Consider the following 144,179-nt stretch of genomic DNA (forward strand, 5'->3'; position numbering starts at 1 on the left):
AAACCTGTAGAAAACATTTTGCTGAAGTACTGAAATTCCCACAGGAGAATGTTGTTTCTTAACGTTCTCTGAATTATTTGAGAACATTCCCAATGTCAAACCAGTTGTATAACATTCCTAGAACAATACCAAACATTTAAATTAAATGTAACCATGTTTGAACCTTTAGGAAAATGTTTTGTTCAAGTAATGAAATACCAAGAAATTGTATTTTTGTTGTCAAGTTCTTAAATGTGCTGAGAATGTTCCAAAGCAAAGCAACTATCCTGCACGGGAAGGTTGTATGCAAAATAACCTTAGGACAACCAAGCTCTCACCAATCTCTCAGAAACATGGTTTTCAGAACGTTATGTGCTAGTGTAATGTCCTTGCTTACATTTGGAGATGTTGGCCAAACTGCTAATATAATGCGGCCGACAAATTCGACTATGCCAACAAATTGGCAAAAGACAGGTCATTATAACTATAGCATGTAGGCCAGTAAGACTGACGTAATATTTATGTTGATAGGCATGTAGTCGCATGCGTAAAAGGTGGTCAATGTGTCTACAATGAGTCTAGGCTACACACCTGTTTCTACATCCCATGAAGAATAACTTAAAAGTGTTGCTGTGCAAAAAGACATGAAAATGGTCCAAAAGTGGATGGAGACACTTGTTATACTGTTCTTTTGTCAAGGTAAGTCAGACTTTTTCATATTACTATACTGTAGTACGTTCATTCCCTTCAGATGATCTTTTTAAAGTCATCGATTTGATGTTGCCAGAATACTTGAACTCTCACAGGCCTAGATCATACAGTGTCGTTATATAGGCTTGCCATATAGCATTTTATATTCAATTTAAATTTAAATTTGAATTGTAATTTATTTGTTGTCCAAATTAATTCAGTGTTGTAGTTTTGTCTAAAGTGTATTTTTAAAGTAAAAGTTATTGTTTAGGCTATAGCCTGGTAAACCATCATAAAATATATCACGTTCAGCAATTGCATTTTTAATGAATGACACTGTGAAGCAACACAAACATAGGCACAGACACATGTATACACACGATAACATACCCACTATACACACGTACACGTAGATTTGGTACTGTATATATGTGGTAGCGGTGGAGTAGGGGCCTGAGGGTACACAGTCTGTGAATGTATTGTAATGTTTTTAAAATTGTATAAATTGCCTTAATTTTGCTGGACCCCAGGAAGAGTAATGGGGATCCATAATATATACAAATACAAATTAATAAGACATCTTCAATAAGAAATAATGTATTTAGAAATTTGTTGAATCTCTAATTTGTACTTTCTTCCCTTCAAAAAAAATTCACAAACGATATCAGAAACTCTCCAACGGAATTATCTAACAGAGAAAAGGGATGGTGACCATGCACCTTGCTGGGCCAGGTGAGTAGGCTAGCTAGGCTACATTACATAAATCAATTGTATCAGAATAATAAAGTTCTAAACATCAATGTTTTTTTAAATCAGAGGTTCTTTATAGCCTATTAACAGTCTGAAAGTTATCCATGCTAACACACCTCACTTTTTAGCCCCTACGACAACAACAACAACCACGACGACTACACCAATGACCACAGCCATAGAGCTAACCAGGGGCCTGTTGCACAAAAGTAGAATTAAGACATCCGGGATAAATGACTCAGCTGAGCTCAATGAAGCCAAAACATGTGCGTCCAGGCTTAATTGGTTGCACAAAGACCAAGCCAGGATGAGCAGACACGGATTCATTAAGCCATGTGAAACCAATCCTGGATAGGTGCGCGCTCACGGCTCACTCAAATAGACCCCGCCACAGATCACAGATTAACTGATTTACCATGGCAACTAGAGCCGCGTACTTTTCCCCGTCGGAAGCACAAATCCTCATGGAGGCATACGAGGAGGTAAAAGATATAATTAAGAAGAAAGGCAACACCGCCACAGTGATAAAGCAAAGAGAAAAAGCGTGGCAAAGTATTGCAGACCGCCTGAATTTGTAAGTAGTGCACAATTACACACTCACCGCTCCGCTGAAACATCACAATTACAATTCAAATATTTAATTCACATCTCCAAAAATGCAGTTGTACTGTAATTATGAAACGGTTAAATTTTTAATTGAAATGCACTGCAGATATGAGTGAAATTGTGTAAAGTAACTCCATCACACTGTATAAAGCTATGATAAATTTTTTGATATTTTTACTGAAAACAAGACAAAAATACCAAGTAATTTTTTGCAGTGTGACTCCATTAAATGTGTGTGTGTGTGTGTGTGTGTGTGTGTAGATTAAACATGAACGGGCCAAAACGGACATGGCAGCAGGTCAAAATCAAATACAAGAACATTCTGCAGAATGGTATGGTCCCTGACTAATATTTAACAAAGCACAAGCATATATTGTACCCAGAAGGTGCCTGCTCACACATTGTCTGTACTGTTTTAGCAGTGAAAAAGAATACCCACAGACAAGGCACGGGTGGTGGGTCACCAAAGGCTGACCTTACCCCAGCAGAGGACATGGCCTTGGAGCTAAATAAAGGCAGGCCCGTCTTAGAGGGGATCCCTGGGGGGAAAGAGACGAGCATAGGTTCCTCCCAAGATGCCACCCGCTTCATTCAAGGTATGTCCTTCCATCTCTACATGGGATACAACCACATTCATATTGAATCAATTTGGACTGTCTGACTTTGGTTTACCTATTGCCTTGCAGTGTCTGGCAGCACTGTGTTCCTGTTAGAGCCACCAGCACAAGCACCAGACGATGCTGATCCAGTGAGTACTCCATCAAAGGCATACTGTAGGCCTGGCATGTCTTGTCTACTAGCTTCAATATGAATCCGATTAAATGTGATAGGGTGAAGGCCCCAGTGCAGCAGCAACAGCACATGATGGAGACGATGATGAGGAGGAGACCATCTCTCTGGATTCCAGAAGGCATGAGGTATCATGTTAAGACTGTGAAAGTACTATTTACTCTACAATGGTGAGGAGTCCTCATCAAAATCAAAAAATCTAATTTCTTTTACAGGACCCAGATGCTATACAGTGGGAAAACCAGCCTGGCAACATAGTGCGTATTAATAAAAGGACACCACATCCTGCCAAATTCCAGCTGCGCTAATTGTATTGTGTTCACAGAGCTCACAAGCTATCAGAAAGTTGTATGGCAACCACCTCCGGCGCCAAATAGAACTGGCAGACATAGACATTCAGTACAAGAAGAAAAAGATGGAAAATCTTGCACTGGAGTCCGAAATAAAAAAGAGGAAAATTAGGAAACTGGACCTTGAAATAAAAAAACTTGAGAGGGAGGTGAGATATGCCTTCAATGTACACTGTATGCTAACTGTAACACAAATGTATTAATCATTATTTTTCTTTCCTCCCCCAGCTCCAAGAAGATGACACAGCTCAAAATAAAAATTAGGTATATTCTCGTAAAGTCAAGTGAGCCATGACATATGAGCTCTTATTGTGAGCACACAGGACGGTGGCATCTTTCTAAGGTTTTTTTTATTTTCCCAGCAATCAGTACAACCAAGTCATCGTTATAAGGCATCGCCCTCTTTTGCCCACCCCCCCAGCACCAGGTGTGGCCACTAGCCTATATGAAGGCCCAAAATTGTGTGTTCCTTTCTGCTCTGACAATGGCATGCCCATTCGTGCGAGATGTGGTGGATGAAGAAGCACTTGTGCTGAGGAGAGCCTTCAGGCGAGAAAGGGTCTTCAGGGACCGGTTGGACCCACTGGCCTTCCCTGATGACCATCTATATGAAAGATACAGGTTTTCTGCAGATGGCATCAGGTATCTATGCAGACTACTGGGTCCCAGGATTAAGCACCGCACTGCACGGAGCCATGCACTGAGTGTGGAGCAAATGGTTTGTGTGGCCTTGCGCTTTTTTGCTAGTGGAGCCTTCCTGTACTCAGTGGGGGATGCAGAACAGCTGAACAAGGCCACAATTTGCCGCACAATAAGGAGTGTGTGTCTGGCTATCAAAGCATTAGCAGATGTCTTCATCTCCTTCCCTGGCCACAGAAGACTCTGTGACATCAAAGAGGAGTTCTATAGGATTGCAGGTAAGAGGATCTACAAATTACAGGACAACTGTTAACACATAGTAGGATACTCATTACTTTGTGTGACAGGTTTCCCCAATGTCATTGGTGCAGTGGACTGCACACACATAAGGATAAAAGCCCCCTCAGGTGCCCATGAGGCCGATTTTGTGAATAGGAAATCCTTTCACAGCATTAATGTTCAGGTGAACATAACTTTTTGATATTGTCCATTGACGAACACTCTGCATTGCCAGTGATGTGCATTGATTGGTGTAATATTCCTCATCTTATGATTTCAGATGGTCTGCAATGCTGACTGTGTGATCAGCAATGTTGTGGCAAAATGGCCTGGCTCAGTCCATGACTCCAGAATCTTTCGGGCCTCTGAAATCTATCAGTGCCTATCACAAGGTAAGCCACACAACCCCTATTTATAACCATCATGGCTGTGTCAAGAATATCACTGTGTTTATGAGGTAGTAATGATGAGATTTTGTGTTGACAGGTGAATTCTCTGGTGTGTTGCTGGGAGACAGGGGGTATGGCTGCCAGCCTTTTCTCCTGACACCTTTCACAGACCCCCAGGAAGCACAGCAGGCCTACAACCATGCCCATGCCAGGACCAGAGTTGAAATGACCTTTGGCCTCCTGAAGGCACGCTTTCACTGCCTTCACAAATTAAGGGTCAGCCCTGTTAGGGCATGTGATATTACTGTGGCTTGTGCTGTCCTCCACAATGTGGCCTGCCTGAGGAAGGAGAGGGCCCCCAGAGTGCCACCAGCCATGGACTGGGACAATCCGGCAATCTTCCCTGATGACGACAGTGGTCGGCTGCTGAGGGACCAATATGTGTTGAATTATTTTAGTTAGTATGTGTGCTTTCAATTTTGGTTAAATATGTCCTGCGGTGGCAGAGGAATTTGGGTTTTTTTGGGTTCGTTTTTTGACGAATTTGGCCTCTTATGATGTTTGTGCGGTATACTGTGTGTAATACAAGGCTGCAGGGAGGCTACTGCATCCATTCATTTGTCTGTTCAGTTGATGTGTATGGATTTGTCCTGCATTTATTTTATTGTGCAGACATGCAGGGTGTGTTATATACAGACCTTTGAATGTGTATGTATCATTTTGTATAATATGCTTGGATTCTGTGCTTTCCATCTTGTAGAGTCACTGTGACTTCAGTTTCAAAAGGAGCTGATGGTTTACCTGCTTTGTTTTGTCCTTATTCAATAAAGGAACATAATGTTACACATTGTGTTTTTATATTCATATGGAATGTGTATTTGTTTATATGACAGAGTACTAGGGCCACACTGAAGAAAAAGGATAAAGTCATAAATTTATGAGGCTGGTTCTTTCTGCAGAAAAGCTACATATTGTTTTTACAGTTTTGATACTTATGACAATGTGATACTTAATATTCTGGCACATCAGCATGTCTTTGTTTATGAAACCATACTGAAGTACAATTTCACGAAATGCCCCACATCTGTCATTTTAACAACTGTCCTCCTTTAAAACAACTGGTTACAATATTATGACTTGTGTTTTTTTCCCCTCTGTGGCCCTAATATTCTATCATTTTATATATAGCCTTATAGTCTATGGGAAACTGTAAATTATCTAATGATAGCAACATCATCTAAAAATCATTTTTTATCCAAAATCATTGAAATTAATGATCACAAACGTTTAAATAATAACAGTGGGTCTAGTTATATGTGATAACAATGTATAGTGAGCAGTGAAATAACTATTGGTTTCCATTTGTGGTGACTGCTGACTGACATTAGGGATGAGATTAAATAGATCCTGGAATTTAGCCTGGTCTGGAGCAGGCTAGCTCCACAGAATAAATCTCCATGGTAATTTATACCATAACATATCCTCCTGCCCCCTATCCATCTTTAGTGCAACCGGATTACGGATCAATTGAGCCAGGATCACCAAGATATCCTGGCTTAATCCCTTATCCTAGTTTTGTGCAACAGGCCCCTGGATGTGCATTGGGGCACATAATCATCATCATGCAGTGTAAATAGTCTCAGAACATGGTTGTGTTCAGTAGGGAGAAAACGTTTCAAATGTAAAAATGGAAAATGGAAAATGTAATTATAAAGGGGAGGACTGTAACGTTACTTATCAAAACACAGATTTCCATTTTCCATTATAAAAAGTTTAGCTGTGGATTGCCCTACTGAACAGAACGCAGGTTAGAGGACTTGGTTCAATTCCAGTATTGAAGATTATAGTATTGATGTTGGGATTGGTGTTACTACTGAACATTTGTAACTATTGCAAATTTCACCAGATAATGCTGTAGCTAACAAACAACACAAAATCTCAAGCATTTTATTAGGTTTAAACAATATCTTGCTTAGAAAGGCCATTTGGCATTATATAATTATATACCATTTTATCATATATATAATTATATATACATATATTCAACATTTTAATAAAACACTAGAAAACAAAAGATGCAAATAAAAAATAGGATTTTCTTAAGACAATAATAATAACAAATAAAAAAATAGCAAGAAAAACTAAATATCTAATACATTTCTAAATTGTCCCAGTACAACTCATGTACATTTTCTTTTAAAAAGCAAAGAAAAAAAGCAAGGCAGCAGACAGGAATTAAATATAAATAACCCTACATTATGTACAGAAGGGAGTGGGGCAGTGACCGGTTATCGATGAGACTAAACCAGCCCAAGGGGCAAATTGAACAAGAGAGGAAGGAAATATGGGTTAAGTGAAGGAAAGAAAAAAAAAAAAGAAAGGAGAGAGAGAAGAGAAACAGACCGACAGAGAGAGAGAGACAGAGACAGACAGACAGACCGAGAGACAGACATCCAAGGGACAGCTAAACAGGATCAGGAGGAGAGAGACAGGTTTAAGAGGTGGGGTCGCCAGAGAGAGACAGGTATAAGAGGTGGGGTCGCCAGAGAGAGACAGGTTTAAGAGGTGGGGTCGCCAGAGAGAGACAGGTTTAAAAGAGGTGGGGTCGCCAGAGAGAGACAGGTTTAAGAGGTGGGGTCGCCAGAGAGAGAAAGGTTTAGGGGTGAAAGAGTTTTAGGGGTGGGCAAGAGAGACTGGTTTAAGGCTGGGAGAGACAGGTTTAGAGGTGGGAGAGACAGAGAGACTGGTTGAACCCTAAGAAGCCCCACTCCTCCAGTCTGTCTCGCTCGCTTTTTCCATCTCTGAAGAAAGGTGTGCCCTGTTGCTCAGACAGGGACATTACATTACTGGGGTGTTGCATCACATTTCTATCGGCAGCCAGCAGGGGTGTGGAACAAGGGCCCGGATGCACCTGGCTGTCCTCTGTAATAACCAGTAAACAATGTCATTGTGATTTGTGGTTGGAATAACTCAGGGCAATGTATTTTACCCACTACAGTGGGTGAAGGTTAGGTAGAGGACATAATGAAGGAATAGTCAAGGGTCCAGCACTTCAGTGGAATAGAAGGAAGACATGGAGCCAAGACAAAGCTGGTTCAAAACAAAGCAATGGAGATTGATTGGAATGGAACCTGGCGTTACAGCATGAAATGGAAAGGAGGCTGGTGGATCATGAACTTGAACAGGATAATAAAAGGCCCTGATCTTGGTCTCAGTGTTACAAAGCCAAGCGTCAGCTACGGTTTCAGGGCTTTGTATTGAGGTGCTTTTTTTGATAAAGTTATCTACAATGGCTCAAAAATAGTAGTGGGAAGGGGCCAAATAGATGTACTAATCTGTAGAATGATACTGGTTTACCAAGAGTCTATACACCTACACTCAATCAACTCACCGAGGGAGAGGCGCAGGGAACATATTTTCCATATAAATCAACCTGTGCGGCACTTTCCAGAGTAAAGCCTTAAGTCACTAGTGTTGGTGGTTGGCACAGTGTTGTTGGTGACAGGTGATTACATTCAGCAAACCTTCTAGCAAACGCCCACCCTGACGATTACAAAGATCCAACACAACCAAACATCCAGGAAGGAAAATAAAATGGCACCAATTGTAACACATGGGCATTTGAGATGCTTTGGAATGAAACACGGTCTGAAATGACGTTGACAGTATTTTTTTAAGTGACTGGTCTAAGTGAGACATCCGGTTTGAAAATCTCTACCTAGCTATCTATGTCCTGTGGTTTAACCTAATAGAACAAGTCAGAACTAGAGGCCATAACCAGAGTCTTTAAAAAGCCCTCTTAAATGCTGACATGAGGGTTGCAAAATATTATTTTTTAAAGACAAAAATCAGTTTTTTTTCAGAAATCCTGTAATCAGAAGGGAATAAGCTGCGAGGGAATCCTCCCACCTAGAATTCTTCAACCATGATTAAAAAATATATATATATTTTGCAACCCTAGTTGCCAAGTAATTTACTATCTCAGGGTCATGTTACCCATCTGGCGTTTGCATCACCGGTTCTGATTTTTATTTTGGCGCCAATTGTTCAAGCATTTGAACATTCAACAATAACAACAATTTGTCAATACTGGTGCTTTTTTTTGTGGAGTTTCAGAGACTATTTCTAATTTCCTGATCCCATATGATTCAATCACGACAGAGTTGGATTGTGCTCTTTCCTTTCGACCTATAAAAATATAGAAAAGGGAGAAGCTAAACCAATCCATTCCAACTCCTGAACAGTAGGAGTTGTGCAGGTATTTTTCTACAGACTGTGGGCTTTCCTTATGTCCTAATGACAAAACAACGCTGAATCTTTATGACCGTACAAATAGGGCCATCTGTGTATAAGAGAATGCGTTTGGCATCAACTAGGCTTGGCATATCTTCATGGCTCTCTAGCATACCCATCAACCACAGGAGGTTGGTGGCACCTAAATTGGGGAGGACGGGCTCGTGGGAATGGCTGGAGCGGAATTGGGGGAATGGTATCAAATACATGGTTTCCAGGTGTTTGATGTCATTCCATTTGCGCCATTCCGGCCATTATTATGAGCCGTCCTCCCATCAGCAGCCTCCTGTGCTGTCAACTCCACATACTAATGAAGAAACTGGGATCAAAATGGCAGCTCTTATAATTGACCAATAATCCCTGATCACAATTGACAGCTAAAACCTCATGTCAGTTACCCCTCATACACTCAAACCTTGCAGATATCAAGTGAGTGGGGTGGTTGGGTTTGTGGCGGAGTGGGTGAGAATCTCTTACGCACGAGCACACGCTGTTTATTACAATCCTTTGAGGGCAATTAGTAGCTGTGATTGGCTAACAGACCAGGGGTGGGGTCAATTCCATTTGCACTCAACCAACTAAGTAGACAAACTGAAATTAACTGTATATACATTGAAAGAACCCGTACAGGAACCCCCCCCCCCCCCCCCCCCGACAACTTTAAATAATTTCCTGAGTTGACCAAGCAGAGATGGAATTGACCTCAACATTGTTGCTAGCTAACTGACATCATTTATCTTTCATTACAAAAAAAAAAAAACTAAAGACTGAGGTACGCCCGAGGGTGGCCTCATCCACAAACCCATAGCGTGTGTTTCTAGCCAAGCTGTCCTTATAGGCAGCCATTCTGAAGAGAAAAAAAAAATCACTGCAAACATTCCATCATGTCACACATTTCAACATTAAAATTAACAATTTATCCATTTGAGGGTGGGAGTATCAAAGCAACAGCATTAAAGTATAACAAATTCTCAGTATGTGACATCGGAGTTGAATTCTATTTCATTGGCGTTGAATTCTATTTCAACAAAACACTAACAGATAGACGTTCTAAATGGTGCAGATAGAAATATAATGAAGAGCTGACAATTTCTATTCTATATGACAACCATATATGTTCTACACAATACATTTATATCTGAACATTCTGTAATGTTTCATCACCCTGAACAGGCCCCAGTTGAAAAACAGAGGGGGTCTTCACATTTTGACGCCATCTTCTCAACCAACCTATACCGAAAAGAAATATACCCAATAGATTACAAACAAGTAAATGGAATGACGCGTAAATAAGAGATAGGACATGTTTTCCCCCATTCCAACTGTAAGCAATTAAATATGAAAACATACATAAGAATTGGTTCATTTCCATGATGCAACAAAGATAGGAAATGCACAGTAATTGCATGGTTACTATATGTTGAGATATATGGACATACACCCAAAATCGACAGTTTTATACAGGGTCATTCTGAAAGAATCATTATATTGTGGCAACATATCAACCTCATACACATCATTATTATGCAAAGGCTATTTTGAATGCATTGCTGGCCAAATCTTCAACACGCTCCTTACATTTCAATATATTTGACGTTTGATATCTTTTCAGTATGGGAAACTTCAACTTCCCTAAACTTTCTACACACATATAATCCACTGACGTCCAGCATGTATAAGACCACCTACATTACAGCGTTTCCTAGGTCCTTGAACACAAACACAGCAAAGCCACAATGTATTGGAGATATGTGGCTAGCTACGCCCTTAGTCCTGCCATGATTCATTGACCTCTGTGTGAACTCAACGGAAAACTAGTCGAAAGAGTTTGGACCATGTGATTAGCAAAGCCATCATGACCAATTCTGGCTTCTGGCCAGCTGTAGCGTGTGTGCGTTCGTGTGAACAGAAGAATTCTGATTGGCTGTGTAAATCAATTCCTCTGAGGTCGACCTATCAGCTTTAAGCTGCAGCCTGAATCAGATGAAGCCATCAACCACGTAAGTCTCAGTCACTGAACCATAAAAAACAAAAGACAAGAGAAATAAAAAAAAACACCAACATCATTCCCTCAATTCGCAATTTTTGACATTAGCCTCAAGTGTCCAATTTATATTCATATATATTTATATAAACCAATAAAATACATTATAACTTCACCCTAAAATTGCAGCAAAAAAGGTCTTAAAAACAAAACAACAAAATGTGACAGGCTAAGTATATGTACATGATTGGGGGATGTCTGGATGGGGAAAGATTGGGACAAGGGGGCCGTATTAACAAGATCAATATTACAAAATATTCAAGAAGGCATCTCTGATATTCCCTCCCTCCCTCCAGTACACTGCAGCGCTGCACTTGCTCTGTCACAAGACTTCCCTTCCATTTTCCTTCTAGCACACAGGCTGTCCAGTCATCTAAGCCGTGACCAGTTTCTTTGCTTCCGTCGGGTACACGTGTGTTTGCTTTGTTTTTATGACTGTATATGGATGTCCGTCCCTTGTGTGGGTCTGTCCCTACTTGAAGTTGGCATAGTCAGAAAAGGCATCAATATACTCCTGGACCACTTTGTAGCAGAACTCGTACTGCTCCTAAAACAGAGAGGAGAACATCACAATAATGATTAAAAAGGATACTACTAAATATACAACCAAGATAAATTCATTTGCACACAAATGGAATTGCAAAACTATTCTAAGTCACTGAAAAAGTTGTGTTTTAAATGCTGTCCAAAAAGACAGTAGAGAAAATTGTGCATGTGAACACACACACACACAGTGTCTTATATGGCGGTGATCACATAAAGAGGAAAGAAATATGGGGGGGGAAAGAACACGTGGACAGAGGTGAGTTTCTGACGTGGTGAGTCAAGAGCTCGTTGATGAGTTCATATAATCTTGTTTGTGTTTACATTTGTTGTTGACAACAAAGCTGGTATGGTAGAAATGGAGTCAAACCTATATTGTTGGTCGATATTAGCCGTTAACCGCTATATCGCTATCGGCCCATAATTAAACCGATATTCAATGAATAGGATGAATAAAGGGAATCTCATGCTTATCTGAACACTTGCGACATTCATGACGTGTCATTATTGGGCTCCCGAGTGCTAGAGGCATGCTAGAGGCATCACTACAGATCCTGGTTTGATTCCAGGCTGTATCACAACCGGCCGTGATTTGGAGTCCCATAGGGAGGCGCACAATTGGCCCAGTGTCGTCCGGGTTTGGCCGGGGTAGGCCGTCATTGTAAATAAGAATTGCCTAGTTAAATAAAGGTTAAATAAAAAATATTGCAGGTAGCCTAGCGCTTAAGAGCGTTGGGCCAGTAACCGAAAGGCCGCTGGTTCGAATCCCCAAGCCGACTAGGTGAAAAAACTGTCGATATCACTCTGGTTAAGAGTGTCTGCCAATTTGTTTTTATAAACGTCACAATGTATGAAATCAACATTTGAAGCATAGTTATTGGACAATTGCTCTTTTCAAATCAAATGTTATTTGTTACATGCGCCGAATACAACAGCTTACCGAATACAACCTTACCGTGAAATGCTTACTTACAATCCTTTAACCAACAATGCAGTTCAAGAAAGAGAAAATATTTACTAAATAAACTAAAGTAAAAAATGCAATAAAAAGTAACAATAAAATAAGGCTATATACAGGGGGTACCGGTACAATGTGTGGGGGTAGAGGTTAGTCGAGAAAATTTGTACATGTATGTAGGGTTAAAGTGATTATGCATTGATAATAAACAGCAAGTACAAAAACAAAGCGGGGGGGAGGGTGTCAATGTAAATAGTCCGGGTGGCCATTTGATTACTTGTTCTGCAATCTTGGGGGTAGAAGCTGTTAAGGAGCCTTTTGGACCTAGACTTGGCAGTCCGGTACCGCTTGCCGTGCGGTAGCAGAGGCATTTTTTGGGGCCTTCCTCTGACACCGCCTAGTATATAGGTCCTGGATGGCAGGTAGCTTGGCCCCAGTGATGTACTAGGCCATATGCACTGCCCTCTGTAGCGCCTTACGGTCGGATGCCGAGGAGTTGCCATACCAGATGGTGATGCAACCAGTTAGGATGCTCTCGATGGTGCAGCTGTAGAACTTGAGGATCTGGGGACCCATGCCAAATCTTTTCAGTCTCCTGAGGGGGAAAAGGTGTTGTTGTGCCCTCTTCACGACTGTCTTGGTGTGTTTGGACAATGATCATTTGTTGGTGATGTGGACACCAAGGAACTTGAAACTCTCGACCCGCTTAACTACAGCCCCGTCGATGTGAATGGGGGTGTGTTCGGCCCTCTTTTACCTGTAGTCCATGATCAGCTCCTTTGTCTTGCTCACGCTGAGGGAGAGGTTGTTGTCCTGGCACCACACTGCCAGTAATGGGTGAACAGGGAGTACAGGAGGGGACTAAGCACGTACCCGAGGGGCCCCCGTGTTGAGGATCAGCATGGCAGATGTGTTGTAGCCTACCCTTACCACCTGGGGGGCGGCCTGTCAGGAAGTCCAGGATCCAGTTGCAGAGGGAGGTGTTTAGTCCCAAGGTCCTTAGCTTAGTGATGAGCTTTTTGGGCACTATGGTGTTGAATGCTGAGCTGTGGTCAATGAACAGCATTCTCACATACAGTGGGGAGAACAAGTATTTGATACACTGCCGATTTTGCAGGTTTTCCTACTTACAAAGCATGTAGAGGTCTGTAATTTTTATCATAGGTACACTTCTACTGTGAGAGACGGAATCTAAAACAAAAATCCAGAAAATCACATTGTATGATTTTTAAGTAATTAATTTGCATTTTATTGCATGACATAAGTATTTGATCACCTACCAACCAGTAAGAATTCCGGCTCTCACAGACCTGTTAGTTTTTCTTTAAGAAGTCCTCCTGTTCTCCACTCATTACCTGTATTAACTGCACCTGTTTGAACTCGTTACCTGTATAAAAGACACCTGTCCACACGCTCAATCAAACAGACTCCAACCTCTCCACAATGGCCAAGACCAGAGAGCTGTGTAAGGACATCAGGGATAAAATTGTAGACCTGCACAAGGCTGGGATGGGCTACAGGACAATAGGCAAGCAGCTTGGTGAGAAGGCAACAACTGTTGGCGCAATTATTAGAAAATGGAAGAAGTTCAGATGACGGTCAATCACCCTCGGTCTGGGGCTCCATGCAAGATATCACCTCGTGGGGCATCAATGATCATGAGGAAGGTGAGGGATCAGCCCAGAACTACACGGCAGGACCTGGGCAATGACCTGAAGAGAGCTGGGACCACAGTCTCAAAGAAAACCATTAGTAACACACTACGCCGTCATGGATTAAAATTCTGCAGCGCACGCAAGGTCCCCCTGCTCAAGCCAGCGCATGTCCAGGCCCGTCTGAAGTTTGCCAATGACCATCTGGATGATCCAGAGGAGGAATGGGAGAAGGTCATGTGGTCTGATGAGACAAAAATATAACTTTTTGGTCTAAACTCCACTCGCTGTGTTTGGAGGAAGAAGAAGGATGAGTACAACCCCAAGAACCCATCCCAAACGTGAAGCATGGAGGTGGAAACATCATTCTTTGGGGCTGCTTTTCTGCAAAGGGGACAGGACTACTGCACCGTATTGAGGGGAGGATGGATGGGGCCATGTATCGCGAGATCTTGGCCAACAACCTCCTTCCCTCAGTAAGAGCATTGAAGATGGGTCGTGGCTGGGTCTTCCAGCATGACAACGACCCGAAACACACAGCCAGGGCAACTAAGGAGTGGCTCCGTAAGAAGCATCTCAAGTTCCTGGAGTGGTCTAGCCAGTCTCCAGACCTGAATCCAATAGAAAATCTTTGGAGGGAGCTGAAATTCCGTATTGCCCAGCGACAGCCCCGAAACCTGAAGGATCTGGAGAAGGTCTGTATGGAGGAGTGGGCCAAAATCCCTGCTGCAGTGTGTGCAAACCTGGTCAAGAACTACAGGAAACGTATGATCTCTGTAATTGCAAACAAAGGTTTCTGTACCAAATATTAGGTTCTGCTTTTCTGATGTATCAAATACTTATGTCATGCAATAAAATGCAAAGGAATTAGTTAAAAATCATACAATGTGATTTTCTGGATTTTTGTTTTAGATTCCGTCTCTCACAGTTGAAGTGTACCTATGATAAAAATTACAGACCTCTACATGCTTTGTAAGTAGGAAAACCTGCAAAATCGGCAGTGTATCAAATACTTGTTCTCCCCACTGTAGGTGTTCCTTTTGTCCAGGTGGGAAGGCGATTGAGTCATTGTGGATCTGTTGAGGCGGTATGCGAATTGGAGTGGGTCTAGGGTTTCCAGGATGATGGTGTTGATGTGAGCCATGAACAGCCTTTCAAAGCACTTCATGGTTACCAACGTGAGTGCTACGGGGCGGTAGTCATTTAGGTAGGTTACCTTCACTTTCTTTCTTGGGCACAGGGATTATGGTGGTAGGCTCGCGTCACTGGGCAGCTCGCAGCTGGGTTTCTCTTTGTAGTCCGTAATAGTTTACAAGCCCTGCCACATCCGACGAGCGTCAGAGCCAGTGTAGTAGGATTCAATCTTAGTCCTGTATTGACGCTCTGCCTATTTGATGGTTCGTCTGAGGGCATAGCGGGATTTCTTATAAGCGTCCGGATTAGTGTCCCGCTACTTGAAAGCGGCTGCTCTAGCCTTTAGCTCGGTGCGGATGTTGCCTGTAATCCACTGCTTCTGGTTGGGATATGTGCGTACGGTCACTGTGGGGACGACGTCACCAATGCACTTATTGATGAAGCCGGTGACTGAGGTGGTATTCTTCTCAATGCCATTGGATGAATCCCGGAACAAATTCTAGTCTGTGCTAGCAAAACAGTCCTGTAGAGTAGCATCCGCGTTATCTGACCACTTCCGTATTGAGCGAGTCACTGGTACTTCCTGATTTCGTTTTTGCTTGTAAGCAGGAATCAGGAGGATATAATTATGGTCAGATTTGCCAAATGGAGGGCGAGGGAGAGCTTTGTATTCATCTCTGCATGTGGAGTAAAGGTGGTCTAGGCACCCCGATCTCGTGGTATATTTCCGTCTTTTCTTCAAGCGAATGACAGGGATTTGGGCCTGGTCTCGGAGAAGACTCATTAAAGAAAAAATCTTCGTCCAGTTCGAGTGAGTGATCGCTGTTCTGAATTTATGAGAATTCAGTGTGGGAAAACATTTTCCCCGCTGTAAAACAGTATATCGGCAGATATATCAGAATCACTACGTTTTGTCCCCCCCCCAAAAAACGATATCTGACCCCCAAAAACATTGGTTGAGCTCTAGGTAGAAACTTAAGTCAGCACCGTTTTCACAATACTTTCCATATTTTCACAGTGTGACATTTAGCGTGAGCAATTAGCAGTGAGCACTGACCAAAATAACTGTAAAATTTCCAAAATACAGGAAGGCATATTTATTCAATGCGAGTTCTTAAGCTTGTAACTCGCAATTGCATCACGTGCATCCCATGCATTGTACAGTTGGCTAAACTCAGGTTGAATAATTGCATTATTATAACGCATATCATTAAAGCTGGAATCCTTAATTGGTGAAACTGCAACATCCATTTCAGATAGTGTAACAGTAGTGTAACAGTCTGCATCATGTATGTCGGTGTCGTGTAACAGAGTGTCCTCACCAGTGTCTGCACCATGTGGGGTCTCTGCAGCCGGAGGCTCTTGACGGTCTGGAAGACGTCCAGGATGGCCTCAGCTTTCACCCGCTCCAGGACCGTGCTCAGGGCACAGAAGGTCCCCGTCCGCCCCGCGCCCGCACTGACACATACACACACACACACAAAGGTTAGCTGTGGTTAGGCACACACACAAGATATGATAAATTGTTAAAACATTAGGTGTAGGTTACCTGCAGTGGACAGTGATTGGGTGGTTGCCAGATTGTTGCTGCTGCTTCTGGACCGCAGCAATGATGTTGATCATTCCCTTCCCGTCACTGGGAATGCCCACTTCTGGCCAGCCATGGAAATGAAACTGTCTCACCGTACGAGCCTTGTTCTCCTAAAGAGTGAGAAAGGAAAGAGTAAGACAGGAAGAGACACGCCCAACACCAGTGTTTCCCAAAGGGATATTTTCAGCAGCGGTGGCAAAGTTAGCCTAGCGGGGTAGTGGCAGTCTTATGCTATCTGAGTGACTCAAATATTATTACAAAATCAATGACAGCCCCATGCCATGCCATTTTTTTCTAAATTTCCGATTCTCCCTGACTGTCTAGTTTATATTTTGGTAGTTATTGGTTCTCAAAGATGATGTAAAATTATGATTTATGGGTGGAGGGGTAAACACTGCCCACACATACAAACACACACTGAAGACACATAGAAGTGACTTATCAAATCTTGTTGACATTTGCTTGGGGTGTTAGTGTTTTGAGGCGGCCTCTGTCTTCACCCTGTTGTTGGTGACCAGGAGGTCTCTAACAGTGTAGCTCTCACTCTCCTCCTCCTTCTTCAGCTCGATGGAGATGTCCCCACACACTATCACCCCATCACTGGGCCAGTACTGGGCACACTTCTCCTACAGAGAGAGGGGGGAAGAGAGCGAGAGAGAGGTAGATAGATGGAGATATTAGCGAGAGACAGACACTCACAGACAGACAGACAAAGGTAGCCTGGCGGGTTGGGCCAGTAACAGAAAGGCTGCTGGATCGAATCCCTGAGCTGACAAGGTAAAAATCTGTCCTTCTGCCCCTGAGCAAAGCAGTTAACCCACTGTTCCCTGGGTGCCGAAGACGTGGATGTCGATTAAGGCAGCCCTCTGCACCTCTCCGATTCAGAGGTATTGGGTAAAATGAGGAAGACACATTTCAGTTGAATGCATTCAGTTGTACAACTGACTAGGTATCCCCTTTCCCTTTCCCAAAGATAAACAAAGAGAGAGAGAGAGAAAGAGAGACTGATGGCACTCTGCAATCAGCTCCAGGAAGTATTTAAACTAACAGAGAATGATCCTCTAATCACGAGACAGAACCAGGAAACAGACCAATAAGGAGACGTTTCTCTTCCAATCATTGTTCTCAGTAATAACACACTTTACTGGCATGACTGAGCGTAGCGAACACACTGTCGTCAGATTAGTTCAATGCCCCCCATTCTTCACTGTGCTCTCTCCTTTCTGCCCATCTCCTCCTTCCTATGGCCTCCATTCTCCCTCTCACACCGCTCTACCTGTCCTCTCTATCTTCTTCCTCCATCCCTCTCCACATGTTGTCTCTCTGCTGTGTCCTCCCTCCATCCCTCTGTACCTGTCCTCTCTCCTCCAGCTCAGTGAGCATGACTATGGAGCAGCTCCTCCACTCCCAGATCATCCTCCAGAAGTCTTCGATGGTGTGCTGCAGCGGACCCTGGCTGGCCATATACGAGTCCTTCTGACGGTACCCCTGGACCAGACACAGGTAGAGATACGCAGAGGTTAGGTGTTCACACACACACACACACACACATGGTACCAGTCTGGACACACCTACTGATTCAAGGGTTTTCTTTATTTGTACTATTATTTTCTACATTGTAGAATACTACTGAAGACATCAAAACTATTAAATAACACATATGGAATATTGTAGTAACCAAAAAAAGTGTTAAACAAATCAAAACTTATTTTATATTTGAGATACTTCAAAGTAGCCACCCTTTGCCTTGATGACAGCTTTGCACACTCATGGCATTCTCTCAACCAGCTTCGTGAGGTAGTCATCTGGAATGCATTTCAATTAACGATTAAAAGTTAATTTGTGGAATTTCTTTCCTTCTCAATGCGTTCCAGATGACTACCTCAGTTGTGTCAGTTGTGTTGTGACATGGTAGGGGTGATATAGAGAAGATATCCCTATTTGGTAAAATACCAAGTCCATATTATGGCAAGAACAGCTCAAATAAGCAAAGAAAAACAACAGTCCATCATTAATTTAAGAACTTTGAAAGTTTCTTCAAATGCATTTGAAAAATCATCAAGTGCTATGATGAAACTGGCTCTCGTGAGGACCGCCACAGGAAAGGAAGACCCAGAGTTACCTCTGTTGCAGAGGATAAGTTCATTAGAGTTACCAGCCTGAGAAATTGCAGCCCAAATAAATGCTTCACAGAGTTCAAGTAACATACACATCTCAACATCAACTGTTCAGAGGAGTGAATCAGGCCTTCAGGGTCAAATTGCTGCAAAGAAACGACTACTAAAGGACACCAATAAGAAGAAGAGACTTGCTTGTGCCAAGAAACATGAGCAATGGACATTAAACCGGTGGAAATCTCACCTTTGGGCTGAGATTTTTGGTTCCAACCGCCGTGTTTTTGTGAGACGCATAGTAGGTGAATGGATGATCTCCGCATGTGTGGTTCCCACCGTGAAGTATGGAGGAGGAGGTGTGATGGTGCTTTGCAGGTGACACTGTCAGTGATTTATTTAGAATTCAAGGCATACTTAACCAGCATGGCTACTACAGCATTCTGCAGCGATACGCCATCCCATCTGGTTTGCGCTTAGTGGGACTATCATTTGCTTTTCAACAGGACAATGACCCGAAACACACCTCCAGGCTGTGTAAGGGCTATTTGACCAAGAAGGAGAGTGATGGTGTGCTGCATCAGATGACCTGGCCGCCACAACCACCCGACATCAACCCAATTGAGATGGTTTGGGATGAGTTGGACTGCAGAGTGAAGGAAAAGCAGCCAACAAGTGCTCAGCATATGTGGGAACTCCTTCAAGACTGTTGGGAAAGCATTCTAGGTGACACTGGTTGATAGAATGCCAAGCATTTCTCTACACCCGCAATAACATCTGCTAAACACGTTTTTGGTCACTACCTGATTCCACGTGTTATTTCATAGTTATGATATCTTCACTATTATTCTACAATGTAGAAAATAGTAAAATGAAGAAAAACCCTTGAATAAGTAGGTGTGTCCAAACTTTTGACTGGTACTGTACATAGGCACACACGCCCCAGCTTAGACATACACACAACAACCACTGTAGGATCCATTTCTGCCCGTATTAGACTCATCTCCTGTGTTGATGTTTTTGTACACTAGGGGTCTACCCTTCCCAAAGGTCTCTACTGTATCATCACTATCATATCTCCTGATAGGCATCTCCTTACATTCACATTTGAGTCATTGAGCAGATGCTCTTATCCAGAGCAACGTGAGTGCATACATCTTCGTACTGGTCCCGCATGGGAATCAAACCCACAACCCTGGCATTGCAAGCGCCACGCTGTACCAACTGAGTCACACGGGACCATCTTTTCACCATTTATGTGAAGACGAACTTGTATCTGTGCTAACGTTTTGTTAATTTGTCTCATTTTAAAAACACTCATAACACAGGTGAAGTGAGCCATAATCTGGTGTCGGTTTCACAGTTGTTTCGTCTACTCACGTCAATGAAGGAGGCGTTGACATAGTCCGTGTTCTCCTCCCCTCTCTTGACTGGGATGATCACTCTGTTGAACTCATCTACGAGACACCAACAAACAGGTTACATTACATGGAGCTATGTGACCGACTAGGTTTGAATACCAGACTGCATTAATCTGTGGAGCTAAAGCCTAGGGATTAGCTCAGGGAGGTTTGGAGCCGTGACTCACATGGGATGATCTGGAGAACTCGGTTCTTCTTCATGTTAGCTGGCAGGTTGCCTGTTCTCATCTTGTCGTTCTGGATCTTGATGGAAGTCAGCTTCTGTGTGGGGAGACAAAACCACTGGCTTGGCTCTCACACTCAGGGAAAAAACACATCTAAAAAAAAAACTAAACAATTTAGCTCTCACAGTGCTACTTCAATGGCTTCATATTCATTGGTTCACACCAAAGCAAAACATGTTGCAAGGAAAACAAAAACAAGCATTTTCAGGTAGTCCCTCCCTGTTTCAATTTCAATGTATCAATTTCTTCCGCTTGGTGCCAAATAAATATGATCCAGAGTCAAACAGATAGGCTGTCAAACATTTAAGCGTAGCTGAAGTGAGCTTGCTTAAGCTTTGTACTTTTGGGACTATTCCATTAGTTCCATTGTACCAGGCAAACTAAATCACCTTGAACTCCGCTTCCATGCCCCCACAGCCGGCGGCGGAGGGGGCGTAGAGCTTGGCCAGGTGGGACTCCAGGGAGGTCACCTCCAGCTCGGTGTCCCCATACAGATAGTGCTCCAGCATGGCCTGGAAGATGAACACGTATTGCATCTGTGGAGAGGGAGGGGGAATAGAGAGAGGGGAGGAAAGAGAGAGAGAGTGGGGGAAGAGAGAGGGTGGAGAAGAGAGAGGGGGGAGGAGAAAGAGAGAGGGGGAGGAGAGAGGGGGGATGAGAGAGAAAGAGGGGGGGAAGGGGGTTTACAGAGTGGGTGAAAGAGAAATCGCTAAGACTTTTAGTCCACTTGTCATGCTCATATCATACAGCCAGAAGAGGAGTCAGATGACAACACAACATAACCGGGAAATAACCACATACCCTGAACACTGCCAGTATTGAGATTTGAATGGAAACATGTTCATATAGTATATTGATATGAGTGTGTGACCTATTTCAGGCCAAGGTAATGTGGTCTTCGTCAGGTCAGGGTAATAATGTTATGTGATCTTGTTGTGGTCTTGTGTTAGTCAGGGTTATAATGTTATGCGATTTTTTTGCAGTCTGAGTACTTTGTGGTTTTGTGTTGGTCAGGGTACTAATGAGTAGTGCTTTGGGTCAAGGGTACTAATGAGTAGTGGTTTGGGTCAGGCTAATAATGAGTACTGGTTTGGGTCAGGGTAATAATGAGTACTGGTTTGGGTCAGGGTAATAATGAGTACTGGTTTGGGTCAGGGTAATAATGAGTACTGGTTTGGGTCAGGGTAATAATGAGTACTGGTTTGAGTCAGGGTAATAATGAGTACTGGTTTGGGTCAGGGTAATAATGAGTACTGGTTTGGGTCAGGGTAATAATGAGTACTGGTTTGGGTCAGGGTAATAATGAGTACTGGTTTGGGTCAGGGTAATAATGAGTACTGGTTTGGGTCAGGGTAATAATGAGTACTGGTTTGGGTCAGGGTAATAATGAGTACTGGTTTGGGTCAGGGTAATAATGAGTACTGGTTTGGGTCAGGGTAATAATGAGTACTGGTTTGGGTCAGGGTAATAATGAGTACTGGTTTGGGTCAGGGTAATAATGAGTACTGGTTTGGGTCAGGGTAACAATGAGTACTGGTTTGGGTCAGGGTAACAATGAGTACTGGTTTGGGTCAGGGTAACAATGAGTACTGGTTTGGGTCAGGGTAACAATGAGTACTGGTTTGGGTCAGGGTAACAATGAGTACTGGTTTGGGTCAGGGTAATGGTGTGGTTAGTGCTTGTTGCGGTCAGTTCAACTTACGTCTGTCTGGACCATTTGGCAGCGCTGGGCTCTGATACGTGTGACAAAGCCAAAGACGTCCACCTTTCTCTCGGTGTTCATCATGTCCAACATGGCATCTATCACTATGAAGGTACCGGTCCTCCCCACCCCCGCACTGACACAGACAGAGGGAGAGACAGACAGGCAGAAAAGAGCACGCACATAAAGATAGTATGTGGTATGTGACTGAACCTAGGGCGTGTTAGCCCACCAAGCTTAAGCCTAGGCATTAGCTTGGTATCTAGGTGTCACAGAACCACCTACACCAATAACACACTCACCTGCAGTGGACCACGATGGGGCCGGCGTACTGGGGGTTGCAGGTCTTGACCTTCTTGAGGAACTTGAGCATGCCGATGGGCGTGAAGGGGACGCCAAAGTCTGGCCAGCTGGTGAAGTGGAACTGGGTCACCAGCCGCTGAGGCTTCTTACCCCCCACATCCCCCACCTAGAGAGAGAGAGAGAGGCCGAGAGAAAGAGAGCGAGAGAGAGTGAGAAGTAGAGAAGGAAGGGTGTAGATGTAGAGACAGAGACACCATTCGTTTAACTGTTTTGGAGTATTATTCAAGACTAATGTTATCTTCAAATCATTTTTTGTTTTTCCATTTTCACATGAGCTTTGCATACAGTGTACCTGCTTGGTGTACATCCATATCACATGGGTTTGATAGATGGTGTGGTGAGAGGAGAAAACAAGACAAGAAAAAGGGAGGAGAAAGAGGTGAGAAGACAAGTCCAGAGAAGACAGGAGAAGGAGAGAGGAAAAGGGAAGAGCAGGGTACCTGTTGGATGCAGAACTTGCGGATGGTGTAATCCACCAGCACCATCATGTCCTCCACAGAGACCCGGATGTTGCCGTAGGTCCAGCAGCCCTGGTCAGGCCAGTACTGGGCACACTTACACTGAGACACACAGAGAGATTGCCGCTGTATGGATTTCTTTCAAATGAAAAGAAACAAACACTCATAGTCGTACATTCATATGCCTTTTCACATTGCAAATTTGACATGCTGAACATACCCAATCATCGTCATATAGCAAGGTCTGTTCAGAAGGGTGGAACATTACACAACAGTTCCAATAGATTTTGTACTGTGAAGAACATATTTTAAATGCATTTCATGTTGAGTAGGCAGTTGTGTCAATTGTTTTAATGAACTTTCTATCTGCAAAATTCTGAACCTTCCACCTTTCTGAACACACCTGTTGTCACCCCTCCCCCTCCCCCGCTCTTCCCTCCTTCTCCCCTACCTCTTTTCTTTCCTTCAGGTTGGTCACCATGACGATGGTGGCTGTGTTCTGTTCCCAGATCATTCTCCAGAAGTCGTTCACCGTCTCCTCCTTTGGCCCTGACAAAGAGGGAGACAGAAGATATATTATAATCCACTGTTTATTATCATCATTGATTTAATACGTTCCTGTATGTTTGCACAGGCAATGAAATATGATGTCATATTAACATGGCATTCACCACATTAGCCTATCCCAGTGGCTAGAGTAGCCTCTTTACCTTGAGCTGCAATGAACTTGTTCTTCTCTTGGTACCCCTGTGAACAAGAGGAAGGCAGAAGAGGAAGAGAGTGAGTGTGTGTTTGATTGCTGAATAGGTTTAATGACCGTGTCTGTAATGTTAGGCAATGTTCTGCTGTATCATCGATGTTACTCTACTTTTTGATGTATTGATGTTGTTTCTACTTCATGCGCATTTAGCGTGGGACTTTCGTTCTACAAATGAAATATTATTTTCATTTTGTAAAAAAAGAAAGAACATAGGAGAGAGAGGAAGGGAGAGCGAGAGTGATGAAAAAGACTATTCTAAGGCAACCTTTTATTTATTTATTTAACCAGGAAGTTCAATTAAGGTCAAAAGACCTCTTTTACAAGGGAGACCTGGCCAAGGAGTAGCTAAATAAAAAAAAATAAAAAAAATCTGAGCCTGTCATTGATGCCAATGGCTTGTGGCATCACTTACGTTGATGAAGGATGCGTTGATGAAGTCGGAGTCTGGAACTCCCTCTAGTGATGACAAATGCACCCTGGAGTGATCATCTGAAACACAACAGAACCTTGATTAGCTGAATGGCCAGCCTGTTTTAAAGGAGCTACATGTTACATTTATACTACCGTTCAAAAGTTTGGGGTCACTTAGAAATGTCCTTGTTTTTTTAAAGAAAAGCAAATGTTTTGTTCATTAAAATAACATCAAATTGATCAGAAATACAGTGTAGACATTGCTAATGTTGTAAAGGACTATTGTAGCTGGAAACAGCAGATTTTTAATGGAATATCTACATAGGCGTACAGAGGCCCATTATCAGCAACCATCACTCCTGTGTTCCAATGGCACGTTGTGTTAGCTAATCCAAGTTTATTATTTTCAAAGGCTAATTGATCATTAGAAAAACCTTTTGCAATTATGTTAGCACAGCTGAAAACTGTGGTTCTGATTAAAGAAGCAATAAAACTGGCCTTCTTTAGACTAGTTGAGTATCTGGAGTATCAGCATTTGTGGGTTCGATTACAGGCTCAAAATGGACAGAAACAAATAACTTTCTTCTGAAAGTATTACGTCTTTGCAAATGGTAAGAAGCCACTATGAGATGTTAGGCGTTATTAAGCAGTGTCCTTAAAAAAAAGAATTATGGCTAAAATATTACATGTAGCTCATTTAAAGTCTGTTCCAGGAAGAGCAGTATGACAGACTAGTGCCCGATTCAGACTATTGGGCCGAACCGATCCAAGCTATACTGGCGCGGTTACACATCCGCCATAGATGCTTGAACAGTGCTGGAAAGGAAACATACAAGCCAGCACAGTACGTTCCCAAAGGTTGAATCAGGCTTTAGCGCCATGTCGGGGACTCACATGGCAGGATGTTGACGTATCGGTTTTTGTCCTTGTTCTCCTCTTTAGAGGCCGCGTCGCACGACGCCTGAATGGGACACACCGGCAGCGCCTGGACACAGAGCGCATTAGACACACAGACAGGTAACAGTGATATTAGCTGAATGCCCAGTGATGCGTGTTTCTATGGGTGATATTCTTATTCCCAAAACCAGCCCTGCTGGACACGAAAATAAAGCAAATAAGGGAAGAACGGGAAAGGGAATTAGGAAGTATTGAAACACAGCTATAGGCTCTGTGTAAGGTAGTACCTCTCCAATCTGAGTCGGTAGCTAGAATCACAAACATAAAGGGTTCTAGTTGCAAGTACGATCTGCCCATTGTCCTGATGTGGCCCATAGATGACTAAAATGTGTGTGTATAAATGTAAATGTGTGTGTACGCGTGAGAATATATATATATATATATATATATATATATATATATATATATATATATATCTATATATATATATATATATATATATATATGTATGTGTATGTGCGTGCATAAGGACTTCATACGTTGAACTCCTCCCGGAAGAGCTTGTTGTCGTCAGCCATGCGACGATTCATCTCCTCCTCCAGCTTGTCGACAACAAGGGGAGGGTACTTCCTGTTGGTGCTGGGTGAACGGGCCAATAGTGGCACACTCTGGAGCTCTGCGAGAGCAGGAAGCAAGAAGGGAGGGAAGAGGGAGAGGAAAGAGAGGAGGGAAGGAATGGGAGGAGAAAGATGGGTCGAGATAGAGTTCCACAGGAGATAGACAGAGACAGAAAGATAGAGACATAAACCCTTGTTGTGACACTGCCAACAATAAATCATACAAATACAATTAATTATATACACTATACATAGTATTTCAATAATTTCTACAGTAAAATACAATAACAAAAACCTGTTGTAAGAGCCAGATAGTGACACATTCACCAACCAATGATTATAAACTAAATCAATACACTGTAGAAAAATATACTATATATATTACATGTCCTAAACATTACATTCCAATCTGCACACGCAATGTCTCCAAACTGACTGTCTGTTCTGTCACAAAAGCCCACAAGGGGGCGCTGTAAACCAATCCAACACTGCTACTGAACCACAAGTCATCATATGGAACAACAGCATAGGCCGAGAACCAGTAAATGACTACAAAACCAATGTGATCTTATCCAAACAGAAAACAATGCAGAAAGTTGGCTATGATATAGATTACAAGTCCCTGTAAGTGTACTACCACAGGCAAAATGTGTGTTCACACAACTACAGTGATTTTACCTGTATCATCTGATCTACCGTTGGTCAGCCTGAAGGAGTTAGAATGGCTGCCGGCCTGCTTGTACTTCTTAAACCTGTCAATCACACGACATGCATGAATAGATATATCCGGAATGACACACACTGCCATTGCCATGGTAACTTCTGTAACACTTAGTTAATCAATACTGTCCTCAATAGGGTGTGAGTGTATGAAAGGTGACAAGCAAGCCATTTCCTGCTCTGCCCTTTCGAAAAACTGTAATGAATTGTGTGAGTAGGTTTGTGTGTACAAGACAGTTAGCGTTTTACGTGGGTCTCATGTCTCAATACTGTATAGCTCTACACACTTTTCTTCTTTTCAGTTTAAATATGCCAGCCTGAAATGAGGCTGAAGACACTTCTGTCAGGCAGAAAACCAGGGATGTATTCATTATGGCGCACCATAGCAAAACATAGTATGTGTTTCTTTTTGGACAAAACAAGCATTTTTATTGGACAAGTTCAGGGAGCTCTCCCGGTGTCAGTCCGTTTTTTCTCTTTGGTGCCTCATGAACACGACCCAGGGGCGAGTCCCCCTAAAGCTTCGTAGCTAATGTGGCACTATTTTCACCCTGACGTAGAGTATAGACCCAGGCCCCTGGCAGAACAGCAAAAGGCTTAATTTTGAGAACTTTGCTCGCTTCAAGCGAAGAAGATGGGTTGTCAAACGTAAGATTTTACCATTCTGACTCTCTCACTGCTGTGGGGCATGGCTGTTATTTTAGCCACAAAGCTTTCAGGGAACCCACCCCATGGTTGTGTTCAGCAGGGAGACAACTTTTGAAAAGGACAGGTACTAGCTGAACTCAGCCAAGGTACTGGCTGAACTCATACAATTTTCACTTTGTTGAAAATTGTTTGGTTACCGTGTGCCCTAATGAACCGGAACCAGGTGAGCAGTGTGGGTCAGAGTTAGCGGTGTGGGTCAGGGTTAGCGGTGTGGGTCAGGGTTAGCGGTGTGGGTCAGGGTTAGCGGTGTGGGTCAGGGTTAGCGGTGTGGGTCAGGGTTAGCGGTGTGGGTCAGGGTTAGCGGTGTGGGTGGTTTATACCGGAGTGAGTATGACTGACCTGAGCATGTAGAGGATAATGATGATGAAGACAATGACGAGCAGGGACGACAGAGCCACCATCACCGCAATGATGGGCGTGTCATCTGAGACAGGAGAGAGATAATTCACAACATATTTTAAAAGTGTATCTATCCATTGTACAATGACTACTTGTCTTATGTTGGTCACATTACAAGACTCAACACACAAACACACGACAGGCTGGGAGCAGCACAGGGTCAGCCTCAGAGCAGCGCCCCTGGAGCACTTTGCCTCGCACAAGGGCACAACGGTAGTAGGTGGCGGCGGGGCACCAGAAACCCCCTGGTTGCCGGTTCACTAGCCTACATTTTCATGTCAGCACTGGGATTCCCTTTGGCAAGGCAACTTCTTTAATTCCCAGTACCTACAAAAGCAAGATGGTGGTGGAAGTGCCTGGTGTGGTAATATTTGATTTGCTCTCAAAGAAAAATAACCGTGCTGAGCGTACGCGTGGACACTGTCCTTGAGAGTGTAGATACATCACTATTTAATTGGCAGGCAGAGTCAATCTTTCACATGATAGGCTACAAAACAGGAGGCTGGTGTCAGGCACTGAAACCCAGTTTAACATATGCTCTCAGTAAGCATCAGACTTGGGTTCAAACTGTATTTGACATTTGATTGAGCCTGTCTGGAGTGACAAATTGGGTTTGGGTTGGCACTTTGGGTTGGCACTTTGGGTTGGCACTAAGCAAGCTTGATCAAGTGCACAAATTAAGTATTTGAAAAGAAAAACAATTATATTTAATTTGGTTAATGGTAAACATGTTAGACAGGCTATATGCAACTCTGGCTGCTTTGTTTGTGACTTCTACACTGATTACAGGAGCTCCTAACTAAGGACATCATGGTGACAGTTAATCTGGACAGCTTCGTTATGTCTTACGTAACATATTCATCATAGTGACATGAGATTAACCGTCGTTACAGAGACGTCATTAACCGTCGTTACAGAGACGTCATTAACCGTCGTTATAGAGACGTCATTAATCGTCGTTATAGAGACGTCATTAACCGTCGTTATAGAGACGTCATTAATCTTCGTTATAGAGACGTCATTAATCTTCGTTATAGAGACGTCATTAACCGTCGTTACAGAGACGTCATTAACTATTAAGAGTCTAAGCCAGGGGGAAGGGGGTTCTACTAAGCTATATGGAATTGTATGAATAAGGTCATACCAAGGATCATTTAGCTATTTGATTTTGAATTTCAAGACCGCTTGAAGTATACATTATTTTAAATAATAATTTAAAGGAAAATTATTTTTCGGCCTTACTGCTATTAGCCCATACAAACGCATAGAATAACAGATTCACTACCAAAAGACAAGTCATGTGAGATCTGTGGGTGTCCTAGAGCAAAAAACAACCAACATTTACATTTTTTGTCCATTAAAATAACATCAAATTGATCAGAAATACAGTGTAGACATTGTTAATGTTGTAAATGACTATTGCAGCTGGAAACGGCAGATTTTTAATGGAATATCTACATAGGCGTAGAGGCCCATTATCAGCAACCATCACTCCTGTGTTCCAATGGCACGTTGTGTTAGCTAATCCAACTTTATTATTTTAAAAGGCTAATTGATCATTAGAAAACCCTTTTGCAATTATGTTAGCACAGCTGACTAGTCTTTAGACTAGTTTGTATCTGGAGCATCAGCATTTGTGGGCTCAATTACAGCCTCAAAATGGCTGGAAAAAATAACTTTCTTCTGAAACTCATCAGTCTATTCCTGTTCTGAGAAACTAAGGCTATTCCATGTGAGAAATTGCCAAGAAACGGAAGATCTCGTACAACGCTGTGTACTACTCCCTTCACATAACAGCGCAAACTGGCTCTAACCAGAATATAAAGAGGAGTAGGAGGCCCCGGTGCACAACTGAACAAGAGGACAAGTACATTAGAGTGTCTAGTTTGAGAAACAGATGCCTCACAAGTCCTCAACTGGCAGCTTCACTGGCAGTCTCAACGTCAACAGCGAAGAGGCGACTCCAGGATGCTGGCCTTCTAGGCAGAGTTCCTCTGTCCAGTGTCTGTGTTATTTTGCCCATCTTAATCTTTTTTTTTTTGGGGGGCCAGTCAGATATGGCTTTTTCTTTGCATTTCTGCCTAGAAGGCCAGCATCCCGGAGTCGCCTCTTCACTGTTGACGTTGAGACTGGTGTTTTGCAGGTTGGATAAAATCAACAGTAAGTGATAGTGATCCCAGTGGGAATCGAACCCAAAACCCTGGCATTGCTAGCACTAAGCCACTCTTACCAACTGAGCCACACAGGGGCCACATTTGATTTCATGTTGTTCAAACTGCCATTTTGGCTATTTCAGCTAATTGTTGTTCATTTTTCATTATTCTGTGGAATTTTCAGTGTTCTCTGAGGGACAATGTACACATTGAATAGTGCTGCACCACGTTGTTAGGAAGGTAATTGAAACTGATGAGGAGTAGAGAAGAGGGACAATTTGGTCCATTTAATTTCAATGTCTCATACCATGGGCATAGAGGATGGACAGAAACCACAGACAGAGGAGAGATACTGGAGGGCTTGAATACTGCGTGTGTTCGACAGGCCAGTTAAATTATTGGCACATCGCTACCACGACTGCTTATGACTTATCTGTTATGCTATCGTAAATTGTCAGCGCGGTTGTATGACCGCTTGGCATGCCATTGTAATGAGACATCAACACCTCACACACACACAAACAGTCTTACCGGTGTCTTCTTCTCCACCACCTGAGGAGGACAAAACAAGAGTCATTACTATCAAACCTAAAAAAACATACACCAACCCCCTCCCCCCCAACAGCACTTAACTTCTCAACTTTCACTCTCACACACTCCACTAGCAACCAACATACAATTAACACACAGACACACACCTGGAACAGTAGCCCCGCTAGTGGCCGACGTGGCTTCCACCGTTGGTTTTGTGTCTGTGTTGGTGGCGGTGTCTGGTGACTGAGTCTCTGGAACAGAGGTCCCATTCTCCCCACCCCCTCCCTGACTGATTGTGGTTGGAGCAGGGGGTGGCTGCGGGGTGGAGTTCACCCCTGTATGGATTTGGGGGGCTTCGGTTGGGCCAGGGGTTGGTGGAGGGGGGACGGGCGCAGGGGTGGCACCACTGGGGCCTGCAGTCAATATGACACCATCCACGGTTGTGGTAGTTGTCATTGTCGTCGTGGCAACCTTCAGGGCTGTGGTTGTTGGAGGGGGAGGAGGAGGGGTGATGGTTGTTGTCAAGGGAACATTGGGGAGGGTGGTGGAGGGAGGGTCCTTGGATTTGGCAGTGGGGACTGGACCTCCTAGGGATGAGAGATAAGGTGTGAGAGAGGAGAGAGAAGAAAGACAGAGAGAGAGGAGCGAGAGGAGCGAGTGAGAGAGAGAGATATTCAGTTTATTTAGGCTATTTCTGTTGAGTCAATTTGCAGCTTCATGAGAAGTGCAGTAAACAATAGCGTTGAATATGTCAAATGGTGTCAGCGGTGGGATCCGGCTGTTCAGGTGATGTCATGTGGGTCCTTCTTACCTGTGGGGGTGAGAGGTGGTCCCTGGTCCGAGACGGAGACCCTGAGGGCCACACTGAGCAACAGGAGCAGGGGAGAAACACCCATACTGCCCTGGGAGAATCGGAACACATGCCTGATTACTTAATGACATCCACAAAATGACCCTTTCACAGTGCAAACAGATGATTGGATTATTAATCCAGATGTGTTGTAGTTGTAACTGGAGGCTAATCCTAATCCTGGGTGATTACTTTTACAGTATAATCTAACTAAATGTGGGTACTTAATTGTTTTGGGGGGGGTTATATATATATTTTTACAAGTAAATATAAAACTTCTTAAATGCATTTATTATCATGATTTGAGTGGAACAAGGAGTTGTTCTCTTACCTTAAGAAGCGAAGTTGGCATCAATCACTCATTCGCACAGTGTGGTCCTGGATCCAAACAGAAAGGAAGACAATGTTAGAACCGCACACTGCTCTTGATAGTACCACTAATCTTTAATAAGCTTACGTATCGGCCTCACGGCCTTCGTCAGAGCATTTTGAGTTGAAAAAGAAATGTGCACCCTTATGTAGACCTAGCCCCACCCACATCCGTTCCACTTATCGAAAGGGGTTGGAGGCGAAGGAAAAACAAATAAGTGCTACCAAATATAACAATATGCATAAATATTCGAATAAAGTGTGTAAATAAGACGTATTAAACACGCATGTAAAACCACAATGAGGACATAGACCTACCGAGCAAGTTCATCAATCATTGGGTACATCGTACGAAAAACATCAGAGTAATCTGAAATAGGGGCATAATTCATGTTCAAATTCACAACATAACATACATAAGCATTTCATCATTAAGACCTTTAGGAAATAATGTCTGGAGGGTGAAAATCCCAAAACATTCTCTTTTACTCAAGAGTATTATTAATATCACCTCCCCTGTCTGATATCTTAACTTTCTCTATGCCACAAAATCAAAAAAAAAAGGTAGAAATACCATGCTTTAGGTCATTAAAATGTACTGCGACTGGATAATCCCTGTCATTTCTCCTGATTTAACTTGTATGTTGACTGATTCTCTGTTTGAGAGAACGAGAGGTTTTACCTACATAGTACAGCCCACATGGACATGTAATAATGTAGATAACATGGGTGGTGGAACACGTAATAATGTAGATAACATGGGTGGTGGAACACGTAATAATGTAGATAACATGGGTGGTGGAACACGTAATAATGTAGATAACATGGGTGGTGGAACACGTAATAATGTAGATAACATGGGTGGTGGAACACGTAATAATGTAGATAACATGGGTGGTGGAACACGCAATAATGTAGATAACATGGGTGGTGGAACACGTAATAATGTAGATAACATGGGTGGTGGAACACGTAATAATGTAGATAACATGGGTGGTGGAACACGTAATAATGTCATTTATTTGGAACCGTTTTCCTGTATGTGGGTGGCACAAATATTCTCACTTCATCATATTGTTGTACTGTGCACATCCTCTGCCTTTTGAATTAGGGAAGGTCAAGGTCAAATATTTTTCCCAGAAGGATTGACTAATCCCAAACTTGCTAGGTGGTGATTTATCCCCAAAATATCTGACTATCTCCTCAGTTAAAGAAAAACTATACTGAATGCGCTACATATTCTGCGGTTAGGTTATCAAACCATGCCTGCATCATTTATTTTATCTGCTTACTTTGCAGCAGCTTTTAAATAAAGTGATTTACAGTTAGTTTAACACATACAAGCTCACAGAACGGGACCGCCGAGTGCTGAAGCACGTAAAAATCATCTGTCCTCGGTTGCAACACTCACTAGACTTCCGAACTGCCTCTGGAAGCAACATCAGCACAAGAACTGTTAGTCGGGAGCTTCATGAAATGTGTTTCTATGGCCGAACAGCCGCACACATGTCTAAGATCACCAGTCGCAATGCTAAGCGTCGGCTGGAGTGACGTAAAGCTCACCGCCATTAGACTCTGGAGCAGTGGAAATGGGTTCTCTGGAGTGATGAATCACACTTCACCATCTGGCAGTCCGACGGACGAATCTGGGTTTGGCGGATGTCAGGAGAACGCTACCTGCCCCAATGTATAGTGCCAACTGAGAAGTTTGGTGGAGGAGGAATAATGGTCTGGGGCTGTGTTTCATGGTTCGGGCCCCTTAGTTCCAGTGAAGGGAAATCTTAATGCTACAGCATAAAATGACATTCTAGACGATTCTGTGCTTCCAACTTTGTGGCAACAGTTTTATGAAGCTCCTTTCCTGCTTCAGCATGACAAGGCTCCCATGTACAAAGCGAGGCAACAAAATAGTTTGTTGAGATAGGTGTGGAAGAACTTGACTGGCCTGAAGAACCTGACCTCAATCCTATGGAACACCTTTGGGATGAATAGGGGCGCCGACTGCGAGCCAGGCCTAATCGCCCAACATCAGTGCACGACCTCCCTAATGCTCGTGGCTGAATGGAAGCAAGTTCTCACTGCTGTGTTCTAGCATCTAGTGGAAAGCCTTTTCCAGAAGAGTGGAGGCTGTTACAGCAGCAAAGGGGGGACCAACTCCATATTAAGGCCCATGATTTTGGAATGAGATGTTCGACGAGCAGCATATACTTTTGCCATGTCGTGTATATATCGTAAATAGGCCATCAATAAATAAATACATAAAAAAATATGTTTTTTAGGCCATATCGCCCAAACCTACTATGACCCATGCGGGCATCGAACCCACAACCCCATTTTTGCCAGCTCCGTGCTCCAACCAACTGAGCCATCGGACGCACATAGAAGCCCACCATTCTATGTGCTAAATCCCCATCACTCTCTCCCTCTTGTTCTGGATGTGTCTCGTATCCAGGTGGTGCACCGTAACATGAATAATAAATGACCACATAGTGGGACACGGTGAAGGAAACGGAATCTGGGGGGAAAAAGCATGTTATGTATGCATTTCAACTTGGGCCTAGCCCTATGTGCAAGACGGGACATAGTTAACCTACTTTTGGAAATAAATCGAGAAGTTAGGGACTGCGAAGGACCCACGAGTCGGGATTGAGACAATTTTTTCAGATTTTGAACTTGGACATGGATTTGGCAAAATTGCCTGTATTGTGTAATAGCTTTCTGCATTGACTGCAGTGGGGCTCACCTCAAACAACAATGAAAGGGATTCAGTTGAAATGTGTGTGTAGGGAAGGGCCTAGAGAGCGCCGGCATGGTGGGCTGACTGTCTGATGTAATCCCACCAGTCCACTGGGTGCGGTTTTACTGACTGAGCTGTGATAATCCCTGGCCTAATCCCATGGTCCTGACCCAGGAATAATCCAGCCCGTCTGGCTCTCTTTATTGCAATCTAGCCACACACACACGTACGCACAGGGATGACTGCAGACAGACATACAAATCCTGGTTATCAGGAATTTACTGCCAGAATCTCCAATTTGGGTGCAAAAAACAGCTACTGTGCCACTTCTATCTAGAGGGAAAGGCTGTGATTCTTACAGTTTAGACCAGTATTTCCCAGCCCTGGTCTTCAACCTGGAGACAGTCCAAACATCAGTTGGACACTTCCAAATGGGAACCTTTTGGCCTACTCATCCACTATCAAATGTATGATATTAAATGCCCACACCAGTAGAAGTGCACTTTTTTGAGCTGAAAGAGAACGGCCAGAGTTTACCCATTATGTTGCACATCGACGCAAGTCAATAAGTCATCATCAGTAAGTCAAAGTATGATATATTTGGGCTTGAAGTGCCAAATCCGAATGTGGGACTTCGGATGTTACCGTGAGTCTTAAATGTCTTTTCCTATGAGATGACGAGCACATTTATTTCAGCCTACGTTTCGTTTCAGGGTGGGTTTTATTTAAAATGTTACCAGCCACCAGCATGGCAATGTTTATTAATCAGAAACACCTGCTGCAAATGTCTTCCTATTCATGAGTCGTCTGAGCCAAACAGCTTTTCTCTGTAGCCTACACTTGGGTTTCCACTAGATAAAAACAGCCACAAAGTCAAAATTGGCTATATCATACAAATTGAACAAAAATGAGCTTGTTGGTCTTAATTAAAAGGTTAGGCTAAGGCTAGCGGTGTGGTTAAGGTTAAGGTGACAGTAAGGTTTAAAATATGATTTTGAGAAGAGAAAATGTATAAATAGTTGCCCTTACAAAAAATATTACTGCAGTCGACTGGTATTTGCAGCATACTGCAGTTATACTACACTCTGACTGCTATCTTTTTCGTATGGGTGGTTTTATGACTTTATGGCACGCCTGGGCGGCAGGTAGCCTAGCGGTTAAGAGCGTTGGGCCAGTAACCAAAAGGTTGCTAGTTCGAATCCCTGAGACGACTAGGGGAAAAATATGCTGATGTGCTCTTAAGCAAGGCACTTAACCCTAACCGTTCCTGTAAATTGATCTGGAGAAAAATGTCTGGTAAATTACTAAAATGTAAACGTAAATGTTTCACTTTTGCCGTTTTCTATCCCCAAACGAGGACAGAGAATGAGGATTCATCCCTGTGCTAAATTTAGAAGAGGTGTTTCTAAATTTAAAGGGTGGCCTTGTGCATTGCGAGTGTTTCACTTGACTTTGCTCTTAAAGCAGACTAATCACTGCAGAGCTGAATCCAGGATAGAACTAAAGGAAAACAACCAACATACCGACAAAGAGGCCTACACACTAAACACACTAAATATAGTAGATTATGCATGTCATACTAACATTTTATTGAGCAAATTTCCTTCCTTCTTAAAATGGCGTATTGCTTCATTTAAAAGTTGCCACAATAACTTAACGATCAGAAACAAAGCATGGAAAGCAGACAAAAAAAAATGTATCGGCTTTTATCTGCTTTTCTCCCTCCCTAGTAGACCATCTCCCTAGCTGATTCAGACTCCAGGAAAGTCGTAAAACAGCAAGAGCCCAGACCATTGCTTCCTTCCCCTGCAGTCTGTCTGCCTGCTAGTCCCCTAAACCCCTTGCTCATCCAAAACCAGCCTCTGACCCTTTAACCCTTCCTGTCGAATGCCCCAGCCTCCCCTCACCTGACACACAGAACAACCATCCTCATAACCAATGATTCAGCTATGACACAACCATCCCCATTAACATTAGCGACTATAAATTAATGTTAGACCGATTGAAACAGCAGCATCCTCTTTAAATTTGGCCAAATTTGGCATGGTTGCATCAGCTGTCTTCTATGAAATCAGCCTTTGCACTTGAAATCGGCTTGCAACACTGGGAGCCTAAATGACCTTTTTGGACACCATGTGATTGGGCGAAGTCTTTATGGTGGTGAGGTGAAGCCTTCCGATGCTAACCGTAGCTAGTAGGCGCAACTGTTGCAGTCCGTGAGTGTAGTGTACAAGTGTAGCCTACCAGTCTGATCTATAGGTCTGAGTGCATTAGTCTATGGGGACCCAGATAGATGTGTTTTGTCCACCTAAGCAGTCCCCAAACCCTTTCTCTGTGTGTGTGTGTGTGTGTGTGTGTGTGTGTCCACAGAGAGGTGTGGGTGCTGTGAGAGGCATGTCCCAGTGACTTAAGTGGAGAGGAAATTATTAATTCAAGAGGCACTAGTCAAGTGTTTCTACTTCATAGGCCTACCTAGGCTACACTCACTCAACAAAGTGCTCTCTTTGCTCTCTTTTATAGTCAAGTAAGAGAACAAAACACCCTTTGGAGTGATGGCTCTTATAGGCCTATTTGTAGCAGAGACCGTAGAGAAAGCTTACTGAACAATCTCTGGTTGTAGTAGCAGTAGAATGTGAGGGACACGGAATCATGCACATCCATCCATATGAGAATATTCAGCCTCAAAGCTTATAGTAAATATAGCCTAGCACCCCCAAAAAAATCTAAGTTTGACAACACAAACATCTTCTAAGCCTAGTATGCCACTGTACTATACCGCAAAGGTACAACGTTCTCCTCTTGCTCAGTTTCCTGTTGTGAAAGCTTTGTTGACAGCTATACCCGACCAAGATATTCTGCTAACCCAGAGAACAAAGTCGTGGTCCACTGTGGCTTCCTCTCAATGCTTCATTTCGGATCGCAATCTTCCGATATCTAAGGCTTAGTTCCACACAGGCAAATCCAATTGATTAAGGCCATGTCTAGAACGTTCTAGCCAGCTCAATGTTAGTCCACCTGGGTCTGCTTGGGCCAGAATGTGCATAACTTTTCCAAAAGTGCCCCATTTCTCACTTCCTATGTTATGATATCTTGCTGCATTATCCTCCATTTTCATCACAGCAACCCCCTGAGATGAGCGGTCTCATCAAACGCCCTATTTCTAGGGAGATAAACAATTCAGGCAGAGACATGTTGTTCTTCTACTACAGGACTGACTAATAAGGTGTTCAACAGGGCTACTGTTTTACTGTTTTGACTCCGAACCACAAACTAGGGACGATACCAGTATTGCGGTAATAGTAAGTATTGTGGCAAGGAAACAAAATACAAAGAGGATTTCTCTTCTTTAGGATAACAGTCCTAATGTTGGAAACAAACATAATTATGTTATCATCGAGTCACATTTATTTTCCAAGCACACAATATTTTACATACAGCAGGTTAACGGACCGAAGAGTTAAGTCTACTTCGTGTTTTCATTTTTGCCTTGGGGGAAAATAAGTGATACTGGGATCATCCAGGCCCTAACATAAGTGTAGACTACATTGGAGGAAATGTTTTATTATTAGCCTAACCTTCATGCCACTGCATTAATAGCCACACAGGGCTCTGCATGCGACCATTATACTCACGTATGCACCCAAATATTTTGCTGTGTGACCTGGGTTCTCTTTTTTTAGCACTAGTGCCCTAGAAAGCTTTAATATCTCAAATATTTCTCATTGTTCTCCTAAATTTCTTTGTGTACGCCTACATTTTTCAACTTATGCACACGTGCTCCTTGTAAAAAAGGTCTTCGTAAAGCACCGTCACAATTGCTATAATGCAGCAGTCCACAAAACACATTCAGTTCGATACTGCGAAGGCCTGTTTTTCAGTATTTTGTTTAGTTGCCATCTGATCTCAAATGGATCAAAATAGGTGAACAATTTAAAAGAAAAGCCTTAATTTCAACATCGGCATAAGACAGGAAAGGTGTTTAAGTGCAGAAGGGCGCGGGCCCAAACGTCATAATGTTCATGTGCCTCCTTATAAACAGCAACAGTGGTGCATACATACACAACCTACTCAGAACAGCGAATCCAGCGCAAACGCTGCATTCTATCTGATCGCCAAGATATTCCAAAAGCATCATGCATGTTAGTCACTGGTGTTGACTGTTGCCTCATGAACAATACACTCCTGTCCAACACAAGGCTCAATCTTACAGGGAAAATGTCTTCCAAACCTGAACTCAAATCACCAAAAGTCTTGATCGATTTAGGCTTTTGGAGATCAGGACGCTGCAGGATAACGATGCCAATGTGCATTAGGCCTAACCGTATCAGCAAAGACACAAAAAGCACACAAAATCGTGTCCAAGTGTGACAGTAGTTCAGTTCATTATAAAAGATACATTCCTCACACACGATTACCTTTGCATGTTGTTTAGCCTATTGCAATTGTGTGTGATGGATATTTTATAATCAGTTACATTTTGGGTTTATAATTCCCTGCGCCACATAGGCCTATATAAAACAGTGGTGGCGTTAACGTTCATATTTAAAAGCAAGAAGTGTGACAGTAGAACATAGGTTAACCACTGCACTTACGCTGCTTTCTTTACGCAAAACAGTGAGTTTTCTACCTGACCCCTTAGCTGTGGCTGGTGGTTTATCAAGCCTCTGATCCAACTGTGCCTAGGCTAATACTTTTTAAAATTGATTTCACCTTTATTTAACCAGGTAGGCCAGTTGAGAACAAGTTCTCATTTACAACTGCGACCTGGCCAAGAAAAAGCAAAGCAGTGCGACACAAACAACACAGAGTTACACATGGCATAAACAAATGTACAGGCAATAACACAATAGAAAAAGTCTATACACAGTGTGTGCAAATGAAGTAAGGTTAGGGAGGTAAGGAAATAAATAGGCCGTAGTGGCGAAATAATTGTAATTTAGCAAGTAAACACTGGAGTGATAGATGCGCAGAAGATGAATGTGCAAGTAGAGATACTGGGGCTCAGAAGAAAAAAAAAACATGGGGATGAGGTAGTTGGATGGGCTATTTACAGATGGGCTATGTACAGGTGCAATGATCTGTAAGCTGCTCTGATAGCTGATGCTTAAAGTTAGTGAGGGAGATATGAGTCTCCAGCTTCAGTTATTTTTGCAATTCGTTCCAGTTATTGGCAGCAGAGAACTGGAAGGAAAGGCGGCCAAAGGGGGAATTGGCTTTGGGGATGACCAGTGAAATATACCTGCTGGACCGCGTGCTACAGGTGGGTGCTGCTATGGTGACCAGTGAGCTGGGATAAGGTGGGGCTTTACCTAGCAAAGATTTATAGATGACCTCGAGCCAGTGGGTTTGGCGACGAATATGAAGCGAGGGCCAGCCAACGAGAGCATACAGGTCACAGTGGTGGGTGGTATATGGGGCTTTGGTGAAAGACAGATGGCACTGTGGATAGACTGCAAATGTACAGTCAATAACACAATAGAAAAATCTATGTACAGTGTGTGCAAATGTAGAAGAGTAGAGAGGTAAGGCAATAAATAGGCCATAAAGGCGAAATATTTACAATTCAGCATTAACACTGGAGTGATAGATGTGCAAGTAGAGATACTGGGGTGCAAAAGAGCAACAGGATAAATAACAATATGGGGATGAGGTAGTTGGGTGTGCTATTTACAGATTGGCTGTGTACAGGTACAGTGATCGGTAAGCTGCTCTAACAGCTGATGCTTAAAGTTAGAAAGAGAGATATAAGTCTCCAGCTTCAGTGATTTTTGCAATTCGTTCCAGTCATTGGCAGCAGAGAACTGGAAGGAAAGGCAGCCAAAGGAAGTGTTAGCACAGCAGGACTGGAACCAAAACTTGGTTCTATCTGCAAAAAGATGATCCGGAGATGATTGGCTTCAAAGTTCACAACCCTCATTGGTTTGAATGGTGTCAGCGATTTTGATATTGTATTCTTTTGAACTTAACAACATGAATTGGGATATTTAGAGTACTATATAGGCTAGGTAGAGAACATTGAACAGAACAAGGCTATGTCAATAACAACATTTTTACAAAAAGGCAGAATCCGATAGAACCTTATAGCTTCATAAACAACAGGTGTAGACTAACTGTGAATTGCTTCCTTTTGGGCCCTTCCCAACAATGTAAAAAATCTAATGAGGAATAAATACAATGAGTAACGATAACTTGGCTAAATACACGGGGTACCAGTACCGATTTGATGTGCAGGAGTACGAGGTAATTGAGGTAGATCTGTACATTTAGGTAGGGATACAGTGACTAGGCAACGGGATAGATAATAACAGCAGCGTATGTGATGAGTCAAAAGAGTTCGTGCAAAAAGGGTCAATGCAGATAGTTAACAAATAGCTACCTGGACTAACTATTTAGCAGTCTTATAGCTTGGGGGTCAGGGTCCTGTTGTTCCAGACCTGGTGCATTGGTGCCGTGCGGTAGCAGAGAGAACAGTCTATGACTTGGGTGGCTGGAGTCTGACAATTTTTAGGGGCTTCGTCTGACACCGCCTTGTATAGACGTCCTGGATGGCAGGGAGCTCGGCCCCAATGATGTACTGGGCCGTACGCACTACCCTCTATAAAGACACTTGTCAGCTGGTCAGCGCATGCTCAGAGTACGCATTCTGGCCATTTCTCCTGTGTTGTATATGGTCACTCTCCACGGTTCGGAAACATAATCTTCAGTGCGCCATAAAATTGGTGACTTTACCTATGTTGCCATGTGCATAATAGCAAAGTTAACCAGCATACTGATTCCGTGAGCACCAAGCCTCATGCAACAGAAAAGTTGAAAAAAAAAAAAGAGTCAGCTGTTTTTAATCTTTGGACTGCTTTAATAAAGCCTTTACATTCTTTTTCCATTAGAACAGACTGGTATTACTTAGAATTTATTTAGTGTAGTTTACACTGTTCCAAACAGGCTGAAAAATTATATTGTAATTTAACAGCACCTATGTCACACATCATATGCACGCAGGTCTCGCTCCTATACTCTCCTTTTTCTTGATCTCCTTCTTATTATTACAATTATTATTATGATCATTATAATAAGTCATGTCATTATCATTAGCAGGCTTTGTATAGTATCCTTCAATAACCACCATTGATCTGTAGGCCTAAGGGCGCGTCCTGTTTAGTCTTAATACCATAACTTACAGTAGCCTATATATTGAAATATAGGCCTAAGTTGCATCATTCCTTCATGCCATTACACAGCACACGAGACATTCATGCTCTGAAATGCAATCAAGCATTTTAGTTTTAAAATTAAATAACAAAGGGAGCTTTGAATAATTAGGCCAAAAAAGAAATAAACCACTATTCACGAATGCATGCAACTTTTTTAGTCTTACACACACACAACCAGTCAAAAGTTGGGACACACCTACTCATTCAAGGGTTTTCCTTTATTTTTACCATTTGCAAAAAAATATATATGATATTTGTACAATAATAGTGAAGACATGTAGTATGTAGTAACCAAATTTGTTAAACAAATCAAAATATATTTTATATTTCAAAATCTTCAAAGTAGCCACCCTTTGCCTTGATGACAGCTTTGCATACTCTTGGCGTTCTCTCAAGCAGCTTCATGAGGAGTCACCTGGAATGCTTTTCCAACCATCTTGAAGGAATTCCCAGATATTCTGAGCACTTGTTGGCTGCTTTTCCTTCACTCTGTGGTCCAACTAATCCCAAACCATCTCAATTGGGTTGAGGTCGGGTGATTGTGGAGGCCAGGTCATCTGATGCAGCACTCCATAACTCTCCTTCTTGGTCAAATAGCCCTTACACAGCCTGGAGGTGTGTTTTGGGTCATTGTCCTGTTGAAAAACAAATGATAGTCAGACTAAGCGCAAACCAGATGGGATGGCGTATCGCTGCAGAATGCTGTGGTAGCCATGCTGATTAAGTGTGCTTTGAATTAAAAATAAACATCACAGACCATCACCCCTCCTCCAAGCTTCACATGGGAATCATGCGGGGATCAGTTGTTGACCTACTCGGCGGTTGGAACCAATAATCTCAAATTTGGACTCATCAGACCAAAGGACAGATTTCACTGGTCTAATGTCCATTGCTCGTGTTTCTTGGCCAAAGCAAGTCTCTTCTTCTTATTGGTGTCATTTAGTAGTGGTTTCTTCGCAGCAAATTGACCATGAAGGCCTGATTCACGCAGTCTCCTCTGAACAGTTGATGTTGAGATGTGTCTGTAAATTGAAATCTGAAGCATTTTTTGGGGCTGCAATTTCTGAGGCTGGTAACTCTAATGAACTTATCCTCTGCAGCAGAGGTAACACTGGGTCTTCCTTTCCTGTGGCGGTCCTCATGAGAGCCAGTTTCATCATAGCGCTTGGTGGTTTTTGTGACTGCACTTGAAGAAACTTTCAAAGTTCTTGAAATGTTACGCATTGACTGACCTTCATGTCTTAAGGTAATGATGTAGTGTCATTTCTCTTTGCTTATTTAAGCTGTTCTTGCCATAATATGGACTTGTTCTTTTACCAAATAGGGCCATCTTCTGGATACCACCCCTACCTTGTCACAACACAACTGATTGGCTCAAACGCATTAAGGAAAGAAGTTATACAAATAAACCTTTAACAAGGCACAGCTGCTACTTGAAATGCATTCCAGGTGACTACCTCATGAAGCTGGTTGGGAGAATGTCAAGGTTGTCAGGTTGGTTGGGAGAATGTCAGGTTTTCCTACTTACAAAGCATGTAGAGGTCTGTAATTTTTATCATAGGTACACTTCAACTGTGAGATGGAATCTAAAACAAAAATCCAGAAAATCACATTGTATGATTTTTAAGTAATTAATTAGCATTTTATTGCATGACATAAGTATTTGATACATCAGAAAAGCAGAACTTAATATTTGGTACAGAAACCTTTGTTTGCAATTACAGAGATCATACATATTTATATATAAACAAAATATATATTTTTTTTTTAAATCGGCAAAATCGGTGTCCAAAAATACCGATTTCCGATTGTTATGAAAACTTGAAATCGGCCCTAATTAAAATCGGCCATTCCGATTAATCGGTCGACCTCTAGACATGACATCATTTTCTGGAATTTTCCAAGCTGTTTAAAGGCACAGTCAACTTAGTGTATGTAAACTTCTGACCCACTGGAATTGTGATACAGTGAATTAATCGGTCTGTAAACAATTGTTGGAAAAATTACTTGTGTCATGCACAAAATAGATGTCCTAACAGACTTGCCAAAAAAAAGAAATATATATATATATATATATATATAGTTAGAACAGACTGTCTGGTAAACTTATTTATTCAGTGTTGTTTACACTATTCCAAATGGTCAGAAAAAGTTATAAATATTGTAATCTAACAGCAACTGTTTGGCACACATAATACTCACGCAATGCTTGCTCCTATACCCTCTTTTTTCTTGAGCTTTAGTAGTTTCCACAACTAAGTCAAATGTTTTCCATAGATCTGACTTCCCCCTTCCCCTCCTGAGCAACCAGTAAACATTTGCCTGTTTCAAGGTTCTTTTTCACATCCTCCGCATCCATTTTGCCTTCACGTGTTACTGTGTTCGGAGTTTGTAATAACCAATTTATTGATGTGATTATGATGGGCTGTATGTCAGGCCCTATTGGTCACATGCATGCGATGCTTACATGTTACACGTAAAGAGAGCAAGGGTTGAGGGAAAAGGGAATGTTATTCCTTAAAAAATTAGGGATTTCGGTAACAGAACTTCTCAGTCAGAAAAAAGTAAGAAAGTAAACGTCTGAAATGATGTTGCAGCTTTAGCACAGGCATGAAAACTGGTGAGGGCCCAAAAAGGTGACACTTTTTAGTTGTTGCACTGAAACATGAAAAACAAAAACAATATTTGGGCTACACTGCACATTATTACATTGTACACATTCTGCCTGTGGACATCTGTTCTACAATGTACCAGCAAAAGTGAGAAAGAGGGAAAGTGTGTGGTGTTCCTTTCACCTCTATAGTGGCATCCAGCTTAAGCCAGGCCCAGCTACAGCTACACTTGATCCCTGAATCCACTTGTTTAAGAAGCAATACCTCATTTTCCCTTAATTCTCTCATTCTGAAAATTAACCACATACTGTAGAGGGAAAACATTAGTTAACAGATAGTGGTTAGTTCGTTAGCTAGTTAACATTTCACACAGATTGCCAGGGTCCAGTAAGCAACTAACGAGTTATAACTTGAGGAAGGTCAAGGAGTCGTATACCAGTTAATACTATAGTGAATTGGTTAGGTTGCTAATGTCAGCTCATCTGATGTTGTAACGTTAGCAAGCTAACGTTGGCTGTCTGACTTTATTAGCAAGCTAATTTTCACACCATAAACTCAATTATTTGATCAGATGAGTTGGTTAATGTTGCTCAACAATTCTCTAGCTAGCTATCGTAGAATTTGATCCAGCTAGCAAGATACTTAACAATGCTAACAATTCTTGTTCCACCACACTTGCTCCCTCATCTCAAACTTTCCAAATGCCAGTTGTTTTTCGGTTACAGCTCATGAAGTACAGTTCATCACCTTTTCACCCCGGTCTCCATGGTCAGGCTTCTCACCTAACTTTACCTCTTCGTTATCGTTCAGGGGACGCGCTGCTGTAACTGGTAAGATGCCTTTCCAGAGCTTGCGCTGATGCTGTAACTAGTAAATTGGTTGTCTGCGCTGCATTCTGTTATGTGAACGATTGGCTGAGCCTTGGATACAGCCAGTAGTGATCCAACCCCCCCCCAAACTTTTCTCATCAGATCTACACAAATCACGTAGGTCACCTATTTTGGTTTCAAAACTCACTGTAATTTTAACACAGTGACCATCAGGCTCTGAGTCACTTGTGTCTTACTTATTTAATCAAACAGTGTGCTTAAAGCATCAGACAACCTCAGTGCATATGTAGTTGATTTTATTCAAACACATAGGGTGTGTGTCTATACAGTGGGGAGAACAAGTATTTGATACACTGCCGATTTTGCAGGTTTTCCTACTTACAAAGCATGTAGAGGTCTGTAATTTCTATCATGGGTACACTTCAACTATGAGAGACGGAATCTAAAACAAAAATCCAGAAAATCACATTGTATGATTTTTAAGTAATTAATTTGCATTTTATTGCATGACATAAGTATTTGATACATCAGAAAAGCAGATCTTAATATTTGGTACAGAAACCTTTGTTTGCAATTACAGAGATCATACGTTTCCTGTAGTTCTTGACCAGGTTTGCACACACTGCAGCAGGGATTTTGGCCCACTCCTCCATACAGATCTTCTCCAGATCCTTCAGGTTTCGGGGCTGTCGCTGGGCAATACGGACTTTCAGCTCCCTCCAAAGATTTTCTATTGGGTTCAGGTCTGGAGACTGGCTAGGCCACTCCAGGACCTTGAGATGCTTCTTACGGCGCCACTCCTTAGTTGCCCTGGCTGTGTGTTTCGGGTCGTTGTCATGCTGGAAGACCCAGCCACGACCCATCTTCAATGCTCTTACTGAGGGAAGGAGGTTGTTGGCCAAGATCTCGCGATACATGGCCCCATCCATCCTCCCCTCAATACGGTGCAGTCATCCTGTACCCTTTGCAGAAAAGCATCCCCAAAGAATGATGTTTCCACCTCCATGCTTCACGGTTGGGATGGTGTTCTTGGGGTTGTACTCATCCTTCTTCTTCCTCCAAACACGGCGAGTGGAGTTTAGACCAAAAAGCTCTATTTTTGTCTCATCAGACCACATGACCTTCTCCCATTCCTCCTCTGGATCATCCAGATGGTCATTGGCAAACTTCAGACGGGCCTGGACATGCGCTGGCTTGAGCAGGTGGACCTTGCGTGCGCTGCAGGATTTTAATCCATGACGGTGTAGTGTGTTACTAATGGTTTTCTTTGAGACTGTGGTCCCAGCTCTCTCCAGGTCATTGACCAGGTCCTGCCGTGTAGTTCTGGGCTGATAACTCACCTTCCTCATGATCATTGATGCCCCACGAGGTGAGATCTTGCATGGAGCCCCAGACCGAGGGTGATTGACCGTCATCTTGAACTTCTTCCATTTTCTAATAATTGCGCCAACAGTTGTTGCCTTCTCACCAAGCTGCTTGCCTATTGTCCTGTAGCCCATCCCAGCCTGTTGCATGTCTACAATTTTATCCCTGATGTCCTTATACAGCTCTCTGGTCTTGGCCATTGTGGAGAGGTTGGAGTCTGTTTGATTGAGTGTGTGGACAGGTGTCTTTTATACAGGTAACGAGTTCAAACAGGTGCAGTTAATACAGGTAATGAGTGGAGAACAGGAGGGCTTCTTAAAGAAAAACTAACAGGTCTGTGAGAGCCGGAATTCTTACTGGTTGGTAGGTGATCAAATACTTATGTCATGCAATAAAATGCAAATTAATTACTTAAAAATCATACAATGTGATTTTCTGGATTTTTGTTTTAGATTCCGTCTCTCACAGTTGAAGTGTACCTATGATAAAAATTACAGACCTCTACATGCTTTGTAAGTAGGAAAACCTGCAAAATCGGCAGTGTATCAAATACTTGTTCTCCCCACTGTATATGTAAAAAATAAGGTTAAACATTTTGACCAATCGATTAGTCGAAAGAACGACTCTCGGTCGACAAAGATTTTTTGGTTGTTGTTGGGGACAGCCCTAAAACTCCTCAATGCCATCGGATGAATCCCGGAACATATTCCAATCTGTGCTAGCGAAACAGTCCTGTACCTTTGCATCCGCTTCATCGGACCACTTCCGTATTGACTTCCGTATTGAGGGTTTCACTGGTACTTCCCATTTGAGATTTTGCTTGTAAGCAGGAGGATAGTGTTATGGTCAGATTTGTCAAATGGCGGGCGAGGGATAGTTTTGTATGGGTCTCTGTGTGTGGAGTAAAGGTGATCGAGTTTTTTCGTCTTTAGCTGCACAGGTGACATGCTGGTAGAAATTAGGTTAAAGGATTTCAGTTTTCCTGCATTAAAGTCACTGGCCACTAGAAGCGTTGCCACTGGGTGAGCATGTTCTCATTGAGTGCGGTCTTCGTGCCAGCATTGGTTTGTGGTGGTAAAGAGACAGCTACGAAAAATATGAAAACTCTTGGTAAATAGAATAGCTCATGATGAACTGTAGACCACACTAACTCAGGCAAGCAGAACCTTGAGACATCCTTAATATTAGAGATCACTCACCAGTTGTTAACAAAGAGAAACCACCCCCCCCCCCCCTCAGCTTCCACGACACAGATGTTTTGTCCTGCCAGGGGTATAGAAAAACCAGCTAGATATATATTTACCAATATTACAGTTATTCAGAAAAGCTTGATAGGATAGTCTCAAACAGCGCTCATCCAGTTTATTCTCCAGTGATTGTACATTTGCCAATAGAACGGAGGGTAGAAGCGATTTATCCACTTTCCGACGTAGTCTCTTTAGGTGGATATCCCGCACACAGGCCTCTATAGCGGCCTCTGTTGCTCCTCATGGTATTTGATTCACATAGTGTGAGAGATTTAGGCTACTTAAAGCTGCAATATGTAACTTTTTGGTGCGACCCGACAAAATCCTATAGAAATGTGAGTTATAGATCTGTCATTCTCATTGAAAGCAAGTCTAAGAAGTGGTAGATCTAGAAATCCAAAATTGATGGTGTTAAGAGATAGATGGGAGGGGTTGAATGGAGCTGAAGGGTGGGACTAATAACAACAAGATAACCATTGTAAAACATACGGGGTTTGTAAAATGTATAAAGGTTCAGAAATTTTGTGAAATAGCACAGTTACAAATATAAATCAATCTGGATGGACATCAGAAATAGAGGAAGGACTAAAAACAAAAAATATAACTATTGTGAAATAGATTGTCTGTAAAATATGTATATTATGTATACACTGAAGATAAAAGCCTAAGTGTTATTGTTTATTAGTTTACTCCAATTGGGGGAGGGGTGGTAGGGTTTGCAGTGAATAATAAAGGTATATTCAATTTTTTTTTTTTTATATATATACACACACACACACACACACACATTTACATACATACATACATACATACATGCGTGTATGTATGCATATGGATATATATATTTACCCCCAAAATATATGGGGGATTGGAAATGATGCAGACAATTACATTGATGGAAGCAACAATCTTTCCGCAATATTAAGCTGATCCACCCCTAAAATTTTTTTTAAAAGAAGTGGTAGATCTGTTATATGTGTGTAATTTCTACGCTTCACATTAAGTTTTGTTTTTGTGTATTTTACTCTTTGAACTATTAGAATTTTAGCCAACAGTGCATCTTTAAAGGGGCATTTTACAATTTGTTTCATATATGTCCATCCACCCTCAAAATATCATCATAAAATTAAAACAGCTAAACCACAATGCATTTTAGTGGTACGCTAGATCCTCCCACTTGTTCCCATCGGCTTTGGGTTTAATCTACGCTCATAATAAGTAGGCCCACATTGATCGCCGATTGCCAATCCTCTTCTTCCTGTCACGTTTGCACCTTATAACATCAATCTGAGCAGAGCTCTCGACTCAGTGGATTTCACCTAATTCTCTAACGTCCCGTTTCATTCTCTGTAGTTGAAACAGACACCGAATTACAATTACATTTAACTGAGTCACCCTCTACAGCTCAAGCAAACCAGCTCATAAGGGTACATGCGCGCCAAATGCCATCAACTCTACTTCATCAAGGGTGGGTAGCTCAGACTGTCCGAACGACTTGCCAGGAGCCTCAGCGATAAGAAGCCCAACGTCCTTGATGGAATGACGCCAGCAAGGCAAGCAAATAAGTGAGGAGGATGTCTGGGTATTCTCCCATTCCACAGATTGAGCAAGAAGAAGTTTGCGCTCTCACTTGAGGGTGCACTGCTTCACGAGTCATCGCGGGGAGAGATAAGGACAGTCTGTCTGTCCCCATTCATGGCATATTAATACTCTGCCTGTGTCCTGAGGGAGTCTGCTGTGACAAGAATACTCTGAATGCCCCTCTTCATGGTGGCTCAAGTAGGCCATGCCAAGGGCTGAGAGGACTACTCTCCCTCACCCCCAACACAGACCACGGATTATACATCCTCAACACCACATGCGTCACCCACAATCCTCTGGATTTCCCTTTGTAGGGCTAATACGACTCCTAGTATGCTCTGTGACTGTGTTCACTCACCTCATTCATATGAGACAGTAAATCGGGCCAAATGGAGGGGAGGATCCAGGACTAGCGCCAAGGCATAATGTGCAGAGCAACCTTAGTGTCCGTCAGCCGAAGCTTGCGTGAGCACGATCATGTCCGGTTCGAAGGACCAAGCACAAACTCATCCCAGTGAGTGAACGAACATGTTGACTCAGTCAGGCTGTGTAGGCAGGCTGCTCCTTCTTTGTTGTGAGGTTTCACACAGAGCTCACCAGGGGCCTCTCCAGTCTGCCCACATCACACAGAGGAGAGGATGTGGCGGCACTAGGCAGCAGCCTTCCTCCAAAGCCACTGTGACCTGTGAGCGTGGTGTAGGGCCAAGAGGAGAGCTGAAAGCCGCAAAACCCACACTCACTCACTCTACCAGCCCAATGTAGAGGCAGCGGGCTGCCATGCATTGCCCTGCACACAAAACTATAACAGAAGGTTCAGTAGAGTAGAGTGAACTTGGCTGCTGTTGTGTTTGGCTTTGAAACAAGATTCCAACAACCATGTTTTCCACTCAGTTTAAACCTGTGTGATGTGGGCAGACTGTAGAGGCCCCTGGTGAGCTCTGTGAGAAACCTCACAACAAAGAAGGAGCAGCCTGCCTGCACAGCCTGACAGTCAACATGTTGTTGAACTTCTTTAAATTGATTGATCATAGTGACGTAAAACAATGTAACAGTGAGTTTTAAAAGCATGATACTTCCACCCAGCCTAAATAATTAGACCGCCATTGATTTAAAAAAAAGAATAATTCTCCCAGATTTTAAAATACAGGCATATGATTTTCAATTTCATTTGCATTGATGATTGATTAGAGGAACAATAGAGTGCAGAGACCCAGGCGGCAGGTAGACTAGTCGTTAGAGCGTTGGGCCAGTAACCGAAAGGTTGCTGGATCGAATCCCCGAGCTGACAAGGTAAAAATCTGTCGTTCTGCCCCTGAGCAAGGGGGTTAGCCCACTGTTCCCTGAAGACGTGGATGTCGATTATGGCAGACCCCGCACCTCTCTGATTCAGAGGGGTTGGGTTAAATGCGTAAGACACATTTCAGTTGAATGCGTTAGCGACCTGAGGGCCGCTAGCAAGTTGGAAATAGTTTTGAAATATTTCACCCGTCTACCCAGTGCACCAAATCAAGTATACATTATATTTTCAAAGAACTAGCCCCAACCGTAAGCTCCAGGCCTATGTGACTGGAAAAACTGCCCAACCTCTGCTGAAACCATGACACTCCCTTAGCTATGCACAATAAGAAACCCATCCCGGGCTCATTAAAGAACCAGAGCTACTCTACACCCTCTCTGTGACATCAGTATTTGATATTTTTTTTACATAGGGCAGAAGAGATGACACCAAATAACTTTTCCACTGAAATCAGTGGACGCCTAACTTGGCGGCAGTCAACCGACCTAGGTGAGATGGGCGACCCACCATAGTTAATGGTTGAAGAACACTGTAGACATAAACCTACATACCATACTAGAAACCCCCCTCTAGCCAGTTATTGTGTGACTTGTTAAGACTCAGCATGCTTCAGTTCGGCTTGCGCTTAGCTGAACTCGGCTAGCCGAATGAGCATGCTCACATTCTCCATTAAAACACCGTCGCTTGAAAAACAAGAAAAAAAGCATCATTAGTACCATTTTCAATTTTGAGACACCGTAGCCAGTATACACTTCCTCAAAACAGACAGAATGAATCTGTCATAAATTTTGATGTTTTTGCCGAGGAGATCTTAGTTACACAATTTTACATCTAACTAAGATGTTTGGGGCAGTTTCTCTACGAAAAATGTGCATGATAAATTATCATCTCTCGTTGAATGACAAGACTTTATTGAAGAATCCCTACTGTTGACCAATCACCGACAAAGGGGCGTAGACTTCAGCTCACCGAATTGTGCCCGAACAGCTGAAAAAAAACCTCACCGAAGTCCAAAACAAACAAAAACGTCTCAAAATGTCATTATAATATATGCACAAACTCTTCCGAACTGTTTTGGCTGGGAAGCATGCGAACACCTTTAGTCCATAAGCAAGTTCATGTCAGTGATTTGGGTCCCCGTTGTGACAACAGAAAAATTCTGGAGCAAGCATGCAGGTTGACAGTGCATGTTGTAGTAGTGAAGATGGGCCTAATGAATGAAAATAGCTCCACTGTAGTGTCAAACTGTCACTCAAGGTGAACTTTTTTAATGAGCTGCTATGGGCAATTCCACAATAACGGAACTCCGCTAAGAACAGGGATTTGACAAGGTTTTTTGAGGTTTTCCGTTAAAACGATAAGAAAAATTTATAAAATTCCACATTAATTCACAATGCCGCTGCAAGCAACGGTTTGGGTGTCATAGTGCATCCCTTTCAGATAGTTAAGCATTGTACCTGTACTACCATTACTGTACCTCAATTCCACCTCGCAAAGTTTACATTTCCTTCTCACTAGGCTTGGGCGGTATACCGTAGACTGAGGTATTTGGAAAAAGCCATGGGACTGTTGAAACTATTTCTTTTAATTTGTTTCATTTAAGTAAATACCTGCAGTAAACTTGTGCAATACATTAGGATATAAAGAAAATGTATATCCTAATGTATTGCACAAGTTGGTCCCCAGTCACATGGTGTTTGTTTACAAGCACACAAAGATGAGACGGGAGCCTTGTGAATCACTCACTGTCGTGCAGCACACGCCAGGTGATCAAATCAAATGTTATTTGTCACATGCGCCGAATACAACAGGTGTAGACCTTACAGTGAAATGTTTACTTACAAGTCCTTAATAACCAACAATACAGTTAAGAAAAAAGTAGATAAGTAAAAAATCTAAATAACAAATAGTTAAAGAGCAGCAGTAAAATAACAGTAGCGAGGCTGTATTAAAAAACTTTTTTTTTTACCTTTATTGAACTAGGCAAGTCAGTCAAGAACAAATTTTTATTTACAATGACGGCCTAGGAACAGTGGGTTACCTGCCTTGTTCAGGGGCAGAACGACAGATTTTTACCTTCTCAGCTCGGGGATTCGATCTAGCAACCTTTCGGTTACTGGCCCAACGCTCTAACCACTAGGCTACCTGCCGTATACAGGGGGGTACCGGTACAGAGTCAATGTGCGGGGGCACAGGTTAGTCGAGGTAATATGTACATGTAGGTAGAGTTAAAGTGACTATGCATAGATAACCAGAGAGTAGTGTAAAAGAGGGGGTGGGGGGACGACGACAATGCAAATAGCCTGGGTAGCCATTTGATTAGCTGTTCAGGAGTCATATGGCTTGGGGGTAGAAGCTGTTAAGATGCCTTTTGGACCTAGACGTGGCGCCCCGGTACCACTTGCCATGCGGTAGCAGAGAGAATAGTCTATGACTAAGGTAGCTGGAGTATTTGACCATTTTTTGGGCCTTTCTCTGACACCGCCTTGTATAGGAGGTCCTGGATGGCAGGATGCCTGGCCCCGGTGATGTATTAGGCCGTACACACTACCCTCTGTAGTGCCTTGCGGTCGGAGGCTGAACAGTTGCTATACCAGGCATTGATGCAACCAGTCAGGATGCTCTTGATGGTGCAACTGTAGAACTTAAGGATCTGAGGACCTAAGCCAAATCTAAGTACAGTATGGAATTAACAATTAAATGTTTGCCAGCTAGATATCTTATAACTATTAAGTTAAAATCTGCAGTTGTGCATTTGGCTTGCTAATTTAGTAGCTAGTTCGCTGTCTAGCTAAGGGGTTAGCTTCTTCCAAAATCAAGCATTCGCTTGGTAACAGCAGAGAATATCAGCAAACTGTGAGTAGCATTTTTTTTGTTACTTTTATACTTGTATAGTTTAGTTCAGAAACTGCACAAGATGTTCACAATGCGTTCATTAGCATTCTCTATGAGGATTCCTTAGTACTGGTTAACATTTGGTTGGCAATCTGGTATTGGCATTTTTTGGGGCTTTGAATATTAGTACATTTTAAATAAATACCTGCAGTCAACTTGTGCACTAGATAATCGATAAAGCAGATCGTGATCATCATTTCGCCCATTAGATAATTTTTAATTATGAAGCTTTTTCCATTATGAAGCTTATTGGTACTAGTTTCCCAAAACAGTGGTTTGAGAAAGTCACGTGTGTTTGTTTACAAAAGAAGCACAACGAGCAAAATGGGAGGTGAGTCATCTCTGCAGCACAATTTAAGTGAGGTGATCAATTCACTACTAAATGTTTACCAGCTATATATACACAGTTGAAGTCGGAAGTTTAAATACATCTTAGCCGAATACATTTAAACTCAGTTTTTCACAATTCCTGACATTTAATCCTAGTAAAAATTCCCCGTCTTAGGTCAGTTAGGATCACCACTTTATTTTAAGAATGTGAAATGTCAGAATAATAGTAGAGAGAATGATTTATTTCAGCGTTTATTTCTTTCATCACATTCCCAGTGGGTCAGAAGTTTACATACACTCAATTAGTATTTGGTAGCATTGCCTTTAAATTGTTTAACTTGGGTCAAATGTTTCAGGTAGCCTTCCACAAGCTTCCCACAATAAGTTGGGTTAATTTTTGGCACATTCCTCCTGACAGAGCTGGTGTAACTGAGTCAGGTTTGTAGGCCTCCTTGCTCACACACGCTTTTTCAGTTTTGCCCACACATTTTCTATAGGATTGAGGTCAGGGCTTTGTGGGGGATACTCCAATACCTTGACTTTGTTGTACTATAGCCATTTTGCCACAACTTTGGAAGTATGCTTGGGGTCATTGTCCATTTGGAAGACCCATTTTCGACCAAGCTTTAACTTCCTGACTGACGTCTTGAGGTGTTGCTTCAATATATCCACATAATTTTCCATCCTCATGATGCCATCTATTTTGTGACGTGCACCAGTCTTTCCTGCAGCAAAGCACCCTCACAACATGATGCTGCCACCCCCGTGCTTCAAGGTTGGGAGGGTGTTCTTCGGCTTGCAAGCCTCCCCCTTTTTCCTCCAAACATAATGATGGTCAATATGGCCAAACAGTTCTATTTTTGTTTCATCAGACCAGAGGACATTTCTCCAAAAAGTACGATCTTTGTTCCCATGTGCAGTTGCAAACCGTAGTCTGGCTTTATGGCAGTTTTGAAGCAGTGGCTTCTTCCTTGCTGAGTGACCTTTCAGGTTATGTCGATATAGGACTCGTTTTACTGTGGATATAGATACTTTTGTACCTGTTTCCTCCAGCATCTTCACAAGGTCCTTTAATGTTGTTCTGGGTTTGATTTGCACTTTTCACACCAAAGTACGTTCATCTCTAGGAGACAGAACGAGTCTCCTTCCTTTATGACGGCTGCGTGGTCCCATGGTGTTTATACTTGCGTACTATTGTTTGTACAGATGAACGTGGTACCTTCAAACGTTTGGAAATTGCTCCCAAGGAGGAACCAGACGTGTGGAGGTCTAAAGTCATGGCTGATTTCTTTTGATTTTCCCATGATGTCAAGCAAAGTGGCACTGAGTTTGAAGGTAGGCTTGAAATACATCCACAGGTACACCTCCAATTGACTCAAATGATGTCAATTAGCCTATCAGAAGATTCTAAAGCCATGACATCCTTTTCTGGAATTTTCCAAGCTGTTTAAAGGCACAGTCAACTTAGTGTATGTACACTTCTGACCCACTGGAATTGTCATACAGTGATTTGAAATAAGTGAAATAATCTGTCTAAACAATTGTTGTATAGTTTGTTAACAAGAAATTTGTGGAGTGGTTGAAAAACTAGTTTTAATGTCTCCAACCGAAGTATATGTAAACTTCCGACTTCAACTGTATATATGTATTTTATAACTATTAAGCTAACTATTTATCTAAGATTTGCCAACTAAACTCTTTCCACCTATGTTTTGCTAACTGTAGCTTGCAAAATCAATTGCCTTGGTAACAGCAGCAGAGACAATCCCCTCCTGGATTCAGATAATATTTGTTTTGTGCGTGCTGCAAACTGCGTTTTGAGCTAGTTGCTTAACTTTATGAGCTGGGTTGTCTGTCCTAGTAGTAAATGTTTGCATGCACTTGTTAGCATTTACCTATAGCCGCTATGAGAATTGTGCACTACCAGTAATACCGTATATACCCGGGATGGCACAGGCATGGTATGAAGGTATGGAAATCTGGATATCGCCTAACCCTACTACTCACTCTCTGCACAATTACTACTTTTAATAATTTACACTGAACATTTTACAAAAACACATTTACTGGAAGAACTATGCCGATGGAAAATATGGTAATAGAATTTCTGTAAACTCTCTCCATTTTTTATGTGACCATCTGCTCCAAAAGATGTCAGCAGAAAGAATGAGGTTTCAATCATGACAACTTGAGTTTGGAAGAAAAAAAAACCTTGGTTATTGAACTACATTAAGTTAATTGTATTCACACTCTAACAGAATTGAGAAATTGGAAATTCATCATGGGTCCCTGATCTGTACTACACAGAAATGCATAATTATGGATATCAATGTCATTCTCGTCATGGTTATGTATCCTAAATAGGTACACAAAAAGGTAGAAATATACAATATGCTCCTTCGCAAATTTGGGTACTATTTTTTCTATTTTACCCCCCTTTTCGTGATATCCAATTACGATCGTCTCATCGCTGCAACTCCCCAACAGGCTCGGAGAGGCGAAGGTCGAGTCATGAGTCCTCCGAAACATGACCCGACAAACCGCGCTTCTTAACACCCACCCGCTTAACCTGGAAGCCAGCTGCACCAACGTGTCAGAGGAAACACTGTTCAACTGATGACCGGAAGTCAGCCTGCAGGCTCCCGGCCCGCCACAAGGAGTCGCTAGAGCGCGATGAGGAAAAGTAAAGCCCCCACGGCCAAACCCTGTTGTTTGGATATAAAGCACAGCACAGTAGAGCTCAGTGGAGGACAGTAGAGTACATTACAGAACAGTAGAGTATCGTTCAATACAGTAGAGTATAGTTCAGTACATTAGTGTATTCTAATGTACTCTACTGTGTATTGTACTGAACCCAATGTACTATACCCTACTTTTGTTTACTGTACTCTACTGTGCTGTCCAAACTTGTGAAACATAGAAGTCTATGATTGGGTAAGATTTGGTTTGTTCCAGGACAAATCTTAACCAATCATGGATGTCTATGTTTGGGCCAAAGGAAGGTCAGGCCAGACGTCTGTGCTCGTTGAAATCAGGGCTGGTCCGGACAGAACAAAAAACGACATCTATGGACGTTGAAATTTAGGCCAGGGCGGACTGACAATTTCAACTGCTTATCAACGTCCATGGTTGTCAGGTGTCAGTCGGTGCTTAGTGGGTGAGGATGCTGGTTACAGTAAATGGAAAGACGTGGCTCATTGGTAGGTGTCAGTAAGAGCTGGGAAAGGTGACATTAATTGGAGAGGGGGGGGGGGGTATCTAGACTTTTTACACTCACTTAAAACCACCAGATGACAGGAAGAAAACCGTTATCAGCTGATCATAACAGTATGCAGGTGGAAGGGAGGACAGAGGCAGGTGACCCAACTGTGGTTTGTGACTACTATGATTTCTCATTGTAGCCAATTGAATTGCAGAAATTCAGTAACAGATTTTTGGGAAATTCTGTTACCGATTTGGAAACAGAATTTTGGGCTTTAATCAATTAATAATTCAAACAAAATGTATATCAGTAAAAACGAACTAATTGATAGGTCTACCTTTACTTGTTACTTCTGTGAACTTGTATTATCCTCCCTCATGAGGGAGAGAAATGTGAAAATATCTTAAATATTTTTGGTGACGGAATTTCAAGGCAACGTTTTCTTAAACTTACAGAAGGCAGAAAACATTATGCCAAACAAAATATTAGTGTTGGTATTAGTTGGCAGAGGTCTTAGATTTCAACATTATTGTGTTATGATGTATTTCTAAAACCTTTCAAGACTTTTCTGCTCGATTTTTTCTAAGACCCCTTTTCCATCTGTTAAATCAAAGCCTTTGCTTATTCCTCATTTTTAGGATGGAAAATGGTTGAATAATGTATACACTGAGTATACTATACATTAGGAACACTTTCCTAATATTGAGTTGCGCACCCCCCCTTACCCTCAGAAGAGCCTCAATTCGTCAGGGCATGGACTCTACAAGGTGTTGAAAACAGGGATGATGGCCCATATTGATGCCAATGCTTCCCCCAGTTATTTCAAGTTGGCTGGATGTCCTTTGGGTAGTGGACCATCCTTGATACATACGGGAAACTGTTGAGCATGAAACACACAGCAGTGTTGCAGTTTGAGACACAAACTGGTGCGTCTGGCACCTACTACCATACCCCATTCAAAGGCACATACATTTTTTGTCCCATTCCTCCTCTGAATGGCACCCATTCACAATCCATATCTCAATCGTCTCAAGGCTTAAAACTCCTTTAACCGGTCTCCTTCCCCTCATCTTCATTGGATTAAAAGTGACATCAATAAGGGATCCTGGATTCAGCTGGTCAGTCTGTGTCATGGAAAGAGCAGGTGTTCCTAATGTTTTACATACTAATGCCTTAATTTCTACAAAATATAGCCTCTTCACATGTTGGTGCTCATGGGTGCTTTAACATGGAAATGAACCTACTCCTGTGTCTAGACTCTGGGGCACTAGAAACGGTCCTAGGACTGTAAAGACAACACCCATCCCTAGTTGTTAGATAAAGATTTACTGAAGGATCTGATGTTGTTATTTGCTTCACTAGCTAGGCCTATGCCAGCATACCGTGTTATCCTACACATATTTAGGGGAAAGTGGGAGGCAAGACAGATTCTCTTGTTTCTCCAAGTAGGCAATTGTTTTCATCTTTCTACCACTTTCAATCACTATAGTACTGAAATATAGGCCACAACTGCACTGACAAAAACATCTCTGAACACGTTTGCTGCAGCATTCAGCAATGCAGTAACACTCAGAAATTGAATTCCATGTGTTACATTGGTGGAAACAGATTATCGGTCTGTCTGCCTCCCACCCCACCCCACCAATGCCCACCCCGCCCCAACCCAAAGTACTTTTTTATTTACTGTATTGTGTCAGGACTGAGAAATTGTGAAATTTCCCAGCATACTATATCCGATAGTTTAAAACACCCACCAAACAAAACATCATACAGGCTGTCCTTTACAGAGTAGCCTAGCCTACATATTCAGTGTTCTCATGGAAATACTAAGCAAAATTAACAAAGTTATGAGAGCCACCTCTAATACATTCAGACATGGTAGAACCAAATTACTTTCCCTAAATATTGACATGAATCTCCCAACTGTTGCAAAGACGCTAGATGAGGCCCAGTTGCTCTTACACCTAGATACCACTTAGTGAGGAGCAGTGACGAGCCCAGACATGACAACCTGATGTCAGGGCAGGCCTGTCGGCACGCTAGGGGAAGTCCAGGTATGACGAGTCAATGTCAGAGCGAAGTAAGCAGCTTCTGCTTTGTACTTGAATAATCAAAACATGACAAGCCGAACTTGGTGAAGAGGCGAGACAGGTGCAACCACTCACTAGGGATAGGCATGAGTAATCGAGTACTCGAACGGACGTCAAAAGTCGAGCTTTAACCAGATATCTTTTTTTATTTGGTCAAAATGTTGTCTTGAAGACAATGTTAATTTGCTTTGACTCCAGTGTTCCATTTGTACATGTGTATTTGTGGGGCACAACAAAAAAGAAACCAAGCCAACAATCAAACAGTTCTTCTCCATTAATTCCCTTTCCCCTACGTCTCACTCACACAAATTGCGTTCCGACTTCTCCCTCTACACATGCTTGCTGAGCTCCCGTTAAAGTCTACAGAAATGAACACCTATAAAAACATATCTACAGTGCCTTCAGAAAGTATTCACACACCTTGACGTTTCCACATTTTATTGTGTTGCAGCCTGAATTTAATATGGATTCAATTTTGATTTTGTGTCACTGGCCTACACACAACACCCCATAATGTCAAAGTGGAATGATTTTTCCTACATTTTTACCAATTCATTACAAGTTAAAAGCTGAAATGTCTTGTGTCAAAAAGTATTCAACCCCTTTGTTATGGCAAGCCTAAATAAGTTCCGGAGTAAAAAGTCTCATAATAAATTGCATGTGTGCAATAAGTGTTTAACGTGATTTTTGAATGACTACCTCATCTCTGTATCTCACAAATACAGATAATTGTTATGTCCCTCAGTCGAGCAGTGAATTTCAAACACAGATTCAACCACAAAGATTTCCCAATGCCTCGCAAAGGGCACCTATTGGTAGATCGGTACCAACCAGGCACTACAGGCCCCCTTCCTAATTCAGTTACCGGTGAGGAAGGAAACCTCTCAGGGATTTCACCATGAGGCAAATGGTGGCTTTAAAACAGTTAAGAGTTCAATGGCTCTGATAGGAGAAAACAGAGGATGAATCAACATTGTTGTTACTCCACAATACTAACCGAAATGACAGAGTGAAAAGAAAGAAGCACGTACATAATTAAAATATTGTTTCATTAAGGCACTAAAGTCAAACTGCAAAAAATGTGGCAAAGAAATTAACTTCATGTCCTGAATACAAAGTGTTATGTTCGGGCAAATCCAACAATATATTACTGAGTACCACTCTCCATATTTTCAAGCATGGTGGTGGCTGCATGTTATGGGTACGCTTGTCATCGGCAAGAGAGTTTTTTGTTGTTGTTGATAAAAATAAACTGAATAGGGCTAAGCACAGGCTAAATCCTGGAGAAAAACCTGTTACAGTCTGCTTTCCAACAAACACTGAGACAAATTCACCTTTCAGCAGGACAATACCCTAAAACACAAGGTCAAATACACACTGGAGTTGATTACCAAAACGACATTGACTGTTTCTGAGTGGTCTAGTTACAGTTACATTTTATTTAACTAGGCAAGTCAGTTAAGGAAAAAAAAAGATTTACAATGATAGCCTACCAAAAGGCCTCCTGTGGGGACGGGGGCTGGGATTAAAAATAAATTAAAATATAGGACAACACACACATCACGACAAGAGAGACAACACTACATAAAGAGAGAACAAAGACAACATAGCAGACTAAAATCGGCTTGAAATGAGCAACAACCAATTTAAGCAACAGCAACTTAAAATCGCAAAGCAATGAGCAAACAACCAATTTGACAGAGTTTGAATAATTTTTTAAAGAATAATGTCCAAATATTGTACAATCCAGGTGTGCAAAGATCTTAGAGACATAACCAGAAAAACTCACATCTGTAAATCGCTGCCAAAAGTGATTCTAACATTAATTCAAATCAAATTTTATTTGTCACATGCGCCAAATACAACAGGTTACTTACAAGCCCTTAACCAACAATGCAGTTAAAATAAGAGTCAAGTAAAAAAAATATCCCCCCCCCCCAAAAGTTACAAATAATTTCAGAACAGCAGTAAAATAACAATAGCATGGCTATATAGAGAGGGTACCGGTACAGAGTCAATGTCCGGGGGCACTGGTTAATCCAGGTAAAATGTACATGTAGGTAGAGTTATTAAAGTGACTATGCATAGATAATAAACAGAGAATAGCAGCAGCATAAAAAAAGGGGTGGGGCAATGCAAATAGCCTGGGTACCCATTTGATTAGCTGTTCAGGAGTCTTATGGCTTGGGGGTAGAAGCTGTTAAGAAGTCTTTTGGACCTAGACTTGGCACTCTAGCACCGCTTGCTGTCTATTGCTAGTCTATGACTAGGGTGGCTGGAGTCTGACAATTTGTAGGACCTTCCTCTGACACCGCCTGGTATAGAGGTCCTGGATGGCAGGAAGCTTGGCCCCAGTGATGAACTGGGCCGTATGCACTACCCTCAGTAGTGCCTTGCGGTCGGAGGCCCAGCAGTTGACATACCAGGCAGTGATGCAAGCATTTAGGATGCTCGATGGTGCAGCTGTATAACTTTTTGAGGATCTGAGGACCCATGCCAAATCTTTTCAGTCTCCTGAGGGGGAATAGGCTTTGTCGTAGCCTCTTCACCATGATAGTTTGTTGGTGATGTGGACACCAAGGAACTTGAAGCTCTCAACCTGCTCCACTACAGCCCCGTTGATAAGAATGGGGGCGTGCTCGGTCCTCTTTTTTCCTGTAGTCCACAATAATCTCCTTTGTCTTGATCACGTTGAGGGAGAGGTTGTTGTCCTGGCACCACACAGCCAGGTCTCTGACCTCCTCCCTATATACTGTCTCATCGTTGTCGGTGATCAGGCCTACCACTGCTGTGTCATCTGCAAACTTAATGATGGTGTTGGATTCGTGCCTGGCCATGCAGTCATGAGTGAACAGGGAGTACAGGAGGGGACTGAGCAAACACCCCTGAGGGGCTCCCATGTTGAGGATCAGCGTGACGGATGTGTTGTTACTTACCCTTATTGACCCAGGGGTGTGAATACTTATGTAAATGAGATTGTATTGAAAATGAAATACAGAACTTTTGCAAACATTTCTAAAAAATTGTTTTCACTTTGTCATTATGGGGTATAGTGTGTAGATGGGTGAGATTTTTTTAAAAATCAATTCTGAATTCAGGCTGTAACAACAAAATGTGGAATAAGTCAAGGGGTATGAATACTTTCTGAAGGCACTGTAACTGATCGGATACACAAGTGACATTCTTTGCCAAATGACGACAGCTTTATCACAAATTCGAAATGGACTGGTTGATTGAAGTAGGGAAATATGTATTCCAACAAAGAGCTGCAGTTTTGGAATAATTGCGTCCGTTTACTTTCCGGTTGTAACTAGTTACCACAAGCACAAAGTCAAAATTGGCAGTGTGGTTAGTGTGTGTTAGGTTTAAAATCTGATTTTAAGATGATAAATTGTAGAAATAGGCAGGGTTTATGACTTTGTGCAAACTAGTGATGACCCTACTTTGCAAACTGCCATTTAGAATTGGTTAGCATAGGTTATAACCCCCTAAACAGACAAGTTCACACTGAAAATATACAAAAACATTACTTTGATAAAAGACAAAGAGAGTATTTTCCTCTGAATCATTAAGCCTAGTCCTACTCACTAAATGGGTGTTGTGGATGTAATTCATCCCCATGCAGTGTTCAATGTGGAATTTTTAACCCATTTAGACAATTCCAAAGAACAGGCAGAATGAACTAAATCGAACATCTGTATATCGGCTCTAATACCTCAAACATTTTTTGTTGAACTCCTTTTAATTTTTTTTAATTTTTAAATCTTAGGCACACACGTGCTGCTTGTAAAAAAAGGTTAGCGCAGAGCCCTGAGCCATAGGCTTCTTCTACAAGAAAGTGCCACTGCCGAGGTTCCACAATATAATATAACCAGTTGATATTACGATTTCAATAAATTAAATCTTAAAATGGCACTTGTTTTTTTATTGCCAGAATATACATGGGGCAATTTAGCTATTTGGATTTGTTATCTGTAATGGTTATGATAAATTAGGCATTGTTTCACACCCCCTGTATATAGCCTCGTTATTGTATTACTTTAGTTTATTTGGTAAATATTTTCTTAAGTCTTCTTGAACTGCACTGCTGGTTAAGGGCTTGTAAGTAAGCATTTCACGGTAAAGTCTACACTTGTTGCATTCGGCGCATGTGACAAATAAAGTTTGATTTGGCATATCGATAAATGTGCAGATAATTCTTTCTAATACAGGCCTTGTTCTAAATAAAAAAAGTTTTGGGAGGGTGTGTTCCTCTGCCCAGGTGTTGCTAATGCATGCCAGATCTTACAATGTCTGGATAGGTATTTTAAGTATCAGCTAACCACGTCATGTTATAGCAAACTGTCAGTCGACAATGTGGCATGCAACCATTGGTTGATGGATGAAACCTCTGAGCAGGGGAATGCAACCTGAAGCAGTCCAGAGACATGACGAGTCACGCTCCAGGTGGACACAGCTGCACACAGTTCAGTTCACTTATGAAGGCACGCCAAGCACTGCCATAGGCCTACTTCCTTCTTGACCCAAATACTAGTTTCTTCCCTTGTGCAAGCTTTTGAGAATGTTATCCATGTTCCCGGCTGAGACTGACAGTGAGCATACATGTAGCTTTGATAATAAAGGTCCAGGCTAGGCTATGTGCAGCAGGCCATATTTTATGTGTCGGACATAGGCCTATACATAGAATGTGTCTCTACTTGAAAATACATGATCTAAGTGACTGATAGTTGGTATTCAGCAGTCATAAAAGTATGCCTTATTTACTTTGAAGGACTACTAAAATAGTGTTGTCAGACAGCATAGGCAGCAGATCTAAAGAGATGAGTTGATGACTTGGAATTAAATAAAGTTATCAAATAAAACAAAAGTAATATACAAAACAAAACATTAAGAAAACCTTCCTAATATTTAGTTGCCCTCAGAACAGCCTCAATTCGTCAGGGCAAGGACTCTATAAGGTGTCAAAAGCATTCCACAAGGATGCTGGTCCATGTTGACTCCAATGCTTCCCACAGTTGTGTCAAGTTGGCTGAATGTCCTTTGGGTGGTGGACCATTCTTGATACACATGGGAAACTGTTGAGCATAAAAACCCCAGCTGCATTGCAGTTCTTGACACAAACCGGTGTGACTTACTACCATAACACGTTTAAAGGCACATGCATTTTTTGTCTTTCCCATTCACACTTTGAATGCCATACATACACAATCCATGTCTCAATTGTCTCAAGGCTTAAAAATCCTTCATTAACACATCTCCTCCCCTTCATCTACACTGATTGAAGTGGATTTAACAAGTGACATCAATAAGGGATCATCGCTTTCACCTGGTCAGTCTATGTCATGGAAGAGCAGGTGTCCTTAATGTTTTGTACACTCAGTGTATTTTATTAAAGTGAATAAATTATGGTTAATAAGTGATAAGCATAATGGGCAGTCACTACCGTCACATGGCGCTACAGAGGGTGGTGCGGACAGCCCAGCCCACTGGGGCCGAGCTCCTTGCCATCCAGGACCTTGCACGGTCTCTATGCACACACACAGGGCTCTACACACTCACTCCAACACAAACAAACAATTATACTGACTCTACACACATACAATCTTAATTTACGCTGCTGCTACTCTGTTTATCGTACATCATGATGCCTAGTCGCCTTACCCCAATACATATCTACCTCTATCACTCCAGTATCCCTGCAAATTGTAAATATGGTATTGGAACTGACCCTGTATATAGCTTACTTTCTCGTGTTCTTATTTCTTGTGTTTTTGTTCTACCTTATGTTATTTTTAGTATTACATTGATTACTGCATCCTTGGGTTTAAAGCTTGCAAGAAAGGCATTCACTGTACTTGTGCACATGACATTAAAACTTGAAACTCATGGGACAGTGGCCTCCACCTTCATGAAATCAATGGTTTCAAAAGGTCAGCAGACAAAATGTGGAACATATTCCTTGATGACTCCTGCGTTGACAAATGTATTTTTCATGCCAATGAACTTTTATTGATTAGAATCATTGAGGGAGTTTTGTCACAGCACACCAATTATACAGTATGTGGTATGTAAACACTGAGGGTTTGCACTGAAACAAACTTTTTGAAACCAGCCTGCCTGGGACACAAGCCATGTTTATACATTACATTATAGTTATTACCAGGGTTAAGGGGGTCACCAGTTGTGACACCAGTGCACAATTAGTTAAGATTCATATTGCGGAACTACATTTAGGCTAGACTAAGTAACCTCAAGGTCCAGTCAAGCCAGAACAATTAGTATCAGAAGAGAAAATAGAGAGCGAAGCAGAGTCAAGCAGTATACTTGTTAGACAAAAATGTAAATGTGTGCTGTGATTTGAAGGCCTGTCTGTCTAAAGCGACCGAATTCCTGGGCTGTGTTCCCACTAAGCTCCCTATCCCCCCCACCCCAACCCCGGGTTACTCCCCCCCCCCCCCATCTCGAAACATTTAGCAACAAAGCGTTGATCAATATGTACTTTTCAGTTAGAACGCACTGGCCCTCCGATTGTAACAATGCGACATGGAAACAATGTAACGTTACGCGTTCACAACACGATCACACTCTGGAAATCTAAAATGTATGTTGTGGCACTTTTCTCCCCCTTCGCAAAATGTTTCCTCCCTGCCTCCAAGCTCATTCTGTAAATGTTCGTGTCGCTACAAACATATAATTGGGTGCGCTCCCATGATACCCATGGAACGTTATACAAAAACAACCTCTTCCCTCCGCCTTATCTCTCTCATCACCGAAACGATGTTAGCCGTGCAATACTAAACCGTGATAATGATATGGGACAATCCAAAAGTGCTTATTTGTGTGGCAAGTAGCCAGACATTATTACAACTTAATGAAACACGCTTCACCGCAACTACTGACAATTTACAGCAGAATAAAAACAAAACTCACCACGACGCCCGTTTGGTGTAATACAATCCTGAATATCTACAGTAGTGAAATTCCTTTCTTCCTTTTCACACGTTCTCAACCCCGGCCCGTCTCCACACTCCAGTATCCAAGTGTGTGTGGGGGGGGGGCTGTGTCAGTGATAGGAACGATCTGGGACAGGCAATTTGGAGGCAAAAGATCGCACGTCTGTTTATCCTAACGAGTGACTAGAACGGTCCCAAACATTCCTCAGTGTTACCGAAGGTCTCTATAACACATTTGTATCTCTCCGTCTTCCTCGAGGCATAGGGGGACGTGAATCCCAGTTTATTCCTTGCATCCAGGGGAGTCGCCGCCTCTTCTAGTCCGCCATGTTGCGTCTGCAATAGAAGGAATGGGAAGCAGAGAATTCCCAGGCCAGGCTCCTCCCCGGTGCCACTGCGACATCTGGCGGATCATCACGAGACGGAGTAAACAGCATCCCTATCCAGAAGAGCACGAGTCAACCATCTGGTCATTTCTGTCACATACACAAAGTCGAATATTGGACGGGTTTATTAATTTCCCATAGGCTGCCGGGGAACACGATCCCATTTAGTTGGCCCTCTGTCAACATTGGCCAATGGTGGTCACCAACCCTGGTCCTGGGTTAAAGGTTGCAGGCTTTTGTTCCAGCCCACTGAGCCCAGCAGTAGCACACCTGATTCAACTGATCAAGGTATTTCTTTTTTTTTTAACCTTTATTTAACGAGTCAAATCAGTTAAGAACAAATTCTTATTTACAACGATGGCCTACACCGGCCAAACACGGACGACGCTGGGCCAATTGCGCGCCGCCTTATGGGACTCCAAATCACCGCCAGTTGTGATACAGTATTGAGACTTGACGTTTAATTGATTAGTTGAATCAGGTCAGGTATAGTGCTAGAACAAAAGCCTGTACCCACTATAGCAGCGGTTTCCAACCAACTCCAGGCCTTGAGTACCCTTAACAGTACACATTGTTATTGCAGCCCCAGACAGGCACACCTGATTCAACTACTCATCAGGCCCTCAATGAATTTAGTCAGTTGTTTGACAAGCGCTACAACAAATGTGTGCTGTTGGGGGTACTCGAGGACCGGAGTTAGGAACCACTGGTCTAGGACTCGGGAGGACCAACCAACCATTGGTTGACCAAACGCTGCAAGAGGCTTTACCAAAGCCACTAGGGTACAAATATTTCTCTGCCAAAATTTACACGTTCTGAGATATAAAAAAGCAATGTCCCAATCAGCTTTTTCCCCCCTTCTCTAAAAAGATGTCATTTCTGGAACTCACTTCCAGATCACTTCAAACGTTTAAGATTTGTATTGATTTTACTGGTGGTTCAAAACTATTTTAAACCCAGCGTCACACTGTTGCAATTCAATATTTATGCAATACAAATTACATTACCGTCTGCAATAACATCATTCAAATACAACACATTTTATGTTAAGACCGATTTTCTATACAGCAGAGTTTCAGATATAGTAATATGTTTATTACAGTTCATGAATTAACAAGTCAATAATGCATGTAGAGAATACATTTAAAAAAAATACTGATATACTACATGGTCCAGTCATTGAAGAACAGTCAAGTAGAAAGAACACTGCTACAGAATATGGTATGTGACTTACAAGTGTTATAGTTCTATTGTCACATAGGAAAACATTCTTATTTTGGTACTGCTTATAAGACTGAATGTGCGGTCCCTATATTGGTTTCTCAATTATCAAATCAAGTTTATTTTATATAGCCCTTCGTACATCAGCTAATATCTCGAAGTGCTGTACAGAAACCCAGCCTAAAATTATGTAGCAGTTCCTCTATTTAATTGTGCGTATTTTACATATATTTGAGTATACTCCCATGGGTGTAAGCTGTCGTTTCGCATGGTCTGGATAATTTAATTTGCAGCGTGGGTGTCAATACAGAGATTAGTTTTGACAGAAGGTAAATAAAGTATGTGTGTTTACGAGCTGCCAGTATGAGGATAGCTCAGGCGGCTAGGTTGGCAATGACAGCTCTGGTGAACTCGTCAATGGTAGCAGAGCCTCCCAGGTCTCCTGTGCACAGCTGCCACTAATAAAAGTAGTGTTACACACACACACACACACACACGGTCCATTCACACAGGCAAATGGCCCTCACAAATACATACAAACATGACTAGTGTGTAAGAGAGCCTTATTCACCAAACTCAAACACAATACAGGTGAATATTAGGTTATTTTGAAGCAACTTAAAAAGGAAAATTACACCAAGAATATATTTTTGTATTTCATAAATCCATTGTTGAGTCTCAAAATGCTTTGCTTGTCAGCAATCAAGTTGGATATGTAACTTTTAAAATAGGGAAATCATCCCCGTATGACTTAGAACGTTACATCTGTGCAAAACTCATCCAAGCCATACATTCTTTTTAAACATTGTCTTGCCTTGGATTTAAAATACATATTCAGTCTAACTCTTGAGAAACATAGGCCAACATGCATTTTTCCATATTTTATTCTTTAGTATTTGACCATGATGATATCTTTAAAAACAACAAAAGGTCTGTCAGCCATTGTAACAGTTAGGGAACAATGGCAAGTTAAGAACAAATTATTATTTACAATGACTGCCTATCTCGGCCAACGCTGGGCCAATTGTGCGCCCCCCTATGGGACTCCCAATCACAGCCGGATGTGATACAGCCTGGTGTTATCAAGTGCTAGTTCAAAGATCCAATATTATAACACCAGTACTATAGCCATAACCATTATGTACCCAGAACAGCACTTTGAAGCATTTATAATATATATATTTATAATAAATATATACACACACAAGTATGTGGACACCCCTTAAAATTAGTGGATTCGGCTATTTCAGCCCATTGCTGACAAGTTTATAAAATCAAGCACACAGCAATGCAATCTCAATAGACAAACATTGACAGTAGAATGAGCTTACTGAAGAGCTCAGTGGCTTTCAATGTGGCACCATCATAGGATGCCACCTTCCCAGCAAGTCAGTTCGTCAAATTTCTGCCCCGGGCAACTGTAAGTGCTGTTATTGTGAAGTGGAAACGTCTAAGAGGAACAACAGCTCAGCCGCAAAGTGGTAGGCCACAAAAGCTCACAGAATGGGACCGCCGAGTGCTGAAGTGTGAAAAAAAAATCGCCTGTCCTCAGTTGTATCACTCACTACAGAGTTCCAGACTGCCTCTGGAAGCTACGTCAGCACAAAAACTGTTAGTCGGGAGCTCCATTAAATGGGTTTCCATGGCCGAGCAGCTGCACACAGGCCTACGATCACCATGCACAATGCCAAGCGTTGGTTGGAGTGGTGTAAAGCTCGCCGCCATTGGAATCTGGAGTAGCGGAAATGCGTTCTCTGGAGTGATAAATCATGCTTCAACATCTGGCAGTCCGACAGACAAATCGGGGTTAGCGAATGTTACCTGCCCCAATGCATAGCACCAACTATAAAGTTTGGTGGAGGAGGAATATGGTCTGGGGCTGTTTTTCATGGTTCGGGCTAGACCCCTTAGTTCCAGTGAAGGGAAATCTAAACGCTACAGCATACAATTTAGACAATTCTGTGCTTCCAACTTTGTGGCAACAGTTTGGGGAAATCCCTTTCCTGTTTCAGCATGCTCGTGGCTGAATGGAAGCAAGTCTCTGCAGAAATGTTCCAACATCCAGAGTAGAGGCTGTTATACCAGCAAAGGGGGACCAACTCCACAATAATGCCCCTGATTTTGGAATGAGATGTTCGACAAGCAGGTGTCCACATATACTTTTGGTCATGTAGTGTCTTACCAAAAACCAATATATTTAAAGTCCCAATGGACTGGCTGACATGCCTGTCTAAGTCACCAGTAGCAATGCCACCACTCTGATATCATCATAACCAATATATAATGGAACGGACATATAGCACATACAGTACAAAAACAGAAAAGTCACTGGTCTGACATGATCAAATGGTTTCTCTTGTGAACTCAGGCAAAGCTGGTCATAGGCTCAGGTTACAATGGCTTGTTCGTTTGTGAAATGTAAGGATGAAAAAGCTTAGCTTTGACTGAATAGACAAACACAATGGATCCCCAAGGTCACAACTCCAGCAAAGGGCTCCCAAGATAGTGACCTCTACGATACACTGAATTTTACAGCATACACAGTGGACAGAATATTAAGACATTTTAGTTTTTAGTAACTAGTGATTATGAATTGAGTACGAGTGAATAGGATTCAGTGAAGCTAGCCAATTTCACAGTTCAGCTTGTTAGCATCCCTGCTAACGCAACAATGTGAAAACATTGATTTTCAGTGTTTACAATGTTCTCCCTTCACAGGAATGACCTCCGCATCCTGCTGATTTTACGACAGTGGCTGTGTGCGTTTGTGAGAAACAGTCCAGTTTTTTTTTTTTATATAGTAACTACAGCAGGTTTTCTTGACGTGACTAAGGCTGTTATTGCAAAAGGCCAGTTATCCTTTGTCCATGGACACACTGCACGTACAGTTATGAACAAGGCACTTTATAATGCCTGCCACAACTCATTGCTGTGAAATGGAAGACCCGAAGTTCACTTATGCAGTGATAAGATTTCACTTGCTGGTAAATTGTCCTCGTGGCACAACTAGCTTGATCAATACTGCTGAACAACCTGCAGCACAACCAGTGTGGACTGCAAGGCTAGATTAGCGGTGATCAATTTAATATAAAATCATATGCATGTCCACAGCACAAACAAGGAAACAGTGTAGAGAGAAGGCAGAGTAGGAGAGTAAAGGGAAAGAGAGGTGGTAGCCGACAGAACTATAGAGATGTAGTAGAGCTGATAGAAGAGTGCATCCAACAGCAGAGGAAGTACAAAAGAACCGGTTGACATGGAGTTGGAGAAAGTGTTCAGCAAGGAAAAGACTGGGAGAAAATAGAGAAGGTCACAGCAGCATAAATGGACAATTTGGTCGAAAACAATTAATTTAAAAGATTAATGCAGAAAATGAATTGCTTTGGCCAAATCGAGAAACAGAAACCCTTAGAGGATACGCAGAGCGTGTTATGAGGAATGTGAGAAGCGGAGAAGAGGAACAAGAGCTGTCAAGAGTGATGTAAGGAGAATTAGTTTAGTGGGACAGGGAGCAAAACAGTTGTGGCAAAGTTATTAGGGGATATATGGCGATATGGGGTTCAATATATCCAGATTATATTTTGTTGGCCGTTCAGTTCAGGGTAAAGGGCTGTTCAGGGGACCAGTACTTCTTTAGTACGCGGGTCGGTGGTGGAGGTTCCCCACAACGGCTTGCACAAAGTCCCCGGTCGTGCTGTAACCGCCCAGGTCTCGGGTCCGCACCTGGGACACATGTACACACACACACAGGGTGCAAGGGAATAGGAGGAGAGGGAAACGTGGAGGGTAATTCAGACTGGTGCAGGGATAGGAAACTCCAGTTCTCAGGTGCCTGATTGGTGTCACACTTTGGCCCCAGCTAAGACACCGCACTCCAGTAATCCTGATCTTCAGTTTAGAATGCAATTAGTTTAAAATCACATGCGTTTGCTAGGGATGGGGGAAAGTCTGACACCTCTTTGGCCACTGAGGACTGGAGTTTCCCACCCCTGCACTAGTGAATTGACAAACACTATACTTCAAATTCAGATCACACGTCCTTCCACTTTCAATCAAGCTACCACCATTTCTCCAAATTATCAGACCATAATACCTCCACTATTTCAGTGAACAGAAATCATTCTCCCACATTCACTCTGCAAAAACATACATTCTGTGTTGACCATGCACCTGTCTAGAAACCATGGTATTACTTAGGGTTAGAGCTGCTGCCATTAGTCCTAATACGGGCTGGAGCGCAGACAAAATTAGTCCATCTTTGTTACCAGCCAGTTTCTACAGTTACAAGAACAATGTACAGCAGGACACAGAGTGGTGTACAGGATTCCACCCACGTCAACATGCACAATCAAAAGGCTCTCTCACACACCAGGATATGAGTTATTGCTTTTTAGGTGTATTTTCATTGATAAATGCAATTTGAGGGTCATTAAATTGTTTGGATCAGAGTGTTTGTTTTTACACTTTTCACCCATGAATAGTATTTTTAGATTTGACGCACAAAATTCATATACATATTGCAAAAACCCAACCGTGTGCTCTCCCATCCAACTGTAGAATTAATACATGCACACAAACCAACAGGATTTAGTAGTGTTGATACAATATCGTCACACACAATTACATTGCCCTCTTTGATGACCCTCCGGACAGCGTCTGACACCATGTTGAAGTGGTATTCCAAGCTGTAACACAAAACAGTCAGTTGAGGTTAGTGCACGCACACACGCGCGCACAAATCCCATTGGAAGCAGTGCCCACTCACTTGAGGTGATGGAGCATGTTGGCAGCGCTGAGCAGCATGGCCGTGGGGTTGGCGATGTTCCTGCCCACAGCCTGGGCAAAGTGGTGTCGCGCTCCCTGAGATGAAGAGAGTCCATTACATTTCTCAGGCCATTTTATCTATGCTTGGGTCTGTAATGTAACTAGTGTATGATTGCAGCGGACTGGTTAAGTTGGATCTCAGGCAGACTCCTGGACACTCACAGTCTCAAACACGGGGGACTCGGCACTATAGCTCTCTCCTGGGACCACTCCTGCCCCGCCGACCAGCCCAGCTGCCAGGTTGTCAATGACGTTGCCATAAAGGTTGGGCCCCACCAGCACGGCAAACTGGTATGGGTTCTGGACCAGCTAGAGAGAGAGAGAGAAGCAGTAAGTGAGTGAGTGAGTGAGTGAGTGAGTGAGTGAGTGAGCTAAATTAAGCTAAATTAAATAATTTAGTCCATTAGTTGTTTAAAAAACAAAAAATAACAGAAATTTCAGTTAATCGCTCAGCACTACCAATGAAATGTTCTAAATTTGGAAGAAAAAAAGATCCACCTAACTGGCACCCTAGGTGAGCTAAAATAAAAACACACCCATTGTTTGGTTGCTTGGCAATATGTGATGTACCTCGTACTCCAGAGAGCTGTACTCTCCCTCGGTCTGCTCTCGGATAATGACCAGGTCGTTGTGGCGGGTGCTATAGCCAAGCAGGCTGTTCACATGAACCACGTTGGCAAACCGGTCCAGTCTACGCCTGAGGAGAGCTTCATTAATGAGATCAGCCAACCAGCCAGCCACACGCACACACTAGAACAGCCATACAACATGTGAACCGTGGCCCGGAACCCGAACGGGGTCAATACCAAGAAAAGAATCTAAGGGTATTCAAGTCAGGCTTCAAATGAATATGGTTGAAAGTTGTAATATAATGCACAAGCTGCAATTTCACAATTTGTTAGTGCATGGGCAGTTTTCCTCTTATGTCATTAACGGAGACCTGGCCGGGTGGTGCCAGAATAACAACCTGTCCCTCAACGTAACCAAGACTAAGGAGATGATTGTGGACTACAGGAAAAGGAGGACCGAGGACCCCATTCTCATCGACGGGGCTGTAGTGGAGCAGGTTGAGAGCTTCAAGATCCTTGGTGTCCACATCACCAACAAACTAGAATGGTCCAAACTAGAGGTCGACCGATTATGATTTTTCAACGCCGATACCGATTATTGGAGGACCAAAAAAGCCGATACCGATTAATCAGACGATTTGTATTTTATTTGTAATAATGACAATTACAACAATACTGAACGAACACTTATTTTAACTTAATATAATACATCAATAAAATCAATTTAGTCTCAAATAAATAATGAAACATGTTCAATTTGGTTTAAATAATGCAAAAACAAAGTGTTGGAGAAGAAAGTAAAAAAGTGCAACATGGGCTATGTAAGAAAGCTAACATTTAAGTTCCTTGCTCAGAACATGAGAACATATGAAAGCTGGTGGTTCCTTTTAACATGAGTCTTCAATATTCCCAGGTAAGAAGTTTTAGGTTGTAGTTATTATAGGAATTATAGGACTATTTCCCTCTATACCATTTGTATTTCATTAACCTTTGACTATTAGATGTTCTTATAGGCACTTTAGTATTGCCAGTGTAACAGTATAGCTTCCGTCCCTCTCCTCGCTCCTCCCTGGGCTCAAACCAGCAACACAACGACAACAGCCACCATCGAAGCAGCGTTACCCATGCAGAGCAAGGGGAACACCTACTAGAAGGCTCAGAGCGAGTGACGTTTGAAACGCTATTAGCGCGCGCTAACTAGCTAGCCATTTCACTTCGGTTACACCAGCCTCATCTTGGGAGTTGATAGGCTTGAAGTCATAAACAGCGCAATGCTTGACGCACAACGAAGAGCTGCTGGCAAAACACACGAAAGTGCTGTTTGAATGAATGTTTACGCGCCTGCTTCTGCCTACCACCGCTCAGTCAGATACTTAGATACTTGTATGCTCAGTCAGATTATATGCAACGCAGGACACGCTAGATAATATCTAGTAATATCATCAACCATGTGTACACTGCTGCTACTTTTACACTGCTGCTACTCTCTGTTTAACATATATGCATAGTCACTTTAACTATACATTCATGTACATACTACCTCAATTGGCCCGACCAACCAGTGCTCCCGCTCAATTGGCTAACCGGGCTATCTGCATTGTGTCCCGCCACCCGCCACCCACCTCCCGCCAACCCCTCTTTTACACTACTGCTATTCTCTGTTCATCATATATTCATAGTAACTTTAACCATATCTACATGTACATACTACCTCAATCAGCCTGACTAACCGGTGTCTGCATGTAGCCTCGCTACTTTTATAGCCTCACTACTGTTTTTCACTGTTTTTATTTCTTTACTTAACACCTTTTTTGCACTATTGATTAGAGCCTGTAAGTAAGCATTTCACTGTTGTATTCGGCGCACGTGACAAATAAACTTTGATTTGAACTGACAGACCTTAGAGAGCTATATCCTGTCAGAAATTCCCAGTTGATAAACTAATCCCATGTTACCTAGGTAGGCAAGATGGCCTATCTAAATATTGTAGTTATCATGCCCAGATTATGTGCCAGCCAGCCATCTCAAAGCCAGCCAGCTCCCCTTTAAACTACATGGGGTTGTTAATCTTTCCTACACATGGACAGAGAAAATAAAACCCAGTCAGAACACACTGATCTGATAAAAGCATTCAAGTGGGAGCAAATCTCCTGCATAGGAAATGAGAGGAGACAAGTCGGTTACCTTTCATGGCCACCCTGTTGGTCTTCATGGAGGCTAACACCTGCTCCAGCTTCTCGTTGCTGTCCATGTGCTGCACCCCACTCAGGTGAAACTCCTCAAACTCCACTGGGACGTCAGCCACCTGGAGGGGGATGGAAAGGGAGGTTTAAGGCTAGAAACAAGGAGATAAGACAAAGGGATGAGAAACAGGATGGACATATTGAAGATTAATGAATAAAGGAGTGAGCGAATGGGCTACAATAACTTAAAAATTAGTCTTGTATATTCAGTTATCAATGAACACCGAAAATATTGGATTGAGCTCAGAGAACGCTTGAAGCATGGTGCAGGCAATATCAAGACAGTGGGCTCCGTTCCCACATGGGCAACATACTGTGTGTGTTTACTATGTGTGGAAAAGTGACAATCCGGTCTCAAGTGTTTAGGTGGGGGGCACCAAGAGAGGTTCATGAGCTTGGGGGTAATGTGCGGTGAAAGTAATAGGATACTTGGAGTGGAATGTGCCAAGGAGATGAGTTAGTTAGCTAAATGTCAACCGAGGGACCAGACATCCACACCAATGCACTCTTAAGGCGCTTTCACATATCTCTGTGTGATCCGGATCCTGGCACCTTAATACATGCTATAAAGCATGTGTGAAACACAAACAAACCTTGGCTGAAACAAATACTTGACCTGCGTGAGTAGCAGGTTCAAGGTCCAGGACCAGAGTACCAGGTATTGTGACACAGCAGCGCAAGTCACTTGGAACTTTTTGCCCATTGTAAACAAGCTAGCTTGCTAACGCCATGTAGAATATACATTGTCACTAATGCTGCAGGAAACCAAATTTCATATTTGAAAACACCCTTAGACACATCACCTCTCCTGGTCAGACTTAAGGGGAGCCGCCATGATGTACATACCTTGAAAACCTCCTTGACAGCAGTCATCAGCTCAGGTCCCACTCCATTCCCGGGCACCATGGTGACCTTGAAGGTGGCATCGGCGCAGGCCGGCGGCGCCTCGGGCACACCCAGACAGGCGGTCATACTGTGGGGCCGGGCAGCCAGCTGCTGCCACCACGGGACAGTGCCAGTCAGGCCCTAGAACAGGACACAATAGTAAATTAGGCCTACCATAGAAAGTATGCATTATCTGAATGTCTCATCTGATGGCATCACCATTAGCAACACCGTGTCAATACAACTTCAAGACAATGGGGGTTGCTTAGACCAGAAGCATGGTTCCCCCACCAATTACACTAGAAAACTGGACCGTGTTCAGGCATGAAGAACATTCTGAATAAGTGTCATGTACCTTGATGATAGGATAAGGGGGACATAATTCAGAACGTTTTACACTATGAAGCGACAGGCTATAATAATCAATTTGAGCTACCTTTACGCCGGTCTCTCGTATCAGAAGACAGCCCAATTGGTTTATCAGGCTGCAAAAATTAGGTTTAGGCTCGCTGACGCTGTGTGGTCAGAAGCTGATTACACACCATCACAGATAACGTTAGTGTCACAGATTTGTATTGTTCTATCAGTAGCTACTAGCTAGCCAAGTTAGCTAACGCCAGCTATCATCATCCTCCTATCCCTATCGCATTGGTGATTAAATTAATTTATATCAAGCAGTTTCTAATAAAACGGCTGTCCCCAATAGCAACAACGAAGGGTTTTACACGAAACACTTTGTCCACAATTTGATGGCTGTAAACATTATCTACCGACTAACCTTGGTCAAAGTTACAAGGCTCTCTCTAAAGGCAGCAGCCATCCTGATGACCAAACCAACGAGAATGTGAAGGAAATTAACTTTGTCTTTACAGGCTAGAAACGTTGATTATTCTTTGGTGGAATAGTTGAACTGAGCATATGAGCGAGACACAGATGCCACCTAGTGGATTGGAGTTGCAGTTCGTCCTAATATTTTCAACTTCAGCAGAGTAGACAGTTCAGCCAAATTAGTAGTGCCAAGGAGACCTCTTTAGAAGGGGCAAATATTTGTCCTTTTTCACAGAAATTTGAGACCAAGATGGATGTGGTTACAGAAACCCTGCCACTAATCCTGGAGGGTTGCAATAATGCATGATGTAGTACCAGTTTAAGATTTTGAGACGGGAGGCGTGATTTGAACCTGGCACGCTAGGGTCCAACAGAGCCTGACTTATTGCACTGCTCCAAGAAAGCTAACTCCCTTGGGGAGCAGTATTCTGTTTTTATCGGTCTGAAGGTAAAGAAAGTCACGCTGCATGCTTAGCAAGAACCACTTCTCCCGGATCCAGCTCATACCTGGCTCGAACTTCCGAAATCTGCCTGGCAAACACATGGGACCGCCCTCCTAAAGCATTACAACATATTGCGCCACCGAACAAAGCCTTCTTCAAAGGTGCAAGGGGCGACATTTCAGGCTGAGGGATGAGTTTAAAAAATCTCCATCGGCTACATTCACCCCCCAAACTCGCGGTTGATCTGAGCGCAACTGCAGATCCGGGTCACAGAACAATTGCCAAGGACATCACGCTGCTTGCTTAGCGAGTACCACTTCCCCCAAATCCGGCTCATCATACCTGGCTCGAACTCGGGACATCTGCCTTGCAAACACACGTGACCGCTCTGCACTCCAGCACTTTGGATATGAAATGATACAATGACGTGCTATAAATTCTCAGACAACACAAAGATTCCTTGATGCCCTTCCAGACTCCCTCTGCCTACCCAAGGACGTCAGAGGACAAAAATCAGTTAACCTGTCTAGGACTGGGGTTCCGCCCCACATTCCACTGAAAAGGCAGCGCGGGAAATTCAAAAATATTTAAAAAAATATTTAACTTTCACACATTAACAAGTCCAATACAGCAAATGAAAGATAATGTCCGATTTTTAAAAATGTTTTACAGCGAAAACACCACATATATTTATGTTAGCTCACCACCAAATCCAAAAAAGCACAGACATTTCTTTCACAGCAAAGGTAGCTTTCACAAAACCCACAAATAGAGATAAAATTAATCACTAACCTTTGAACATCTTCATCAGATGAGTCATATAACATCATGTTACACAATACATTTATGTTTTGTTCGATAATGTGCATATATATATAAAAAAAAATCTCAGTTTACATTGGCGCGTTACGTGCAGTAATGTTTTGATTCCAAAACATCCGGTGATTTTGCGTAAATACTCATAATAAACATTGATAAAAGAAGAGGACTGGCCACCCCTCATAGCCTAGTTCCTCTCTAGGTTTCTTCCTAGGTTTTGGCCTTTCTAGGGAGTTTTCCCTCACCACCGTGCTTCTACACCTGCATTGCTTGCTGTTTGCGGTTTTAGGCTGGGTTTCTGTACAGCAATTTGAGATATCAGCTGATGTAAGAAGGGCTATATAAATACATTTGATTTGACTATGAGTTTAAAGCTTTAATTTGAGGTTATTTTCGTCCATATCAGGTGAACAGTTTAGAAATTAAAGCACTCTTTGTACATAGCCCCCCCACACACATTTTAGGGGACCAAAAGTATTGGGACAAATCCACATATTTAAAGTAGGTCAAAAGTTTAGTATTTGGTCCCATATTCCTAACACGCAATAATTACATCAAGCTCGTGACTCTACAAACATGTTGGATGCATTTGCTATTTGTTTTGGTTGTGTTTCAGATTATTTTGTGCCCAATAGAAATTTATGGTAAATAATGTCGTGTGTCATTTTGGAGTCACTTTTTGTTGTAAATAAGAATATAATATGTTTCTAAACACTTCTACATTAATGTGGATGCCACCATGATTATGGATAGTCCTGAATTCGTGAATAATGAGTGAGAGAGTTACAGATGCACAAATATTATACCCCCCCAAAGAAAATACTAAACTCCCGTGTTATTGTAATGGTGCGAGGTTAGCATGTTTTGGGGGTATGCTATTTGTGCGTCTGTAACTTTCTCACTCATCATTATTCACCATTCATTCAGGACTATCCGTAATCATGGTAGCATCCACATTAATGAGGTAGTGTTTAGAAACAGTACTCGCGGCCCAGGACTGATTTTGGGAAACCCTGTGCGTTAATGACTCAAATGTAAAACATGGAAACCATGTGTTTGATACCGTTTCATTAATTCCGTTCCAGTCATTACAATGAGCCTGTCCTACCTAATTAAGGTGCCACCAGCCGCCTGTGCTGGGGATCCCCCATCCCCACATCCAGTGCTGATGCTTGCATAGCTGTATGAGTGTGTTAGGTTTTAAAATAGTTATTTTTTACCTATTTGTCATCACATCGATTCCATAACCTCTGGGGCAAAGTGTCCTTTATTTACCTTGTTGGGTATCTTCCTGAATTACTTGACTATTCAAGGTAACGTCATTTCCTCGATAGGCAAGTAAGCGCAAGTCTAGTGGGCGACAGCTGCTCGCGTCGAAGCTGAGTTTACTATATATGGGCAAAGCTAGGCATACGGAGAGTGCCGTTCGCTTCCGTGTTTGTGCGATTAGCAGAGTCCAGAACTGCTGGTGGATAAGGGAGGTTTGGTGTTTCATTCATCGGAGGAATTAATACAAAATCTGCGAATATGACCTATGAATTGAGTAAGTCGTTTTATTAGTTTCATTTTTGAAATTATATACATTAAAGATGGACCTTTAATCGTTCCCTCAGTACAAATGGTGCTTCACCACAGAGAAACAGCTAGCTAGCTACTGTAACTACGTGTGTAAGCACTAACCTCGCCCATTCTGCAATTTCAATCACATTTCTTGTCTTGAGACATCACACCGGTGCTAAAGTTCTTCTGTAACTAGGTAAATAGCCACGTATTCATAATTGAGTTGAGTTTCCTCTCATTGGATGGAGCTTGAAAGGGAACCTACTCGATTTTGCCATATTTCCTACAAACAATTTAAATCTCGATTTCTGCACGAAATATGCAACGCATTGTTGACATGTCACTGAATGTGTGTGCGTGATTTTAGTAAGACTACACAGTCGTATGCATGTTTTACATTTATCTGCTAACGTGTAGTTAATGAATCAGCTAAAAACAGAGGTACATGACGGCCTATTTATTGTCTTTGTGACAGAAGGCTATTACAGGTCGTCTGTTATGCATTTCAGAGGCCTGGCATCATACATAATACAAGCAAGTGTCATTTAGTTTGTATTAATTGATTGAAGTATAGTTTTGATTTGTCAGTTTTTACAGATGCTGTAGGCTGATCTTGATGTGTATGTTATTTACCAACCAAATAGGTCAATGCCTAGACTAACCTGGATGATGATAATAATAATATACACTTCCTTGTCGTTCACACAGAGCATGTATTTGCCAGCCTCCCGCAGATGGAACGAGGAGTTGCCAAAGTCCTTGGTGGAGATCCCAAAGGCAACAACTTCCTCTACACCAATGGGAAGAGTGTCATCATCAGGAACATAGATGTAATTCCTTAAATCAAATGAACATATCACCTGACACATTGTTGGCAGCTGATAACCTGAAACTCACAGGCCTATATTTGGGTGTGTTCATGTACAGTACAACGTGTGAACTGGGCTGGTCAGATTTTAGTAAAGGATATAACCTCTTCCCCAGTCTATATTGTGTGTGTGAGAACCTGTACTAACGTTCAAGTTTTGCCTTCATCTCTGACAGAACCCTGCCATAGCTGACATCTACACCGAGCACCCTCATCAAGTTACTGTTGCCAAGTACGCTCCCAGTGGCTTCTACATTGCGTCTGGAGGTAGCTAGATAGTTATGTCCTACTTGTTGTGTGTATGTACTGACATGCATGTGTAACTGATAGATGCACGCGCATAGACACTACATGTTAATGTATTTTAATTTTAGTGTTTTTGTCTTTTGTTGTTGTTGTCAGACCCCAGTAAGACTAGCTGTTGGCTAATGGGATCCTAATAAATCATGTCTTATCATAAAACATGCCAAGAAACGTGAACGCTTTTTCAAATTCACTCAGATCTCATCTGTCAATGGATTTGTCTTAATTGTGAATAGTGACAAGCCCTGTACCTAGTCTTCTCATGCATGTGGTTTCTGTGGAGAACATCTCATTTGCACAAAGCCAAATGGGCAGAGAATTTTTATGGTAGTGATGCCAAATCTACAATGTTCACATATGTTTCCTACAGATGTGTCTGGTAAGATCCGTATCTGGGACACTACCCAGAAGGAGCACCTTCTGAAGTACGAGTACCAGCCTTTCGGGGGCAAAATCAAGGACATCGCCTGGACTGAGGACAGCAAAAGGATTGCTTGTGTGGGAGAGGGACGTGAGAAGTAAGTCTGTAGGGCCTAGTTCAGACCACATGCAGGACAGGGACATGGTGCCTGTAACGTTATTTTCCAAATAAGAGCTCAGGTCCTGCTAACAGTGCAGCATTTACACTTTGGTGAACAATGATTGTATGTCGTAGAGGATTGTATAAGCTTTAGGTCAGCTGTTAATGCATTACGGGGTGTGCAGGTTTTTGTTCCACATCAGCAATAACATGTCCATCAGTTATAGAATCATGATCAGCTGAATCAGGGTTGTGTTCAGTAGGCATAAGACAGAAACTCTTTTGAAACTAAAATGAACATCCTTAATGGGTATGTTCAGGTGATGCCTCCTTTTTTTCAATTGCTTCCTCCTGTTTTGTCTTCTGAACATGTCCCCAGCATGTTGGGGCAACACCTCTCAACTGTAGTGGCTAACCCGGTTGTAAACATTCCAGTATCTGACATGAATTGAATATTCAATTACTAGATATTGCTTGAACCCCTTTAAAATGTGATTTTGGGACATGTCAGAAGATGAATTCAAAAACACCCTTCACCCAAGACTTTCATAACTCCCCTAAAACTTGGATAAGGTTGCCTCTTTCATCTATGCACTTATGAATGATTTGCTTCTATCTAGTGAATCGCTGCACGTTTTGCATTGCATCATCTCTTGTCCCACTTTGTAAATGTGTGTGTTCTTCCTTCCAGGTTTGGGGCTGTGTTCCTGTGGGACACTGGCTCCTCAGTGGGCGAGATCTCGGGCCACTCCAAAATCATCAACAGCGTGGACATAAAGCAGACTCGCCCCTACCGCCTCATCACCGGCAGTGATGACAACTGTGGGGCCTTCTTTGAGGGACCCCCTTTCAAGTTCAAGTTCTCAAGCACAGTGAGTGGCCTTTTCTCAATGATTCTCAACTCATGTGTCTCTGGCCTCCTCCTTTTTTAGAAAAAGGTAATCGAGCAGAGGCGGAGAGGGAAAGTGGACAAATGTGCTTGAATGAAATTACTACTCCAATTGTGCATCAGGCAACTGACGTTTACAGGATGTAATCCCAAAATAAATGTATAAATTGACTTCAAATTTAGCTAGTTGGGAAAGACATTTTGTAGATAAAACGATAAGTAGCATATCGTTTTTAAATGTTTGCAAGCTTTTCTCCTACAAGAAAGCAATTTGCTGATTCAAAGGGGGGTGGCAGATTTCAGAACTCTTCGGTAAAAGGACTCTGGTAGGATATACTTGTTTCATCGCCAAAAGGAGGCTATTGAGGAGGGGAGGAGAGTCTTCCGTTTGCCTACTAACTAATTGACACTCCACTTGACCACTTATCGGTTTGTGAGTTACAGAGAGAGGGCAGAGTACAGACTTTTCCCCAAATTAGAAAAGGCCAATGTGTCTGACATTTCTGAAGAAATTTGGGAATTGGTTCTGGATTTTGTTTTGTATTTCCTTTTGGTACTATAGCCCTTTTCACTCGGTTAGCCCTGTCGTGAGCACGGGCGGAAGCCATGGTGGGAAAAGTACTCAATTGTCATACTTGAGTGAAAGATACCTTAATAGAAAGTTACTCAAGTAAAAGTAAATTACTACTTGAGTAAGTCAAAGTATTTGGTTTATAATATATGTATCTTTTTTCCCCCCTCCATCTCTAATTTAAAGAGGGTTCCAGAACAGCAAAGAACACTCTGTAGTGAACATATTGAAAATATTGTAGTCAAGGTGAACTACACTCTGGTCTTGGGCCTATGCATTTACAGTTTATTTGGACCCCTTGACCTTTTCCATGTTTTGTTATCTTCTAACCTTATTCTAAAATGGATTAAATGCATTTCTTCCTCATCAATCTACACACAATTACAAAACGAAAACAGTTTTTTGTTGTTGAATTTTTGCAAAAAATAAATAAAACTGACCCTTTGCTATGACACTTGAAATTGAGCTCAGATGCATCCTGTTTCCATTGATCATCCTTGATGTTTCTACAACTTGATTGGAGTCCACCTCTTGTAAATTCAATCGATTGGACTTGATTTGGAAAGTCTCTATATAACCTCCACAGTTGACAGTGTATGTCAGAGCAAAAACCAAGCCATGAGTTCCGAGACAGGATTGTGTCAAGGCACAGATCTGGGGAAAGGTACCAAAAATGTCTGCCGCATTGAAGGTCCCCAAGAACACAATTGCCTCCATCATTCTTAAATGTGAGCAGTTTGGAACCACCAAGACCCTTCCTAGAGCTGGCCGCCCGGCTAAACTGAGCAGTTCAGGGGAGAACGGCCTTGGTCAGGGAGGTGCCCAAGAACCGGATGGTCACTCTGACGGGGCTCCAGATTTCCTCTGTGGAGATGGGAGAACCGTCCAGAAGGACAACCATCTTTGCCGCACTCCACCAATCAGGCCTTTATGGTAGTGGCCAGACGGAAGCCACTCTTCAGTAAAAGGCACATTGCAGCCCGCTTGGAGATTGCCAAAAGGCACCTAAAGTTCTCTGAGACCATGAGAAACAACATTCTATGGTCTGATGAAACCAAGATTGATCTCTTTGGCCTGAATGTCAAACATCACGTCTGGAGGAAACCTTGCATCATCCCTACGGTGAAGCATGGTGGTGGGAGCATCATGCTGTGGGGATGTTTTTCAGTGACTGGGAGACTAGTCAGGATTGAGGGAGAGATGAACAGAGCAAAGTACAGGGAGATCCTTGATGAACCTGCTCCAGAATGCTCAGGACCTCATACTGGGGCGAGGTTCACCTTCCAACAGAACAATGACCCACACAGCCAAGACAATGCAGGAGTGGCTTCAGGCCAAGTCTCTGAATGTCCTTGAGTGGCCAAACCAGAGCCCAGACTTGAACTTAATCAAACAGCTCTTGAGAGACCTGAAAATAGCTGTGCAGCAACGCTCCCCATCCAACCTGACAGAGCTTGAGAGGATCTGCAGATAAGAATGGGAGGAACTCCCCAAATACAGGTGTGCCAAGCTTGTAGCGTCATACCCAAGAAGACTCGCTGCCAAAGGTGCTTCAACAAAGTACTGAGTAAAAGGTCTGAATTTTGCTTACATTTTATAAAAATCAGTTTTTGCTTTGTCATTATGCGGTATTGTGTGTAGATTGCAAAATTTATTTTAGAATAAGTCTAATGTAACAAAATGCGGAAAAAGTCCAGGGGTTTGAATACTTTCCAAATGCACTGTACATTCCTGACTACTTTTGAGTGGTTCTCAGTTTCTCAGGATCAGTGTTTTATGTACTTTCACGTCAACTTCATTCCTACATTTTGAAAGTGTGAATAGGGGAAGTACAGACTGACCTCAACTTATTCAATAAGTATCCTTTTTGGGGGAAAAAAAGGTGGTGCATTATGCTTAACAAACACTACCTGCCTTGGAGCAGTCAGCTTTTTTGCAGTTTTGGAATGATGTGTCTGGACTAGACGTCGACCGATTATGATTTTTCAATGCCGATACTGATTATTGGAGGACAAAAAAGCCGATACCGATTAATCGGCCGATTTTATAATAAAAAAAAATATATATATATATATCATACACACACACATTTTTGTAATAATGACAATTGCAACAATACTGAATGAACAATGAACACTTATTTTAACTTAATATAATACAAATACACACACGCACACAGCTCTGAAGTGACAATGATACTGAAGAGTCTGCTTAGGAGACAAATACTCTCAACTGTTTGAATAAAAATAGAGTAAGTTACCTGTGATGAATGTTGAAAACAAACTTTAATTTCTATATGCAGGAAATCCTATTTTAATAATGGGCATGGTGAGAATAGACAACCAAAGTGCGAGTCATAATTCCCATGACACCTAGCAAAATCTGAAAAGCGCTTCCTTAATTTATTCCATAGGATATTTTTAGATTCACTTAAAATAAGGTCTGTGTTTCGTGTAGGCTTACATCACCGTGCCAATTTTATAACTGTGTAGATATCCATAGGACAAGGTAACTCTGATCAATATTGGCTAAATATAAGCGAAGATAAAAAAAATTGTAGAGTGGATTTATGAAAATATGTTGACAAACGTTACCTTATCCTAGTGAGATTTACACGGGTATCAAAACGTAGAGGCGGTTTAAGCCTGCACGAAAAACACAGACCTTATTTGAAGTAGATCAAGACATTCTCTATGGAAGACATGAACGGTAAAATAACGAAGGAACCCCTTTCAAATTCAGCCGCAAGTTATTGCAGGAATTATAACGCGTCGACTAATCTGGAAACTATCACCTCAAACAAAACGTTTATTCCGTTCCGTATTTTATCTAACGGGTGGCATCCATGAGTCTAAATATTCCTGTTACATTGCACAACCTTCAATGTTGTCATAATTACGTAAAGTTCTGGCAAATTAGTTCGCAAAGAGCCCAAACTGTTGCATATACCCTGACTCTGCGTGCAATGAATGCAAGAGAAATGATACAATTTCACCTGGTTAATATTGCCTGCTAACCTGGATTTCTTTTAGCTAAATATGCAGGTTTAAAAATATATATACTTGTGTATTGATTTTAAGAAAGGCATTGATGTTTATGGTTAAGTACACATTGGAGCAATGACAGTCATTGATTGTTTTTTTAATAAGATAAGTTTAATGCTAGCTAGCAACTTACCTTAGCTTACTGCATTCGCTAACAGGCAGGCTCCCCGTGGAGTGCAATGTAATCAATGCAAGATTGGATCCCCCGAGCTGACAAGGTTAAAAATCTGTCGTTCTGCCCCTAAACGAGGCAGAACGTTCCTAGGCCGTCATTGAAAATAAGAATGTGTTCTTAACTGACTTGCCTAGTTAAATAAATGTGTAAAAAAAAAAAAAATCGGCAAATCGGCGCCCAAAAATACCGATTTCCGATTGTTATGAAAACTTGAAATCGGCCATTCAGATTAATCGGTCGACCTCTAGTCCGGACTAGGGTTCGCTACAGGCTGCCACCAGTCCCTGTTTGTGGTCTTGGGCCAAGTCCATACACATTTAGTGCTTACAAATCTACATTTGAGTCCCATTAGGCTAATTTAGCAAAAATATTGGGGGGGGGGAACAACAATCAATACATTACAGAATTAAAACCTACAATTCAACGTGATCCAGCCTAAAAAAAAAAAGCATTTACACTCCTCTGTAACAGATATACTTATTAAGCACATGACCTCACTCGTAGAGATTAAATCACTTCTGCTGTAGTGCTGAACATTACCATTTGGTCTATTAGTTAGGATGCAAATGGGATACCCCTTTCAATCAGTAATTTTAAAACTATATGCCGTCAAACGAGGCAAGATAGTGTTATCTATTTGTCAGAATGTTGCAGTCTCCATTCAAGCACATCCTGATTCCGCTAATCTCATACTCCTTGATAGTCATTTTAAGAAGCTAGGGGGCAGTATTTTTATGTTTGCAATAATAACATTCCCAAAGTAAGCTGCCTTTCTCAGGCCCAGATGCTAGAATATGCATATAATTGGCAGATTAGGATAGAAAACACTTTAAAGTTTCCAAAACTGTCAAAATATTGTCTGTGTATAACAGAACTGATTTTGCAGGTGAAAACCGGAGGAAATCTAACCAGGAAGTGCCTCTTATTTTGAAAAATCCCTGTTCCATTGCCTGCCTTTCCTCCCATTTAAAGGGATATCAACCAGATTCCTCTTCCTATGGCTTCCACTGTGTGTGAACAGTCTTTAGACATAGTTTCAAGCTTTTATTCTGAAAAATTAGCAAGATTTATCACATCGTGTCAGTGGACTGCCAGATGTCCTTCTATTAGTTCATGCGCGCGACAGTGGTAGCTAGACATTTTCTTTCTCTCTTGTATTGAATAGTTTACCTTCCGGTTGAAATATTATCGATTTATTTATGTTAAAAACAACCTGAGGATTGATTATAAAACATGTTTGACATGTTTCTACGAACTTTACGGATACTATTTGGAATTTGCCTGCCTGTCATGACCTGTACGAGCCTGTGGATTACTCATCAAAACACGCCAACCAAATGGAGGTTTTTGGATATAAAAATAATCTTTATCGAACAAAACAAACATTTTGTGTAACTGGGAGTCTCGTGAGTGCAAACATCCGAAGATCATCAAATGTAAGCGATTCATTTTATTGCTTTTCTGACTTTCGTGACCAAGCTACTTTGCTGCTAGCTGTTTGTAATGTTTTGTCTACTGATCGATGTCCTCACACAAACGCTTGGTTTGCTGTCGCTGTAAAGCTTATTTTCAAAATCTGACACGACAGGTGGATTAACAACAAGCTAAACTGTGTTTTGGTATATTGCACTTGTGATTTCATGATATTAAATATTTTTTGTATTTTAATTTTAATTTAGCGCTCTGCAATTCAGCGGATGTTGCCGAAAATGATCCCGCTAAAGGGATCTGTGCGCCAAGAGTTAAGAGCATTGCGTTTAGATCAAGTATTTTGGCACTGACTTGCTTTTGATATTCACGCTGCTGTGTTTGTTGGTGCCCGTCTGAGCTCCATGTAGGCTTTTTCCCATGAAGTTTCATCAGAGACTACGGAATAATTGAGACTTATGAGATCTACTATATGGGTGTCACTGCTGGTTGAAAAGGGAACCTTATGTAACGAAACAACTGAAATTCCTCTGAAGAATTTCTGCAAAGGGTCTCCAGAAGTAGGTTGTCCCTTCTGTTTGTGTATATTCTCTGTTTTAAAAGAGAATGGGTTTGTAGGAAGTTGGATCAATGAGTTAGTCAGGTAACTGTCAAATTACTTGCAATATTTTCAAGAGACTTAAACTTGACAGTATAATTGATAGACAACAACCAATATACAAATGTAGCTTAAATTAACCAGAAAATCATTAGTTAATAGTCCTTCTTTTTGGAAAAGCTCAAGTCTCTAACAATCTCCTACCCCATCCTAGGACCACAGCCGGTTTGTCAACTGCGTGCGTTTCTCTCCAGACGGGAACCGCTTCTGTACGGCTGGCGCTGATGGTCAGGTGAGTCCGCTAGCTACCAGAGCTGCTCCATGGTCAGGGACCCAGCATCACTAAGGTGGTCTCAGAACCCACCACAGTTGGCCGGACATTGACAGCCTGTCTTAATTCTTCTAGCATTGTATTTTATACTGAACAAAAATATACACGCAACATGTAAAGTGTTAGTCCCATGTTTCATGAGTCGAAATAAAAGATTTCAGACATTTTCCATATGCTCAAAAAGCTTATTCTATCAAATTTGGTGGGCATTTCTTCTTTTGCCAAGAAAATCCATCTACCTGACAGGTGTGGCATATCAATAAGCTGATTAAACAGCATGATCATTACACAGGTGCACCTTGGGCTGGGGACAAATGTCCACTCAAAGGTTTTGTCACACAATGCCACAGATGTCTCAAGTTGAGGGAGTGTGCAATTGGCATGCTGACTGCAGGAATGTCCACCAGAGCTGTTGCTAGAATTTTATGTTAATTTCTCTACCATAAGCCGTCTCCAACGTCATTTTAGAGAATATGGCAGTACACCCGACCGGCCTCAACCACAGACCACGTGTAACCACGCCAGCCCAGGACCTCCACATCTGGCTTCTTCACCTGCGGGATCGTCTGAGAACAGCCACCCGGACAGCTGGTGAAACTGAGGAGTACTTTTGTCTGTAATTAAGCCCTTTTGTGGGGAAAACAAATTCTGATTGGGTGGGCCTAAGCCCACCCATGGCTGCCCCCCTGCCCAGTCATGAAATCTGTAGATTAGGGCCTAATGAATTTATTTCAATTGATTTCCTTATATAAACTGTAACTCAATTGTTGAATGTTGCGTTTTATTTTTGTTCAGTATATTTTAGTGAATGTGTGTGGTGGAGTGGGATTAGAAGTACAGTAGAAAACAGCTGTGACTCAGCACATTGTCAGATACTTTCCAGTGAACCGACAATTGCTGACTGGAAGGCAGTAGTAGACGAGTGTTTCTACGTGGCTCTTGAAATTCAATTTTACCCTACAGTACTGGTTCTTACTAGAAGTGTCACATTGCCCTGTTTTCCTAGATCTTCCTATACGACGGAAAGACTGGCGAGAAGCTTGGGGCTCTGGGCGGAGCGAAGGCCCACGATGGAGGAGTCTATGCCGTAAGTATCTCGACGGCTTTTACGGAGTTTCTCTTATCGTTCAACTTTGCCTGGTGGTTTGAGACATGTAGGCATTGGGTTTTTACTTTAGCCTGCTGAGAATGGAAAAGTATTTTTCCTCTTCAGCATAACTTGTCAGGCTTCACTGCTGAGGGTTGAACACCCAGTCAAGATTAAAGCTGCCATGCAATTGCTAGAGGGACTTGAACGTAAACAAACTAAATGGATGCTTTCCTTTTCAAATTAGAAGTGCAATGTGTTCCTGTGAAAAATAAGTCAGACTTTCTTGTACCCCCTGCATTTTAAAACATCACTCCTCTATTTCACTTTGCATGCCCCCAACAATATTTGATTTCTAGGAATTTTAATTGGTGATTGAGTATAACAACATAATTAGACTGTGTATCTAATGTATTCCATCACTGGCATATCTGAACTGGGATTCTAACCCATGACATGCAATGCAGTGTTGGAATGTCTAGCTCCTGTGTGACTACTTCAGGTCTCAGGAAGACCGTAGTGACTAACTTAGCCATCTGCTTAATAAAATGCTTGGGACTGTACATTTTGCATTACCAAAGAGAAACTATAGCGGCACCGGTTTCTTCTGAAAGCATTGTGATAACCGACAGTGATGTGATGCCTATTTGTCACCCTGGGTCCACTCCTTCCCTCTGTTCTCCTTCAGGTGAGCTGGAGCCCTGACAGCTCCCAGCTCATCTCTGCCTCGGGTGACAAGACTGTGAAGCTGTGGGATGTGGGCACCAGCATGGCCCTCACCACCTTCAACATTGGCACCGACGTCATGGACCAGCAGCTGGGCTGCCTTTGGCAGAAGGACCATCTGCTCAGCATATCCCTGTCGGGCTACATCAACTACCTGGATAAGAGCAACCCCGACCGGCCGCTCCGCACCATCAAGGTAAGCCTAAACCTTCTTTCACACTACAGGGTTTTCAGAATGCAATATGGTGTAGTGTGAACACATCTTAGAGTTGGGGATTGAGGGTCAGGGCTTGAGGGTGTTTAATATTTAATTATTTTTTACAATTTGGACACAACTGGCAGGCTTAATCTCCTGATATTGATGCTCTGCACAGAAACGGTCCCTAGCTGACTTAGCTTATGATGATGTCTACAAACATTCTTTGTCCTGATCACATAATCTGCCTTTAAAATAGTCTTCAAGTCACTTGTTATTCAAAACAAGCACTTAGTTCAGTAACTGGAAAGGAGATGGCATACAAGTGGTTTTGTCAGCATTCCTCAAAATTAAATAGTTAATTTTGACAGTTTGCTAGAGACCCATGAAATTGCACATTGATTGGAAATGCTAAATTCGTGCCAAAACTGAAAGTATCACAACTGCGACACTTGAGTGAAATAGAATGTTCTTAACTGAATATTTGATGACTGTGCTAAACAAATCTCTCACATTGTGCCTTACAGGGTCACAGCAAATCCATTCAGTCCTTGACAGTTCACAAAAACAAGGGGCGGGCTTACATCTACTCTGGCAGCCATGACGGGCACATCAATATCCTTTCACTGGGAAAATGAAGGCATGCTGTGTCAACACTGAGGCATATTAATGATGAACTGTGTTTTCTGCACAGTCCATTTCCCCTGAATGAATGGGGCTTATCTAGATGGTTGGCATTTGGAACACAAGGAGCCTAATAAATTCCCTCAAGTGCTAATAGTCAAAGCCTTGTGTATTCATAATCCAGTAGCAACATTGGCACCTAATGAAGACTCACATAAAATGTAATAGCCACGTCTGCTTATATTCCACTACATAAATGTACTGCACATAACTGCTGCGAATGTCCTTGTATCCATTTGTTAGTTTAACAAGAGGCCCACACCACCAATGTTCTGGTCCCTTGCGTTAGTTAAGCTCATGTTAAGATCTGCTCTGCTGCCCTCTCCTGGTGACAGTCAGACGATCCTTAACTGTGGCTTCCACATTACTGGGATGCGGAGACCGGGGAGAACGACTGCTTCTCAGGGAAGGGCCACAGCAACCTTGTCACCAAGATGGCGGTGGACGAGGCCGACCAGCTGGTGACCTGCAGCATGGATGACACGGTCCGCTTCACCAGCGTGACAAAGAAAGAATACAGGTGGGTCCAGAAGTGTTCTATATGTAACCGATGTGAAATGGCTAGCTAGTTAGCGGTGGTGCTCGCTATTAGCGTTTCAATCGGTGACGTCACTCGCTTTGAGACCTTGAAGTAGTATTTCCCCTTGCTCTGCAAGGGCCGCGGCTTTTGTGGAGCGATGGGTAACGATGCTTCGTGGGTGACTTGTGTGCAGAGGGTCCCTGGTTCGTGCCCGGGTCGGGGCGAGGGGACGTTCTAAAGTTAAACTGTTACATATACTTAGTGTAGAAGATGAGATTAAAAGACAGATTTCACTGAAATATTTATCAGTTCTCTCTTATCTCTAGTGAGGGTAGCTTTGTAATAATACTGCTTCCTTATGATGAGATTCACTTTTTGTCATTGGACAAGATAGCTGTTGTGATGTCGTACTTTCGGTATGTTCATTCGTAAACCAATAGTGACATGTATATTTGACACCTCCTGTTCACTGGACATGCTACCTTGTCCTGGACCTGCTGTTTCAACCCTCTCGCTCTCACCTGCTGTCTTGACCTCTGAATGCTCGCCTATGAAAAGCCAACTAACATTTACTCTGGAGGTGCTGACGTGTTGCACCCTCTATAACCACTGATTATTTGACCTTGCTGGTCATCTATGACCGTTTGAACGTCTTGAAGAACGATCTGGCCTTAATGGTCATGTACTCTTATGGCACAGACAGAAGAGTGTGGTTTCTTCCTAGGTTCCTGCGTTTCTAGGTATAAATGCTGCAGCTGCATTACTTGCTCTTTGGGATTTAAGACTGGGTTGCTGTATAGCACTTTGTCTTCTGCTGATGTAAAAAGGGCTTTATAAATACATTTGATTGAACACTATTAATGATATTGGAAAGGGCAGAGGTGAGACCAAGTCATTGTTTTACAAGTCACAAGTAAGTCTTAAGTCTTAGCACTCAAGTCCCAAGTCAAGACAGGCAAGTCTCAAGTCCTAAACTGAGTTTTGAGTCCTAAACAAGTCATAATGTGCTCTTCACCAAATGTAATGCCATTTCATATTTTTAACAAAGGTAATAGTTAGTATTACATTTACGCAAATCATGAATGCTTTTAAAAATAACTATTTATTACTTTCCAAATAAACAAACATATTTCCATGGAACTACATGGGTAGCCATGAGAATGGGTAGCCATTTTTTGATACATCGTCGTCTTTATATCCGAAAATAAAAATGTTTGGGTATCATCTTTCCAAGGGCTCCATCTGAATTCACACGCCGACGTTCCTCTGCACTGCCAGGCACAACTTTTTCTCAGCTGGCACAATTTGATTGGCTGCTGTCCGATTCAAACTGTAATCCGTTAAATGAGGAGTTGATGCGCTGCACACTTTTTTTAATAGCACCATTTTTTTTATATTTGGGCTTGGAGAGTGTCAAGTCATAAGGCAGAAATCCAAGTCACGAGTCATTAGTGTTAGTCGAGTTGCAAGTCATCATATTTGTGACTCGAGTCCACACCTCTGGGAAAGGGTATGTTCAGTTAATAGTTCATCTATTGACATGTTGATTTCTCCCCCCCCCCCCCCCCCAAAACTTAAAGGGCCATGTTATTTGAAAACGATTCCATAGCTCGGTTTCCATCCAATTAGCGATATATCAATATTCTAAAGTGTGCATAAAGAAAATGTGAATGTTTCCACCAAACGGAGTTGTTGCAGAGAAAAATCAGTGCGTGATGACGTAGTGCACACAATGTACTTTTTCACTTCAGATTTTTTTATTCGGTACATGAAAACTTAAGTGTGTTTCCGTCACATTTTCAACTCTACTGGTAGTTTTGTCACAACTATTGCATTAAATAGCAAATGTGCCCATTCTGATCTTGCCTTGTGCGCTCTAGACAACAGTTTGCAGGTAGACTGTGCTGATAGACTAGTCTACATGAGATTATGGGTAAATTCAATAATATTTTTATTTTTCCAACGGCAGTCGAGCATTGATCATAATGTCAACAAAATAAGACCCTAGATATTTTTTGGACAGCGGCATCAAGCTCATTACCGTGCACGTTCACCACCCTGTGAAGTTCATCATAACTTATTTCAGCTCTAGCCTAAAACTGCATGGTTTCCCGAGTCGTAGTGGGAGGACCACACACCATATCGTATGACTCCAAGTTTACTTCGATATGATGGTTATTATATCAATGTTTGCACATAAAGGCGTCCACCGTCTTTTCACGCGTAATTGACAACACAAAATTCTGACCATGTCGAACTAACAAATTCTGTTGCCATTTATATAATTGCACTAACTTCATGTTTCTTTTTTTTATAGGGTATGACTTTACTCGCATACTTGTGGCTGGAAACGTGGTTACTAACAGTTTGTTTTTGCAGTGCTTCCAACCTGGTAAAGATGGACGTCCAGCCTAAACATGTTTCCGTAGCAACAGGGGGACTCACATTAGCCGTGTGCATTGGACAGGTAAAAAAATATTTTCCTAATGTGTGCCAACTCATGTCATTCAGGCATCATAGCATGGTAGACATTGTTGTCAATACAAATAAGTATTTTGTGTTATTCATATATGGGTGACACCATTAAATTGTCTGTTCTGGATAGTGTTAATATTGACTGTGTGGTCGTCAGGTGGTGTTGCTGAAGAACCAGAAGAAGGTGTTCATGCTGGACAGTCTGGACTACGAGCCTGAAGCAGGAGCCATCCACCCAGGGGGCAGTACTGCGGCAGTGGGCGGGGCAGTAAGTATAAGCTATAATAGTTCCAGTTCAAATTAAGTTGCTATATGTAGTGTGGGATCAAAAATAATGGAATGTCAAGGTCTATTTGATGCTGGTTAGGCTTATTCGGTTTTATAGCAGAGGATATGCTTAATATGAGCAGCTGAGAAATAAATATAAGAACACGTATTAAACTCTAAGTATTAGCCACTGTTTGAAGAGCATGGTCTCCCAGTGCGACAGGTGATATTCCGCCCAAACTCTCTGTACCATGGTCTCTCCAACCCTGTTCCTGCAGCTCCTCAGTGCTTAATTTGGGAAACCAAGTGAAATCTTTTCGGCACATCGATAGATTTAGTTGCGAAAACATGTTACTAACTGTTGACAGCACCTTTACTCCCTCGAGAGAAGCAATTTTTACTGCGGCCATGACTCATGACTGCCGTGCGGCGGTAATATGGTCACCGCTACAGCTCTAATAGTGATCACAGTATTCAGAACATAACCAAATAGCATAATTTACGTTACTGTAAGACAAACACCACTGCATTCAATCATGCAGAATAATTCAAGTTAACGGTGAACCATCATTCTGCATAGTAACCATTTTGATCTCAATCAGTTTTATGGGATATGTATTTAGATCTTGGAGTTATACAGTTTCAAATTTAAGAGCAGATTGTCGTTAACAAACTGTAGCATAGCCAACTACCTGTGTATTTTGCCAAGTGGCGAGCTCTGTTGCGTTTTGGCCACATTAGAGCGAAATGTGGTGTTTTTGTCTTACAATGACGTTATACTATGCTATTTGGTTCTGTTATGAATACTGTGATTGTGTGATCTTGCAGACATTAATAAAGTTAGATCAAAGGAGCACCATGACAGTTTTCCTGAATAGCCTGATTATACACATGTACTTAATGTGATACGCAGAAGCTCCAGATCTTTTGGTGCAGCTGACTAAAGATCCCAAGAAGTTGGATCCACAGCCACTCTGCACTATTAACAAGTGCTATGAAACTCTGAGGGAATGACACTGTTGTTCAACTGATTGCTGATTTTTATTTAGGTGTTGTTCGGATCTAACTACTCAATATTCCTCCCCTTGTCCATAGTATTTCTTTGACACCTCTCTCCCTCCTCCCGGCAGGATGGGAAGGTCCGCTTGTATTCTGTCCAAGGCAACACTCTGAAGGATGAGGGGAAGAGCATGGAGGCCAAAGGGCCAGTCACAGACATGGCCTACTCAAAAGACGGAGCCTACCTGGCCGTCACTGACGAGAAGAAGGTCGTCACAGTTTTCACCGTGGCGGATGATTACTCGGTATGCAGTCTCTCACGCATCCATCTCAAGCAAAATTTGCTAAAATGACCTATTAACATGTCCCATATTCATTGTCCTGAATGCTCAAATTATGTACAATAAATATATCCTAAAGCCCAATGAACAGCAGATGCCATTTGGGTTTGTGAATATCAGTCGGTGGTAGTGTAATGCATACAATCAATTTGAGTGTGAGTGGAGACTTTTAATGGATTCTATATCCATTTCTGTTTATCCCCCTCCTACAGGTCAAAAATGATTTTTATGGACACCACGCTAAAGTAGTTACCTTGGCCTGGTCCCCCGACAATGAGCACTTTGCCAGCGGTGGAATGGACATGATGGTCTACGTTTGGACAGTGAATGATGCAGACAAGAGGCTGAAGATCCCAGGTGAGGGGAAAAATTGCTTTCAGAGAGCAAAGGTGGCATGCGCACACACCCACAGAGAGAAGTGTCTGGAGTTATTTAAATCCTCTCTTTGTCATCGTATTCAGATATTTGAAGTCATGGAAACTGAAGATGTTGCTGGGATAAAGTGTCACCATTCTCGACTGTGGGATGGGGTTTTAAACTGCTGATCTTTCTGTAGCAACCATTTTGAGCTGGTAGCTAAATCTACCATTTTGTGCGGGTAGTTCGATTTGTCAGGACAACAAATGTTAATATTACAAAAAGGATGGGGGAGGTGTTGGGATAATAGAAATAAAATCACATTTTCAGTGTCTGTGATAACTGGCGAAGTATCTTGTACCATTGCTGCAGAATTTCCCCAATGTTCCCAAATGTCATTATTTTCACCACCGCTAGATGGCAGTATCCTCCTTATACACCGTCATTCTAGAGCAGCCTTAAAGTATGGACCTGTTAATGGTGGGTTGTGATGTGTCAGAGTAAATTCATAATTATTTATTTCATTACTGGAATTGATTTGGCCAAGTGCATCTGCGGTCTCTGCTCAGTTTGGCAGCTGTGTGAGAGGGTGATGCCCGTGTGCTTCGTGGTTTACCACATTCTTTCCCCCTGTAGTTTTCTTGATCACTCCGTGACACACACTGCAGCGCTGTCAGCCACTGACTTGTTAGTCCCACTCGCCATCACTCACCGTTGTCATCAAATGGACTCATGCTAGCCACAAGTTCTGACTGAGCTCAATTGTTATGAAACGGATATACTGTACAGCGATGAGTTTCTCTCTTTCATACAAACTTATAACGAGGAGCGCCCACAATGTGTTTTGAGCGGTGAAGTGCTTAGTAATGGCTCTCAAAACGAACAAATTATTAAAACGACACGTCCTGACCAAACATCCACAGCATGATGGTAAACCCATGGAGTTCTTTGAGAACAGGGCAGAATGCTTCAGAAAACAGTACTTCGACAGTGGAAAATTGAAGTCCGCTAGCAAGGCATTGTTGTAATTTTATAATAGGTGATGATGAGCAGAAATAAGGGAGTACGAACTCATCGTAGATGTGAGTTTCTCTTTCAAACAATTCCCTGGCTTGTACACAGGTAGTAGCTAACATTCACCGAATCAAGCTAGCTACTGATAGTGCAACCCTAGTAACAGTACAGAGGAAAAATTATCAGGCCTACTGTACATCTTACTGTCAAAATTATTTAAAACAAGTCTAGGTTGGAACTGTTGCTGTTAAAATACAATAATTTAAATTCTTAACTGGATTAAACTGAGAGGCAAGATGCTTTTTGAGGCAAACACCCAGTTGTAGGTTGTTCATCTACAGCAGGAAGCGGTCTGTCTGACTGAGAAAGCAGTAGATGTTCTGGTCCAGTTTGGCACCACATACCTATGTGAGTCGGGGTTCACAACTCTGACATACTTAAAAAACAAGTACAGGAAGAGTATGACCTCAGTGTTGCACTTCCAAAACAGAGCCCAGAATATACATGCTTTTTGAAAACTTCAACCAGCCACACCTCTCATTAGGACTCTGTGTGGTTTACATCTGTGTGATGTGATCAATCAGTTTATTCAAGTTCAGAATAAAAATATGTATTGTATTTTAACAGCAACAGTTCCAACCTAGACTTTCTTTCAACAATAATTTCTACAGTAAGATGTACAGTAGGCCTGGTCATTTTTCATCTGTACTGTTAGTGCAACCCTATCAAACTGAGTGTCCTGTGTGTTCTGTTGTACATCTGTACTGTTAGTGCAACCCTATCAAACTGAGTGTCCTGTGTGTTCTGTTGTACATCTGTACTGTTAGTGCAACCCTATCAAACTGAGCCTGTGTTCTGTTGTACATCTGTGATGTGTTCGATCTGTTTTATTCCAGTTCAGAATGAAAAGGATTTATTTTAACAGCAACATTTCCAACTTAGACAGATGTGTAAGAGTGTCTTTTAATCCCTGTTCTAGGGATACATTCAAATGCTCACACTTTCCAGTGGAAAACCATATGCTCAAGTTTTTAGCAGCAACACATACTGTATATTCACGCCCAATTTTTAAAATGTTAGCCATATGACATCGCTTGATAACTAGTGTCACTGTAAAATGACTGTTCTCTTATCCCTTTCCACAGACGCCCACAGGTTGCATCATGTCAGTGGCCTGGCCTGGATAGATGAGCACACGCTAGTGACCACCTCCCATGATGCCAGCATCAAGCAGTGGACTCTAAAATTCTGATCTGTACAAGAACGGATCATTAGGGACAAGGACTACTGTAGACCGCTCTCTCCCTCTTACTCTTATAATATTGTATGTATCTAATTGATGGTCTCTTGTCAGCAACCCCTGAAATTGTCAATTGTCGGTCATTGCAGTCCCAACGCAGTCTTTTTATTTGATTCTTTTAAATGGTTCACTAATGCACGAACAAAGAAAAAGAACCCAAATAGCTGCATTTATATCAAGCTTTTCTGGTCAAGGAAACCAATTGTAAGCTCAACATTCCAGAGACAACAGCTTTATGTCAGTTCAACCTGACATGCCTGTGCGTGTTTGGAGGGTTGTTTCATCTGAACTCTGTTAACTCGGGAATGAAAACATTTATGGGGGAAAAAATTATCCTTATTGACAATGGAGGTATATTTCAGTTACATTCCTGAATGGGATTGAGTTGCGAATGAATGGCCCTCCGATTGTGCTTGCCTGTTAGTTCATGTTTTCAGCCGAGGTTGATGTTACCATTTGTATGGGAGTGGGTATTTAGCTTTTTTTTTTTTTTTTTTTGTCTTTCTTTGACTCCATAACGTCAATGTCTTTCAGAATGATTTCTAGTTGGAACAAATGTGATTGGGAGAGCAATAGTAGGAACTTAAAACAAGAGAGAAATGAATCATGTGTACAATCAAAATGCGGTGTATTCAATGAATCTCCTGTACTGTTGCCATTTTTCTTTTTGGCTCACGATGTTCCCGTCTTATACTTTTTACCTTTTCCCCCCCCCCTTTTTTTTTTTTTTGATGCTTCCACTTTTTCCTAAGGGTGGATATGATTTAATAATATTAATGACAATAAAACAAATGTTACTCATTTCTAGCAACTCATGTCCATTTCGTGCTACTCATGTTTAAAGCAATACTGCGAGTTTCTGTCAATTAATTGTGGATACCATTTCTATGTATCTGCGTGCAGTATGAAGGAAGTTAGAGTTAGTTTCGCTAGCCAATGCCAACTAGCTTTTGTGGAATGACTGGGAATCAACAGGTACCAGACCTGGGTTCAGATACTATTTCAAATATCTCAATTACTTTCACATACAATGCCTATAGAAAGTACAACCCCTTGAACTTTTCACATTATGCTGCCTTAAAATTTAAATCTAAAAAGGGATTTAAATAGATCAAATGGATTTAATTGTAATTTTATGTCAATGATCTACACACAATACTCATGTCAAAGTGTAACAAAAAAATCCTTAATGTTAAAAAAAAGAACCCCCATTTATCTTGATTTAGATAAGTATTCAACCCTCTGAGTCAATACATGTTAGAATCTTTGGCAGTGATTACAGCTGTGACTCTTTCTGGGTAAGTCTCTCTCTAAGAGCTTTGAACACCTGGATTGTACAATATTTGTGCATTATACTTAAAATTATTCAAACTCTGTCAAGTTGGTTATTGATCATTGCTAGACAACCATTTTCTTGCCATAGAATTTCATGGCTTTTAAAAAAATATATTTTTGTTATAAAGCTCAAACTGTAACTAGGCCACTCAGCAACATTCAATGATGTATTGGTAAGCAACTCCATTGAAGATTTGGCCTTGTGTTTTAGGTTATTGCTGCTGAAAGGTGAATTTGTCTCCCAGTGTCTGTTGGAAAACAAACTAACCATGTTTTCCTCTAGGATTTGGCCTGTGCTTAGTTCACTTTATCCTAAATAACTCCCTAGTCCTTGCTGATGACAAGTATACCCATTACATGATGCAGCCGACACTATGCTTCAAAATAAGAAGTTGTACTCGTTTCGGGCAAATCCAACACCACACAAGGCTTTGTTCATTTCTTTGCCACATTTTTAAAATAGTTTTACTTGTGTGTGTTATTGCAGCTGACTGAATATTTTGGAATATTTTAAAAAAATAAAATAATTGCCCCCAATTTTGTGGTATCCAATTGGTAGTTAGTCTGGTCCTATCACTGCAACTCCCGTATGGACTCGAGGCGAAGGTCGAGAGTCGTGAATCCCTGGGGCGGCAGGTAGGCTAGTGGTTAGAGCGTTGGGCCAGTAACCGAAAGGTTGTTAGATCGAATCCCCGAGCTGACAAGGTAAAAATCTGTCCCTGAACAAGGCAGTTAATCCACTGTTCCTAGGCCGTCATTGTAAATAAGAATTTGTTCCTAAGTGACTTGCATAGTTAAAGTTTTTAAATTTAAAAATCCTCCAAAACAGGGCCTAAGGCACTGCAACGCAGTGCTAGCTGTGCCACCAGAGACTCTGGGTTCGAGCCCAGGCTCTGTCGCAGCCGGCCGCGACCGGGAGGTCCATGGGGCGGCGCACTGTTGGCCTAGCGCTGTCCGGGTTAGGGAGGGTTTGGCCGGCAGGTATATCCTTGTCTCATCGTGCACTAGCGACTCCTGTGGCGGGCCGGGCGCATACACATCGCCAGGTGTATCCTCCAACACTGACTTCCAGGTTAGTGCTGCTTGTTTCGGAGGATTTTTCCTGCCCGTGTCTGAGTAAAGGAAACGGGGAGAACAGGCTGTGGCTGGTGTCCCTAATTATCTTCTTGGCCTTCCTGCGACACCTGGTGCTGTATATGTCCTGGAGGGCAGGCAGTGTGAATCCGATGGTGTCCTCTGCTGAGGATGGATCAACATTGTAGTTACTCCACAATACTAACCTAAATGACAGAGTGAAAGGAAGGAAGCCTGTATAGAATTGGGGGAAAAAATCCAAAACTTGCATCCTGTAGCAATAAGGCACGATAGTAAAACTGCAAGAAAGTAACTTTGTCCTGAATACAAAGCATTTGGTTTGGGGCAAATCCAACATCACTGCATCATTTTATGGTTATGCTTGTCATTGGCAAGGACTAGAGAGTTATTTAGGATAAACTGAACTAAGCACAGGCAAAATCAGAGAAAAAATATAATTAACCTTTCAGCAGCAATAACATAAAACACAAGGCTGAATTTCTTCAGCATCCTGAGATTGGAGAACTGTTGACATGCCACCTTCACCACAATGTCTGTGGTGAAGGTGACCATTTTGGTTTCTCAGAGAGATGCACACTGAGGAATCCTCCACGACGGCCCTGTTGATGAAGACAGGGACATGCCCAGCCTGGTTCCTTCTGAAGTCCGCAATCGGCTCCTTTTTTGTTTTGCTGACATTGAGGGAGAGGTTATTAAACTTGGCACCATGCTGTCAAGAGTGCCTTAATGATGGAGTTGGAACTGTGTGAGGTCATGCATACAGTTGAAGTCGGAAGTTTACATACACTGAAAAATCTAAAGAAATCAGCCAAGACCTCAGAAAAAAAATTGTAGACCTCCATAAGTCTGGTTCATCCTTGGGAGCAATTTCCAAACGCCTGAAGGTACCACATTCATCTGTACAAACAATAGTACGCAAGTATAAACACCATGGGACCACGCAGCCCTCATACCGCTCAGGAAGGAGACACATTCTGTCTCCTAGAGATAAATGTACTTTGGTGTGAAAAGTCCAAATCAATCCCAGAACAACAGCAAAGGACCTTGTGAAGATGCTGGAGGAAACGGGTACAAAAGTAAATATATCGACATAACCTGAAAGGAAGAAGCCACTGCTCCAAAACCGCCATAAAAAAGCCAGACTACAGTTTGCAACTGCAGATGGGGACAAAGATCATACTTTTTAGAGAAATGTCCTCTGGTCTGATGAAACAAAAATAGAACCGTTTGGCCATAATGACCATTGTTATGTTTGGAGGAAAAAGGGGAAGGCTTGCAAGCTGAAGAACACCATCCCAACGTGAAGCACGAGGGTGGCAGCATCATGTTGTGGGGATGCTTTTCTGCAGGAGGGACTGGTGCACTTCACAAAATAGATGGCATTATGAGGCGGGAAAATTATGTGGATATATTGAAGCAACATCTCAAGACGTCAGTCAGGAAGTTAAAGCTTGGTCGCAAATGGGTCTTCCAAATGGACAATGACCACAAGCATACTTCCAAAGTTGTGGCAAAATGGCTTAAGGACAACAAAGTCAAGGTATTGGAGTGGCCATCACAAAGCCCTGACCTCAATCCTATAGAACATTTGTGGGCAGAACTGAAAAAGCGTGTGCGAGCAAGGAGGCCTACAAACCTGACTAGGTTACACCAGCTCTGTCAGGAGGAATGGGCCAAAATTCACCCAACTTATTGTGGGAAGCTTGTGGAAGACTACCCGAAACGTTTGACCCAAGTTAAACAATTTAAAGGCAATGCTACCAAATACTAATTGAGTGTATGTAAACTTTTGACCTACTGGGAATGTGATGAAAGAAATAAAAGCTGAAAAACATCCTTCTCTCTACTATTATTCGGACATTTCACATTCTTAAAATAAAGTGGTGATCCTAACTGACCTAAGACAGGGAATTTTTACTTGTATTAAATGCCAGCAATTGTGAAAAACTGAGTTTAAATGTATTTGGCTAAGGTGTATGTAAACTTCCGACTTCAACTGTATACTGGAAACTCACTCTACATCCTTAGATGAAGTTGCGTGGAAAAGGGAATGGGGTGGTGAAACAATTTTCTGTCATGGACAAAGGAACTCAAAAGGTGTGATGATATTAATTAACAAAAATGTCGATCTGAATGTGCAAATAGTCAGGAATGATTCGCATGGAAGGTGGATCCGTTTGAATATGAAAGTGGACAAAAAATGTATTTTAGTCATTAATCTATATGGTCTAAATCAGGATGATCCATACTTCAAAAATATGTATACCAATTTATTGAACTTACAGGCAACAAATGATCATTATGGTAGGAGACTATAACACAGTGTTAAGTACCTCAATGGACCGTGAAGGTAATCACTCTACAAACTATCATCACCGTGCCATTAAGGAAATCACAAATATTAAATAAATATATAAAGGTTAAAAAAATGATGGACACATTAGAAATTAGACATTAGAAATAGTGGATATTTAGAGACTAAAAAACCCCGACCTAGTGAGGTATACGTGGAGGAGACTTAATCAAGCTAGTCGTCTTGACTACTTTCTTGTCTCTTTCTCTCTTGCATCAAAGGTTAAAAAGGTTTTAATAGGAGACAGAATGCGATCGGATATTCATCTAATTGGCATTCACATAACTCTTATAAATTTTCCACGTGGACGGGGATATTGGAAATTTAATCAAAGTTTACTGGAGGACAACTTATTTTTAACTAAGACAAAATAATTTATAACTGAATTTTTCCAGTATAAAATCGGTTCAGGAAATCCCCTTATTGTTTGGGATACCTTTAAATGTACCTTCAGAGGTCATTCAATTCAATATTCATCAATAATAAAAAAGCAGTTTCTGGCTACAGAGACAAGAATACATGAACAAATAATACAGGTAGATGGCAATAAAAACGATACTACCGAGATATAAAATAAGTTAGAGGAAAAACAAAAAGAACTTGAGGAACTTATTCAAGAACAATCTAATGTAATCTATTACAAAAATACAACTTTTACATTACCCTGCATTTTACCTATAAAATGGGCTGATGGTGAAGTAGACATACTTGGTATTCATATCACAAAATATATATAAATAAGCTTTCCACAATGAATTTCAATAGAAAACTTGTAAAAATAGACAAGATCCTGCAACCATGCAGAGGTAAATACCTGTCTATTTATGGAAAAATTGCCCTGATTAACTCCTTTAGTCATATCTCAGTTTACTCACTTACTTATGGCACTGCCTACTCCTGATGATTTGTTTTTTCAAATCATATGAGCAAAAAATATTTTGCTTTATCTGGGACGTTAAACCAGACAACATAAAATGTGCCTATCTATATAATGATTATGAATTGGGTGGGTTGAGATTATTAAATATAAAAGCACTAAACCTCTCTCTAAAGGTTTCACTTATTCAAAAGTTTTACTTGAATCCTAAATGGTTCTCAAGTAGATTATCAAGTAGAAAAGCTCATCCATTGTTTAAAAATTGCCTTTGTGCAGATTGTCATGTCTCATGCCCCAGACCATGACGGACCCTCCTCCTCCAAATCGATCCCGCTCCAGAGTACAGGCCTTGGTGTAACGCTCATTCCTTGACGATAAACGCAAATCCGACCATCACCCCTTGTGAGACAAAACCACAACTCGACAGTGAAGAGCAATTTTTGCCAGTCCTGTCTGGTCCAGCGACGGTGGGTTTGTGCCCATAGGCGACGTTGTTGCCGGTGATGTCTGGTGAGGACGTGCTTTACAACAGGCCTACAAGCCCTCAGCCCAGCCTCTCTCAGCCTATTGCGGACAGTCTGAGCACTGATGGAGGGATTGTGCGTTCCTGGTGTAACTCGGGCAGTTGTTGTTGCCATCCTGTACCTGTCCCGCAGGTGTGATGTTCGGATGTACCGATCCTGTGCAGGTGTTGTTACACGTGGTCTGCCACTGGGAGGACGATCAGCTGTCCGTCCTGTAGCGCTGTCTTAGGCGTCTCACAGTACGGACATTGCAATTCATTGCCCTGGACACAACTGCAGTCCTCATGCCTCCTTGCAGCATGCCTAAGGCACGTTCACGCAGATGAGCAGGGACCCTGGGCATCTTTCTTTTGGTGTTTTTCAGAGTCAGTAGAAAGGCCTCTTTAGTGTTCTAAGTTTTCATAACTGTGACCTTAATTGCCTACCGTCTGTATGCTGTTAGTGTCTTAACGACCGTTCCACAGGTGCATGTTCATTAATTGTTTATGGTTCACTGAACAAGCATGGGAAACAGTGTTTAAATCCTTTACAATGAAGATCTGTGAAGTTATTTGGATTCCTATGAATTATCTTTGAAAGACTGGGTCCTAAAAAAGGGATGTTTCTTTTTTTGCTGAGTTTACTAATAATCTTAGTAAAAGTATTTATCTTCAACTCACAATCTTTGGATTCTATTCAATTAGATAGATTGAAATTGTACGTTAAACATCACAGCATAGTTGAAAGATATGTGTTGCATAGAAACCTGAAGTGGGTGGCCAGCAGAGATAGATGGGATGGGCTGAGGGTTAGGATGTGGAATTAGAGACAAGTGGGAGTGGAGTTGCTGTGCGGGAGATAGAATGATGGTCAAAGATAAACGTTTTTTTTTCAAGTCTGAATAAAACATAATAAAAAGTATGTTTGAATGACACTGAGGGGCAGTGTTTTTACAACTAATGACGGTTTGCCTGAGGCTGATGCCATGCAGGTGTTTTTACACATGCATATACACACACTCTCATTCAAATAAAAGCATACAAGAACACACACACATGTGTAATAGTGCCAGACATGCACACAAACATATACAGTTGGCATTGCTGTTATGATTTTAGTTGTCCTTGATGTCCTTTGTTTAAAAAAAAAATGTTTTAAACTCCTCAGCCACTCAGAGTCATCGTGGTGCTTGAAGCATGAGAAAAAGGTGTTTAACTCGTCCGGTAGGGCGGCGTTGATGTAGCTAGCTAACGTCAGCTATACTAGCGATGATAATCAAAATATACATAACCAGCTGTCTATGGTCTAGCTACCGGTATACTCTTCACCATTGGGGACCAATGAACTCCAGCCACCTATTCTCCATGATAGGGCCCTTCGGCAGGGCATGCAAACAATAGTTGGCTTTGCATCCTGCTGGAAGCATGCATTGTTGAGCCGGAGTCTCAAACAGCAGTAATTCTTTGAACGCGCTAGGAGCTATGAAACAACAGCGAGGGGGGTAATTTGCACATGAAGCTTGACAAAAGCGGGCTTGAATTGTCGACATAATTGTAATCCAAACCCAACCTTCATTTACTCTTATCCTATTTACACTTTAGTCAAATTTGACATTTAGAATACATCTTTGATGTACATCTCGTATCAATGCCACATAGGCCGTTTTCAAAGGGATTAGTTGGTATTAAGGGGCACTCTCTCTCTCTCTCTCTCTGATGCACCTGTGTGTCAATCTAATTAACATAAGGAGAAAAAAACTGTTTAAGCTAGAGATGTTTTTTTGCATGGGCTGCGTCTCAATCCACCACATCCGCCTCTGTCTGCCTTCTGCATCTGCGGTGGAAAGTGGCAGAGCTACAGCACTGTTTGTCAGACCAGAGGTGCGTTCAACTTCTGTTTGCGAACGCTCATGGCAATTTTTTCATATCTTTTTTTGACACTTTGTTGAAAGTTTTTAACACGAATGTTCAATTTCTGTTAGTTTCTGTTAGTTCTTGGCAAAACTGAAATGTATGCTGCGAGAAGAGCAGCTGGAGTAGGTGTGGAAGATTTTTTTGATTTTGGTCCTGATAGTATTGAAGCATTGCTTCCCCTACTAGCAATCACTATTGATGGGATTGAAGATGAGTCCGGGAGAGTACTGATTTGTGGAGAAGTTGATCCCGACATACAGTGAGTGACCTTTTCCTTTCGGACTCACTTTCGGATGGGTTGGTAGACCTTCCAGGTAATTTGCAATACATTTGCATATTTCAGATGTATTTTTTATGATATGTGCATCTTTAACAATGTCTGAATGCTGTCTAATTTCCTGTATAAAATCAATCACAATACAAAAAAGGCCAGCCTCAATGATCTAGCTGGCTAGCCAACCACAGCTTTGCAGTCTCCATTCGCGTTGTTTGGTCAGTAGGATTGCCTCTTATGCAACTGAAAAAAATACAACACCATTGTGTGTGTGTGTATATATATATATAAAATTTAGGCCAATAAATGTTTGTGTCCAGACAAAGTAATGTTTTAACAATAATTTACCAATAATAACACTGAACAAATATATAAACCCAACATACAACAATTTCAAAGATTTGACTGAGTTACAGTTCATATAAGGAAATCAGTCAATTGAAATGCTTCATTAGGCCCTATCTATGGATTTCACATGACTGGGAATACAGATATGCATCTGTTAGTCACAAGATACCTTAAAAAAACATATCCTTCGCATAGAGTTGACCAGGCTGTTGATTGGGGCCTGTGGAATGTTGTCCCACTCCTCGTCAATGGCTGTGCAAAATTGCTGGATATTGTCTTGAACTGGAACAAGCTGTCCTACATGTCGATCCAGAGCATCCCAAACATGCTCAATGGGTGACATGTCTGAGTATGCAGACCATGGAAGAACTGGGACATTTTCAGCTTCCAGGAATTGTTTACAGATCCTTGCGACAAGGGGCTGTGCATTATCATGGTGAAACATAAGGTGATGGTGGTGGGTAAATGGCACGACAATGGTCCTCAGGATCTCGTCACAGTATCTCTGTACATTCAAATTGCCATCGATAAAATGCAATTGTGTTTTTTGTCCGTAGATTATGCCTGCCCATACCATAAAGCCACCATGGGGCACTCTGTTCACAATGTTGACATCAGCAAACTGCTCGCCCACACGACGCCATACACTGTCTGCCATTTGCCCGGTACAGTTGAAACCAACCAGTATTCCTCCGTTGAAGAGCACACTTCTCCAGCATGCCAGTGGCCATCGAAGGTGAGCATTTGCACACTGAAGTTGGTTACGACTCCGAACTGCAGTCAGGTCAAGACCCTGGTGAGGAAAGCGGGCCAGATTTTACCCAGAGCTACAGAGAAGCATATTTAGTTTCTTTAAAAAAATAACCACCAGTCAGGATACAGACAGCTCAAGAGGTAACCTTTTATATATGCAGAAAAAAATAAACATATATTTTACATTGAATTAAGCAGAATGATTATGGCTCTAGATTGCAGGAAAAAGGTATTTCAGGTGTTTGAAAACAGCTAAATTCTCCAACTTTAAATTTTGTATTATTTTTTATTTCACATTTATTTAACCAGGTAGGCAAGTTGAGAACAAGTTCTCATTTACAATTGCGACCTGGACAAGATAAAGCAAAGCAGTTCGACACATACAACAACACAGAGTTACACATCGAGTAAAACAAACATACAATAATACAGTAGAAAAATAAGTATATATACAATGTGAGCAAATGAGGTGAGATAAGGGAGGTAAAGGCAAAAAAAGGCTATGGTGGCAAAGTACATACAATATAGCAAGTAAAACACTGGAATGGTAGATTTGCAGTGGAAGAATGTGCAAAGTAGAAATAGAAATAATGGGGTGCAAAGGAGCAAATAAATAAATACAGTAGGGGAAGAGGTAGTTGTTTGGGCTAAATTATAGATGGGCTATGTACAGGTGCAGTAATCTGTGAGCTGCTCTGACAGCTGGTGCTTCAAGCTAGTGAGGGAGATAAGTGTTTCCAGTTTCAGAGATTTTTGTAGTTCGTTCCAGTCATTGGCAGCAGAGAACTGGAAGGAGAGGTGGCCAAAGGAGGAATTGGCTTTGGGGGTGACCAGAGAGATATACCTGCTGGAGCGCGTGCTACAGGTGGGTGCTGCTATGGTGACCAGCGAGCTGAGATAAGGGGGGATTTTACCTAGCAGGGTCTTGTAGATGACCTGGAGCCAGTGGGTTTGGCGACGAGTATGAAGCGAGGGCCAGCCAACGAGAGCATACAGTTCGCAGTGGTGTGTAGTATATGGGGCTTTGGTGACGAAACGGATGGCACTGTGATAGACTGCATCCAATTTATTGAGTAGGGTATTGGAGGCTATTTTGTAGATGACATCGCCGAAGTCGAGGATCGGTAGGATGGTCAGTTTTACGAGGGTATGTTTGGCAGCATGAGTGAAGGATGCTTTGTTGCGAAATAGGAAGCCAATTCTAGATTTAACTTTGGATTGGAGATGTTTGATGTGAGTCTGGAAGGAGAGTTTACAGTCTAACCAGACACCTAGGTATTTGTAGTTGTCCACATATTCTAAGTCAGAACCGTCCAGAGTAGTGATGCTGGACCGGCGGGCAGGTGCAGGCAGCGATCGGTTGAAGAGCATGCATTTAGTTTTACTTGTATTTAAGAGCAGTTGGAGGCCACAGAAGGAGAGTTGTATGGCATTGAAGCTCGTCTGGAGGGTTGTTAACACAGTGTCCAAAGAAGGGCCAGAAGTATACAGAATGGTGTCGTCTGCGTAGAGGTGGATCAGACACTCACCAGCAGCAAGAGCGACATTATTGATGTATACAGAGAAAAGAGTTGGCCCAAGAATTGAACCCTGTGACGGAACGGCTGCCGGGTGCCAGGGGTTCCTACTCCAGCTGGAGCTCTACCTGGCAGCTGTTCAGCCGGCTCCCTCGGGACGCGAGAGAGTGAGCGCCCTCATCTCTTGTCTGACTGGAAAAGCACTGGTCTGGGCCAACGCCATCTGGGGAAGAGAAGGCCCGACGTTGGACAACTACGAAGATTTCACCCGCCGCTTCCGGGCGGTTTTCGATCATCCACCTGAAGGGAGAGCGGCGGGGGAACGCTTGTTTCATTTAAGACAGGGGATGAGGAGCGCTCAAGAGTTCGCTCTGGACTTTAGAACTCTGGCCGCCGGCGCGGGATGGAATGAGCGGGCCCTGATCGACCACTACAGGTGTAGTTTACGCGAGGACGTTCGTAGGGAGCTAGCCTGCAGGGACACCACCCTTAACCTGGACCAGCTGGTGGACCTATCCATCCGGTTGGATAACCTGTTGGCCTCCCGCGGACGTCCGGATCGGGGTCCGTCAGTTCCATCCCCCAGCACCTCTGATCCTACCCCGATGGAGCTGGGAGGTGCTGCTATGAGGGGGACCGGAGGGGGGCCCGTTCCCTGCACCACCTGTGGCCGCAGAGGACACACTGCTAGTCGGTGCTGGGGAGGTTCCCCAGGGGGTCGAGGTGGCAGGCGGAGCACTGGTGATTCATCCCAGGTGAGTAGGCACACACCTCACCCAGAGCTCCCTGTTGCACACATGTGGTTGTATATAGCATTTCCTGAGTTTTCCCCGCCTTCCCAGCATAAGGCGCTAGTAGATTCAGGCGCAGCTGGGAACTTTATTGACCGTACCTTTGCACTTAGTTTAGGGATCCCTATTATTCCTGTTGATGTTCCCTTCCCTGTACATGCCTCAGATAGTCGTCCTTTGTGTCAGGGCTAATCTTGAATCTTGACAGCTCCACTCTGTATGATAACGCAGGAGAGTCATGAGGAGAGAATTAGTCTCTTTCTGATCGACTCTCCTGTGTTTACTGTTGTGTTGGGCCTTTCCTGGTTGGCCTCTCATGACCCCACTATTTCGTGGCAACAGAGGGCTCTCAAGGGATGGTCCCGTCAGTGCTCAGGGAGGTGTGTAGGTGTTTCCTTTTCAGGGACCTGCACGGGCAGGGTGTAGTGGTGTATATAGATGACATTCTAATATACTCCGCTACACGCGCCGAGCATGTGTCTCTGGTGCGCAAGGTGCTTGGTCGACTGTTGGAGCATGACCTGTACTCAAGGCTGAGAAATGTCTGTTCTTCCAACAGTCCATCTCCTTCCTAGTGTACCGCTTTTTCAACGCCGATACCGATTATTGGAGGACCAAAAAAGCCGATACCGATTAATCGGCCGATTTAATTTTTTAAAATTTGTAATAATGACAATTACAACAATACTGAATGAACACTTATTTTAACTTAATATAATACATCAATAAAATCAATTTAGTCTCAAATAAATAATGAAACATGTTCAATTTGGTTTAAATAATGCAAAAACAAAGTGTTGGAGAAGAAAGTAAAAGTGCAATATGTACCGTGTAAGAAAGCTAACGTTTAAGTTCCTTGCTCAGAAAATGAGAACATATGAAAGCTGGTGGTTCCTTTTAACATGAGTCTTCAATATTCCCAGGTAAGAAGTTTTAGGTTGTACTTATTATAGGAATTATAGGACTATTTTTCTCTATACGATTTGTATTTCATATACCTTTGACTATTGGATGTTCTTATAGACACTTTAGTATTGCCAGTGTAACAGTATAGCTTCCGTCCCTCTCCTCGCTCCTACCTGGACTCGAACCAGGAACACATCGACAACAGCCACCCTCGAAGCAACGTTACCCATGCAGAGCAAGGGGAACAACTACTCCAAGTCTCAGAGCGAGTGACGTTTGAAACGCTATTAGTGCGCACCCTGCTAACTAGCTAGCCATTTCACATCGGTTACACCAGCCTAATCTCGGGAGTTGATAGGCTTGAAGTCGTAAACAACGCAATAGCTGCTGGCAAACGCACGAAAGTGCTGTTTGAATGAATGCTTACGAGCCTGCTGCTGCCTTCCATCGCTCAGTCAGACTGCTCTATCAAATCATAGACTTAATTATAACATAATAACACACAGAAATACGAGCCTTTGGTCATTAAAATGGTCGAATCCGGAAACTATCATTTCGAAAACAAAACGTTTATTCTTTCAGTGAAATACGGAACCGTTCAGTATTTTATCTAACGGATGGCATCCCTAAGTCTAAATATTGCTATTACATTGCACAACCTTCAATGTTATGTCATAATTATGTACAATTCTGGCAAATGAATTACGGCCTTTGTTAGGAATAAATGGACTTCACACAGTTCGCAATGAGCCAGGCGGCCCAAACTGCTGCATATACCCTGACTGCTTGCACGGAACGCAAGAGAAGTGACACAATTTCCCTAATTATAAGAAATTCATGTTAGCAGGCAATATTAACTAAATATGCAGGTTTAAAAATATATACTTGTGTATTGATTTTAAAGAAAGGCATTGATGTTTATGGTTAGGTACATTGGTGCAACGACTGTTTTTTCGCAAATGCGCTTGTTAAATCATCACCGTTTGTCGAAGTAGGCGCATCGATTATATGCAACGTAGGACACACTAGATAACTAGTAATATCATTAACTAGTGATTATGTTAAGATTGATTGTTTTTTATAAGATAAGTTTAATGCTAGCTAGCAACTTACCTTGGCTTCTTGCTGCCCTCGCGTTACAGGTAGTCAGCCTGCCATGCAGGCTCATCGTGGAGTGCAATATAAGGCAGGTGGTTAGAGTGTTGGACTAGTAACCGGAAGATTGCAAAAACGAATCCCCGAGCTGACAAGGTAAAAATCTGTCGTTCTGCCCCTGAACAAGGCAGTTAACCCACCGTTCCTAGGCCGTCATTGAATAATAATCGGCAAATCGGTGTCCAAAAATACCGATTACCGATTGTTATGAAAACTTGAAATCGGCCCTAATTAATCGGCCATTCCGATTAATCGGTCGACCTCTAGTGAAAATGGAAAATGACCGCATTTCAGCCGTGCGTAATTGGCCGACTCCAACCACGGTAAAGGAGGTGCAGCGATTCTTAGGGTTTGCCAACTACTACAGGAGGTTTATCTGGGGTTTCGGTCAGGTAGCGGCTCCCATTACCTCCTTGCTGAAGGGGGGACCGGTGCGACCTCAGTGGTCAGCTGAGGCGGACAGGGCTTTTAGTCAACTGAAGGCTCTGTTTACTTCGGCTACCGTGCTGGCTTATTCTGATCCCTCCTTAGCGTTCATAGTTGAGGTGGACGCGTCCGAGGATGGGATAGGGGCTGTACTGTCTCAGCGCTCGGGTACGCCACTAAAACTCCGACCCTGCGCTTTCTTTTCGAAGAGGCTCAGCCCGGCGGAGCGAAACTATGATGTGGGGGACCGGGAGCTGTTGGCTGTTGTCAGGGTTCTGAAGGCGTGGAGACATTGGCTTGAGGGGGCTAAACACCCTTTCCTTATTTGGACTGACCACCGCAATCTGGAGTACATTCGGACAGCTAGAAGACTGAACCCTCGCCAGGCGAGGTGTGCCATGTTTTTCACCCGCTTTGTTTTCACCCTATCCTACAGACCAGGTTCCCAGAACGTTAAGGCAGACGCACTGTCCCGGATGTACGACACAGAGGAGCGGTCCGCGGATCCCACTCCCATAGTTCCAGCTTCTTGCCTGGTGGCACCGGTGGTATGGGAGGTGGACGCGGACATTGAGTGGGCGTCACATGCAGAGCCCACTCCCCCACAGTGTCTAGTTGGGCATCTGTACGTTCCGTTTGATGTCCGCAATCGTTTGATCTGTTGGGCCCACACGTCACCCTCCTCTGGTCATCCTGGCATCGGTCGGACAGTGAGCTGTCTTGCTGGGAAGTACTGGTGGCCCACGTTAGCTAAGGACGTGAGGGTTTATGTTTCCTCCTGCTCGGTGTGCGCACAGTGCAAGGCACCTTGACACCTGCCCAGAGGGACATTACAGCCCCTTCCCGTTCCACAACAACCGTGGTCACACCTATTGGTGGATTTCGTGACGGATCTTCCCCCATCACGGGGTAATAGCACGATCCTGGTCGTTGTGGATCGGTTTTCTAAGTCCTGCTGTCTCCTTCCTTTGCACGGTCTCCCTACGGATCTACAGACTGCGGAGGCCCTGTTCACCCACGTATTCCGTCACTACGGGGTGCCTGAGGATATAGTTTCTGATCGGGGTCCCCAATTCACGTCTAAAGTCTGGAGGGCGTTTATGGAACACCTGGGGGTCTCGGTCAGCCTCGCCTCAGGTTTTCACCCCGAGAGTAACGGGCAGGTGGAGAGAGTCAACCAGGATGTGGGTAGGTTTCTGCGGTCCTATTGCCAGGACCGGCCGGGGGAGTGGGCGGTTTTCATCCCCTGGGCGGAGATGGCCCAAAACTCCCTTCGCCACTCTTCCACTAACCTATCACCTTTTCAGTGTGTGCTAGGTTATCAGCCAGTCCTGGCACCGTGGCATCAGAGCCAGATCAAGGCTCCTGAGGTGGATGAATGGTTTCGGCACTCGGAAGCAACATGGGACACTGCTCATGTGCGTCTACAATGGGCCATCAGGCGGCAGAAGGCGAGTGCCGACCGCCACCGCAGTGAAGCCCCGGTGTATGCACCGGGGGACCGGGGTCTGGCTCTCGACCGGAAACCTACCCCTTCGCCTGCCCTGCCGGAAGCTGGGTCCGCGGTTTGTGGGATTGAACGAGGTTTGTTATATGTTACAACTCCCCCCTGATTACCGTATTAACCCCTCGTTCCATGTGTCTCTCAGGCCGGTGGTGGCTGGTCCGCTCCAGCAGTCTGAGGTGCGGGAGGTTCCTCCGCCCCCTCTGGACATCGAGGGGGCCCCGGCGTATACTGTGCGAGCCATCATGGACTCAAGACGTCGAGCGAGAGGCCTTCAGTACCTCGTGGAGTGGGAGGGGTACGGTCCGGAAGAGAGATGCTGGGTGCCGGTGGAGGACATCCTGGATCTGTCATTACTGCAGGAATTTCACCGCCTCCATCCGGATTGCCCTGTGCCTCGTCCTCCGGGTCGTCCCCGAGGCCGGTGTCGGCGCGCTGCTGGAGCCGCGCGTCAAGGGGGGGTACTGTTACGAATTCTGCCGAAGTTGGTCCCTCTCCTTGTTCGTGCGGCGTTCGGCGGTCGATGTCACCGGCTTTCTAGTCACCACTGATCCATCTTTCATTTTCGTTTTGTTTTTTCTTATTCATACACACCTGGTTTCCATTCTATTAATTAATGTTCCTTATTTAACACTCTGGCTTCCCTCTCTGTTTTGTGCGTTATTGTTTGTCATGTGGGTTCGTTCTGTTGTGCTCTGGAATATTGTATTTTTCCTTGTTGGAACATGACTTATATTTTGAGTAAATTCGGATTATTACTCATATCTGTGTTCTGCGCCTGACTCCGCTTTTTCCATTCACCAACAACCTCACAGGGATCATATTTAGGTAGCCATTTGCCTCATTTGTGTTGTGGGATCTTGTCTACATTGAGTTGCCTGAGTGCACACCTGTAGCTTCACGTTTCGTTTGGTTGTTTGTTGTTTTGTTAGGTGAGTTTCAGTTGATTCAAATTATGTGGAACTCTACTCACGCTGCACCTTGGTCTCATCATTATGACGAGCGTGACAGGCACAGAGAACGGTACAGAGGCCACATAATGGTCACAGGTATATAGCACAGCAAACAGCACACAGTGAGAAGCCATACAACGCTGCAATAATAAGTTGGAATAAGCAAAAATAAGCAAATGTTCTATACAAAGTGTTAGCCTTCCCCTTTAAGAGTATAGGTATTAAAATACAAACAATTCAATAGGGTTGTGCTTTACCTTGTTGGACCTATCCCTGTTTTTGTTTAGCTCCACTTTTGGTTTGCTTCCTGTCTTTAAGTTTGGTGTGGGTTTTTCTTTTGTTTGCCTCTTCTTGGACAAAATTAGTGGGTGTCTTTTTGGTCCCAGTTGTTGTTGCTAGTCAACTTTCAGTGGACCCCCATGAGTGTCTTTCAGAACCCCACCTAAAACCCCACCTGTTAAGTTTTGGTTGTTGTCACGGACTCTTTGTTAGTTCCCCCTTCTGTTTGACAATTTTGGGTTTTCTTGCTGGGGAAGTAAGACTCCAAGCTGCCACACCAAGATACAAACCACAATTTACTTTAATAAATACCTTAAAGGGGTAGTCCAGTCAAATGTGATTTACCAGGTTTTTGTAATGATATTTATACACTGATGTTGAAAACTCAAATTGTGAAAAGGATGCTTATGCCCTTTAAGTGTAAGAGCATTTGGAGAGAAAAAAAACATACACCTGTTCAGGTGGGGTGGAGTTTTTGGCCCATAGCATGACATCACAATCTGATCCGATTATTCTGACCAATGACCAGTCATCTTTTATTTGCATATGTATCCTCCTTTGAAGGAGGATAGGCTCTAGAGCCCTCAAACTCAACTCTGGACCTCGAAGCCAGTTCCACTGCTTGTTTTCATTGTTCCCTTCTAATCAGGGACTGATGTAGACCTGGCACACCACGTGGGTACAATTTCATTATCAGGTAGAACAGAAAACCAGCACGCTCTGAACCTTGTAGGGCAGGGTTACTCAACTCTTACCCTATGAGGTCCGTAGCCTGCTGGTTTTCTGTTCTACCTGATAATTAATTGCACCCACGTGGTGTGCCAGGTCTACATCAGTCTTCGAAGTCCAGAGTTGAGTTTGAGGGATCTAGCGCCTACCAAGCTTACCTCTTCAAATAAAAGATGACTGGACATTGAAGAAATGCAGTGGAACTGGCTTCGAGGTACAGAGTTGAGTTTGAGGGTCGTAGAGTAATAGTTGAATACCCCTGCTCTAGAGTATAGATGATCCTACCTGCATTTCAGGGCTGTGTATGTAAATATATTTACATTTGTGTCAACATGCCCACATGATCAGACTGAGCATTGTAATGGCAAACTGAGGCTCAGGGAAATAAATTATTAAAAATATATTTTAAGTTATTTAAATGAAATAAACATTGATTTATTAGAAATAGTGATGATTTAAAAATATAATTAAAAAGACTGCATGGGGGCTTTAACTATGATGCTCGACAAACAATTCTATAAAACACTGACAGCAAACTTGCGCTCAGAGCACACGATGTGCTCCTCATTTATAGGGAGGGGCACAGGTGTGCTCAATCAGATTATTAATCTGCAAACAGGAAAACAAACATAATGGAATACCGATCACATTCAACACAGAATGGCAGTCCCAACAAATACTTAAAGAGGCTATCAGTAACAGGGATTATCCACCCTGTTACACTGGTATGTGTTATGACCATTTACATAAGTGGATTTGACACGGTTACAAAATAACATTTCTTATTTGCATTCACATCGATATATTTAATGTATATCCAGAATTACTACAGTAATTGCAATTTATTTCAGATGAAAGTAATAAGGTTAAAAAGATAGTACTGTAAGTTATATTATATGACATAATGTGGGAAGGGAGGCACATACAGTCAAACCTATCGGTCAGTGTGTGTCTGTGACGGCCACATAACGCACAGCTAAATATCCCTGTCCTTTGCACTTTAACATTTCATTTGCATGGCTTTCATTTCAAATATTAAAGACATCTTTATTACATTGTTGCATATATTTACCTAACAAACTGTTTTCTATGATTTAGTATTTGAGTTTCTTGCAGCTCTTTCCTGGTGCCTGATTGGCTCCAGTCTCTTTGGAGGCGTTGGTTCAAATACCACCGCTGCCATCATATGTAAGGGATGACCAAGCAGGCAATGAGAGACAACTGAGTTGGGTGCAAATATTAGGAGTTTTATTTACCCAAAGAGAGAGAAAAAGGCATAGTAAAAAAAGTACTTACAATTCTGTAAATCAAGAAAAGTACAAATGTTCTAAAACCTCAAACATAGATAAATGTATAACTGAGGTCTACATAGCAGAACCAGCACCACTCCAAGGGTTAATTGAAGTCATAAAGTTAGCACACAGAAAATAAAGGGAGTGGCCAGTTCCACATCTGAGCAGGTAGACTACAAAGATGCACATCCTTTTTATTCAAGGATATATTCCTTTTTATCAGAAACAGGATTTTATTCATAAATATTACCATTAACATGATTAGTTTGAAATATAATATTTTTTTTTATAAAATTCTAGCATAACATTTTAAACTGGGGAAATCCCCCCATCACGCCCCTACATTTCAGGATGAGAGGACATGCCAATTAGCAGCTAGCCCTCTAACAAACACATCTGGCCACCATGCTGCACACAAGGCAACAGGAAAGCTGCTAGAAACTGAAATGGTTTGTCTGATTTAAGATAATGTTGCAAATTTAAATCTAAGAGCGTGCACTCATCGTATAATTAATATATGCAGCAATTTGATAAAGATGTCTTTATTTAAAATGAATGCCATGTGTTGTCATTTGTTTGGTCACAATGTTTGGTGTAAATGATTGTTAAAGTGCAAAGGATAGGATATTTGATAACAGAATTACTCATTTTAATCACTAATAAATCATAAACCCAATTCTTTGCAGTAAAAACACTAATTGGTAGGTCTACCTTTACTTGTTACTTCTGTGAACTGTCATTGTCCTCCCTCCTCATGAGGGGGAGAAATGAGAAAATATCTAGGATCTGTTTTTTTTTGGTAACATAATGACAAGACACTTTCTTAAACATGCAGAAGGCAAATCATTTTTGTAAATGTCACGCCCTGGCCTTAGTATTATTTTTTTTCTTTATTATTTTAGTTAGGTCAGGGTGTGACATGGGGTATGTGTGTGTTTTGGGTGATTATATGGTATAGGGGGTGTTGGTTGTAGTGTATGGGTTTGTGTTGAGTGTATGTGTCTAGGTATGTCTATGGTTGAGTGTAGGTGTTTAGGAAAGTCTATGGTTGCCTGATTTGGTTCTCAATCAGAGACAGCTGGTTATTGTTGTCTCTGATTGGGAGCCATATTTAAGGTAGCCATAGGCTTTAGGTGTTTGTGGGTAATTGTCTATGTTGAACGTTTGTAGCCTGTGTGTGTGCACTACGTTTATAGCTTCACGGTCGTTTGTTGTTTTGTATAGTTTGTATAAGTGTTTCGTTTCGTGTTCATCTTCGTGGTTCTAATAAAAGAAGATGTATTCATATCCCGCTGCGCCTTGGTCCGTCTCTCCTCCACACGATCGTGACAGAATTACCCACCAAACAAGGATCAAGCAGCGTGATCAGTGGCAACAGGAGCAAGGAACAAAGGATTCATGGACATGGGAGGAGATTTTGGATGGAAAGGGACCTTGGGCACAACCGGGAGAATATCGCCTCCCTCGTGAAGAGCTGGAGGCAGCTAAAGCCGAGAGGAGGAGATATGAGGAGGCAGCACGGAGGCAAGGCTGGAAGCCCGCAAGTACAACCCAAAAATTTATTGGGGGGGTTAGAGGTAGTGGGCCGAGGGCAGGTAGGAGACCTGCGCCCACTTCCCAGGCTAACCGTGGAGAGCGGGAGTACGGGCGGACACCGTGTTACGCAGTAGAGCGCACGGTGTCTCCTGTACGTATTCATAGCGCGGTGCGGGTTATTCCACCTCCCCGCACTGGTAGGGCTAGATTGGGCATTGAGCCAGGTGCCATGAAGCCGGCTCAACGCGTCTGGTCTCCAGTGCGTCTCCTCGGGCCGGCTTACATGGCACCAGCCTTACGCATGGTGTCCCCGGTTCGCCTACATAGCCCGGTGCGGGTTATTCCACCTCCCCGCACTGGGCGGGCGACGGGGACCATTCAATCAGGTAAGGTTGGGCAGGCTCGGTGCTCAAGGGAGTCAGTACGCCTGCACGGTCCGGTATTTCCGGCGCCACCTCCCCGCCCCAGTCCAGTTCCACCAGTGCCTACACCACGCACCAGGCTTCCAGTGTGTCTCCAGAGCCCTGTTCCTCCTCCACGCACTCGTCCAATGGTGCGTGTCTCCCGCCCATTACCACCTGTGCCTACGCCACGCACCAAGTCTCCTGTGCGTCTCCAGAGTCCTGTGCATCCTGTTGCTGCTCCCCGCACTAGCCTTGAAGTGCGTGTCCCCAGCCCGGTACCACCAGTGCCGGCACCACGCACTAGGCCTAATGTGCGTATCCAGGGTCCAGATGCCCTGTTCCTTCTCCCCGCACTAGCCTTGAGATGCGTGTCTCCAGCCCGGTACCACCAGTTCGCACCACGCACCAGGCCTACAGTGCGCCTCATCCGGCCAGAGCCATCCGTCTCCCCAGCGCCATCTGAGCCATCCGTCTCCCCAGCGCCATCTGAGCCATCCGTCTCCCCAGCGCCGTCTGAGCCATCCGTCTCCCCAGCGCCGTCTGAGCCATCCGTCTCCCCAGCGCCGTCTGAGCCATCCGTCTCCCCAGCGCCGTCTGAGCCATCCGTCTCCCCAGCGCCGTCTGAGCCATCCGTCTCCCCAGCGCCGTCTGAGCCATCCGTCTCCCCAGCGCCGTCTGAGCCATCCGTCTGCCCAGCGCCGTCTGAGCCATCCGTCTGTCCCGAGCCATTAGAGCCGCCCGTCTGTCCCGAGCCGTCAGAGCCGTTCGTCAGTCAGGAGCTGCTAGAGCCATTCGTCAGACAGGATCTGCCAGAGCCGCCAACCAGACAGGATCTGCCAGAGCCGCCAACCAGACAGGATCTGCCAGAGCCGCCAACCAGACAGGATCTGCCAGAGCCGCCAACCAGACAGGATCTGCCAGAGCCGCCAACCAGACAGGATCTGCCAGAGCCGCCAACCAGACAGGATCTGCCAGAGCCGCCAACCAGACAGGATCTGCCAGAGCCGCCAACCAGACAGGATCTGCCAGAGCCGCCAACCAGACAGGATCTGCCAGAGCCGCCAACCAGACAGGATCTGCCAGAGCCGCCAGCGAGCCATGAGCGTCCAGAGCCGCCAGCCTGCCATGAGCGTCCAGAGCCGTCAGCCTGCCATGAGCGTCCAGAGCCGTCAGCCTGCCATGAGCGTCCAGAGCAGTCAGCCTGCCATGAGCGTCCAGAGCCGTCAGCCTGCCATGAGCGTCCAGAGCCGTCAGCCTGCCATGAGCGTCCAGAGCCGTCAGCCTGCCATGAGCGTCCAGAGCCGTCAGCCAGCCATGAGCGTCCAGAGCCGCCAGCCAGCCATGGGCGTCCAGAGCCGCCCGCCAGCCATGGGCAGCCAGAGCCGCCCGCCAGCCATGGGCAGCCAGAGTCGCCCGCCAGCCATGGGCAGCCAGAGTCGCCCGCCAGCCATGGGCAGCCAGAGTCGCCCGCCAGCCATGGGCAGCCAGAGTCGCCCGCCAGCCATGGGCAGCCAGAGTCGCCCGCCAGCCATGGGCAGCCAGAGTCGCCCGCCAGCCATGGGCAGCCAGAGTCGCCCGCCAGCCATGGGCAGCCAGAGTCGCCCGCCAGCCATGGGCAGCCAGAGTCGCCCGCCAGCCATGGGCAGCCAGAGTCGCCAGTCAGCCGGGATCGGCTGAATCCGCCAGTCAGCCAAGATCTACCAGAGACACCGAAGCGGATATTGACAATGCTGGAGTGGGGGCCACGTCCCGCACCCGAGCCGCCGCCATATTAGGGCCCACCCCGGACCCTCCCTTTATATGTCAGGTTTTGCGGCCGGAGTCCGCACCTTTTGGGGGGGGTACTGTCACGCCCTGGCCTTAGTAATATTTGTTTTCTTTATTATTTTAGTTAGGTCAGGGTGTGACATGGGGTATGTGTGTGTTTTGGGTGATTATATGGTATAGGGGGTGTTGGTTGTAGTGTATGGGTTTGTGTTGAGTGTATGTGTCTAGGTATGTCTATGGTTGAGTGTAGGTGTTTAGGAAAGTCTATGGTTGCCTGATTTGGTTCTCAATCAGAGACAGCTGGTTATTGTTGTCTCTGATTGGGAGCCATATTTAAGGTAGCCATAGGCTTTAGGTGTTTGTTGGTAATTGTCTATGTTGAACGTTTGTAGCCTGTGTGTGCACTACGTTTATAGCTTCACGGTTGTTTGTTGTTTTGTATAGTTTGTATAAGTGTTTCGTTTCGTGTTCATCTTCGTGGTTCTAATAAAAGGAAGATGTATTCATATCCCGCTGCGCCTTGGTCCGTCTCTCCTCCACACGATCGTGACAGTAAAACTAATATTGATATTAGTTGGCAGGGGTCTTTACATCAACATTGTGTTGATGTATTTCTACTAACTTAAGACTTTTTCTGATAGATGTTTTCTAAGACCACTTTTCCATCCATTTGACCAGAAACATCAAAGCCTTTGCTTATGTATACCATCATTTCTCAAATATAGACTCTTAGATTTCATTTGACACCAAATTTAATGTGCTCCTGTAAACTTCACATTAGTGCTTATGGGGCTTGAAATGTCCGACTTTTAATTTTCCAACTTCCATACTGTGCGTTTGTGTTTGATTATTTACAGGACCTCACGTGCCTGTTAATCACTTCTAAGGTTTTCAAATGTATTTCAAATACTGTAATTGCAAGGAGGATAGTTTTAAGGGTCAGTGTTAGGTTCCCTCCTTGTGTATATGCCCCCGGGAAAGAGTATTTAAACCCGGTGACGTCACATTCCTTCTCTGCTAATATAGAGAATGCGTGTATAATCTGAGCCTTGAAAATGGCATGGAGATTTTAGAGGCTGTATTTGTGTTCAGTTTGATTTCCTATTTGTTAACCTTTGACTATGGCGTTGATTGTTTGGCTGGTAACACTGGCAAAAGTGGTTTAGTAGAGGGTATTCATCTGAATATCTCCATGAAGGACGGCAGTTAGCCTAGCGGTAAGTGCTGGGATGGTAACCAAAAGGTCGCTAGTTTGAATCCCTGAGCCGAAAGCACCTAACCCTAATTGCTCCAGGGTCGCTGTTGATAATGGCAGACCCTGTCCGCGACCACACTCTCAGATATGGGATATGAAAAAAAACAAATTCAAGCATGCGTATTAATACACACTCGTACATGTAAAATAGGACAGATATAAGCACCCACCAAGTTATTATGAATGTATTTCAGGTGGTTTGGTCTCTGAAAAGTCTTGTTTTCGAGACGTATCTTTGTTAATTTGGTAGTAGGATATTTGACTACTGCAGAGGTTGTTTACAACCTGTACTATACAGTCCTTGATCAAATGCATAATATTTGTTAAACACTTTCAAGTACTCGAGCTAGGCTAAATCAAGCAAAAGTATTGACATATGATATTACATTAGGTTTGTTATTGGGTGTGATATTACATGTGTACTGGAACATTTACCAGCAATATATTTTTGGTTTAAAGGTCCAGTCTAGTCACATGTTCCATCTTTATAGATATTACTGTGCAACGATTAAGATTTTAGCGTTATAGTTCATGATTTTACAACTTGATGTTAGATAGTTCTTCACCCTGAAAGTGGTCTATGGGCCTGGATAAATTGTAATCCATGGTTCCTTCTCTTTAAACATCCACTACACACTTCAGCTAACTTTAGCCACCACAAGCTAACAATCAATGGAAGTGATGGGCATGTGAGCATGCATTTTATACTTTTTTTAATGGTCAAATCACATTTTAAGTAACATCAAACCAAATATGTAGTTAATATGAATTGATTTCAGGTGATTGATTGTTAGCTTTTGGTGGCTAAGGTTAGCTGAAGTGTGTGGTGGCTCTTTAAAGAACTGAAACATTCATTAGTTTCTCCTGGCCTATAGACTACTTTCAGGGTGAGAAACAATCTAACATCAAGTTGTAAAAAACGACTCCTTTAAATGCTATCTCAGACTGCCTTCAAAAACAAGTATTTATATAAAATGAGACCTTTTCAGACAGATGGAAAACGCCGCCTCGGAAGCACCTGAACTGCAGATTCTTTGTCGCTTCTGAAGCTCCTTTGTGGGCGGGACTAATGTCCATCACATTAGCATTTCTAATAAATATTCTGTTAACCTGGACAAAGTAGATGTAGCGGTAATTTTCTCTAGTTGTGCTGTGATTGCCTCCTGAGTGTTCTGTCACTCAGGAGGACACTACGTCACTGCAAAATCTACAGGGAGAGTTAGAAAGTTCAAGCCCCCTTGGGGGCTGCCATAGATTTACATTAGAAGTGCCCATCCAAGAAGGCTTAAGGTCATCGCTCACAGATAAATCGACGTCAAATCATGTTATATCTACCGTAGCTTTGATTGGACTGATCATGTCAACATCATAATTTCAAAATCTTAGCTAGCAGTCATCATCATGAATGAAGTTGACAATCTACTGGCAAATCCTTTTCAATCCTTGTCATATGAAGAGAAATTATAGATAAAATGTATCGGTGCTCATCGGCCATTGGACATAAGTTGGAAATCGCAAATTTAACAATGAGTGGTTTAGATGGAATTAGTGGCCTAGTGCAAACTATGCAAAGCAGTCACTATTTTGCTTCCCGTGCTATTCGGTAGAGAGGGTGTGTGGTCCATTTCTGGGTTTAAGGGTGTCTTTTCTAAGCTCAAAAGGATAAACATTTACACGCAACATCATTGGCCAGAAAAGGTTGAATAATTTGGCAATGCTGTCAATCCAGTATGACTTCTGCACATTCAAAACAACTGGAAACTCAGAACTGGGAAATCTCAGACTTCAGTGAGTTCAAGAAAACTGGGAGCTTGGAAAGAAATTATCTCAGACTGGGAAAATGTATTTTGAACGGTCATCCAACTCGGAATTCCAAGTTGGGAACTCGGGCCTCTTTCTAGAGCTCCGACCTGAAGATCACTGACGTCATGATTCGATCTTGTTTTTTCCGGGTCCCAGTTGTCTTGAAAGCACTACAAATCCAGAGACTGAATTTTCCCATAAGAAGGACCGCCACACCACCTTCCTGTTCAAGTGAGCAAAGCACAACGGTGAGTCCAGAAATGTTTTGTGTGCAGCTGCATAAATTATGTAATATGCCAGAGAGATATGTATACTGTAGCTAAGAAAGTAATACTAAGTGTATGTTCTGTTTTAAGCTATTAGTAGCCAATGTGCCTCACCCTTTAACGATTGTCGTCGGGAGAAGGAGAGGAGGACCAAAGTGCAGCGTGGTACGTATCCATAATACTTTTAATAAAGATGAATACGCGAACAAAAACGACCAACGAACAGTTCTGAAAGGTGCAACAAACACTAAACAGAAAATAACCACCCACAAACACAGGTGGGAACAGGCTACCTAAGTATGGTTCTCAATCAGAGACAATGATAGACAGCTGCCTCTGATTGGGAACCATACCAGGCCAAACACATAGAAATACAACTGTTCTGACTTACTGTTCTGTTCTGACTTGGTGGTGCACATGTAGCTTATATCCTGTTTTAGAGAAATGTCATCATCGAATATTGTAAGAGCTTTCATTGTCCGCTTATATGCCCCCTTTATTTATCCTATGGTTCTGACTTGGTGTACAGGGAGAATACTGTAAGAGTGGTCCATGTTCTGAATTCTGTCGCTGTACATTTCAAAAGTGATGAACAAATAGTTATAATGACTACACCCATCATAGCTCGCTCATTAATGTCAGACAAGGCTCCGCTGATAGCCAGGTGTGCGGTGGTAAGGATTCAGTCCATGGTGTTGAAAAGAATACTCTGCTGTTGGGACAGCTTTATGTACTGTAGGCCCTAACAGTTTGTGGGCAGCCTTTGTCACCATTATAGTGCAATTTATGTATTGTTTAGTATTGTGTTGTGTAATGGCTTTGCTGGCGTGCATAAACAATTTTTTGTGAGACATGCTAAAAGCACCACTGAGTACAGGCTGCTGAGGGGTAGACGGCTCATAATAATTGCTGGAATGGAGTCAATGGAATGGTAACAAACACACCAAAAACATGCTTTCCATGTCATTGATACCACTCCATTGACTCCATTCCAGCCATTATTATGAGCCGTCCTCCCCTCAGCAGCCTCCACTGTTTAAATCAAAATCCCCGGGTCCAGAACAAATTCATGGAAACGTACAGTATTATACAGAGCCGTGATTGCATGGAACTCCCTTCCATTTCATATAGAGCAAGCGAACAGTAAACCTGCTTTCAAAAACAAATATAGCAACACCTCACGGCACAACACCTCTCCCCATGTGACCTACTTTTTGTGTGTATGTACTGACATGTATGTGTAACTGATAGATACGCACGCACACACACACTACATGTTAATGTTTTTAAATGTATGTAAATGGTAAAGTCTTTTGCCTGTAATGTCTTTTTCGTTATGTGTCTGACCCCAGTAAGAATAGCGGTCACCATTGGCGATGGCTAATGGGCATCCTAATAAAATCAAATAAATAAAAGATCCAAAGTATAGGCTTATTGAGGCAAAGTGAGGGCAGCACTCACCAGATATGGGCTGCTGATACTGGGCCAATAATTCATCCCGCATTGCCCACATGAAAAAATACTACAGTTTATTGTAGAATACTATACTACACACTGTAATATCCCTCGATCGGGTAGGGCTTAATATAGAATTTTGTAGTACACTGTAGAATACACTACACACTGTAGTATCCCTCGGTCATGTGTAGTACTTACTATATCATTTTGTGGTACACTGTAGAATACTATAGCAAATGCTACAGTATTATCCTAAAAAAACCTCTGTAGTAAATACTACAGTAATGACTGCAAAAACACTACAGTATCCGCGAAAACACTACAGTATTTTTTAACTATAGTAATACTACAGTATTTAATGTGCATATACCCCACACATTCCCTTCCCCCATATCCCAATGCGTGCCACCCGTGAGTGAGAAACCTGCATGCCCAAGTATAGACCAATATTATAGAAAATAACAGAAACTCTGACTCCAGTTTTTAGGCTATGCACAACATTGGCACGATGTGGGCCCAACCACATGAAAAAATACTATAGTATACTGTAGTATTACTATATTTATGTACTGTATGATTTACTATAGTGTTTTTGCTTTATTAGCTTTGACATAGAAGTGGGGGCTATCTCCTTGAGGACACCTACTGGACAAATACTAAAATAGATAATTTTCCATAACCTGTCGGTAGTGTTTTTGCTTTATTAGCTTTGACATAGCCCCCACTTCTATGTCAAAGCTAATAAAGCAAAAACACTATAGTAAATCATACAGTACATAAATATAGTAATACTACAGTATACTATAGTATTTTTTCATGTGGTTGGGCCCACATCGTGCCAATGTTGTGCATAGCCTAAAAACTGGAGTCAGAGTTTCTGTTATTTAAAAAACTCATACCTCATTCTGAAAATTGGATGGATACGAGTCCAGCTGGTATCTTAACAGTAAAACAAACCAAAACAGTTATATTCGTTTGTATTTGACTGCAATTTTTGTTTATGTATATGCAAATAGACATGTTGAATTACAATAATGTTGAATTGTCCAATAGTGATGGTTTTCTAATACAGTTGATGGGCTGATTCCTAATTTGATACACCATGCATGTAACTCAAACTCCTGAGCGAATTAACATGGCTACCATTAGCTCTCATTCCCTCTATGTTTAATATAGGTCGGAGTCACATCAAAGTAACTGCATAGTTATTTTCCTAGTCTTATCATATATTTAGAAAGTGTTTTAGATTTTGAAGTATTTCCTCTGTCGCTTATCTTAAATACATAGTCTTGTCAGGGTTTTGAAGATGGGACGTACAGTAGCCTACGTTATATCCAGTTAATAATTATTGTCTGAGTATCAATGTAAAGAGATTTGCATTTAGAGTTGTAATAAACAGGGGAGAAAAGATAAGCCATTCTAGCCATTCTTTTGTTTCTGTTAGTCTTTAGTGACATGGATAGAAGTACAGTCTGCTGTCATTCTGATCTAAGAATATTACTCCTGCTTATTATGAAGAAAAAATACATCTCTTTAACTTTGTAAACTAAAGGTGTGTTTAGAATAATTTTTGTTGTATTAATGCTATTTAATCTCTCCTCAGCCTAATATTATTCTGTTTGTCCTGTGGGTACCTTTGCCACTGTTCCACCCCTTGTGTATTGCGCTGTCATGGTGTATTTGTTGGGTGGGTGTTAAGACGGCTGTGGGTGTGCATCAAAATCCAACGTCCCACAAGATGGCAGTTTTTCAGGTTACATTGAAGTAATAGGAAGCAGGGTTGGAGGGGTGTCATCTTATACCTCCCATGGGAGGTGTGTCATATTATACCGCACAATATCTTGAATAAATTCCACCCATAGTCTATCAGAAAGTAAGGAACTGTGAGAAGTGAAATATAATGTCAACCACCAGATGGCAGACTTACTTTACCTCTGTTTCTTCATCCTTTCCTTGTCAACCACTGAGTAACAGAGGACAGTGTGGCTCAGTTGGCTATTTTTAGAACTGTGTAATACAGTTTAGGTAGTAGGATATAGATCATCATCAGTCCACTACTACAGATCATGTTAAATAAAAAATGGCTTCTCAACGTTTCCAGGATGAGGGAAGCTAAATATTATTTATTCAGCTCATGCTGTGAGCGATCTTTTTGTGTTAGTATCAAGTTGAGTTTCTTTTTGTTCCTCTTGCACATACTAATAATTTATTTTACAAGAACATTGATTCAATTGTGCATACTTGGAGCTTATCTTCACATGGAAACTTCCAGCTGTGATTAAATAGAAACTTTTTGCACCTAATATTGCACTCATCCACCACATTTAAGCTCCCATGTTTAGAGTCACAAGCTATTTCCCTAAAATAACTTTCCTTACCATACTGCATGTCTCCATACATACAGTAGGGTCTGAAATTATTGACAGCCTTGATAAAAATGAGCAAAAATGACTGTGTAAAATAAATAATTCAAATACTGAGCAATATTGTATGTAAAACAGTTTTGGGGTAAATTATAGGATTGTAAACTAATTAAATTGCTCAGAGAAAGAGATTTTGTTTAACAAGTAATATATATATATATATATTACCCTTCAATACCCCACCTAAGGCACTGAGCCTTAAAATGAAAAATGATTTAAAAAAAGAGTTGGAGAACATACTGGGAGGGATCTATATCATCCTTCCAGATCCTTGATATCTTTTGTCTGTGGTTATGGACTGCACTCTTCAATTCAAACCACAGGTTTTCCATGTTCAGAGACTGAGATGACCATTGCAAAATGTTTATTTGGTGGCCAATTAACCCTTTCTTTGTGGATTTTGATGTGTGCTTGGGTTATTGTCTTGCTGGAAGATCCACTTGCAGCAAAGTTTTAGCCTCCTGGCAGAGACAACCTGGTTTTTGGTTAACATATCATTGTACTGGGTAAAGTTCATGATGCTGTTGAAATCAACAAGGGCCCCCAGGACCAGGGGAAGCAAAATAGCCCTATAACCTCAAATATCCAACACCATATTTTACAGTAGGGTTCTTTTCTGCTCATGCATTCTCATTTCGACACCAAACCCACCACTGGTGTGAGTGGCCAAAGAGCTCTATTTTCATGTCATCCAACAAGTCTGGAGTTTGCTAAACGCCATTGGCACTTGGATTGGAACCGGTGCTTTGGTCAGATGAAATGAAAACAAAAGATATCAGACGAAGGATATCAAGGATCTGGAAGGATTAAGTCTGGAGGAATGGTCTAAGATCCCTCCCAAGGTGTTCTCCAACTCATAAAACATTTTAGAAAAAGGCTCAGTGGTGTTATCCTCACAAGGTGAGGTATTGAAAATGGGGTGTCAATAATTTTGACCCCTACCTTTTTAGAAAAAAGTAAACTCAGCAAAAAAAGAAATGACTCTGTCTTTTAAAGATAATTCGTAAAAATCCAAATAACTTCACAGATCTTCATTGTAAAGGGTTTAAACACTGTTGCCCATGCTTGTTCAATGAACCATAAACAATTAATGAATATGCACCTGTGGAACGGTCGTTAAGACACTAGCAACATACAGACGGTAGGCAATTAAGGTAACAGTTATGAAAACTTAGAACACTAAAGAGGCCTTTCTACTGACTCTGAAAAACACAAAAAGAAAGATGCCCAGGGTCCCTGCTCATCTGCGTGAACGTGCCTTAGGCATGCTGCAAGGAGGCATGAGGACTGCAGATGTGGCCAGGGCAATGAATTGCAATATCTGTACTGTGAGATGCCTAAGACAGCGCAACAGGGAGACTGGAAGGACAGCTGATCGTCCTCGCAGTGGCAGACCACGTGTAACAACACCTGCACAGGATCGGTACATCCGAACATCCCTGCGGGACAGGTACAGGATGGCAACAACAACTGCCCGAGTTACACTAGGAATGCACAATCCCTCCATCAGTGCTCAGACTGTCCACAATAGGCTGAGAGAGGCTGGACTGAGGGCTTGTAGGCCTGTTGTAAAGGCAGGTCCTCACCAGACATCATCGGCAACAACGTTGCCTATGGGAACAAACCCATCGTTGCTGGACCAGACAGAACTGGCAAAAAGGGCTCTTCACTGATGAGTTGCGGTTTTGTCTCAACATGGGTGATGGTTGGATGAACGTTACACCGAGGCCTGTACTCTGGAGCAGGATCGATTTTGGAGGTGGAGGGTATGTCATCGTCTGGGGCGGTGTGTCACAGCATCATCGGACTGAGCTTGTTGTCATTGCAGGCAATCTCGATGCTGTGCGTTACAGGGAAGACATCCTCCTTCCTCATGTGGTACCCTTCCTGCAGGTTCATCCTGACCCTCCAGCATAACAATGCCACCAGCCATACTGCTCGTTCTGGCCGTGATTTCCTGCAGGACAGGAATGTCAGTGTTCTGCCATGGCCAGCGAAAAGCCATGGCAGATCTCAATCCAATTGAGCATGTCTGGGACCTGTTGGATCGGAGGGTGAGGGGTAAGGCCATTCCCCCCAGAAATGTCCGGGAACTTGTAGGTGCCTTGGTGGAAGAGTGGGGTAACATCTCACAGCAAGAACTGGCAAATCTGGGGCAGTCCATGAGGAAGAGATGCACTGCAGTACTTAATGCAGCTGGTGGCCACACCAGATACTGACTGTTACTTTTGATTTTGACCCCACATTTGTTCAAGGACACATTATTCAATTTTTGTTAGTCACATGTCTGTGGAACTTGTTCAGTTTATGTCTCAGTTGTTGAATCTTATGATGTTCATACAAATATTTACACATGTTAAGTTTGTTGCTGAGTTTATTACTTGTTTTATTGTTTTTTAAATGAAACCTTTATTTAACTAGGCAAGTCAGTTAAGAACAAATTCTTATTTAAAATGATGGCCTACCTCGGCCGAACCCTGACGACGCTGGGCCAATTGTGCGCCGCCCTATGGGACTCCCAATCACGGCTGGATGTGATACAGCCTTGTTAAACAAAATATTTTTTTCTGAGCAATTACATTACTATATAGCTCAGTATTTGAATGATTTATTTTATACAGTAATTTTTGCTGATCTTTATCACGGATGTCAATCATTTTGGACCTGAATGGATGTCCTTCTGTGAGAGTAATGTGACTTTGGACTTTATTTTCATTACAATGTCTTAAAAGTAAGAAATGGAACCTAACATTGAAAATGTTGAACCAGACCACAAGATCAAAATGGCGGAGTCAATAGACTCTCACCCAGAAAAGGTTAGTGGGTAATTTCAGGATCTTTTCAACTTATTATGTGGCTTGTTATTAAGAACATTTTTACTCCTGAATTTAGGCTTGCGTTAACAAAGGGGTTGAATACTTACTGACTCAAAACATTTCAGCTTTTTATTTTTAATTCATTTGTAAATATTTCAGAAAACATAATTGAGATGACATGTAAACATATGAAACCATGACCCACATTGGTCATGGTGGCTTATCACAATACATTTTTGTCAATCATTCATGTGTGATCCTGACACCAATGTGGGTCATGGTTTCATATGTTTACATGTCATCTCAATTATGTTTTCTGAAATATTTACAAATGAATAAAAAATAAAAAGCTGAAATGGAAACCGCACAGGGATTTCACCATGAGATCAATGGTGACTTTTAAACAGTTACAGAGTTTAATGGCTGTGATAGGAGAAATAGGAGGATGGATCAATAACATTGTAGTTACTTTACAATACTAATCTAAATGACAGAGTGAAAAGAAGGAAGCCTGTACAGAATAAAAATATTCCAAAACGTGCATCCTGTTTGCAATAAGGCACTAAAGTAAAATTGCTAAACATGTGCAAAGAAATTAACTTTATGTTCTGAATACAAACCATTATGTTTGGGGAAAATACAGCACGACACATCACTGAGTACCACTCTTAATATTTTCAAGCATGGTGGTGGCTGCGTCATGTTATGGGTATGCTTGTCATTGGCAAGTACTAGGGAGTTTTTTAGAGTAAAAACGGAATAAAGCTTAGCACAGGCAAAATCCTAGAGAAAAACTTGGTTCAGTCTGCTTTCCAACAAACACTGAGACAAATTCACCTTTCAGCAGGACAATAACCTAAAACACAAGGTAAAATATACACTGGAGTTGATTACCAAGATGACATTGAATGTTCCTGAGTGGTCTAGTTACAGTTTTGAATTATCTATGGCAAGACTTGAAAATGGCTGTCTAGCAATGATCAACAACCAACTTGACAGAGTTTAAAGTATTTAAAAAAGTATAATGTGCAAATATTTTACATTCCAGGTGTGCAAAGCTCTTAGAGACTTAGCTGTAATCGCTGCCAAAGGTGATTCTAACTTGTACTGACACAGGTGTGTGAATACTTTTGTAAATGAGATATTTCAGCTTTTCATTTTCAAGTAATGTGCAAAAATATAAACATGTTTTCACTTTGTCATTATACTGTGTGTAGATGGGTGCAAAACATATTTAGTCAATTTTGAATTCAGGCTGTAACACAACAAAATGTGGAATAGGTCATGATGTATGAATACTTTCTGAAGGCACTGTAACCCCACCTGTTCTTATAAGAATATATATTACCATGTGTGTTCTGGATGGAACCAGACAGATATTCCATGATGTACAAGTTCAAAGTGCTGATTCCACCAGAGCAATCCTGTTACTTAGAGCATTTCAAGCATCCATCATGAGTCTACGTGCCCTGCTGCTTGCCGTCTTTGCCAGTTGTGAGGGTCAATTGATGCAGTACCATTCAGTGGATATAAAGTGAATATACCCTAATTCATTGGATATCAGAGGATAAAATAATGATATCACCTGGTAACAATTTAAAATGTTGCATGCATGTATTCTTGTCTGATACTTACACCCGTTCAAAAATAATGGAAAGCGTTGAAGTTTCAACCATTCTGGCCTTGCATGCAATTTTTGCTTTGTCAAGCAAGCTTTCCTCTACACTTCCTAAAGCGACTTTTATTTATTGTCAAACACTAGCATCCATGATCTTTTATGGCCATTTACAGGAAGCACTATGGACTCTATTTCTGTAACCCACTGTGAAATAAATACATGTTCAAGATGCCATTTGAAACAAAATAGAGTTCATTTTACAATCAGCTTATTCTTTTTTCCAAATGTTTTCAACCTCGTATTCATTATCTCCATCACCAAACCAGTGTCTACATGTGTGAAAACAGTGCGTTTCTCTAATATGTGGTTAAAAAGTTAAGAACAAAGGTCATAAAAAAATGTTAATCTGTGACTGTAACGATGTGGATTTATTCCCACTCTTCACGAACGCACACACTGTCTAATCTGAAATTAGGCCCTATTTCCCTTATGCATTTCCCCATTTCTTTCTAGAAGCATTATACTATATTATTCTTTAGCTCGTTTGTTAGCAGTAGCTACTGTTTAGCCCGAACCATAAAAATCAGCCCCAGACCATTATTCCTCCTCCCCCCAACTTCACAGTTAGCAGGCACTATGCATTGGGACAGGTAGAGTTCTCCTGGCATCCGCCAAACCCAGATGGTGAAGCTATACGAAGCTCCTGATTAACAGTTATTGTGCTGACATTGCTTCCAGAGGCAGTTTGGAATTGGGTAGTGAGTGTTGCAACCAAGGACAGATGATTTTTACACACTTCAGCACTCTGCGGTCCTATTCTCGTGTGGCCTATCACTTCGCGGCTGAGCCGTTGTTGCTCCTAGACGTTTCCACTTCACAATAACAGCACTTACAGTTGACCAGGGAAGCTTTAGCAGGGCCGAAATCTGATGAACTGACTTGTTGGAAAGGTGGCATCCTATTACGGTGCCATGTTGAGCTCTTCAGTAAGGCCATTCTACTGCCAATGTTTGTCTATTTTTTAAATTTTTATTTATTTATTTCACCTTTATTTAACCAGGTAGGCCAGTTGAGAACAAGTTCTCATTTATCACTGCGACCTGGCCAAGATAAAGCAAAGCAGTGCGACGAAAACAACAACACAGAGTCTATGGAGACTGCATGGCTGTGTGGGAAATTTTAGCTGAAATAGCCGAATCTACTAATTTGAAGGTACAGTACCAGTCAAAAGTTTGGACACACCTACTCATTCAAGTGTTATTCTTTATTTTTTATATTTTCTACATTGTATTATAAAAGTGAAGACATCAAAACTATGAAATAACACATATGGAATCATGAAGTGACCAAAAAAGTGTTAAACAAATCAAAATATATTTTATATATTAGATTCTTCAAAGTAGCCACCCTTTGCCTTGATGACAAATTTGAACACTCTTGGCATTCTCTCAACCAGCTTCATCTGGAATGCTTTTCCAACAGTCTTGAAGGAGTTCCCACATATGCTGAGCACTTGTTGGCTGTGAGGTCATCTGATGCAGCACTCCATCACTCTCCTTCTTGGTCAAATAGCCCTTACACAGCCGGGAGGTCTGTTGGGTCATTATCCTGTTAAAAAACAAATGATAGTCCTACTAAGCGCAAACCAGATGGGATGGCGTATTGCTGCAGAATTCTGGGGTAGCCATGCTCGTTAAGTGTGCCTTGAATTCTAAATAAATCACTGACAGTGTCACCTGCAAAGCACCCCCACACCATCACACCTCCTCCTCCATGCTTCACGGTGGGAACCATACATACGAGATCATCCGTTCACCTACTCTATGTCTTACAAAGACACGGCAGTTGTAACCAAAAATCAGACCAAAGGACAGATTTCCACTGGTCTAATGTCCATTGATCGTGTTTCTTGGCACAAGCAAGTCTCTTTTTCTTATTGGTGTCCTTTAGTAGTGGTTTCTTTGCCGCAATTTGACCCTGAAGGCCTGATTCACTTAGTATCCTCTGAACAGTTGATGTTCAGATGTGTCTGTTACTTGAACTCTGTGAAGCATTTATTTGGGCTGCAATTTCTCTAATGAACTTATCCTCTGCAGCAGAGGTAACTCTGGGTCTTCTTTTCCTGTGGCGGTCCTCATGAGAGCCAGTTTCATCATAGTGCTTGATGGTTTTTGCGACTGTACTTGAAGAAACGTTCAAAGTTCTTGACATTTTCTGGATTGACTAACCTTCATTTCTTAAAGTAATGAAGTAATGTCGTTTCTCTTTGCTTATTTGAGCTGTTCTTGCCATAATATGGACTTGGTCTTTTACCAAGTAGGGCTATCTTCTGTATACCACCCCTACCTTGTCACAACACAACTGATTGGCTCAAACACATTAAACGTCCACGAATTAACTTTTAACAAGGCACGCCTGTTAATTGAAATGCATTGCAGGTGACTACCTCATGAAGCTGGTTGAGAGAATGCTAAGAGTGGGCAAAGCTGTCATCAAGGCAAAGGGTGGCTACTTTGAAAAATCTCAAATATAAAATGTTTTGATTTGTTTAACACTTTTTTGGTTACTACATGATTCCATATGTGCTTTTTCATAGTTTTGATGTCTTCACTATTATTGTACAATGTAGAAAATAGTAAAAATAAAGAAAAACCCTTGGATGAGTAGGTGTCCAAACGTTTGACTGGTACTGTATGTCCACATACTTTGTATATATAGTGTATTTCAATTTCTCTCCCTCAGAAAGCAGTTTATTTATTTTTATTTGAAAAATGTATTCCCATGTTGCAGTGAAACAATTGCCCTAAGCTTAACTCAGTTGTAACCAAAAGAACTAAGCAACATTTTCACAAGAAATTAGTTCACTGTAATGTGGAAAAACACATTAATAGATTCTAAACCAACTATTAGAATGTAATGGGATTCCATATTCCATACACGCCTACAAAGTCTCTGTCAGATCCAATTGAAAGATTAGCCCAAGTGCACTTGTTAGCGGTCCTCCTTTGTCCCCTCTTCATGGCCAACCCCTCTCCTCCCCTTACTCCCTTCTTCGCTTCCTCTCTTTTTCCCCAGGTATAGTGTGATCCTGACAAAGGCTCTTTGTACTGCACTGTGGCTTGGTCTTGTTGAGTCACACACAGTAGAGGCCGGTTGCCTGGGGAATAGTACATTGCATTTTTATCTCGGATGTAATTCCTAATTTCATCCTCCTGATATTCAGATACATTTCTGCTCATACACTAGATGGGTATTGGTCTTGGAGTTGAAGAAGGTGTCGGAAATGCATTCAGCCAAAAACAGAGGAGCAATGATTTGCTTTCCTGCTAAGATTTCTCTGGGGTTTCACTTTCTGATCAGATAACTGCGAGGAACCTTGTAATTTGTTTGATTTGTTGACAAATATATAACCACAAATCTATTGTACCTGTGCTATAATCAAAATAGTGATTTATCCACATGCATTGTTATGTATAGTTTTTAGTTGTTTAATCTCTATGGGGATTTCTAATATGGCTGTGAGGAGTGGATTACCCAGAATGAATAAGCAACCAAAAGGTTGTGATGTAATGGTTCACTGATTAAATTGAGAAAACAACATAATGAAGAGCTATAACTGTACTATATTTAGCTGTAACTGGTTAAGTTTTTAAAAGCTGCAAAGTTTGATCATCCCTATGGGGATACACTGCATTCTGTCACAGTGCCAGTAATATAATAGTTCAATGTTCTAGTCTCCCCCCCCCACACACACATTTTGGTTTTTGCCCTAGCACTATGCAGCTGATTCAAATAACCAACTCATCATCAAGCTTTGATTATTTGAATCATCTGTGTAGTGCTATGGCAAAAAACGAAACGTGCCCCCAGGACAGAGTTTGGGAAACCCTGCTCTAGGACGAATGGGGGAGGCCCTGGACTTGTGGCCCAGATATATACATGGATTGTCATTGCCAGAATACCCCTGCGTCTCACCCTGACCTTGATTGGATTGTACATGCACATGAAATGCAATTGTACAATGACATGACCTCTGAAATGGCTTAATGTGGTTTGTGTGTGTCTTTATTTTTAGCCACATCGCATCACAGCCTGTCTGGGGAATGTAGCCTTCTTCGGTGCCCTTGGCTCATTTTATCTCTATCGTTACAACCTGTCTTTTGTCAGCGCTCCTGCACTGGTGAGTCAATTTATTGTGTCACCTCGGATGTACTCCCTTGTGAAACCTTGTTGGCACTCTTCGAAAACCTATAAACCATGAAGACAAGCTGTACTTTAATGGCTCAACTTTTAGCCCATTACTGTACAGGTGTAAAACTTTCAGTTTTACACTGAAATCTAAAGGGAATCCCACCATTTGGGATTAGACCAGATTAGATTGCCCATCCATCCTCTTCAAAAAAGTAATTGGACAAAGATCAGTAATCATCCCAGTTTTTTGGTTTATTGGGTCTGCCACTCCTCTCCAAACGTGTGTATACACATGCACACGCACACACACACACACACACACACACACACACACACACACACACACACACACACACACACACACACACACACACACACACACACACACACACACACACACACACACACACACACACACACACACACACACACACACACACACACACACACACACACACACACACACACTAAAGTAATGGATTGCTGTACTCCTTGACAATCAGTTCCATTGAAACAAAAAGGAAACCACTTATCTCTATGGTTACAACCTATCTGTCGTCAACGCTCCTGCACCAGTGAGATTTATTGTATCAACTCGGATGTACTCCTGTAGCTAAAGGTGCCATCTAACATTGATTTATCCCCTGTGAAACCTTGTTGGCACTCTTCAAAAATCTATAAACCATGAGCCCCATGTGTTTTTCTTTTTGGGCCACAAAAAGGGCAAGGATATCTTTTGACACTCACCCGATTAATCAACTCATGATATACCCTTATATCATCAACGTGCATGATATAGTCTCTGTCCATGATAACCAAATGGGCTTACCAGTGGGCCTCTAGCTTTGTACCCACATTCATATGATGTGCTACTTAATGAGGATTACCAATTTGTTACCCCAGCCAGTCCTGTTAGGCACCCCCCTTGAGCTCCTTTCACTTCCTTTCATGAATGCTAATAGAGTCTATTAGCTACATGCACTTTATTGTTGAACGTAATGTCCTGTCATGTGGGTGTTTAATGTTCACGATTCCCACAAATGTTCCTTTGGAAGGTTTCTTCCAGGTTTCTTGATTTCTTCTAATGAAATCTAATCTACAGAAGGAAAGTTGAGAAAATAATCTCCCTGTCCATTGGGAGCTCTTTTGAGGTTTAAGAAATAGTTAGAATTTAGCAGACTGAAGCAAGTGAAAAAGGCAAGTTTGGCAAAGACCGAATTAGTTCGAAACACATCAGCTTTTTAATAAACCTATGTATCAGAAAAAACTTCTGTTGTTGCATTCTTTTTGGCAGATGGGAGATTCTTTTAGGGAGGTGAGTGGTATTTCAGTCTTAAAGCATTTCTGTCTGTTAGCCTTAGAGCTTTGTTAATTGTTTCCATTTGGCACGTAAGCAAGACATCACAAGGAAGCAACAATACCCGGCAGGAAAATAGTGTTAATTTACCGTTGTATCTGGTACAGGCACAGGGCCCAGAGTTATCAGGGACTGTAATTCTCCACTTCGATCTGAACAAGTGTGAAATGTGTGTAGCCCTTCAAATTGTCATGGAGACAAGAGCCATCATCCATTTTCAGATGGAGACACAGCTGTCACTGTTTGGTTTGTTTGTCATTGTTCACTCAGTGCTGGCTTTGTGTTTGTTTTTCTGTCTTCCACTGGTAACTTGAGTCATTTTAGAATGAGGGGAACATCCTCTGCAGTGGTCAGTATTTTCCCGGAGGATATCATAGAGGCTTCAGGCATCAATTCCATAATATCCTGTGTCTTATACAGTTAATTATTGATAATAAGTATTGGGTTCTAATTAACTTACCTAGATATACAGTATATAGAAAAAAATCAACAAAAAAGAGAAGGCTTGCGGAACTGTTGTTGAATAGTTATTACAATCATGCATATATATTGCATAACCTCTCGTGGACAGACTACGTAGACATAATCGAGCATCTGACCAAATTACGTGAGATTTTTGTTTTGAGTTAACTGAGATTATCTATTGTTTAGCCTAGCTTGGGTTGAACTTATCCTAACTGTGTTTTAGTTTTTTACATCACCAAGGTATAGTTCTGCAACATCACTTTTCCTCCAAGACAGCCTGTACCAGGTTTTATCAGAGATTTAGCCATGTATTTTAAATGGAACCAAACTACAGAAAAATAGTTTCATAGTGTTGATATAAGGCTGGGAAGTGAGGCTACTTTAAACAGACTTTCATGGGAGACTTGCTCCCATTTATATTTTATTCAACATACAGCAATGGCTCTCTGTTATGTTGAAATGTGTATCATTCCCAATCTTTATTGAACTAGGCAAGTCAGTTAATAATACATTCTTATTTTACAATGATGGCTTATCCCGGCCAAACCCTCCCCTAACCCAGATGACGCAGGGCCAATTGTGCACACAAACATATACAGTTGGCATTGCTATTATGATTTGTCCTTGATGTCCTTTGTTTTTTATTTTTTATATATTTTTGGTTTAAAAAAACAACAATTGCATTGTTTGCTGTTTTCTCCTGTATTTTTATTTTCTATTTAGTTCATTCTCTTGGTTGTTGGTGCATTGGGGGGTTCTTGTGGGTGGAGAATGTAATGAATTGTATTTTTTATTTTATTTTTCTTCTTGGGGGGCGGGGGGGGGGACTGTGGGAAGGGTCTCGAATGGTTGAGGGCCAGCTATTAGGGAACTGTGGAGGGATCTTGGAGGGTTTGGGTTCACGTTTTTTGGCCTGGTGGGAGATCTGTCAACGTGCCCTTGAGCAGGGCATTGACCCTGGATGCTTCTGTGTGTCGCTCTGAATGGGAGTCTGTTGGATGACTGGTATGATGTTGTTGTTGAGCGGCTTCACTGCAAGTATGTTGTATGTTTCAGATATTCAATGATTTTCTTAAATTTATAATAATTTCAAAAAACACATTCTTATTTTACAATGATGGATTACCCCGGCTAAACCCACCCCTAACCCGGACAACGCTGGGCCAATTGTGTGCCGCTCTATGGGACTCTCGATCACGGCCGGTTGTGATACAGCCCAGGATCGAACCAGGGTCTGTAGGAAAGCCTCTAGCGCTGAGATTCAGTGCCTTAGACTGCTGTGTCACTTGGGCCTATTTCTAGGCAATTTCTAAGGATTCACATACCCTTATAATTAGTTTCACAATAAAGGGCCAGTGACTAAACCGAGAGAGAAACTTGTAGAGACCATTAAGTAATTCGCTGTGTTACCACTTTTAACAGCTTCCCTCTGCTAATTTAGATACAGTGGTGCAAACATGCCTTTTGATTTCCTTGATAACAGGAAAGATCATAGAGTAATTAGACTGGAGTATGAAATAAAGCCCAAGAGGCGCCTCCTGATCGTCCCAGAACAGTGGGGTTCCTCTGATAATTGGCCCTATTGTGGACAAGCTGAGAAAACCAAAGATCAGAGTGTCAGCCTTGATTACATGCTTGTATCATAGAGGGAAGAAAATGACACACACATCAAAGTAATAATTGGCAGAAGCAAAGTCTGAACTTTTTCTGTCGTCTTGCTTTGTTAACTGCCTTCTCTCTACCAAATACGAAGTAACCTCTTTTTGTGTCTTGTGTCTTGACAATGTAAAATCAGTCGCTAAAGCTAATTTCAGCTGTATACAGTATGGCTTATGACACCGACCTACTAGTACTATGTCAATATCATAGCAGCATTATAATGACTGTCCTGTACTATACAGTGTCTTGCAAAAGTATTCATCCCCCTTGGTAATTTCCTATTTTGTTGCATTACAACCTGTAATTTAAATGGATTTTTATTTGGATTTCATGTAATGGACATACACAAAATAGTCCAAATTGGTCAAGTGAAAAAAAAAAAAAAAAAAAGAAAGAAAAGAAAGTGGTGTATATGTATTCACCTGCTTTGCTGTGAAGCCCCTAAATAAGATCTGGTGCAACCAATTACCTTCAGAAGTCACATAATTAGTTAAATAAAGTCCACCTGTGTGCAATCTAAGTGTCACATGATCTGTCACATGAGCTCAGCATAATTACACCTGTTGAGAAAGGCCCCAGAGTCTGCAACACCACTAAGGAAGGGGCACCACCAAGCAAGCGGTACCATGAAGAACAAGGAGCTCTCCAAACAGGTCAGGGACAAAGTTGTGGGGAAGTACAGATCAGGGTGGGGTTATAAAAAAATATCTGAAACTTTGAACATCCCACAGAGCACCATTACATCCATTATTAAAAACCTCTTAAGGATCCACCCCCTTTTTAAATTATTTTTTTGCCTAAAATGACATAGCCAAATCTAACTGCCTGTAGCTCAGGCCCTGAAACAAGGATATGCATATTCTCAGTACCATTTGAAAGGAAATATTTTGAAGTTTATGGAAATGTGAAAGGAATGTAGTAGAATATAACACAATAGATCTGTTAAAAGATAATACAAAGAAAAAAATATATATTTTGTATTTATTTTGTACCATCATCTTTGAAATTCAAGAGAAAGGCCATCATGTATTATTCCAGCCCAGGTGCAATTTAGATTTTGGCCACTCGATGGCATCAGTGTATGTGCAAAGTTTTAGACTGATTCAATGAACCATTCCATTTCTGTTCAAAATGTTATATCAAGACTGCCCAAATGGGCCTAATTTGTTCATTAATAATCTTTTATGTTCAAAATTGTGCACTCTCCTTAAACAGTAGCATGGTATTATTTCACTGTAATAGCTACTGTAAATCGGACAGTGCAGTTAGATTAACAAGAATTTAGGCTTTCTGCCAATATCAGATGTGTCTATGTCCTGGGAAATTTCTTGTTACTTACAACCTCGTGCTAATCGCATTAGCCTACGTTAGCTCAACCGTCCCGTGGAAGGGACACCCATCCCGAAGATGGAAAAAATTGAAATAATATGGCACCACAATAAACCTGTCAAGAGAATGCCGCCCACCAAAACTCACAGACCAGGCAAGGAGGGCATTAATCAGAGAGGCAACAAAGCGAAGATTGGAGTATCTTTAGGCCACAGAGCTTTAGGCCACAGAGCTTTAAGCCACAGAGCTGGGCTTTACGGAAGAGTGGCCAGAAAAAAGCCATTGCTCAAAAAAAAAAAATAAGCAAACACATTTGGTGTTCGCCAAAAGGCAGGTGGGAGACTCCCCAAACATATGGAAGAAGGTACTCTGGTCAGATGAGACTACAATTGAACTTTTTGGCCGTTAAGGAAAACACTATATCTGACGCAAACACCACACCCCTCATCACCCCGAGAACAGCATCCCCACAGTGAAGCATGGTTGTGGCAGCATCATGCTGTGGGGATGTTTTTCATCGGCAGGTACTGGGAAACTGGTCAGAATTGAAGGAATGATGGATGGCTCTAAATACAGGGAAATTCTTGAAGGAAACCTGTTTCAGTCTTCCAGAGATTTGAAACTGGGACGGAGGTTCACCTTCCAGCAGGACAATGACCCTAAGCATACTGCTAAAGCAACACTTGAGTTGTTTAAGGGGAAACATTTAAATGTCTTGGAATGGCCTAGTCAAAGCCCAGAGAATCTGTGGTATGACTTAAAGATTGTTGTACACCAGCGGAACCCATCCAACTTGAAGGAGCTGGAGCAGTTATGCCTTGAATGGGCAAAAATCCCAGTGGTTAGATGTGCCAAGCTTATAGAGACATACCCCAAGAGACTTGCAGCTGTAATTGCTACAAAAGGTGGCTCTACAAAGTATTGACTATGGGGGGTGAATAGTTATGCACGCTCAAGCAGATTTTTTTTGTCTTATTTCTTGTTTGTTTCACAATAAAAAATATCTTGCATCTTAAAAGTGTTGTGTAAATCAAATGATACAAACCCCCCAAAAATCAATTTTAATTCCAGGTTGTAAGGCAACAAAATAGGAAAAATGCCAAAAGGGGTGAATAGTTTCACAAGCCACTGTAGGTCTTATCATAGAGGGTTCAAGAATAGGGTAACTAAGGTTTACAGTAATAATCTAATTAATATGGAAATAATCAAAATGATCCTCTATGTTTTACAGAATTTTAACACATCTAGTGTGAGAGGATACTGCCACCCTTGCATTCTGAGCAGTTGTTCATGACTCCAGGTTCTGAGCTCAAAATGACTGCTTTGGCATTCGTCCTTCTTCATTTATTGCAGAACCCAATTAAAATACACAAATTAGTTGGCTAATTGGATCCTGAGCAGCCTGATAGTCCCGAGACACGTAGTCTCGGTCTCCCACCCTGTATCTAAATCCAGTTAGCTGTCTCTCTCTCTAGCTGTCTCTCTCTTTAACACATATACTCACAAATCAGTCAATATAGTTATGTTAAAAATAGTCCAGACCGACACGCATGAATGCACGCACGCACGCACGCACGCACGCACGCACGCACGCACGCACACACGCACACAGTCAAAATAAATCACTGGGGCGGCTGGTTACACTTTCAATTTCAGAGTGTTAGACCAACTTGCATGCTGTTCCCCCTCATTATCCCTGTAGGCCCTGACTGTGTGTGCGAATTTGTCAAACTAGGATCCACTGATGATAAACCAAAAGGCCTCCAGAGACAAGCTGGTCATCTGCTTCAATGGCCAAGGTGGTTGTAGGATAAGAGAGAGAGCGAGTTGAATAGAGTAAATTAGAGTTTTACTTTATTAATCCCAACTTGGGAAATTGTTGTACCACAGCATGCATCAATGACTTACAAGGACAGGACACACAACAATGATAAAATACAACATATTACAGTTTTTTCAACAAGCATTGGTCAATACTGAAACCACTTTTTAAAAACTTTGCAGTCTGCATTATCAACATGCATCTTGGCCAAACAGTTAATCTCATCTCCAAAACTCACTCAAACCACCAAAACACTTCATACATGTCTCAAAATAAGCTCGTTCGACCATAACACTGGCAACAATTCTCACTCAGAAAGCATACGTTGTCACTCATAACACACTGACCTAAAACACACTAACAGGGAGCATTACATAAATTAACTTTTCTCTTTGAAGTTTGAATGATTACACATAAATCAGTAGTTCATTATAGAATAAGAATAACAACTTTTCACTTTATTGACTGTACTAAAGTATATAACAAGAATGAATCAGAAATGCAGCAATTTGCTTCAAAAGTCTTTATTTTTTTCTATATCTTTGCATATAGTAATTTATTGGTGAAAAATAAAAAGTTGAAACAAAAACAAATTCCTGAAATTCCAGGGCTGCAGTAATAATTACAACAACAAAAAATAATCAACAAAATGTGTAGTATAATCACTCATACTGTACAGGACTGTGAGGGTTCTAGTTCTCCCTCTCTCCTGCATTTGGCCACAAGTTCTCATCAACATCACTTCTTATGTCTTCTCTAGCGATGCATCTTGTAAAGTATCTTCTGGAATGTCTAATCCAACCCTG

The 144,179-nt window shown here is 42.3% G+C and overlaps 3 protein-coding genes and 1 pseudogene across 9 annotated transcripts; 2 read left to right on the forward strand and 2 right to left on the reverse strand.

The window, feature by feature from the left end:
* The first annotated feature begins 1,608 nt into the window (after positions 1-1,608).
* Positions 1,609-5,773, forward strand: LOC139536190 (putative nuclease HARBI1). Of its 3 annotated transcripts, XR_011667269.1 has the most exons (10): positions 1,609-2,357; positions 2,445-2,621; positions 2,712-2,773; positions 2,856-2,942; positions 3,030-3,071; positions 3,140-3,313; positions 3,393-3,428; positions 3,527-4,081; positions 4,363-4,474; positions 4,569-5,773. XR_011667269.1 is itself a non-coding variant. In XM_071336507.1 (7 exons), exons 4-7 carry the CDS (start codon positions 3,610-3,612, stop codon positions 4,931-4,933), a joined length of 1,065 nt encoding a protein of 354 aa, XP_071192608.1. In that variant the 5' UTR covers positions 1,609-2,357; positions 2,445-2,621; positions 2,712-2,942; positions 3,030-3,609; the 3' UTR covers positions 4,934-5,772. The 3 variants fall into 3 exon arrangements, 2 of the variants coding, with proteins under 2 accessions (XP_071192608.1, XP_071192609.1); XM_071336507.1 differs by adding an exon at positions 4,151-4,266 and having other exon boundaries at positions 2,712-2,942; positions 3,030-4,081; positions 4,569-5,772; XM_071336508.1 differs by lacking the exons at positions 1,609-2,357; positions 2,445-2,621 and adding an exon at positions 4,151-4,266 and having other exon boundaries at positions 2,693-2,773; positions 2,856-4,081; positions 4,569-5,772.
* A 629-nt stretch (positions 5,774-6,402) lies between these two features.
* LOC139536191 (receptor-type tyrosine-protein phosphatase alpha-like) lies at positions 6,403-66,123 on the reverse strand. 5 transcript variants are annotated; one of them, XM_071336510.1, is made up of 24 exons: positions 65,708-66,120; positions 31,702-31,753; positions 31,346-31,392; positions 30,976-31,066; positions 30,329-30,751; positions 30,162-30,182; positions 27,418-27,502; positions 26,329-26,402; positions 25,573-25,709; positions 25,031-25,121; positions 24,138-24,214; positions 23,676-23,712; positions 23,417-23,514; positions 22,948-23,103; positions 22,447-22,613; positions 22,145-22,280; positions 20,832-20,978; positions 20,386-20,479; positions 20,178-20,254; positions 18,040-18,174; positions 17,187-17,312; positions 16,645-16,796; positions 16,418-16,553; positions 6,403-11,355 (listed from the first exon to the last, which is right to left on the reverse strand). In XM_071336510.1, the coding sequence occupies exons 3-24, from the start codon at positions 31,364-31,366 to the stop codon at positions 11,281-11,283; spliced, it is 2,556 nt and encodes an 851-aa protein (XP_071192611.1). In that variant the 5' UTR covers positions 31,367-31,392; positions 31,702-31,753; positions 65,708-66,120; the 3' UTR covers positions 6,403-11,280. The 5 variants fall into 5 exon arrangements, with proteins under 5 accessions (XP_071192611.1, XP_071192613.1, XP_071192612.1 ...); XM_071336512.1 differs by lacking the exon at positions 31,702-31,753 and having other exon boundaries at positions 20,386-20,476; positions 65,708-66,123; XM_071336511.1 differs by lacking the exon at positions 31,702-31,753 and having other exon boundaries at positions 30,329-30,748; positions 65,708-66,122.
* Positions 66,124-67,189: 1,066 nt separating this feature from the next.
* On the reverse strand, positions 67,190-76,897 carry LOC139536202 (isocitrate dehydrogenase [NAD] subunit beta, mitochondrial-like; annotated as a pseudogene).
* Positions 76,898-79,338: 2,441 nt separating this feature from the next.
* Positions 79,339-99,004, forward strand: LOC139536201 (WD repeat-containing protein 1-like). Its single transcript, XM_071336524.1, has 15 exons — positions 79,339-79,491; positions 80,217-80,338; positions 80,553-80,643; positions 81,050-81,197; positions 81,891-82,071; positions 88,119-88,196; positions 89,242-89,322; positions 90,011-90,244; positions 90,772-90,864; positions 91,297-91,448; positions 93,828-93,915; positions 94,081-94,191; positions 95,321-95,494; positions 95,743-95,887; positions 98,047-99,004. The coding sequence occupies exons 1-15, from the start codon at positions 79,476-79,478 to the stop codon at positions 98,151-98,153; spliced, it is 1,821 nt and encodes a 606-aa protein (XP_071192625.1). The 5' UTR covers positions 79,339-79,475; the 3' UTR covers positions 98,154-99,004.
* The last annotated feature ends 45,175 nt before the right edge of the window (positions 99,005-144,179 follow it).

The sequence above is a fragment of the Salvelinus alpinus genome, chromosome 12 (genome assembly GCF_045679555.1).
Source record: "Salvelinus alpinus chromosome 12, SLU_Salpinus.1, whole genome shotgun sequence".
In the NCBI taxonomy this organism is placed as follows: Eukaryota; Metazoa; Chordata; class Actinopteri; order Salmoniformes; family Salmonidae; genus Salvelinus; species Salvelinus alpinus.

Bases quoted from the DNA above. Each gene is read 5' to 3' on its own strand.
- LOC139536191 (XM_071336509.1), bottom strand. From the start codon at position 31,366: ATGCCAACTTCGCTTCTTAAG. The intron at 25,122-25,572 runs GTATGAAGTCCT...CTCTGTGTCCAG, and splicing joins TCTTCCGGGAGGAGTTCAAC to GCGCTGCCGGTGTGTCCCAT. The intron at 11,356-16,417 runs GTGAGGACACTC...TCTCTGTTTTAG, and splicing joins CCCACATGGTGCAGACACTG to GAGCAGTACGAGTTCTGCTA.
- LOC139536190 (XM_071336507.1), top strand. From the start codon at position 3,610: ATGAAGGCCCAAAATTGTGTGTTCCTTTCTGCTCTGACAATGGCATGC. The intron at 4,267-4,362 runs GTGAACATAACT...TTATGATTTCAG, and splicing joins TTCACAGCATTAATGTTCAG to ATGGTCTGCAATGCTGACTG. The intron at 4,475-4,568 runs GTAAGCCACACA...TTGTGTTGACAG, and splicing joins CTATCAGTGCCTATCACAAG to GTGAATTCTCTGGTGTGTTG.
- LOC139536201 (XM_071336524.1), top strand. The intron at 90,865-91,296 runs CTTTCACTGGGA...CTTCCACATTAC, and splicing joins ATGACGGGCACATCAATATC to TGGGATGCGGAGACCGGGGA. The intron at 93,916-94,080 runs GTAAAAAAATAT...TGTGGTCGTCAG, and splicing joins TAGCCGTGTGCATTGGACAG to GTGGTGTTGCTGAAGAACCA.